General features: G+C 37.5%; 13 protein-coding genes, 5 long non-coding RNA genes and 1 gene segment (V, D, J or C); 10 read left to right on the top strand and 9 right to left on the bottom strand.

Moving 5' to 3' along the window:
* itga6l (integrin, alpha 6, like) overlaps positions 1-4185 on the bottom strand; it is a 20108-nt gene extending 15923 nt beyond the window's left edge. The window contains exons 1-5 of the mRNA XM_017473839.3: positions 3904-4185; positions 1856-1983; positions 1697-1785; positions 997-1222; positions 298-408 (exon numbers count right to left, since the gene is read on the bottom strand). Of these exons, the coding sequence (XP_017329328.2) occupies positions 298-408; positions 997-1222; positions 1697-1785; positions 1856-1983; positions 3904-4076 (727 nt within the window). The 5' untranslated portion in view covers positions 4077-4185. The remainder of the gene's footprint in view (positions 1-297; positions 409-996; positions 1223-1696; positions 1786-1855; positions 1984-3903) is intronic.
* An 8577-nt stretch (positions 4186-12762) lies between these two features.
* On the top strand, positions 12763-17700 carry LOC108268729 (uncharacterized). The gene is made up of 6 exons (XM_017473858.3): positions 12763-12972; positions 13859-14200; positions 14461-14796; positions 15117-15236; positions 16403-16446; positions 16555-17700. Exons 1-6 carry the CDS (start codon positions 12900-12902, stop codon positions 16684-16686), a joined length of 1047 nt encoding a protein of 348 aa, XP_017329347.1. The 5' UTR covers positions 12763-12899; the 3' UTR covers positions 16687-17700.
* A 2630-nt stretch (positions 17701-20330) lies between these two features.
* Positions 20331-23876, top strand: LOC128633502 (immunoglobulin kappa light chain-like). Its single transcript, XM_053682382.1, has 5 exons — positions 20331-20640; positions 20822-21157; positions 22701-22820; positions 23381-23424; positions 23527-23876. Exons 1-5 carry the CDS (start codon positions 20331-20333, stop codon positions 23656-23658), a joined length of 942 nt encoding a protein of 313 aa, XP_053538357.1. The 3' UTR covers positions 23659-23876.
* Positions 23877-26698: 2822 nt separating this feature from the next.
* On the top strand, positions 26699-30488 carry LOC108268723 (uncharacterized). The gene is made up of 6 exons (XM_053682297.1): positions 26699-26917; positions 27263-27613; positions 27787-28122; positions 29137-29256; positions 29815-29858; positions 29961-30488. The coding sequence occupies exons 1-6, from the start codon at positions 26845-26847 to the stop codon at positions 30090-30092; spliced, it is 1056 nt and encodes a 351-aa protein (XP_053538272.1). The 5' UTR covers positions 26699-26844; the 3' UTR covers positions 30093-30488.
* A 3203-nt stretch (positions 30489-33691) lies between these two features.
* On the top strand, positions 33692-38092 carry LOC108261730 (uncharacterized). The gene is made up of 6 exons (XM_053682299.1): positions 33692-33787; positions 34134-34484; positions 36255-36590; positions 37023-37142; positions 37673-37716; positions 37818-38092. The coding sequence occupies exons 1-6, from the start codon at positions 33715-33717 to the stop codon at positions 37947-37949; spliced, it is 1056 nt and encodes a 351-aa protein (XP_053538274.1). The 5' UTR covers positions 33692-33714; the 3' UTR covers positions 37950-38092.
* A 1977-nt stretch (positions 38093-40069) lies between these two features.
* On the top strand, positions 40070-43589 carry LOC108268727 (uncharacterized). The gene is made up of 6 exons (XM_053682296.1): positions 40070-40222; positions 40572-40922; positions 41085-41420; positions 42023-42142; positions 42740-42783; positions 42886-43589. The coding sequence occupies exons 1-6, from the start codon at positions 40150-40152 to the stop codon at positions 43015-43017; spliced, it is 1056 nt and encodes a 351-aa protein (XP_053538271.1). The 5' UTR covers positions 40070-40149; the 3' UTR covers positions 43018-43589.
* Positions 43590-46589: 3000 nt separating this feature from the next.
* LOC100305003 (novel immune-type receptor 15a) lies at positions 46590-49646 on the top strand. Its single transcript, NM_001200243.1, is given in 6 exon segments — positions 46590-46654; positions 46874-47218; positions 47710-48045; positions 48516-48635; positions 49132-49175; positions 49290-49646. Coding segments are annotated over 6 exon segments (1020 nt in total). The 5' UTR covers positions 46590-46611; the 3' UTR covers positions 49422-49646.
* A 3979-nt stretch (positions 49647-53625) lies between these two features.
* Positions 53626-56312, top strand: LOC108268740 (uncharacterized). Its single transcript, XM_017473880.3, has 4 exons — positions 53626-53965; positions 54689-55024; positions 55625-55744; positions 56248-56312. Exons 1-4 carry the CDS (start codon positions 53626-53628, stop codon positions 56310-56312), a joined length of 861 nt encoding a protein of 286 aa, XP_017329369.2.
* A 2429-nt stretch (positions 56313-58741) lies between these two features.
* LOC108268736 (uncharacterized) lies at positions 58742-61764 on the top strand. Its single transcript, XM_053682295.1, has 6 exons — positions 58742-58800; positions 59080-59430; positions 60201-60536; positions 60812-60928; positions 61127-61170; positions 61248-61764. Exons 1-6 carry the CDS (start codon positions 58755-58757, stop codon positions 61377-61379), a joined length of 1026 nt encoding a protein of 341 aa, XP_053538270.1. The 5' UTR covers positions 58742-58754; the 3' UTR covers positions 61380-61764.
* Positions 61765-64758: 2994 nt separating this feature from the next.
* Positions 64759-67783, top strand: LOC128633501 (uncharacterized). The gene is made up of 6 exons (XM_053682381.1): positions 64759-64834; positions 64938-65285; positions 66306-66650; positions 66830-66952; positions 67180-67229; positions 67509-67783. The coding sequence occupies exons 1-6, from the start codon at positions 64762-64764 to the stop codon at positions 67641-67643; spliced, it is 1074 nt and encodes a 357-aa protein (XP_053538356.1). The 5' UTR covers positions 64759-64761; the 3' UTR covers positions 67644-67783.
* A 2064-nt stretch (positions 67784-69847) lies between these two features.
* LOC108268721 (uncharacterized) lies at positions 69848-73676 on the top strand. Its single transcript, XM_053682294.1, has 5 exons — positions 69848-69921; positions 70048-70395; positions 71198-71862; positions 72746-72789; positions 72917-73676. The coding sequence occupies exons 1-3, from the start codon at positions 69882-69884 to the stop codon at positions 71557-71559; spliced, it is 750 nt and encodes a 249-aa protein (XP_053538269.1). The 5' UTR covers positions 69848-69881; the 3' UTR covers positions 71560-71862; positions 72746-72789; positions 72917-73676.
* A 3057-nt stretch (positions 73677-76733) lies between these two features.
* On the bottom strand, positions 76734-78846 carry LOC108268757 (uncharacterized). Of its 2 annotated transcripts, none has more exons than XM_017473914.3 (6): positions 78769-78846; positions 78191-78571; positions 77895-78011; positions 77659-77754; positions 77524-77561; positions 76734-77228 (listed from the first exon to the last, which is right to left on the bottom strand). In XM_017473914.3, the coding sequence occupies exons 1-6, from the start codon at positions 78809-78811 to the stop codon at positions 77100-77102; spliced, it is 804 nt and encodes a 267-aa protein (XP_017329403.2). In that variant the 5' UTR covers positions 78812-78846; the 3' UTR covers positions 76734-77099. The 2 variants fall into 2 exon arrangements, with proteins under 2 accessions (XP_017329403.2, XP_047013319.2); XM_047157363.2 differs by having other exon boundaries at positions 77895-77987.
* Positions 78847-89329: 10483 nt separating this feature from the next.
* On the bottom strand, positions 89330-91336 carry LOC108268756 (uncharacterized). The gene is made up of 4 exons (XR_008396853.1): positions 91255-91336; positions 90165-91071; positions 90030-90067; positions 89330-89790 (listed from the first exon to the last, which is right to left on the bottom strand). It is a non-coding gene; the product is annotated as an uncharacterized LOC108268756 (long non-coding RNA).
* Positions 91337-98735: 7399 nt separating this feature from the next.
* On the bottom strand, positions 98736-100795 carry LOC128628728 (uncharacterized). Of its 2 annotated transcripts, XM_053682181.1 has the most exons (6): positions 100753-100795; positions 100166-100546; positions 99865-99981; positions 99634-99723; positions 99493-99530; positions 98736-99256 (listed from the first exon to the last, which is right to left on the bottom strand). In XM_053682181.1, exons 1-6 carry the CDS (start codon positions 100793-100795, stop codon positions 99110-99112), a joined length of 816 nt encoding a protein of 271 aa, XP_053538156.1. In that variant the 3' UTR covers positions 98736-99109. The 2 variants fall into 2 exon arrangements, 1 of the variants encoding a protein (XP_053538156.1); XR_008396852.1 differs by lacking the exons at positions 100166-100546; positions 100753-100795 and having other exon boundaries at positions 99181-99256; positions 99499-99890.
* An 11230-nt stretch (positions 100796-112025) lies between these two features.
* Positions 112026-112692, bottom strand: LOC128633467 (uncharacterized). The gene is made up of 3 exons (XR_008396857.1): positions 112572-112692; positions 112451-112488; positions 112026-112220 (listed from the first exon to the last, which is right to left on the bottom strand). It is a non-coding gene; the product is annotated as an uncharacterized LOC128633467 (long non-coding RNA).
* A 6908-nt stretch (positions 112693-119600) lies between these two features.
* Positions 119601-121382, bottom strand: LOC108268758 (T-cell receptor alpha chain V region RL-5-like). The segment is given in 5 exon segments: positions 119601-119847; positions 120120-120377; positions 120486-120602; positions 120781-121161; positions 121340-121382. Coding segments are annotated over 4 exon segments (672 nt in total).
* Positions 121383-125646: 4264 nt separating this feature from the next.
* LOC108268764 (uncharacterized) lies at positions 125647-126661 on the bottom strand. Its single transcript, XR_006982972.2, has 3 exons — positions 126519-126661; positions 126384-126421; positions 125647-126112 (listed from the first exon to the last, which is right to left on the bottom strand). It is a non-coding gene; the product is annotated as an uncharacterized LOC108268764 (long non-coding RNA).
* Positions 126662-130935: 4274 nt separating this feature from the next.
* Positions 130936-131626, bottom strand: LOC128633465 (uncharacterized). Its single transcript, XR_008396855.1, has 3 exons — positions 131467-131626; positions 131346-131383; positions 130936-131115 (listed from the first exon to the last, which is right to left on the bottom strand). It is a non-coding gene; the product is annotated as an uncharacterized LOC128633465 (long non-coding RNA).
* Positions 131627-138242: 6616 nt separating this feature from the next.
* LOC108268762 (uncharacterized) lies at positions 138243-139336 on the bottom strand. Its single transcript, XR_008396854.1, has 3 exons — positions 139216-139336; positions 139081-139118; positions 138243-138786 (listed from the first exon to the last, which is right to left on the bottom strand). It is a non-coding gene; the product is annotated as an uncharacterized LOC108268762 (long non-coding RNA).
* Positions 139337-142633: the final 3297 nt, after the last annotated feature.

Below are 142633 nucleotides of genomic sequence, written 5' to 3'. Positions count from 1 at the left end.
ATTGGTTTAGCACATGCAGTATGGAATTTGCATCAACAATAATGATTAAGTTTAATTAAATTAATACAACTGAAGGGCAGGTACTAAAATTTATAGAACCACTTTTTCCATAATTTGAAATAATTCAGTAAATGGTTTTATATCCATTGAGTGCTGAATATGGTCAGAACAATATGATATGGCAAAGTATGTTAATTAAATTGGCCTCAATAAGTATATATAGGATTTGTAGGAAATATACAGTACGTAGGAAAACCACACTCGTCAGAGAACAATTGAAAGCCTTGACCATCTCACCTAAATAGCTGCTGAGGGTCAGAGGAATGCTCCATTCATTAAACGTATTCTGATCTCCGGTTTCATAGGGATCCAGAAGAAAGTCTTCAACAGGCTCCATGCGGACAGTACCTTCAAAAAGTCAGGAAGTGGAAATGATTTCTTTTTCTTTTTTTACATTCAGGAAGACCATAAACTGTTATAATTGTCCCAAATAGATGTGAAAGGGTGAATAATGTGACTGCACTTTGTTTGAAAGCCGGTAAAAACTGACAGAGATAAGAAATCTGGGTAAAGAAGTGTAACACTCATAAAATTAAGGTACTTTTCCTTTTCACTGGTGTGGTACCATTTACATTTATGGAATTTGGCAGATGCCATTATCCAGAGTGACTTACATTTATTTTATTTATACATTTGAGCAGTTAAGGGCCTTGCTCAAGGGCCAAACAGTGGCAGTGCTGGGGTTTCACAACCGTCCGATCAGTAGCCCAACGTCTTAACCACTGAGCTACCATTGCCCAGGTACCAGGAATATGTTTTATGCTTTTAGTGTGTATGGTATTCTTTTACAAAAAAAAAATATATATATATATATATATATATATATATATATATATATATATATATATATATATATATATATATATATATATATATATATATATGGTGTAATATGGCCAAAAGTTTGAAATGTTTAAAATCACAAGCATGGTGTACCTTTCCAGTCGTAGGCACCTGGACCCGAGAACACGATGTAGTTTTTGTCTTTGGTGAAAGCTGCAGAGATGCCCTGCTGACAGTAACCGAACCGCTCCTTAGAGTTGGCCCGATTGCGGCAGAACGACCTCGTGTCTTCAACGATTAGGTTCTGTTTCAAGATGAAGCACCTGCCCAGTACCAGCTGATTGTTATGGATCCACTGCTGGTAGCGATGAGCACAAACCTAAGTGGATGGGTTCCAGTAAATTCCACTGTGAATCGATATCAAGTTGATGGATTCTGTTTATTAATTAGCGTTGGATGGACTGTTTACTGGGTCCCAGACCATCTCTTTTAATTATAGAGCAATATTGTGGTAAAATTTATTTCAACAGACCTAATATACTGCATCTTATCTCCATTTACTCAATATATAATGTAAATAAGGGGAACAGGATAAAATTAAATATATATTTCTTGAAAGAAAAGTGTGCATACATGTTACTACTTTTAACATCTCTGTACTCCAATTATTTAATTCCATATCTGTTATTACAATGAAACTGAATGTTTAATGTTTCAGTTTGGAAAAATCATACTTCTTGTGTATATTTAAAGTGTATGATTTCGAGCGTAACAAAAAGTACAGGTTTAATCATTCAAATATAAGATAAATGAGTGTAATTATTACTGTGTTACATGTTATGGACTAACTCACCACCACTTTTCCTCCTGGGCCCTGGCTTTTCACATGCACACCCATCCACTGGTTTTCCCGGTGGTCTAATCCCTGTCCTGGCCGTGCATCTGTCAATGAGTTATTACATGTACAGTAACTGTCACTTCATCATAAATATTTACAGAGAATAACACCAACCTTCAGTGTCTATGGGGATCCGTTCACAGTCGTCACTCTGTGCTGTGAACTTACAGCGATAGAGACCGCCAGTTATGTTGGCTTTCTGACTGGGTAAGGCTTTCGCATGTGGCGCACCAATCAGCAAGCTGAGGTCAGAAATTACTTTGTTATGACAAAGGCAGGTGAGAACACAACAATTATAATCTGGTGTGAACCAAAACAACCGGTCTGAGACCATCCAGCGTGATATTGCAGTGAGAAAGTGGTTAGATTCGGAATAGACCTGTCTGGAGGAAGTAAACTGAACATGCAGTGTATTTTGGGTTGCAGCATTTTTTGTAAATGTGAGCTGCTAAACTGAGCCAAAGAACAGCTGTAGTTGTGCGGAAATGCTATGTGTTCAGGATATTTGGACTGATGAACAAAAAGACAAAATACAAGCTGGCTGTGACCCACAACTAGTTCTGGATAATAAAAGAACAAATTTTGAATGGAAGAGTTTTATGAGTGCAGTTTCAGCTCAACATGCCCCTCAGCCAAGGTTTAATTTCAGCAAACAAATTAAACTACCTGCCCTCAGACATGTTCAAGCATGACCTAAACATTATCGCAACAAAGCAAAGCCCAAACATTTGTAAGCTTCCATGTGTTTCGGTTCGTTATGACTGTAACATCTCAGTATCATTCTAGAGATTGATAAATAAATAGGCTAGTAGACAACATTATTATTAACTATGCATCTCACAAACATTTTGAAGTCCTAGCATGTCCTAAATAGAGAGTTAAGAAGGCCAGATTGTATATGTGTAGGACTAAAAACATGTCACCACTTAATTAGCCACTACATTTTTATACCTGAAATATGGCTATTTAGAGAATATATTGTACATGGATGAACGACAAAGAAGAAACGTAAAGGAAAAAAGCCGTGGCTCTGTTCTGATGTGTTGGGGCATTTATGTATTGTTCTACAGTGGTTTGGGTCGCCTTAGAGTGAAGCATCACTGCACATCCATACAATATTTGTCTGACTGATCATGTTTATCCTGTAATGAAACATTTCTATCCTGATGGGAGTGGCCTCTACGAGAATGACCCCGCCCCATCCACACTGAAATGAACTACAAGGCTCACTGAAAGATGCCTTCATGTATTTAGAAAAGCATATTTAGGCATGACGCTTTAAGTCTCCAGACCTGATTTAAAGACAGTGGATGACAAAGAAATCCAGACAAAGGATGCCATGTGTCAGCAAAATTTCCACCCCAAATAAATCTCAAAAACCATACAAAGAGACCTGAAACTAGTCCAGAAAGATTTGGGATAAATGGGGGTTTTTTTTCCCTTCAGTGGAGACACAGATTTCTGATTTGCAGTATCTGCAATAAAGGTTTTCATCATCACCTACATTTACACTTCACCCACTTTTATTCCCCCCAAGGACTTCTTTTTTTTTTTTCACCTGCAGACCTTTTTCCAAAACAAGCCCAGCCTGATACAGGCAACCCTGACTCACTGTGGTGCATGAAGGAATTGAGACGGATGGATCATATCAAAATAATTAATATTTATATGACTGTCTCATAAAATTCTTATTTTCCTGTACTTTCATTACATTTTAATAGACTGTTCATGATAGGAAACAAAAGGCCTGGGAAAATGTTTTTATATGTATATGCTACAGTAGTTTGAGCACTGACAAATCTGTTTTTGTTGGCGTGACGCAAGTTCTTATTAAACTAGAAAGCATGCCTCAAGGGGAATAAGTCTGAATACGTCTGGTGTGTGTCGGAACAGAAATTTGAATAAGAATGTTTACTAAAAACTAATTCTACAAAGATAGAACAAATATATCAGGAAGTTTATTTGTGTGTAAATATATGTAGTGTAGTATCTGATATTATTATTATTATTATTATTATTATTATTATTATTATTATTATTATTATTATCTAAACACACTATTTGAGTCTTTTTAATTCTTCTGATAATGAAGAAACATCTTTCATCTTTAAAACCTAACTGGTGTTTACTAATACTAATAATTCCCCCGTAAATTAACTCACAGTTGCTGATCAGTAGGTTTGAGTTGGTGATGCATTGCGAGGGAATATCCAAACAGACTCCCAGACGCTCCGTTTTTCCTCAGTACGTTGGTATTATCCAGGTTGAAAGCAGATGCATTCAGACTACTGAGGAGCCACAGGTTTATGTTCAGTGTTATTCTCCACAGCTCCATGGTTTTCTTGCTCCACTAGAGTTCCTCTGGACCTTTCTGCTTCTCCCTGTAGCTCAGAACGTGTTGGTAGTAACAGATGACATGACTGCTAAATAGCAGGAGAGGCGTGGTGTGGCGTGCCGAGGCTTTACAGCTTTCATACTAGTTCACTGGGTGTGTACAGACAGTGAACAATTGTATCTAAAGATAAAGTAAGTAAATGTTTGCAGCTGCATGGAGGTGATATGGACTGATTCGCTCACTTTGACCATTAATTGTTTGCATTAGGGCTATGGCGTGTAACGCATGTCTAAAACAGAGGCCGTGCGTTATTATTTGGAAACCTGATAGGCCTGAATTGTGAATGCAGTGTGCTATGTGTTATTTTATATTTTCAGAATCATGCTGAAACAAAATGACAGGTTTTATTACAACACTGTAATTCTATGGTTTTTAATGTGAGGTCTAGAAACCACCACGGGTTTGTGACTATTGTTTTTTTTCAGGAAACATATTCCTGAGTGAGTTTAAGTTGTGTCTTTCTTTGAGTTTTGAATTTTTTGATCTTTAAATTTGGATTTCTAATGGCTGGGTTCCTTAACAACATGGCCGACATTACCCAATCGGCTTTCAATGGGGATTTCAACAAGAGTGAAACCAGAACAGTATGTTCATCTGTGGTAAGAACTGGCTTTCCCCCTTAAACTGTAAGAGGTCTCTGGCTGCAGAAAATGAACAAGTAACGAGACGCAGAAAACAAGTACTGTGTCACTAGATGGAGCCAGTGCAGTGTGACAGGGTTCATAGAGTAAAACCCTGACATACAAAGGGTTAAAGAGTGCGTGAACCAAAGAGTTACAGTTAAAGAAGAGTGTTAGAGAAGAAGAAGAAGAAGAAGAAGAAGAAGAAGAAGAAGAAGAAGAAGAGGAAGAAGAAGAGGAAGAAGCAGCACTTACAGAAACATTACCTTATATAGCAGGACTGCAGAAAAAGGAACAGTGAGAGTATACTGCATTACGCCCACACAGACCTCATGATGATGGAGATAAATTAAGGGATTATTTAGGGTTACTCTGGGTTTAGTCTGTGGTTACAGGGTGGTTCTGTGGCTTTAAGTCCTGTCAAGACAAATCCACATTTATTGCTATAAGAAACTGTATTTTCTGCATTTCAGTGAGATGAACTGTGATGCCTTCAGGACTATAATACAAGACAATACAGGTGTTGTGTAGATATAGATAACATGGGGAAACAGTGTGAAACACTACTGATTAGATAAACTGTACAAAGTACATGCAATGTTTATCATGGGCAGTGGTATACGTTAAGAATAAAACACTTGGGGGCATGCTGTTCATGGAAAATATTCAACCGTTGTCGGGTGGTGTGATGAAGCAGAGTTACTGTCACCATCCTGGAGTTGATTATTTTCCTATGACAGCACGTTCCAAAATGTTTTATTCCTCTTATACCGCAGCAAATTTCCAACGTAAACATCAGCCCAGTTCTCCAATTAATCATTTTTCAAAAGATAAATAAAGACGAGATGGAGGTCACAAAGACAAGTGTTTCTGAGAAATGGCAGCTGCAGATGTTTGAGGAGATCAGGACAGTTGAAGAACAATCTTTATGCTCTGCAGCAACTCTGTGAAAAGTTTTTCATCTGGTGGATTATAAGAAGCTCCGCCCACAAGCCTCTTCTCAGGAAGTTCATTGCAGGTTGTGTTGAGCTGCTGCTGGATCTCGGCCTGACACACAGGGGGGGGGGATGTTTAGGGCCTGTTTAACACTTACACATGAAAAGACATGTTGGAGATCAGCAGTGCATTGGGGGGGCGGGGGGGGGGGTTATATGTGTGTGTGTGTGTGTGTGTGTGTGTGTGTGTGTGTGTGTGTGTGTGTGTGTGTGTGTATGTGTGTGTATGCGTGCAGAGAGAGAGAGAGACAGAGAGAGAGAGAGAGAGAGAGAGAGAGAGAGAGATTCATACAGAGTCAAACAGAGAAAAACACAGCTCATATACACACACACACACACACACACACACACACACACACACACACACACACACACACACACACACACACACGCACACACACACACGCACACACACACACACTTGGCCAGAACTGTTAGATATTCGCCCTTGTGGGGACAAGCTATAAAATCATGCCCGCCCACACACACACACACACACACACACACACACACACACACATACACACACACATACACACACACACACACACACACACACACACACACACACACACACACACACACACACACTTATCTTTTATTCTTATTAATTCACATATTGTGTTATCCGACCCTCAACTTCTCTTTTAATTACTGAGACTCCTTTATTCTTGCCCAAAAAAGCCATAAAAAATTAAATATCAATGTCACAATCTAAACATTTCCTGTTTTCTATTATAATAAGAATTTATCATCCTCATAAACCTATGAATAATCTGGCCAGATACGTTTGTCCAGTTATATAAGGAAAAAACTGACATTGACCCACACATATATTTAGTTCTGATTTTACTGTAATCCAGTGCGACATGGCAGCTGGAATATATTATGTGTAACTACAGAATTGCTAACGATATTTAATATGAAATGGGACCAATTTTCCTTCAAGAAAAATGACCAAATTACAAATTATAATTATTTTTTTAAAAATGGGTCCCAATAAGAATTGGACCATTGTCTTAAGAAATAGTGAAAATGTATTTTTAATTTTATATTTGGAATTTACATTATTTCAACTTTTTAGAATTTATGAATATACTTTTGCATCTAATTGATAATACAGTGATAAGTTTCTTTCTTTTTTTAATGGGGAAAAACTATGGGGAGTGAAAACTTTAAACACAAACTGGCCCTGTGTTTTTTTTTTGTTGTTGTTGCTTTTCACAGCTCTTGGTCTCATAAGAAGCTTGTTAACCATCACGGCTCCTCAGCAGACGTAGAATGTACACACAGGTCTGGCCTGGAAAGATTAGCTGAGAGCGGTGTGGAACATTCAGTGTGGTTTTCACTCGCTGTACCTTCCTGTTTACCCGAGCAGAGCGCTTTATACTGCAGAGCAGAATAAAGGCAATAAATATACACACACACACTTATAATATATTTACACAACTGATCAAAATACAGTCAGAATCTGATAATAAATGTGGACTGAAATAAAGATAATTAAAGATGTTATTAAGACACTTGACTTTAGTGTGTGTTAATGTTTTTGTACAGACCTTCTTAATGCAATTTACAAATATATTTGTAAAACTATCAAGCATATGAAATGTTTGTTCTTTCTTTAATTTTACACAACTGGCACTAAGAAAATATTTGCTAGCATGTAACATAAGTTTAAATAAACATTTTATTTATATATTTATATATATATATATATATATATATATATATATATATATATATATATATATATATATATATATATATGTATGTATGTATGTGTGTGTGTGTGTGTGTGTGTGTGTGTGTGTGTGTATGTATAATTTTTTTTTTATAGTGTGAGTGGAAAATTTGCATCCACTATGTCTGATCTATACATTTTTGCCCATTCTCTTGAAGAGTGCCAATAATATTAGAGTTAACTGTACACACACAGTGACCAGGTGATAAATTAATAAATTGGTGTACCTTGTAACTAGCTCACTGTTTGCAGCATGGATAATAATCAATAATTAATAAATAAAACACTGCTCTGTTATAGAAAAATAATAAAAGATACTCAGTTACCGCCCCGAAGTTGTTTATTTTCCTACAACAGCATGTCGCAAAGTGTTTTATTCCTCTTAGACCACAGCAATTTGCCAACATTTACAGTTTTTTATTTATTAAAGAACCGCATGTCATCATTTTGGATCCATTTGTATATAAATGTAACGTCCGGACGTCTTTCCCCATGTCAGAAAACTCCATTATCGTGAACATCATCAGGATGATCTACCGCTGGGTAACTGACTGTGTAAATAACATTATATCTGGCGGGTTACACAATAAGAGAACACGCTGTTGTGTGTTTAGATCAGATTAAAGTGCAGGGTGAAATCTGGTGCTTTAAATGAGAGGTGTTTTAATATTACACAACTATATGAAGTCTAGAGATGTTTCAAATTGTGCATCGAGCTTGAAAAAGAAAAAAACACAGCAACGGTGTGGCCTGAGAGAAACAAAAATAGCCACACATCCTGTGGAAAGTTTGAGAGGTGAGAAACTGATGGTGTTTCTGAGAAAAGCGTCTCGGCGGTCAGAGCGGCCTGCAGAGATGAAACTCTCAGAGCTGCAGTGTGTGAAGGGGCAAGGAGACAAACAGAGCTACAAAACCACACACACCTCACCTTAAAACCTCACAAACACACACACAAACATTTGAACTTCAATATGTCTCCTACATACTGAAATAATAATTGTCAGAAAACTAAGGGTAAAATATCATGTGTCCAGGGAGGTATATTATATTTAATATTTAATGATATGTATATTTAACCTGTATGCATTTAGATTGATTAGCATAATTTCATCCAGCTAAAATATTAAGTAATTATATATGTGTGTATGAAACACTGTCAAATTCACTTGAGTGACTAATTTTTTTATTTCCCTTCTCTGATCATGATTCATTAAAGCTCATTTCCAGAAAAGGACTGAAAACTGCACCACGTGTTGTATCGTATGACACATCATTTTAATATTTCTGCTTTAAGTCTTCGATGTCATGGTGTTACTTAGATGGGGGTGGAGAGAGAGAGAGAGAGAGAGAGAGAGAGAGAGAGAGAGAGAGAGAGAATGTGATTGGTTAGTGTTATACTGTGGTGAAGGAGGAGCCACATTAAGGCCTGAATAAAACTCCACCCATATCGACACAGACATCTTGTTTATGATCATAATTCAGAAAAAGAGGCATTAGATATTCCTAAAGCTTAGATTATCCATGTTTACTTTAATTGTGTATGCAGGTTATGCTTGTATTAAATGATATATTGGTTACAGTGATGTTACTCTATATTTATATACATTCTGGATTATGAAATATGACCCAGCTTGCCTGTTTTTAGCTTTGACTGCTGTTAGACTTGACACTAATTAGTGTGTACCTGATGTATGTGTGTGTGTGTGTGTGTGTGTGTGTGTGTATGAGTGTCCATACAAGTGGAAAATCAACAGCTAGTCCTGTTCACTGACCTCATTGAGAAAATTTTGGAAAATAACTCCTGAGTCGCTCATGCTGCAACGATCTGTAATTGAAGTGACAGATTGTTGATTATTTGGTCTCCACACTACCTTGTATAAACATCCTGCAGATCTCTACTAATAATATGATCCGCCATATGTATTTCCCTTTTCAGACTCTTGTGGCTCTGTCTGGTTCTGTTCCCATACCAAACGGAGGTGTTAGCAGCCTGACTGGACTCTATAGCAGCTTTCACCCATGCACTTTGAGGTGGGGAAAAAAGGATATTTAAGATACTGGTGGGCTTTCTTAACCAGCAAATAAAAATTCTAATCCTTAGAAATCCTTTTTCCCAAAATATCTGAAGTGACTCAGTGTCTTCAATAGCATACTATTGATCTTGATAATGTTATAACCCAATTGTACTTCTTCATAAAATTCCACAAGTAGCTCTTTTTTCTTTCTGACATACAATAAAAGTTCTTATTCTGTTACCACTACCTCCTGGCTTCATCTTCTTTTATCCAGCACTCAGAATCATTGCTTATTCTATATATCAGGTTCCAGTTAATATGAAATATGAGTTTTTGGTTAGTGATAAGAACATTAATGCACTAGTTATCATTACATTTTTGCAATATACTGTACACTACATAAAGGTTTCTGGACTCCTGACCATCACACCCATATGTGGTTCTTCCCTAACTGTTGCCCCAAAATTTCAAACACACAATTGTACTGGAACTGAGAGGCCCAAACCTGTTTTAGTATGACAATGCTTCTGTGCACAAAGTGATGTGTATGAAGGCCAAGCTTGGTGGGGAAGAACTCATGTGGCCTCCACAGGGCCGTGACCTCAACCCCAGTGAACACCTTGGAGAGGAATTGGAATGCCTATTGTGCACCAGGCCTCCTCCAACATCAGTGCCTGACCTCACGAATGCTCATGTGGCTGTATGGACATACACCGATCAGCCATAATGTTAAAACCATTGACAGGTGACATGAATAACACTGATTATCTTGTTACAGTGGGACCTGTCAAGGGGTGGGATATGTTAGGCAACACGTGAACAGTCCGTTCTCAAAGTTGTTGTGTTGGAAGCAGGAAAAATGGGCAAGTGTAAGGATCTGAGTGACTTTGACAAGGGCTAAATTGTGATGGTTAGACGACTGGGTAAGAGCATCTCCAAAACGGCAGGTCTTATGGGGTGCTCCCGGTACCCAGAGGTTAGAACCTACCAAAAGTGGTCCAAGGAAGGACAAGTGGTGAACTGGCAATAGGGTAATGGGCACCCAAACCTCACTGATGCACATGGGGAGCGAAATCTACTCCGTCTGGTCCGATCTCACAGAAAAGCCACTGTAGCACAAACTGCTGAAAAAGTTAATTCTGCCTATAATAGAAAGGAGTCAGAACACACAGTGCATCACAGCTTGCTGTGCATGGGCTGTGCAGCCACAGATCTGTCAGAGTCCATCAACGAAAGTGCCTACAACGGGGACATGATTATCAGAACTGTGGGCGGCTGTGGATCAGTTGGTGGAGCGGGTTGTCCACTAATCGTAGGGTTGGCGGTTCGATTCCTGGCCCTTGTGACTCCACATGCCAAAGTATCCTTGGGCAAGACACTGAACCCCAAGTTTCTCATGATGGCAAGTTAGCGCCTTGCATGGCAGCTCTGCTACCATTGGTGTGTGAGCGTGTGTGTGAATGGGTGAATGAGAACCAGTGTAAAGCACTTTGGATGAAAGCGCTATATAAGTGCAGACCATTTACCATTAACTGGACCATTGAGCAATGGAAGAAGGTGGCCTGGTCTGATGAATCATGTTTCCTTTTACATCATATGAATGGCCAGGTGCGTGTTTGTTGATTACCTGGGGAAGAGATGGTACCACTATGGGAAAAAGGCAAGCTGGTGGAGGAAGTGTGATGCTCTGGGCAATGTTCTGCTGGGAAGCCTCGGGTCCTGGCATTCATATGGATGTTACTTTGACATGTAACACCTACCTAATCCTTGTTGCAGACCAAGTACACCCCTTCATGTCAACGCTATTCCCTAATGGCAGTGGCCTCTTTCATGAGGATAATGCGCCCTGACACACTGCAAAAATAGTTCAGGAAAAGTTTGAGGAACATGACAAAGAGTTCAAGGAGTTGATTCGGCCTCCAAATTCCCCAGATCTCAATCGCAATGACTGAGTCTATGTTGGATGTGCTGGACAAACAAGTCCCCACCTCGACTTAAATTCTTGGTGACAGATTCCACAGCACGCCTTCAGAGGACTTCTTGAGTCCATGCCTCAATAGGTCAGGAGGCACAAGGGGAACTTTCACAAAATATTAGGCAGGTGGTTTTAATGTTATGGCTGATCAGTGTAAATCCCAACAGCGATGTTCAAAGACCATGAAAAGCCTTCCCAGTCGATTGGAGACTAAATGAGATGTTCGAAAAGTACATATAGACGTGATTGTCACGTGTCCACATACTTTTGGCCATATAGTGTTACCCTTTACAGATTCTATATTTAACCTTTTTTTTTCTAAGAGTGTAGAATAGGAGGTTAGAAAAAATGTAGAGAGCATGTGATTACATTAATATTAGTTTTAAAAAATTACTATTACCATTAAAATATTAATGTTGTGGACCATGATACTTGAATCCTAGATGCTTTCTGTTTTCTTCTGTATATCTGATATTGATTAGTCAGTTAATTTGTTAAACTGATCTACTAATTAATAATCTGTAAATCGAATGTCAACATTAATGTTCTTACTGTTGATTATTGATGATTAATCAAGTAATTTCTACTCATTTCTTTTACTCTATACATTTTCCTTTTTAATTTTACATGCTTAAAAACTTGCTATAAATTACAACTTGCACATTTGTTCAATTCTATTATTTACTTTTAATGAAAAGAGTTTTTTCAAGTAGAAAATACTTAATATCACTAATAGTGATGATCACTAGAAGAGTTAATTAAAATTATTAATACAGTGTCATTGACAATATTTACATTTACATTTATTCACTTAGCAGACGCTTTTATCCAAAGCGACTTACAAATGAGAAAGATACAAGCAATATATCATTGTACAGGCAGAAAAACAACAAAAAAAAAAATATTTTGAAAAGTTCTGTTAAAAATTATAGTATTATTGACAGTATATTTGGTGCAGTGATCTAAAAAAAATAAATACATTTAATAATAATAATAATAATAATAATAATAATAATAATAATAATAATAATAATAATAATAATGATCAATGCGTAAAACAGATTTGCTTAAATGTTGGTCACAGGCCTGCAAAAATAAAATGTTGGATAAAACAGGTATTTGCTCAACCATTTTACTCAGGAAAAGAAAAAACACCTCATTTCCTTCTTTATTTGTTTTTGAAGTCATTTCTGAAGTGTTTCCTTTCCTACTTGAAGGGGATTAAAAAGGTGTAAAAGGTTTAAAAAAAAAAAAAAAAAAAAAAGGTGTGAGGAGGAGCCACAGTCTACTGCCAGTTTTCAAGACTAGATTGTATCTATAATATTACACTGGAAGTCTGTGATGTCAGATGTTCACATCATAACTCCTGGCACAAAGTCAGACATGCTCAGTTTAACCACCTGAGCAAGAGGACATGCTATACACAGGTCACAGACTGAAGGTGATGATGTTGATGTGGATTACAGTGATGTTTTTTAATAAAATTGGTAAGTGTGCATGGCTTTGTATGTTTTTGATGACAAATAGGTTGCCGTAACGAGGAGCACTGATACAAATACATTCTGTGACCTTACTATTAAATAAGGTCCGCTGTCTGAAGAGCAGGTTTGAGATGGGAGGCATCAAAGTTTGACCTTCCATCTAGTAAAACTATGAAGTACTGAAATGTACATGTACGTAACAAGACCTACACTATAAAAAAAAAAAGTTATTACATTTACATTAACAGAATTCTGAGACAATTAATAAGTCATTTTAACACTGGTCAAACCTTATTATTCTGTAATATTAAATACAGTTTGGTTTTAAAATCTTCTACTTGATTCTTCATTAAATAAATGATGAGTAGTAATAAACTCAGCAGAAAGAGACATTTTAAGTCTATTAAGGCCACATTTTGACCATATATGCTTTTCACGTTCAAGTTTTATTTTTCCTGAGTGTATTTTCTAAGACGTAAAATGCAATATATTTCTTTTTCAATCTGAAGTTGTTCTTAAACAAACTATTTTGCCTTAAAGTTTAACAATATTATCTTACATTAGAACAATAGTTGTTTGTGTTCAACCACACAAACACTAGCTGACCGTCAGTCCTGGTTACACTGGAAAGTTCAGTTTATTAAGCACAGTGCATCTAACTTGCTAATATTTAATGTTAATTTAATCTCATGTCAGAATATTAGGTTTCCACTGCGGTGCCAGAACATTTATACATTGTAAAACCGGTGAGAGTAGTACACCTGTACTCTACCTGTTTTTTCATTTTATTTACTCTCCTGGAGCATTTATTAAATTTTATTATTACATCTATGTCAATATAATACGTTTTGGTCAATTTGTTAATGTGGCATTCTTTAACTCTTGATATCAGATTCTGCACAGACAAACGATGTCAGTCAGCCGAACCCAATGATCACTGCTGGTGTGGGTGATAACGTGACTCTGCACTGCTTTAGACTGAGAGAAGATAACTCTGGATCCATCGTCTGGTACAAGCAAAAGGTCGGACACGAGCCTTGTGTAATGGTCACAGTTCTACAGCAAACCAGTTTCGAAGATGAGTTCAAGTCACCGAGATTCAGCATCGAGAAAGAAGAAAGGAATTACCATTTAAAAATTATTAACGTGGAACCATCAGATGAAGCCGTGTATTACTGTGGATATAGAAAATTTTTAACAAGGTTTGGAAATGGAACATATTTATCAGTGAAAGGTAAGAACTGTAAATGTACACGGCTAGAGTAATTCATTTTTAATTAAAGCGCTGAACCTCAAGTTGTGACTTAATAACTTTCAACGTTATTTCGACTTAATATCTTATTATTTTTACTGAATAACCTGATGTTTAAAGATATAAGATTGCTATTTCAAGACTTCAATTCACCGAAACCCATAATTCCACAGATTATAATGCTGTAGGCCTAAATAAATAAATAAATAAATAAATACGACCTTACTAATTACACTGAACAGGTGATGGAGATGTAAAAGTCTCAGTGTTCCAGAGCGGCGTGTCGGACTCGGTTCCTGCAGGAGCGTCAGTGACTCTGCAGTGCTCGGTTCTCTCTGAGAGCAGATCAGCAGAACTCCAAGTGGTCTGGTTCAGAGCTGCTCCACCACAATCCCATCCTCAAATCATTTACACTCATCACAACAGCAGCCATCAGTGTGAGAGCGGTTCTTCTACACACACCTGTGTGTACAACTTCTCCAAGAACATCCTCAGCCTCAGTGATACTGGAACTTACTACTGTGCTGTGGCCGTGTGTGGGAAGATCATTTTTGGGAACGGGGCACGAGTACAGTTGGGTAAGACATATAATTTTTTCTTAATTATTTTTCTATCTACTCTCTGCCTATTTACTTGTACTGGGATATCCAATAAATTTGGGAACAGGACACAAGTACAGGTGGGTAAGAAGTATGACGTTTTATTGATAAACCAGAGAATCATCTTCTTAGGACAAATGCTCTATTATGTAATAATAATAAAAAAGTTTGCTACAATTTATTGAAAAACCCATTATTTCTTATTTTCTGATTTCTTGAACTGCTTACATAACTGATAGGTTTCTTTTGTGTCTAAATGTTGTAGCAGTATTAATATTGTGATATTTACTGTGTGACAGAGAGATCTGGGGATCCTGTAGTGATCTACCTCGCTGTAGCTTTGGGAGTGTGTGTGGTCGTGATCTTTGCTTTGATCTTTCTCATAACCTGTGGAGGGAAACTCTGTGAACAAAGTAAGCGTAAGTCTACATTTTGGCTATTATTAAAGTTATTATATTATTATAAATCTATTATAATGTTAGGTTATTTCTGTTAGATACACTGAGTCGCCAGTTTACTGGATATACTGATAGTGTTATGGTGTGCTATAAGAAAGAATTAATTATGGGGTGATGTTATGAAGCAGACTTACTGTTCCCACTACAAAGTTTTGTTTTCCTATAGCAACACATGCCACAGTGTTTTATTCATCTTATACTGTCGCAATGTGCCAATGATTACAATCTCAATTAATGAAAGAGTGACATCTTGTACTTTTTAACCTGCTTATAGTTACATTAAATGTTTTGGAGCATCTGTGAAACAGATGCTTAGTTCTTGTTATTACTTACATTATAGAAGCTACAGTATAAACACTATACACACAAAAAAAAAATAAATACAGAGCTTGATAAGTTAAGGAGAAACCAGGAAATGGCAAAGCTCTCACTCCTGAAGACTTTCCTGTGGCAGAATACTTCAAGTTGCAGCTATAGCTCTGACTGTTACAAGGCACTGACACTGGAGACTCCTTCCATAAATGTAACGTAAACATCTTACAGAAAGTGCCACCATGACAATAATTACAGACGTTTTTTAGTGGTTAGCACGTTCGCCTCACATGTCCAGGGTCAGGGGTTCGATTCCCACCGTGGCCCTGTGTGTGCAGAGTTTGCATGTTCTCCCCGTGCTGCGGGGGGTTTCCTCTGGGTATTCCGGTTTCCTCCCCCAGTCCAAAGACATGCATGGTAGGCTGATTCTCATGTCCAAAGTGTCCGTAGTGTATGAATGGGTGTGTGAGTGTGTATGTGATTGTGCCCTGCAATGGATTGGCACCCTGTCCAGGGTGTACCCCGCCTTGTGCCCCATGCTCCCTGGGATAGACTCCGGGTTCCCCGTGACCCTGAAAAGGATAAGCGGTATAGAAGATGGATAGATGTATGGATGTATTATAGTAATTTATTATTTGAATGAGTGAATTCATATAAAGCTGTGATTTGCAGCTGCACGATTGTCAGAGTTGCTGTTAAAGACAACTAATCAACACCTTCAGAAAATAAGAAGTAAAAAAAAAATGTGAATGTAGATGGAAAGTAGATCTCACCATAGAGATACGATCATAAAATTAGCATTTTCTTCTCTACAGTGAGACTCAAACAAGGTTCTGTGAGAGACAAGACCCTCAATCAGGTAAATATTGATCAATATGATTTTATGAATGGGCACTCAATTCGTTTTTGCAGTGAGAGTGTAATTATTCAGATCATTTCAATTAAAATCTAATATCCAATCCTACAGGACTGTGACAATGTGGAGCTGAATTATGCTGCCTTACATTTCAATGAGAGGAGAGCCAAACGAGGACGAGTGAAGAAACAACAACCTCAAGACGTTATATATTCTGATGTGCGAGGTCGTTCTATAAAGTAGATTTGATCTCTAATCTGATTCAGTGTCATTAGTTCTGTTATCAGGTTTCATTTGTACTGTAGATATGTTCTTGTTAATGATTGTTAAACTGAAATCTGAATGATCTAGAAGTCTCAAAATCTCTGAAACACTGGAACACTGGAGTGTGAAGGCGTGCCATGAGAAAGCAGGTTAAGACAGTGTTAAGAGTGTGGAAACAATAAAAAAGTATAAAATTACCCTCCTCTCATGATGTCTTGTGAAGATTAGTATCACAACGTTAGAAGCATCCATTCATCAACCATCCTGAGTAAAAGTAGCTAAGGGTAGAGTGACTCTCGCATGTAAAGTAGGAATGTACAGTGCCCTCCACTAATATTGGCACCCTTGGTAAATCTGAGAAAAACAGGCTGTGAAAATTTGTCTTTATTATTTAATCTTTTGATCTTTTGTTTAAAAAATTCACAAAAATACTCTGCTCTCATGCATATCAAGCAATTGGAAGCACAATACATGTTTATCAAAAAAAAAATCTTTGTTAAAAATAGGTGTGCAACAATTATTGGCACCCTTATAGTCAATACTTTGTGCTACCTCCCTTTGCCAAGATAACAGCTCTGAGTCTTCTCCTATAATGCCTGATGAGGTTGGAGAATACATGGTGAGGGATCTGAGAGCGTTCCGCCATACAGAATCTCTCCAGATCCTTCACATTTCAAGGTCCATGCTGGTGGAGTCTCCTCTTCAGTTCACCCCACAGGTTTTCTATGGGGTTCGAGTCAGGGGACTGGGAGGGTCATGGCAAGACCTGGATTTTGTGGTCAGTAAAGAATTTTTTGTTGATATTGATGTATGTTTTGGATCATTGTCCTGCTGGAAGATCCAACCACGGCCCATTTTAAGCTTTCTGCCACACTGTAAATCTTAATGTCATCTTTACTTAAACACTCAAGTAATCATGACTAAACATTACGTAAAATGTTGTATTTTGGACATCTAAATCAAAAATCTATGTTTGTTTAAATTATTTACCTACAAAACACATAAACTTAAGACTTAAGTGTTATGAACTGAAAACCATGATTTGTTAAAGTAGCTCACTATGGTCTTTCTTTGATGTGATTGGCCAAGCAAGGAGTTCTACCTGGCAACAAGTAAACTAATGCACTGATTGGTAGATAATTGCGAAAGGCGGTCCTATTCGTCTCTTCTGTTGCTGGTCCCAGTGTAGTGAAATTCAAGAGTTCATCATGAGTAGGAAGTCGTGGTTGAACAATTTCCTGTTCCTAGTCACCCAGGTGTACTAAGAAAATGTAAAAAAAAAAAAAAAAAACAATGGGAATGTCCTTCAAATATCTTTTTTCATATGAATTCATAGTTAGTTGAAGGCCCTAGGCTCGATTCCGAGCCATGGCGACTTGATGGATGAACGATCTGTAGGAAGATCGATCATGTGCCAGTTGGATAAGTTGGGCCAAGGTCTTCTCCGTTGTTGTCTTGATGGTGTCAAGCCATCGGGTTGCTGGTCTTCCTCTTCTTATTATTTCTTCGATGCGCCCCATCATAACGTCCTTCTCCAGTGAGTGATCTGTTCGTACAATGTGTCCAAAGTAGGCAAGTCGTAGTTTGGTGATTCTTGCTTCAAGAGACATATCCGGTTTGATTTGCTCCAATATAGATTTATTTGTCCATCTGGCTGTCCATGGTATCGGCAGGATTCGTCTCCAGCACCACATTTCGAAGGCGCCAATTCTTTTCTGTTCTTGTTTCTTGACTGTGCAGCTCTTGCTGCCATATATTACAATGGAGAAGATGAGACTGTGAACGAGTCGTGTCATTGTGGGCAAAGAAATGTCCTTCGATTTGAAAATTCTGTCCAATGATTTCATCGTTGATTTTCCCACGGCTGTTCTTCGTTTCACTTCCTCGAGAGTCGTTGCCTTCATGTTGATCATTGATCCAAGTAGGCTGAAGTCGTTGATAACTTCAATTTCGTCTCCATCCAGGTCAAGGGTTCATCGATCATAATTTTCCTTAGTCATCACCTTGGTATTCTTGAAGTTCAGCAACAGTCCTATTTCCTGGCTCTCTCTTTTAACTGTCCGCAGTAGGTTCTTCATTCCTTCTTCAGTGCCCGCTATCAAGGTAGTGTCGTCCACATACCGTAAATTGTTCACGTTTCGGCCTCCAATTTTGATCCCTTCTTCGACCTCGTCCAGTCCGGCTTTTCTGAAGATTGTTTCCGCGTACAAGTTGAACAAGACCGGTGACAGGATGCAGCCTTGTCTGACGTCTCGTTCCACTCTGAACCATTCGGTGTTTCCATATACTGTTCGGATGGTTGCTTCATGTTGACCATATAGATTTCTGAAGAGGCTAGTCAGATGGTCTGGTACGCCCATGTTCTTGAGTGTTTTCCATAGCTTCTCATGATCGATGCAGTCAAACGCCTTGCTGTAGTCAATAAAACACATGTACAGACTCTTCTGGTGTTCTTTGGCCTTTTCCATCATCCATCGAACGTCTGCGGTGATGTCACGTGTGCCTCGGCCTCTTCTGAACCCCGCTTGTTCTTCTGGAAGTTCTCTGTCAACGTAAGGCTGTACTCGTCTTTGTATGATCTTCAACAGAATCTTGCTGGCATGTGATATTAGAGCGATGGTTCGGTAGTTAAGGTAGTGTGTTACATCGGCTTTTTTGGGAATAGGAACGAAGATTGATAGAGATTGATGAATTTATACGGGTGCCAATAATCTTAGCCATAATTTTAATTGAGTTTAATAGAATCATTAACTGCAATTATTAATAGAAGACCACTGACAATATGACAGTGCATGTTAAAAACTAAATATTATAGTATTATCTATTTTTTTAAAAGCCTATTAAAACCTGAGGTTTTAGAATTTGTATTTGAACAGTTCAGATAAGATTTCATTCTTTAAAATTTTTTTTTTTAAAAAACATAATTTACTGAACTGCCAGTTTATTAGGTTCTTTGATTTAAAAACTAAATCAAAACCACAGCAAGGATCAGAAAAGTGTGAAGAGGGGCCACAGTCAGGTATCTACCACTGCCTGCTTTCTAGTGTAGACCGTATGTGGAAAATTCTGTGATGTCAGAGTTTCACGTCATAAATATTTTGCACAAAGTGCCATGTGCTCAGTTTGACCATCTGACAGTGTGGCAAGAGGAGACATGTTATACACAGACCTCAGACTGAAGATGATGATGATGATGATGATGTGGATTACAGCGATGCTTTTTAATAAAATTGGTAAGTGTGGACCATTTTGTAGTTTTCTGATAACATGCATGTTGCTGTAATAAGGATCATTGTGCAGGCTGAACGATTAAGTGTTCGAAAAGTTCAGCTATGATTATATAGCATTATACACTGAATGGCCAGTTTATTAGGTTGTTATTTCTTGCTAGGAAAAAAAAAAAACAGATTTGCTTGAAACCTACTTTCAAACACTGTTGTATATCTCCATAAATACTGGTAGCAGGAATTTATTTAAAGACAAACAACATTTTATTTTTACACCAAAGGAAATCTATGTGTATTATAGGTGGAATACATTTTGGGTGCATTTGTTGATGTTTTCTGTGTAAACTCCAAACAGCAGATTCTACACAGAGAGAGGGCGTCAATCAACCGAACCCAATGATCACTGCTGATGTGGGTGAGAACGTGACTCTGCACTGCTTTCGACCGGGAGAGGAAAATACCGATTCCATCGTCTGGTACAAACAAAAAGTCGGACATGAACCTCGTCTAATGGTCTCAGTTCACCGTGAACCCAGATATGAGAAAGAATTCAATCCACCAAAATTCAGTATTGAGAAAGAAATAAAAGAAAAAGGCTTCCATTTGAAAATTGCCAACGTGGAACCATCAGATGAAGCCGTGTATTACTGTGGATTTAGAGACTTTTTAATAAGGTTTGCAAAGGGAACATTTTTAGCAGTGAAAGGTGAGAATTTTTATATGCATAGCTTCATTTTAATTAGTTTTTTATGTCCTTTTCTTAAACATCAAATTTATTTTTAGGTGTATGATGGTGTGTATATTCCACAGATTATAATGCTGTAGGCCTAAATAAATAAATAAATAAATAAATAAATAAATACGACCTTAATAATTACACTGAACAGGTGATGGAGATGTAAAAGTCTCAGTGTTCCAGAGCGGCGTGTCGGACTCGGTTCCTGCAGGAGCGTCAGTGACTCTGCAGTGCTCGGTTCTCTCTGAGAGCAGATCAGCAGAACTCCAAGTGCTCTGGTTCAGAGCTGCTCCACCACAATCCCATCCTCAAATCATTTACACTCATCACAACAGCAGCCATCAGTGTGAGAGCGGCTCTTCTACACACACATGTGTGTACAACTTCTCCAAGAACATCCTCAGCCTCAATGATACTGGAACTTACTACTGCGCTGTGGCTGTGTGTGGGAAGATCATTTTTGGGAACGGGACACGAGTACAGTTGGGTAAGACATATAATTTTTTTCTTCGTTATTTTTCTATCTACTCTCTGCCTATTTACTTGTACTGGGCTATCCAATAAATTTGGGAACAGGACACAAGTACAGGTGAGTGAGTAGTATGACGTTTTATTGATAAACCAGCATACACAGCAGTTATTTGTCCATGCTGGTAGACTCTCCTCTTCAGTTCACCCCACAGGTTTTCTATGGGGTTCAGGTCAGGGGACTGGGAGGGTCATGGCAGGACCTTGATTTTGTAGTCAGTAAAGAATTTTTTGTTGATATTGATGTATGTTTTGGACATTGTCCTGCTGGAAGATCCAACCACGGCCCATTTTAAGCTTTCTGCCACACTGTAAATCCTAATGTCATCTTTACTTAAACACTCAAGTAATCATGACTAAACATTACTTAAAATGTTGTATTTTGGACACCTAAATCAAAAATCTATGTTTGTTTAAATTATTTACCTACAAAACACATAAACTTAAGATTTCAAGTGTTATGAACTGAAAACCATGATTTATTAAAATAGCTCACTATGGTCTTTCTTTGATGTGATTGGCCATGCAAGGAGTTCTTCCTGGCAACAAGTGAACTAATTCAATTCAATTCAATTTTATTTGTATAGCGCTTTTTACAATAGACATTGTCTCAATGCAGCTTTACAGAAATATCAACATGGTATACAGATATTAAAGGTGTGAATTTATCCCAACTGAGCAAGACACTGAGTGTCAACGGTGGCAAGGAAAAACTCCCTAAGATGTTTTAAGAGGAAGAAACCTTGAGAGGAACCCGACTCAGAAGGGAACACGTCCTCATCTGGGTAACAACAGTTAGTGTGAAAAAGGTCATTATGGATTTATATGAAGTCTGTATGGCGTTAGGAGCAGCCGTAGTCCCAGAAGTCTGGAATTAGAGAAGATTTGAGCTCCATCCAGAGGCAGAAAGGATCTGGATCTCTAGTATCTCCATAAATTCGTGTAGGGCTCGGCGAAAGGAGAGAGGGAGAAAAAAGATTATTATGACTGCGAAGTAGTAGAACAGAATCTAGTCAGGGTAGGTTTGAGTAAACAAATACATTTTAAGCCTAGACTTAAACACTGAGACTATGTCTGAGTCCTAAGGCACTGATTGGTAGATAATTACGAAAGGCGGTCCTATTCATCTCTTCTGTTGCTGGTCCCAGTGTAGGGAAATTCAAGAGTTCATCATGAGTAGGAAGTCGTGGTTGAACAAATCAAATACATTTTTCTCATATGAATTCATACGGGTGCCAATAATTGCTACATACCTATATTTAACAAACATATTATTTTTTGTTAAATGTTGTCCGACAGCATTTAAAAATTTCACCAGAGAACCATCTTCTTAGGACAAATGCTTTATTATGTAATTTAAAGAAAAAATGTTTGCTACAATTTATTGAAAAACCCATTACTTCTTATTTTCTGATTTCTTGAACTGCTTACATAACTGATAAGTTTCTTTTGTGTCTAAATGTTGTAGCAGTATTAATATTGTGATATTTACTGTGTGACAGAGAGATCTGGGGATCCTGTAGTGATCTACCTTGCTGTAGCTTTGGGAGTGTGTGTGGTCATGATCTTTGCTTTGATCTTTGTCATAACCTGTGGATGGAGACACTTTGAACAAGACAGAGGTAAGTCGACATTTTCTTCTATTATTTAAGTTATTATATTATTGCAAGCTTTTATAATATTAGATTATTTTCTTTATATACACTGAGTTATGAGTCTGTTAGTTCACTGTATCTACAAATATGGCAATATATACACCATGTTCCAGTTTATTACATATACTGATCTGGTACAAAGCAGAGTTACTGTTACCACCCTGAAGTTTTAGTTATTTTCCAATAACCGCATATCCTAAACTGTTTTATTCCTCATACCACGGCAATTTCCAATCAATTTATTTTTCATTTATTAAAAGAGTAACAGCTCATCATTTTTATCCATATGCAGTTGCATATGATAATTTGAAACATTGTTTATAGCAGCTATAAACAGTTGTTTGCCTCACCAGCCTCTCATGTTCTGTCTTTTGAAGTTATTAAGAAAAAATGCAAATAAAGCTATGATTTGTAATACTTCCTGGACATAGGAAGTAATTTTTTATTTTTTTTTTAAAGTGATTGTAGATGAAAAGCAGGTCTCACTATAGAGATGCCCTTGTAATTTTCTCTTTACTTTTCTACAGTGAGACGCAAACAAGGTTCTGTGACGGACAAGACCCTCAATCAGGTAAATATTCAGTATATGTAGGTACATGTGAATGCTTTTTAAGAATTTACACTAAAAGTGTAATAATTCTAAAGTTTGATGATCTAATATCCAATCCTACAGGACTGTGACAATGTGGAGCTGAATTACGCTGCCTTACATTTCAATGAGAGGAGAGCCAAAAGAGGACGAGTGACGAAACAACAACCTCAAGACGTTATATATTCTGATATGCGACGTCCTTCTGTAACTTAGATTTGATCTCTAATCTGATTCAGTGTCATTAGTTCTGTTATCAGTTTTCATTTGTACTGTAGATATGTTTTTGTTAATGATTGTTAAACTGAAATCTGAATGATCTATAAGTCTCAAAATCTCTGAAACACTGGAACACTGGAGTGTGAAGGCGTGCCATGAGAAAGCAGGTTAAGACAGTGTTAAGAGTGTGGAAACAATAAAAAAGCATAAAATTACCCTCCTCTCATGCTGTCTTGTGAAGATTAGTATCACAACGTTAGAAGCATCCATTCATCAACTATCCTGAGTAAAAGTAGCTAAGGTTAGAGTGACTCTCGCATGTAAAGTAGGAATGTACAGTGCCCTCCACTAATATTGGCACCCTTGGTAAATATGAACAAAAAAGACTGTGTATTTGTCTTTATTGTTTAATCTTTTGATCTTTTGTTTAAAAGATTCACAAAAATACTCTGCTCTCATGCATATCAAGCAATTGGAAGCACAAAACATGTTTATCAAAAAAATATCTTTGTTAAAAATAGGTGTGCAACAATTATTGGCACCCTTATAGTCAATACTTTGTGCTACCTCCCTTTGCCAAGATAACAGCTCTGAGTCTTCTCCTATAATGCCTGATGAGGTTGGAGAATACATGGCGAGGGATCTGAGACCGTTCCTCCATACAGAACCTCTCCAGATCCTTCTCATTTCAAGGTCCATGCTGGTGGACTCTCCTCTTCAGTTCACCCCACAGGATTTCTATGGGGTTCGAGTCAGGGGACTGGGAGGGCCATGGCAGGACCTTGATTTTGTGATCAGTAAAGAATTTTTTGTTGATATTGATGTATGTTTTGGATCATTGTCCTGCTGGAAGATCCAACCATGGCTCCATTTTAAGCTTTCTGCCACACTGTAAATCTTAATGTTATCTTTACTTAAACACTCAAGTAATCATGACTAAACATTACGTAAAATGTTGTATTTTGGACATCTAAATCAAAAATCTATGTTTGTTTAAATTATTTACCTACAAAACACATAAGATTTCAAGTGTTATGAACTGAAAACCATGAGTTGTTAAAGTAGCTCACTATGGTCTTTCTTTGATGTGATTGGCCATGCAAGGAGTTCTACCTGGCAACAAGTGAACTAATGCACTGATTGGTAGATAATTGCGAAAGGCGGTCCTATTCGTCTCTTCTGTTGTTGGTCCTAGTGTAGTGAAATTCAAGAGTTCATCATGAGTAGGAAGTCGTGGTTGAACAATTTCCTGTTCCTAGTCACCCAGATGTACTAAGAAAATGTAAAAAAAAAAAAAAAAAAAAAAAAAAAAAAAACAATGCGAATGTACTTCAAATATCTTTTTTCATATGAATTCATAGTTAATTGAAGGCCCTAGGCTTGATTCCGAGCCATGGCGACTTGATGGATGAACGATCTGTAGGAAGATCGATCATGTGCCAGTTGCATAAGTTGGGCCAAGGTCTTCTCCGTTGTTGTCTTGATGCTGTCAAGCCATCGGGTTGCTGGTCTTCCTCTTCTTATTATTTCTTCGATGCGCCCCATCATAACGTCCTTCTCCAGTGAGTGATCTGTTCGTACAATGTGTCCAAATTAGGCAAGTCGTAGTTTGGTGATTCTTGCTTCGAGAGACATATCCGGTTTGATTTGCTCCAATATAGATTTATTTGTCCATCTGGCTGTCCATGGTATCGGCAGGATTCATCTCCAGCACCACATTTCGAAGGCGTAGATTCTTTTCTGTTCTTGTTTCTTGACTGTCCAGCTCTCACTGCCATATGTTACAATGGAGAAGATGAGACTGTGAACTGAGTCGTGTCTTTGTGGGCAAAGAAATGTCCTTCGATTTGAAAATTCTGTCCAATGATTTCATCGTTGATTTTCCCATGGCTGTTCTTCGTTTCACTTCCTCGAGAGTCGTTGCCTTCATGTTGATCATTGATCCAAGTAGGCTGAAGTCGTTGATAACTTCAATTTCGTCTCCATCCAGGTCAAGGGTTCATCGATCATAATTTTCCTTAGTCATCACCTTGGTATTCTTGAAGTTCAGCAACAGTCCTATTTCCTGGCTCTCTCTTTTAACTGTCTGCAGTAGGTTCTTCATTCCTTCTTCAGTGCCCGCTATCAAGGTAGTGTCGTCCACATACCGTAAATTGTTCACGTTTCGGCCTCCAATTTTGATCCCTTCTTTGACCTCGTCCAGTCCGGCTTTTCTGAAGATTGTTTCCGCGTACAAGTTGAACAAGACCGGTGACAGGATGCAGCCTTGTCTGACGCCTCGTTCCACTCTGAACCATTCCGTGTTTCCATATACTGTTCGGATGGTTGCTTCTTGTTGACCATATAGATTTCTGATGAGGCTAGTCAGATGGTCTGGTACACCCATGTTCTTGAGTGTTTTCCATAGCTTCTCATGATCGATGCAGTCAAACGCCTTGTTGTAGTCAATAAAACACATGTACAGACTCTTCTGGTATTCTTTGGCCTTTTCCATCATCCATCGAACGTCTGCGATGATGTCACGTGTGCCTCGGCCTCTTCTGAACCCCGCTTGTTCTTCTGGAAGTTCTCTGTCAACGTAAGGCTGTACTCGTCTTTGTATGATCTTCAACAGAATCTTGCTGGCATGTGATATTATAGCGATGGTTCGGTAGTTAAGGTAGTGTGTTACATCGCCTTTTTTGGGAATAGGAACGAAGATTGATAGAGATTGATGAATTTATACGGGTGCCAATAATCTTAGCCATAATTTTAATTGAGTTTAATAGAATCATTAACTGCAATTACTAATAGAAGACCACTGACAATATAACAGTGCATGTTAAAAACTAAATGTTATAGTATTATATATTTTTTTAAAAGCCTATTAAAACCTGAGGTTTTAGAATTTGTATTTGAACAGTTCAGATAAGATTTCATTCTTTAAAAAAAAAAAAAAAAATTTTTTATATAATTTACTGAACTGCCAGTTTATTAGGTTCTTTGATATAAAAACTAAATCAAAACCACAGCAAGGATCAGAAAAGTGTGAAGAGGGGCCACAGTCAGGTATCTACCGCTGTCTGCTTTCTAGTGTAGACCGTATGTGGAAAATTCTGTGATGTCAGAGTTTCACGTCATAAATATTTTGCACAAAGTGCCATGTGCTCAGTTTGACCATCTGACAGTGTGGCAAGAGGAGACATGTTATACACAGACCTCAGACTGAAGATGATGATGCTGATGTGGATTACAGCGATGCTTTTTAATAAAATTGGTAAGTGTGGACCATTTTGTAGTTTTCTGATAACATGCATGTTGCTGTAATAAGGATCATTGTGCAGGCTGAACGATTAAGTGTTTGAAAAGTTCAGCTATGATTATATAGCATTATACACTGAATGGCCAGTTTATTAGGTTGTTATTTCTTGCTAGGAAAAAAAAAAACAGATTTGCTTGAAACCTGCTTTCAAACACTGTTGTATATCTCCATAAATACTGGCAGGAATTTATTTAAAGACAAACAACATTTTATTTTTACACCAAAGGAAATCTATGTGGATTATAGGTGGAATACATTTTGGGTGCATTTGTTGATGTTTTCTGCGTAAACTCCAAACAGCAGATTCTACACAGAGAGAGGGCGTCAATCAACCGAACACAATGATCACTGCTGATGTGGGTGAGAACGTAACTCTGCACTGCTTTCGACCGGGAGAGGAAAATACCTATTCCATCGTCTGGTACAAACAAAAAGTCGGTCACGAACCTCGTGTAATGGTCTTAGTTCACCATGAACCCAAATATGAGAAAGAATTCAGTCCACCAAAATTCAGTATTGAGAAAGAAATAAAAGAAAAAGGCTTCCATTTGAAAATTGCCAACGTGGAACCATCAGATGAAGCCATGTATTTTTGTGGATTTAGAGACTTTTTAATAAGATTTGGAAAGGGAACATTTTTAGCAGTGAAAGGTGAGAATTTTTATATGCATAGCTTCGTTTTAATTAGTTTTATATGTCCTTTTCTTAAACATCAAATTTATTTTTAGGTGTATGATGGTGTGTATATTCCACACATTATAATGCTGTAGGCCTAAATAAATTAATAAATAAATAAATACAACCTTACTAATTACACTGAACAGGTGATGGAGATGTAAAAGTGTCAGTGTTCCAGAGCGGCGTGTCGGACTCGGTTCCTGCAGGAGCGTCAGTGACTCTGCAGTGCTCGGTTCTCTCTGAGAGCAGATCAGCAGAACTCCAAGTGCTCTGGTTCAGAGCTGCTCCACCACAATCCCATCCTCAAATCATTTACACTCATCACAACAGCAGCCATCACTGTGAGAGCGGCTCTTCTACACACACCTGTGTGTACAACTTCTCCAAGAACATCCTCAGCCTCAATGATACTGGAACTTACTACTGCGCTGTGGCCGTGTGTGGGAAGATCATTTTTGGGAACGGGACACGAGTACAGTTCGGTAAGACATCATTTTTTCTTCGTTATTTTTCTATCTACTCTCTGCCTATTTACTTGTACTGGGCTATCCAATAAATTTGGGAACAGGACACAAGTACAGGTGAGTGAGTAGTATGACATTTTATTGATAAACCAGCATACACAGCAGTTATTTGTCCATGCTGGTGGACTCTCCTCTTCAGTTCACCCCACAGGTTTTCTATGGGGTTCAGGTCAGGGGACTGGGAGGGTCATGGCAGGACCTTGATTTTGTAGTCAGTAAAGAATTTTTTGTTGATATTGATGTATGTTTTGGATCATTGTCCTGCTGGAAGATCCAACCACGGCCCATTTTAAGCTTTCTGCCACACTGTAAATCGTAATGTCATCTTTATTTAAACACTCAAGTAATCATGACTAAACATTACTTAAAATGTTGCATTTTGGACACCTAAATCAAAAATCTATGTTTGTTTAAATTATTTACCTACAAAACACATAAACTTAAGATTTCAAGTGTTATGAACTGAAAACCATGATTTATTAAAATAGCTCACTATGGTCTTTCTTTGATGTGATTGGCCATGCAAGGAGTTCTACCTGGCAACAAGTGAACTAAGGCACTGATTGGTAGATAATTACGAAAGGCGGTCCTATTCATCTCTTCTGTTGCTGGTCCCAGTGTAGGGAAATTCAAGAGTTCATCATAAGTAGGAAGTCGTGGTTAAACAATTCAAATACATTTTTCTCATATGAATTCATACGGGTGCCAATAATTGCTGTATACCTATACTTAACAAACATATTATTTTTTGTTAAATGTTGTCCGACAGCATTTAAAAATTTCACCAGAGAATCATCTTTTTAGGACAAATGCTTTATTATGTAATTTAAAGAAAAAATGTTTGCTGCAATTTATTGAAAAACCCATTATTTCTTATTTTCTGATTTCTTGAACTGCTTACATAACTGATAAGTTTCTTTTGTGTCTAAAAGTTGTAGCAGTATTAATATTGTGATATTTACTGTGTGACAGAGAGATCTGGGGATCCTGTGGTGATCTACCTCGCTGTAGCTTTGGGAGTGTGTGTGGTCGTGATCTTTGCTTTGATCTTTGTCATAACCTGTGGACGGAGACACTTTGAACAACACAGGGGTAAGTCGACATTTTGGCTATTATTTAAGTTATTATATTATTGCAAGCTTTTATAATATTAGATTATTTTCTTTATGTACACTGAGTCATGAGTCTGTTAGTTCACTGTATCTACAAATATGGCAATATATACACCATGTTCCAGTTTATTACATATACTGATCTGGTACAAAGCAGAGTTACTGTTACCACCCTGAAGTTTTAGTTATTTTCCAATAACCGCATATCCTAAACTGTTTTATTCCTCATACCACGGCAATTTCCAAACAATTTATTTTTCATTTATTAAAAGAGTAACAGCTCATCATTTTTATCCATATGCAGTTGCATATGATAATTTGAAACATTGTTTATAGCAGCTATAAACAGTTGTTTGCCTCACCAGCCTCTCATGTTCTGTCTTTTGAAGTTATTAAGAAAAAATGCAAATAAAGCTATGATTTGTAATACTTCCTGGACATAGGAAGTAATTTTTTTTTTTTTTTTTAAGTGATTGTAGATGAAAAGCAGGTCTCACTATAGAGATGCCCTTGTAATTTTCTCTTTACTTTTCTACAGTGAGACGCAAACAAGGTTCTGTGACGGACAAGACCCTCAGTCAGGTAAATATTCAGCATATGTAGGTACATGTGAATGCTTTTTTAGAATTTCCACTAGAAGTGTAATAATTCTACAGTTTGATGATCTAATATCCATTCCTACAGGACTGTGACAATGTGGAGCTGAATTACGCTGCCTTACATTTCAATGAGAGGAGAGCCAAAAGAGGACGAGTGAAGAAAGAACAACCTCAAGACGTTATATATTCTGATGTGCGAGGTCGTTCTATAACGTAGATTTGATCTCTAATCTGATTCAGTGTCATTAGTTCTGTTATCAGGTTTCATTTGTACTGTTGTGGATAAAAATGACCTGAAATAAACATGAGGGAGACCTAGTATGAGTAATATGTAATTTTATTGATAATTCACAGGACTGGTGGGTGCGTAATCTTGAGGAGAGCGGTAGGGGGAAGAAAATGGGGTGTGTCCTGGGGACATGGGATAGTCAGCAAAGGTGAAATAAGGAGACCACTGAGAGTACGGCGGACTGACAGGTGAGAAGAGGGAAGAATGGTCAGAGCCCAGATCAGAGTAGGTGACATCATCCTCAGACTGAAAGCTGGAGGGAGGGTCTGTCTGTGTAGAGGCGTCAATACACACATTCACGGGGTGGATTCTGTATCTGGGGGGGGGGGGGAGAAGGAAAAATGACAACGGGCACCTAGACACACAGAAGCGGTATTAGGCGGATATTGACGAATTGGATTCACACTTTAAGATCTTTTAAGTGTAACACACTATGGTTTATTAGTCAAAAAGTCAAAAAGAAGTATAAGAGCTGAGGAGTGCAAACACACACACACACACTCTCGTACAGTCAAGGACGGGCATGTAGACATAACACACACACACACACACACACACACACACACACTCTGTCTTTCTCTCTCACACACACATAACATTATAACTTTATAAGAATAATAAAAAGGAGTATTAAGATATTATAAGGGTAATATCTTATAATAAAAAAATATATAAATAAATATATAAAATACTCTTTATAAAAAGTAGTAGGATATGTAGGATAGTAGAAGGGTAATATAATGATATTTTGAAGTAGGAAGTACAGTAAAACATTTTGCAAGCAGTATAACTATATATAAAATAGAGATATAGAGCAAATATGAAAATAAATTATAAACCAGAAATACAGAAAAATGTAACTTACTCATAATTCAGATGGTGAAGATTCTTGTCTCGCAAGGAAGGCCTTAATTTTAAGAGAAAACTATTAGGAGCCATTTATAAGGGTAGCTGAGTCAAGCTGCCCCCCCCCCCCCCCCCCCCCCCGCGAGATAATAGTGAGACCAAGGTCTCTCTAAATTGTTTTGTCTCTCTCCACTTTTGAACCTAATGGTAAATTTGATAAGCCTCTTTCAAAATATAATGGTAATGTAGATGAGCTCTTTTTTAACCATATTGGTATTGATATCATAGTCTCTCTGAAATATATTGGTTATCTACTGTGTAAATACAGTATAAATACTGGAGCTTGAGTTCCGGGTGTCAGATCATTTCTGAGAATTCTCATCGGTGTGGATCTCATGTGGTGGAATGGAACCAATAAATCTATACCTTTGCTTCTTCTCACTCACGGCTGGTGTCTTTTTTTTCTATCTCCAACTGGGTTTGGAGATGTGAGTATTTGCTTCTGTGTTGAATTTTAAGTGTTTTCGGGTAATAGGCTAAATTTGGGCCAGCAGTACTGTAGATGTGTTCTTGTTAATGATTGTTAAACTGAAATCTGAATGATCTAGAAGTCTCAAAATCTCTGGAACACTGGAACACTGGAGTGTGAAGGCGTGCCATGAGAAAGCAGGTTAAGACAGTGTTAAGAGTGTGGAAACAATAAAAAAGCATAAAATTACCCTCCTCTCATGCTGTCTTGTGAAGATTAGTATCACAACGTTAGAAGCATCCATTCATCAACCATTCTGAGTAAAAGTAGCTAAGGTTAGAGTGACTCTCACATGTAAAGTAGGAATGTACAGAGCCCTCCACTAATATTGGCACCCTTGGTAAATATGAACAAAAAAGGCTGTGAAAATTTGTCTTTATTGTTTAATCTTTTGATCTTTTGTTTAAAAAATTCACAAAAATACTCTGCTCTCATGCATATCAAGCAATTGGAAGCACAAAACATGTTTATCAAAAAAAATATCTTTGTTAAAAATAGGTGTGCAACAATTATTGGCACCCTTATAGTCAATACTTTGTGCTACCTCCCTTTGCCAAGATAACAGCTCTGAGTCTTCTCCTATAACGCCTGATGAGGTTGGAGAATACATGGCAAGCGTTCCTCCATACAGAATCTCTCCAGATCCTTCACATTTCAAGGTCCATGCTGGTGGACTCTCCTCTTCAGTTCACCCCACAGGTTTTCTATGGGGTTCGAGTCAGGGGACTGGGATGGTCATGGCAGGACCTTGATTTTGTGGTCAGTAAAGAATTTTTGTGTTGATGTTGATGTATGTTTTGGATCATTGTCCTGCTGGAAGATCCAACCACGGCCCATTTTAAGCTTTCTGCCACACTGTAAATCTTAATGTCATCTTTACTAAACACTCAAGTAATCATGACTAAACATTACTTAAAATGTTGCGTTTTGGACATCTAAATCAAAAATCTATGTTTGTTTAAATTATTTACCTACAAAACACATAAACTTAAGATTTCAAGTGTTATGAACTGAAAACCATGATTTGTTAAAGTAGCTCACTATGGTCTTTCTTTGATGTGATTGGCCATGCAAGGAGTTCTATCTGGCAACAAGTGAACTAATGCACTGATTGGTAGATAATTGCGAAGGGCGGTCCTATTCATCTCTTCTGTTGCTGGTCCCAGTGTAGGGAAATTCAAGAGTTCATCATAAGTAGGAAGTTGTGGTTGAACAATTTCCTGTTCCTAGTCACCCAGGTGTACTAAGAATGTAAAAAAAAATCAATGGGAATGTACTTCAAATATATTTTACTCATATGAATTCATACCGGTGCCAATAATTGCTGCATACCTATATTTAACAAAGATATTTTTTTTTGTTAAACCTGTGTTGTGAGAGCAGAATATTTTTGTGATTTTTTTTTTTACAAAAAATCAAAAGTTTAAACAATAAACACAATTTTTCACAGCCTTCTTTGCTCATATTTACCAAGGGTGCCAATATTAGTGGAGGGCACTGTAACTGAATACAAAGACAGAATACAGATATAAATAGGTTGCACTCTAGTCAGGTTTGTTGTTGTTCTTATTGTCTTAAATTTACAACAACAAAAAAAGTGCTTTTATTTATATGGTTGCTGCTCCATATGGTCCACTAAAATAATGGGATTAATTTCCTATTACAGCTCACCCCATCATGTTTTATTCCTTACTTTTTGAAAATAATATTTAAAAGCATTAAAAATACTTGATCTTAGCCATAATTTTAATTGAGTTTAATAGAATCATTAACTGCAATTATTAATAGAAGACCACTGACAATATGACAGTGCATGTTAAAAACTAAATATTATAGTATTATATATTTTTTAAAAGCTTATTAAAACCTGAGGTTTTAGAATTTGTATTTGAACAGTTCAGATAAGATTTCATTCTTTAAAAAAAAAAAAAAAAAAAAAAAAACATTTACTGAACTGACAGTTTATTAGGTTCTTTGATATAAAAACTGAATCAAAACCACAGCAAGGATCAAAAAAGTGTGAAGAGGGGCCACAGTCAGGTATCTACCACTGTCTGCTTTCTAGTGTAGACCGTATGTGGAAAATTCTGTGATGTCAGAGTTTCACGTCATAAATATTTTGCACAAAGTGCCATGTGCTCAGTTTGACCATCTGACAGTGTGGCAAGAGGAGACATGTTATACACAGACCTCAGACTGAAGATGATGATGCTGATGTGGATTACAGCAATGCTTTTTAATAAAATTGGTAAGTGTGGACCATTTTGTAGTTTTCTGATAACATGCATGTTGCTGTAATAAGGATCATTGTGCAAGCTGAACGATTAAGTGTTCGAAAAGTTCAGCTATGATTTTATAGCATTATACACTGAATGGCCAGTTTATTAGGTTGTTATTTCTTGCTAGGAAAAAAAAAACAGATTTGCTTGAAACCTACTTTCAAACACTGTTATATATCTCCATAAATACTGGTAGCAGAAATTTATTAAAGACAAACAACATTTTATTTTTACACCAAAGGAAATCTATGTGTATTATAGGTGGAATAAATTTTGGGTGCATTTGTTGATGTTTTCTGCGTAAACTCCAAACAGCAGATTCTACACAGACCGAGGGCGTCAATCAACCGAACACAATGATCACTGCTGATGTGGGTGAGAACGTGACTCTGCACTGCTTTCGACCGGGAGAGGAAAATACCGATTCCATCGTCTGGTACAAACAAAAAGTCGGACATGAACCTTGTGTAATGGTCTCAGTTCAGCATGAACCCAAATATGAGAAAGAATTCAATCCACCAAAATTCAGCATTGAGAAAGAAATAAAAGAAAAAGGCTTCCATTTGAAAATTGCCAACGTGGAACCATCAGATGAAGCCATGTATTACTGTGGATATAGAAAATTTTTTATAAGGTTTGGAAAGGGAACATTTTTAGCAGTGAAAGGTGAGAATTTTTATATGCATAGCTTCATTTTAATTAGTTTTATATGTCCTTTTCTTAAACATCAAATTTATTTTTACGTGTATGATGGTGTGTATATTATATTATAATACTGTAGGCATAAAAAAAAAAAAAACTAGGACCTTACTAAGCTACAGTGAGGGAAAAAAGTATTTGATCCCCTGCTGATTTTGTACGTTTGCCCACTGACAAAGAAATGATCAGTCTATAATTTTAATGGTAGCTTTATTTGAACAGTGAGAGACAGAATAACAACAAGAAAATCCAGAAAAACGCATGTCAAAAATGTTATAAATTGATTTGCATTTTAATGAGGGAAATAATATTTGACCCCTCTGCAAAACATGACTTGGTACTTGGTGGCAAAACCCTTGTTGGCAATCACAGAGGTCAGACGTTTCTTGTAGTTGGCCACCAGGTTTGCACACATCTCAGGAGGGATTTTGTCCCACTCCTCTTTGCAGATCCTCTCCAAGTCATTAAGGTTTCGAGGCTGATGTTTGGCAGCTCGAACCTTCAGCTCCCACCACAGATTTGGTATGGGATTAAGGTCTGGAGACTGGCTAAGCCACTCCAGGACCTTAATGTGCTTCTTCTTGAGCCACTCCTTTGTTGCCTTGGCCGTGTGTTTTGGGTCATTGTCATGCTGGAATACCCATCCACGACCCATTTTCAGTGCCCTGGCTGAGGGCAGGAGGTTCTCACCCAAGATTTGACGGTGCATGACCCCGTCCATCGTCCCTTTGATGCGGTGAAGTTGTCCTGTCCCCTTAGCAGAAAAACACCCCCAAAGCATAGTGTTTCCACCTCCATGTTTGACAGTGGGGATGGTGTTCTTGGGGTCATAGGCAGCATTCCTCCTCCTCCAAACACGGCGAGTTGAGTTGATGCCAGAGAGCTCCATTTTGGTCACATCTGACCAAAACACTTTCACCCAGTTGTCCTCTGAATCATTCAGATGTTCATTGGCAAACTTCAGACGGGCATGTATATGTGCTTTCTTGAGCAGGGGGACCTTGCGGGTGCTGCAGGATTTAAGTCCTTCATGGCGTAGTGTGTTACCAATTGTTTACTTGGTGACTATGGTCCCAGCTGCCTTGAGATCATTGACAAGATCCTCCCGTGTAGTTCTGGGCTGATTCCTCACTGTTCTCATGATCACTGCAACTCCACGAGGTGAGATCTTGCATGGAGCCCCAGGCCGAGGGAGACTGACAGTTCTTTTGTTTCTTCCATTTGCGAATAATCACACCAACTGTTGTCCCCTTCTCACCAACCTGCTTGGCAATGGTCTTGTAGCCCATTCCAGACTTGTGTAGGTCTACAATCTTGTCCCTGACATCCTTGGAGAGCTCTTTGGTCTTGGCCATGGTGGAGAGTTTGGAATCTGATTGATTGATTGCTTCTGTGGACAGGTGTCTTTTATACAGGTAACGAGCTGAGATTAGGAGCACTCCCTTTAAGAGTGTGCTCCTAATCTCAGCTCGTTACCTATATAAAAGACACCTGGGAGCCAGAAATCTTTCTGATTGAGAGGGGGTCAAATACTTATTTCCCTCATTAAAATGCAAATCAATTTATAGCATTTTTGACATGCGTTTTTCTGGATTTTCTTGTTGTTATTCTGTCTCTCACTGTTCAAATAAATCTACCATTAAAATTATAGACTGATCATTTCGTTGTCAGTGGGCAAACGTACAAAATCAGCAGGGGATCAAATACTTTTTTCCCTCACTGTATTACACTGAACAGGTGATGGAGATGTAAAAGTGTCAGTGTTCCAGAGCGTCGTGTCGGACTCGGTTCCTGCAGGAGCGTCAGTGACTCTGCAGTGCTCGGTTCTCTCTAAGAGCAGATCAGCAGATCTCCAAGTGCTCTGGTTCAGAGCTGCTCCACCACAACCCCGTCCTCAAATCATTTACACTCATCACAACAGCAGCCATCAGTGTGAGAGCGGCTCTTCTACACACACCTGTGTGTACAACTTCTCCAAGAACATCCTCAGCCTCAGTGATACTGGAACTTACTACTGCGCTGTGGCCGTGTGTGGGAAGATCATTTTTGGGAACGGGACACGAGTACAGTTGGGTAAGACATATAATTTTTTCTTCGTTATTTTTCTATCTACTCTCTGCCTATTTACTTGTACTGGGATATCCAATAAATTTGGGAACAGGACACAAGTACAGGTGAGTGAGTAGTATGACGTTTTATTGATAAACCAGCATACACAGCAGTTATTTTTCCATGCTGGTGGACTCTCCTCTTCAGTTCAGGAAGACGTGCTTGAACAATTCAAATACATTTTTCTCATATGAATTAAAAAATTTCACCAGAGAATCATCTTTTTAGGACAAATGCTTTATTATGTAATTTAAAGAAAAAATGTTTGCTACAATTTACTGAAAAACCCATTACTTCTTATTTTCTGATTTCTTGAACTGCTTACATAACTGATAAGTTTCTTTTGTGTCTAAAAGTTGTAGCAGTATTAATATTGTGATATTTACTGTGTGACAGAGAGATCTGTGGATCCTGTAGTGATCTACCTCGCTGTAGCTTTGGGATTGTGTGTGGTCGTGATCTTTGCTTTGATCTTTGTCATAACCTGTGGATGGAGACACTTTGAAAAACGCAGGGGTAAGTCGACATTTTGGCTATTATTTAACTTATTATATAATTCAAGCTTTTATAATATTAGATTATTTTCTTTATATACACTGAGTCATGAGTCTGTTAGTTCACTGTATCTACAAATATGGCAATATATACACCATGTTCCAGTTTATTACATATACTGATCTGGTACAAAGCAGAGTTACTGTTACCACCCTGAAGTTTTAGTTATTTTCCAATAACCGCATATCCTAAACTGTTTTATTCCTCATACCACGGCAATTTCCAATCAATTTATTTTTCATTTATTAAAAGAATAACAGCTCATCATTTTTATCCATATGCAGTTGCATATGATAATATGAAACATTGTTTATAGCAGCTATAAACAATTGTTTGCCTCACCAGCCTCTCATGTTCTGTCTTTTGAAGCTATTAAGAAAAAATGCAAATAAAGCTATGATTTGTAAAGTAAATAAAAAAAAGTGATTGTAGATGAAAAGCAGGTCTCACTATAGAGATGCCCTTGTAATTTTCTCTTTACTTTTCTACAGTGAGACGCAAACAAGGTTCTGTGACGGACAAGACCCTCAATCAGGTAAATATTCAGTATATGTAGGTACATGTGAATGCTTTTTAAGAATTTCCACTAAAAGTGTAATAATTCTAAAGTTTGATGATCTAATATCCATCCTACAGGACTGTGACAGTGTGGAGCTGAATTATGCTGCCTTACATGTCAATGAGAGGAGAGCCAAAATAGGACGAGTGAAGAAACAACAACCTCAAGACGTTATATATTCTGATGTGCGACGTCCTTCTGTAACTTAGATTTGATCTCTAATCTGATTCAGTGTCATTAGTTCTGTTATCAGGTTTCATTTGTACTGTAGATATGTTTTTGTTAATGATTGTTAAACTGAAATCTGTATGATCTAGAAGTCTCAAAATCTCTGAAACACTGGAACACTGGAGTGTGAAGGCGTGCCATAAGAAAGCAGGTTAAGACAGTGTTAAGAGTGTGGAAACAATAAAAAAGTATAAAATTACCCTCCTCTCATGCTGTCTTGTGAAGATTAGTATCACAACGTTAGAAGCATCCATTCATCAACCATCCTGAGTAAAAGTAGCTAAGGTTAGAGTGACTCTCGCATGTAAAGTAGGAATGTACAGTGCCGTCCACTAATATTGGCACCCTTGGTAAATATGAGCAAAAAAGGCTGTGAAAATTTGTCTTTATTGTTTAATCTTTTGATCTTTTGTTTAAAAGATTCACAAAAATACTCTGCTCTCATGCATATCAAGCAATTGGAAGCACAACACTTGTTTATCCAAAAAAATATCTTTGTTAAAAATAGATGTGCAACAATTATTGGCACCCTTATAGTCAATACTTTGTGCTACCTCCCTTTGCCAAGATAACAGCTCTGAGTCTTCTCCTATAACATGCTGGTAGACTCTCCTCTTCAGTTCACCCCACAGGTTTTCTATGGAGTTCGAGTCAGGGTACTGGGAGGGTCATGGCAGGACCTTGATTTTGTGGTCAGTAAAGAATTTTTTGTTGATATTGATGTATGTTTTGGATCATTGTCCTGCTGGAAGATCCAACCACTGCCCATTTTAAGCTTTCTGCCACACTGTAAATCTTAATGTCATCTTTACTTAAACACTCAAGTAATCATGACTAAACATTACTTAAAATGTTGTATTTTGGACATCTAAATCAAAAATCTATGTTTGTTTAAATTATTTACCTACAAAACACATAAACTTAAGATTTTAAGTGTTATGAACTGAAAACCATGATTTGTTAAAGTAGCTCACTATGGTCTTTCTTTGATGTGATTGGCCATGCAAGGAGTTCTACCTGGCAACAAGTGAACTAATGCACTGATTGGTAGATAATTTCAAAAGGCGGTCCTATTCGTCTCTTCTGTTGCTGGTCCCAGTGTAGTGAAATTCAAGAGTTCATCATGAGTAGGAAGTCATGGTTGAACAATTTCCTGTTCCTAGTCACCCAGATGTACTAAGAAAATGTAAAAAAAAAAAAAAAAAATCAGTGGGAATGTACTTCAAATATATTTTTCTCATATGAATTCATACGGGTGCCAATAATTGCTGCATACCTATATTTAACAAAGATTTTTTTTTTGTTAAACCTGTGTTGTTTTTGCAATTGTTGGATATCCATGAGAGCAGAGTATTTTTGTGATTTGTTTTGTTTTTGTTTTTTTGTTTTTTTTTTACAAAAAATCAAAAGTTTAAACAATAAACACAATTTTTCACAGCCTTCTTTGCTCATATTTACCAAGGGTGCCAATATTAGTGGAGGGCACTGTAACTGAATACAAAGACAGAATACAGATATAAATAGGTTGCACTCTAGTCAGGCTTGTTGTTGTTCTTGTTGTTGTTGTTGTTGTTGTCTTAAATTTACAAAAAAAAAAAAAAAGTGCTTTTATTTATATGGTTGCTGCTCCATATGGTCCACTAAAATAATGGGATTAATTTCCTATTACAGCTCACCCCATCATGTTTTATTCCTTACTTTTTGAAAATAATATTTAAAAGCATTAAAAATACTTGATCTTAGCCATAATTTTAATTGAGTTTAATAGAATCATTAACTGCAATTATTAATAGAAGACCACTGACAATATGACAGTGCATGTTAAAAACTAAATATTATAGTATTATATATTATTTTAAAAGCCTATTAAAACCTGAGGTTTTAGAATTTGTATTTGAACAGTTCAGATAAGATTTCATTCTTTAAAAAAAAAAAAAAAAAAACATAATTTACTGAACTGCCAGTTTATTAGGTTCTTTGATATAAAAACTAAATCAAAACCACAGCAAGGATCAAAAAAAAAGTGTGAAGAGGGGCCACAGTCAGGTAGCTACCGCTGTCTGCTTTCTAGTGTAGACCGTATGTGGAAAATTCTGTGATGTCAGAGTTTCACGTCATAAATATTTTGCACAAAGTGCCATGTGCTCAGTTTGACCATCTGACAGTGTGGCAAGAGGAGACATGTTATACACAGACCTCAGACTGAAGATCATGATGCTGATGTGGATTACAGCAATGCTTTTTAATAAAATTGGTAAGTGTGGACCATTTTGTAGTTTTCTGATAACATGCATGTTGCTGTAATAAGGATCATTGTGCAGGCTGAACGATTAAGTGTTCGAAAAGTTCAGCTATGATTATATAGCATTATACACTGAATGGACAGTTTATTAGGTTGTTATTTCTTGCTAGGAAGAAAAAAAAACAGATTTGCTTGAAACCTACTTTCAAACACTGTTGTATATCTCCATAAATACTGGTAGCAGGAATTTATTTAAAGACAAACAACATTTTATTTTTACACCAAAGGAAATCTATGTGTATTATAGGTGGAATAAATTTTGGGTGCATTTGTTGATGTTTTCTGCATAAACTCCAAACAGCAGATTCTACACAGAGTGAGGGCGTCAATCAACCGAACACAATGATCACTGCTGATGTGGGTGAGAACGTGACTCTGCACTGCTTTCGACTGGGAGAGGAAAATACCCATTCCATCGTCTGGTACAAACAAAAAGTCGGACACGAACCTCATGTAATGGTTTCAGTTCAGCATGAACCCAGTTATGAGAAAGAATTCAATCCACCAAAATTCAGTATTGAGAAAGAAATAAAAGAAAAAGGCTTCCATTTGAAAATTGCCAACGTGGAACCATCAGATGAAGCCGTGTATTACTGTGGATATAGAAAATTTTTTATAAGGTTTGGAAAGGGAACATTTTTAGCAGTGAAAGGTGAGAATTTTTATATGCATAGCTTCATTTTAATTAGTTTTATTTGTCCTTTTCTTAAACATCAAATTTATTTTTACATGTATGATGGTGTGTATATTATATTATAATACTGTAGGCATAAAAAAAAAAACTAGGGCCTTACTAAGCTATTACACTGAACAGGTGATGGAGATGTAAAAGTGTCAGTGGTCCAGAGCGGCGTGTCGGACTCGGTTCCTGCAGGAGCGTCAGTGACTCTGCAGTGCTCGGTTCTCTCTGAGAGCAGATCAGCAGAACTCCAAGTGCTCTGGTTCAGAGCTGCTCCACCACAATCCCATCCTCAAATCATTTACACTCATGACAACAGCAGCCATCAGTGTGAGAGCGGCTCTTCTACACACACCTGTGTGTACAACTTCTCCAAGAACATCCTCAGCCTCAGTGATACTGGAACTTACTACTGTGCTGTGGCCGTGTGTGGGAAGATCATTTTTGGGAACGGGACACGAGTACAGTTGGGTAAGAAGTATGATGTTTTGCTGATAAATTAGAGTATGTATTCATTATTTGGCTTTTACCTCCAACGTTCTGGCACAATGTTGTCAAATTACAAATATTTATATTTTTCCACAAAACCTACATCTCATTGTACTATCATTGTCAATAACCTGAAGAAATGAGTTGGTTTAGTGTAGAAGTAACCACTGATTTTGATATTTGAGTTCATATAAGAGCAGAAACAATTATGAAAGGACATGGTCAGAGCCATACTGTATGGTGAACGTGGCATTTAAATTCCCAGTAACGATCTCAAAATCAGTATTTCTACAGTTGCAACATTTTTTTTTTTCATTTTTTTCAACCCAATTAAAATGAGTGTAATGTGTAATTAGTGTGTAATTTGTGTAATTAATTTGTAAATAATTTGAGTTTGTAAATAATTCCAACACTCATAAGATTTTCATAGTTTTTGGCTGTATCAGTATTGATATTGTGATATTTATTGAAAAACCCATTATTTCTTATTTTCTGATTTCTTGAACTGCTTACATAACCAATAAGTTTCTTTTGTGTCTAAAAGTTGTAGCAGTATTAATATTGTGATATTTACTGTGTGACAGAGAGATCTGGGGATCCTGTAGTGATCTACCTTGCTGTAGCTTTGGGAGTGTGTGTGGTCGTGATCTTTGCTTTGATCTTTGTCATAACCTGTGGATGGAGACACTTTGAAAAACGCAGGGGTACATCGACATTTTGGCTATTATTTAAGTTATTATATTATTGCAAGCTTTTATAATATTAGATTATTTTCTTTATATACACTGAGTCATGAGTCTGTTAGTTCACTGTATCTATAAATATGGCAATATATACACCATGTTCCAGTTTATTACATATACTGATCTGGTACAAAGCAGAGTTACTGTTACCACCCTGAAGTTTTAGTTATTTTCCAATAACCGCATATCCTAAACTGTTTTATTCCTCATACCACGGCAATTTCCAATCAATTTATTTTTCATTTATTAAAAGAATAACAGCTCATAATTTTTTATCAATTTATAGTTGCATTTAATAATATGAAACATTGTTTATAGCAGCTATAAACAATTGTTTGCCTCACCAGCCTCTCATGTTCTGTCTTTTGAAGTTAATAAGAATAAATGCAAATAAAGCTATGATTTGTAACTGCACTACTGTCAGAACTGTTGTTATAGAAAATTAATCAACACTTTCTGGACATAGGAAGTAAAATAAAAAATAAAAAATTGATTCTAGATGAAAAGCAGGTCTCACTATAGAGATGCCCTTGTAATCTTCCCTTTACTTTTCTACAGTGAGATGCATACAAGGTTCTGTGACGGAAAAGACCCTCAATCAGGTAAATATTCAGCATATGTAGGTACATGCGAATGCTTTTTAAGGATTTCCACTAAAAGTATAATAATTCTAAAGTTTGATGATCTAATATCCATTCCTACAGGACTGTGACAATGTGGAGCTGAATTACGTTGCCTTACATTTCAATGAGAGGAGAGCCAAACGAGGACGAGTGAAGAAAGAACAACCTCAAGACATTATATATTCTGATGTGCGAGGTCTTTCTGTAACGTAGATTTGATCTCTAATCTGATTCAGTGTCATTAGTTCTGTTATCAGTTTCATTTGTGTTTTTATTAATGATTGTTCAGGTTGAATTTAAACTAGAAGTCTCAAAATCACTGAAACCCTGGAACACTGGATCTGTCAAGGAGTGACATGAGAAAGCAGTTTCAGTTAGGTTAGGTTCAACTTAAGATATTGGTTGTTTTTTGTTTGTTTGTTTGTTTTTTAAATTAAAGGCAGTTACCCTGCCTTATGGATTGCTATGAATATTAGATTCAAAAAGTTAGAAAATGTTTTTTTTTTTCCAGGAGAACTCAGGTTTGTTTTCAGTGTTTCTGAAGGCATAGCATTAGGATTCAGAATAAAATAAATTTTAATCCTTCTTATTTAGACCACGTCTACTTCCTGTATGAGAACTGAACACAGATACCGATACTATCTAGTGACTATTAATCTGGAAACCTAATGTATATATTTTCATTGTCATTGTTGTTGAAACCTTGTTTTTTCAAGTTTATTATTCAAATAAGTTTTACTAAAATATTAGTAGCAATTTTACTTTATATATTTTCTTTACTTACTTTCTTGCCCAACATTCTGGGTTTGTTTTGTTTTTTTTCTGTGTTCTTTGATGTATTATTATTATTATTATTAATTAAACATACACTATACGGCCAAAGGTCTGTGGACACCTGACCACACCTATATGTGATTCTTCCCCAAACTGTTGCAACAAAGTTGAAAGCACACAATTGTAAAGAATTTCTTAGTATGCTATAACATTACATTTCCTTTCACTGGAATCAAGAGGCCCAAATCTGTTCCAGCATGATGCCCCTGTGTACAAAGCGAGCTCCATGAGACATGATGTTCGATGGTAGGAGAGGAACAACTCAAAAGGCCTACACAGAACTGTAACTTCAACCTCACTGAACACCTTTGAGATGAACTGGAACACCGACTGCACCCCAGGCCTCCTCGCTTGACATCAGTCTTGATTTTACTAATGCTTTTGTAGGTGAATGGACCCACATCCCAACAGCCAAACTCCAAAATCTTGGGAATGAATATCATGCAAATAATAGCAGGAACTAACTTATTTTTGCAAACATTCCACAACATTAATTGTAATTATAAATGTTTAAAAATCATGAGGTGTTGTTCAATAATAATAAAATAAATTGTATCGTGGTCAAATTGCTGCATTAACACAAATTTTGCTTTGCATCGTGCAGCATCACACCACACCATTGTGGTAATTATGTTTTATTCCTTACTTATTGAAAATAGTCGTTAAAAGTATAACCACCTTGCTCATAATGATAAATTAATCACTAGACTCTTGAATCGCAAATATTAATAAAGACTATTGACAATATGTCATTATGTAGGTTGAAAAATTAAGCATTATAGTAATACAATCAAAATATACAGGCTCTTTGTTGGTACCTAGAATAATGAAGATTACAGTAAGAGGTAGAGCTTTTTCTTACAAAGCCCTTTCTTACACAGCGATGGAACGACTTTCCAATTAGTGTTTTTGATCTCAGTCTTTAACGCTAGGAAAAAACCTATTTGTTTAGTCAAGCCTTTTGTTAACATCTTCTCTCTTAGGTAAAGGCACAGGTCTGGAGGGTTCTGAGAATCAATCACTGCTGCTGAGGATGGCCCCATATACTGTAGATAGCCTGAAGATTGTTTGCCATGAGATTGCTGTGGACAATACCACACGAATACCTTAAAGATAGCTATGAATGTTCTTCCTTGGATAGCCTATAGATTTCACTCACTGAAAGCAGTTCACACTGCAGTTTATTCAGTATTCAGTGGATACTTCACTTGGATTCTATAGATTTAAAGCTAAAACCAAAACAACATCTCTATGGCTCATACTGAAGATCCTTTCAACACATTCAGTACTGCTTGACATACTGTGAACGAGTAATGACTCTTCAGACTATTCAGTTTCACCCAGAAGAGGATCAATATCAAAAAGAAAAATGAATTTGCTGCAGTAGGAGAAGCCACTGTGGGCCTTTTTTCGAATATAATAAATTACAAAATGAAACACAATAAACACGGTCATGTTATCCTGCGTTCGGAGGCGGGAGCCTGCTCTTTGGGAACGCAGTCGTGCAAGACAGTTCTGAGAGGTAATTATACTGAACCACTTTGATGACAGACTATGGATTTGAAAAACGTATTGCCATTTGCGCTGTATAAGTTGGCCACATGCACCGAATACAGAGTTGTGGGGGAGACATTTGGCGTCAGCATAACCACAGTTGTGTGTATTCTGTGTGTCGGGCCATTCGTGTACAGATGATGAGCAACTACGTAAAATTACCTGACCTGGCTGAGACACGTGAGATTGCTGAACACAACTACATCACCCACCATGTACACCATGTACAATATGTACACCAGGGGCAGTGGTGGTTTGACGGTTAAGGCACTCGATTACTGATCAGCGGGTCGGGTGTTCAAGGCCCAGCACTGCCAAGCTGCCACTGTTGGGCCCTTGAGGAAGGCCATAAAATCTCTTTTGTGTGCTGTATCATGGCTGACCCTGTGCTCTGACCCCAACCTCCTAACATGCTGGGGTATGTGAAGAAAAGAATTGTATATGTGATCAGTAAAGACTCATTATCATTATGTACCACAAGTATATGGAGCTCTGGATGGAACCCATATCCCTATTTTGTCTCCCGCTAAGGGCTACAGGAATTACTTGAACAGAAAGGGTTGGCCCTCAATCATTCTACAGGCACTCGTTGATGATCTGCATGGAGAAATTTATTCTATAAATGTGTTTCCATCGTAATTTATGCGCACGTCTTCTCATCAGATAAAGAATTTATCCGACTTAATTGAGCGCATAAGTTTTTTATGCACATTTTTAGAATTTATGCGCATCTTGGCATTTCCATCCAGTGTTTTTTTTTTATATATGATAATCCAAAATGCGCATAAAAATAGGTGGATGGAAACATGGCTATTATCCACTGTTAAACACACCATATAAATGAAACCTAATTAAACAGAATTAAAGTAATAGTAATATGATAAATGTTTTATATAAAGCATGGGGTTTGAGAATGAGCATTTCAAAAGTACAGATAAGATTGTATAATATTATTTACTGAACTGCCATTCAGGTTCATCGATCTAAAAACTAACTCTCAACAACAACTTGCAATTCTGTATTTCCAGATTCGCTCTAAAACTGCTTTTAAATGCTGTCGAGACACCGCCCTAAGTATTGGTCACATGGCTGCAAAAAAAAAAAAAAAAAGGTCAGATATTACTTTTCTCAACACTAAAAGATTTTTTTTTTTTTAAAGACATTTTCAGAAAGGCTTGCGCACTTTATTTCCTTATTTTTGTTTTTCATGTCAGTTGCTTAAAAGGTTTCAATTCCTATTTGAGGAAAGGTTCAGAAAAGAAAGTGTGAGGAGGAGCTACAGTCAGTCATCTACTGCTGCTATCATGCTAGTCTAGATCATATGTGGAAAATTCTGTGATGTCAGAGTTCCACATCATAAATCTTTGCCACAAAGTGAGATTGACCTTATTTAGCATGAGGAGACATGCTGTGAAGATGATGACACTGGTGTGGATTACAGTGATGCTTTTTAATAAATTTGGTAAGTGTGGGTGGTTTTCTTGGTTGTTAATCATATGCATCGTATACCATAGGATTGTCAACATATTACCATATTATAACAATTTATTGGTTGTTATAAAAAAAAAAAAAGTTCTTGCTCAAATGTAAGTGCACGTAGTACACTAATGACAATCTCTTTGTATTATAGGTAGAATAAGGTGCTATTGTGTGACATGTTTTGTTCTATACCTATCAACAGCAAATTCTGCACAGAGAAACCGCATCAATCAGCCGAACCCAATGATCACTGCTGATGTGGGTGATAATGTGACTCTGCACTGCTTTCGACTGGGTGAGGAAAATACTGAAGCCATCATTTGGTACAAGCAAAAAGTAGGAAATGAGCCTTGTGTAATGGTCACAGTTCATCTTGATCCCACTTACGAAGATGAATTCAAGCCACCAAAATTCAGCATTGAGAAAGAAAAAAGGAGCTGCCATTTAAAAATCGCCAAAGTGGAACCATCAGATGAAGCCATGTATTACTGTGGCACTCTAAACTACAGAAAAGAGTTTGGAACAGGAACTTTTTTATCAGTGAAAGGTAAGAATTTTAATGTACACAGCTCCTTTAAATCATTTAAATAATTGTTATTGTTGCATGTATATTTTTCCTTTTGTAAAAAGCACCAAATGTATTATTTATTAAATAACCGAATAGGTGGAGTAGTATTTTATTAGTGTTTTCATACATACTAGCATAGTTCAAAAAGGCTTCACATGTTGCTGATGATAATATTTTATATTTATATTTTGTATTTTATATAATATTGATTATAAACATTACTGTACATGTCAGCTCTCTAGAGTGCCCTGTTGGTCTCGGTTCCTCCAGCAGATCAGCATGTCTCAGGGCATGAAGTTATTTAGTTGTGCATGCAATACTTATTAAATTATCCTCATTAATTATCCTCAACATATTCTGGTCAATAAGATTTGAGAGTTCAACAGCGCTATGGTATAAAATGCTATAATTGACAGCAGGTGCTTTCTGGACTGCATATTAAATGTATTATACAATATTACACTGAACAGGTAAACCAGATTTAAGCGTCTCAGTGTTCCAGAGCGGCGTGTCGGACTCGGTTCCTGCAGGAGCGTCAGTGACTCTGCACTGCTCGGTTCTCTCTGAGAGCAGATCAGCAGAACTCCAAGTGCTCTGGTTCAGAGTTGCTCCACCACATTCCCATCCTCAAATCATTTACACTCATCATAACAGCAGCCATCAGTGTGAGAGCAGCTCTTCTACACACACCTGTGTGTACAACTTCTCCAAGAACATCCTCAGCCTCAATGATACTGGAACTTACTACTGCGCTGTGGCCATGTGTGGGAAGATCATTTTCGGGAACGGGTCACAAATACAGTTGGGTAGGAAGTACAATTTTTTTCATTCATAAATCAGACTACATACCATAGTAGTTATTTGTCTATCTACTTTATGCCTATTTACTTGTATTAAGCCATCCAATAAATTCTGGAACAATGTTGTCTAACTTCACAAAACCGACATCTTAAATCATTGTTCTGTCTCATTTTTCTGAAGGATTGTGTCGGTGTAGCGCGGAAGTAACCATTATGCCGTTATTTGAGTTCATTATTTGAGAATATTTAGGTTTATGGTCAGGGCTGTTGTAGAAATTCCCAGTTAAGTTCTTGAATAAACCATATACATTTTAGTTGAATTAAAACAAATGCACAATTACATTGTATGTTCCAGAATTTTCCACTAGTACTTGTTTCTGATTGCTTTAACTACTGATGTTAATTTGCAGTTGCTAAAATAGTCAAAGTCTACATGTTGTAGCAGTATTGATATTGTGATATTTACTGTGTGACAGAGAGATCTGTGAACCCTGTACTGATCTACCTCACTGTAGCTTTGGGAGTATGTGTGGTCGTGATCTTTGCTTTGATCTTTGTCATAACCTGTGAAGGGAGACACTGTAAACAACGCAGTGGTAAGTCTGCATTATGTCTATTATTAAAGTTCATATATTATTACAAAGTTATTATAATATTCTATTATTTCCCTTATACACACTGAGTCATGAGTTTAGTACAGAAATTAGTACTGATTTAGTACTTTATTTTAAACTCTATCTAAGTTCATAGGAAAATGTGATCTACGGAGTTACTGTGACCATCTTGAAGATGATTTTTTTTTCTTATAGCACCACGTCCAGGAGTGTTTATCCTGCTTATATCACAGTAATTTGCCAACTCTAAACGTTTTTATGATTTAAGAAACGTCATAATTTTTATTCGCTCAAAGTTGCATTTAATGTTGTGGAATGTCCACAAAAGAAGTTAATTTGTGTTATCACTTACATTATAGCAGCTATAAACACTCATTCCCACCCTAGCATTGTTTTTCCTTTCTTGAAGTTAATAACGCCTTCTGAAAATACTCACCATAGAGATCTGATCATAAAATGTGAATTTTCTTCTCTACAGTGAGACTCAAACAAGGTTCTCTGACAGACAAGACGCTCGATCAGGTAAATATTCAGGATATGTGAACGCGTGATGTTATAAATGAACAAGTAATTAGTTTTTGTAATAAAAGTCAGAATTCAGCAATGTCATCTAAAATTTCATATCCATTCCTACAGGACTGTGACATTGTGGAGCTGAATTACGCTGCCTTACATTTCAATGAGAGGAGAGCCAAACGAGGACGAGTGAAGAAACAACAACCTCAAGATATTATATATTCTGATGTGCGACGTCCTTCTGTAACTTAGATTTGATCTCTAATCTGATTCAATGTCATTTGTTCTGTTATCAGGTATTAGATGTGTTTTGTTAATGATTGTTCCGACTGAATTTAAACTGAAAGCTGAATGATATTGAATTCTCAAAATCACTGAAACTGGTTCTGTCAAGGAGTGACATGAGTTTAAGACATTGTTATGGGTGTGTGTGTTTGTGGGGGGGGGGCATAAAATATTATACTCTAATGACTCTAATGCTGTCTTATGAATATTAGTATCAAAATGTTAGAAATCTGTGCATTAAGTGTAAGGCTTATTAAGGCTCGACTGACTCTTGCATGTTGTTCAAGGTAACAGGGTTGAGTGTGTTTTCGGACACAGAAATGTAAATTTTTCATAACCTATGATGTATGACTCGTAGAAAAGGATGTTTCATGGATGAGATTATAAATAGGTTGATGCATTAATGCAGAAAATAAGAATTTAATTAATATATTTAAGGTAAGGTCAAGTGTATTCATAGATGACATGCAAAAATACTGTTTTCTAAGAGCTGCAGAAGTTTTTTAATTATTTAACCATTTATTGATGTGACATGTGCACATACAGTTGGTCATTGTGAAGGACACTCACTTTACCTGTGTTTAAAATGTCTTTTACCTTTACTTTTCATACATAATTCTAAAACATGAGTCAAGTGCAAGGTCAAAAAGCAGGCAAGGGTTCAGGTGAGTAACAAACAGCATCAAGTGCCAGAGACCAGGACAAAAAACCAGGAAGCAAAAACATTAAAAAAAATTAATTAATTAAATTAAAAAAATTAAAAAATTTATTTTAATAAAAAAACAGGATAACAATCAATGAATAAAAGACTGAGCACACTGAGCATTACTTTGCACTGATTGAACGACCAAGGTCTGTTTACATAGGGTGTGAGTGTAATTGGAAACATGTGTGTGTGTGATCAAAACTCATGAGATGATGAACATCCTGTTTGAGTGTTGTGCTGGGGATTGTAGTCCGTAGAGGCCATGTTTGTATGGCGCGGTATGTTTGGAAAGTTGAGTTCGAGGAAGGAGTTGACCTGTCAGAGATACCCCCACCACCCGAAGGGCTCACTCCAGGTGCACTACTCTTTCTGGGCCTCCCCCTAGGTTGACATGGAACTCCTGGCACAGGTTGGGGTCAAGAATGACTTGTGCAGGTACCCATGCTAAATGGTAAATATGCTAACTGGCCATTAATGTCGAGGGGAGCTGGATGGGTGTCTTGAGGCATGTCAGTGGCTAGGGGTCCTGGTATTATGGGTTTCAGGCAGGAAAGATGCAACAAAGGAGCAATGTGGCAGTGGCGTGGCAGGTCTAGTTTAAATGTAACTTTGTTTGTTTCAGGATTTGATAGGACCAAAATAGTCCTGGGTCTTAGTTTCTGACAGGCTTGGAGTGGACAGAAGTCCTTAGTGGCTAACCAGACTCTGTCCCTGGGTTGATAAAGAGGGTTCTCTCCTCAAAGCTAGTCAGTGGTTTCTTTAATGGACTGAGCTACTTGTTTCAAGCATTGATGGGTACTTGTTCCCATACTTGTTCACTCCTTTGGAACCAGTTATCCACTGCTGGTGAATCGGTCAGGTTGGCATTCCAGGGAAATAACGGGGTCACATACCCAAGTATGCACTGAAAGGGAGTGAGTTGGGTTTTCGAGTGTCATGAGTTCTGAGCATATTCTGCCAAAGGCAGAAGCCAGGACCAATCCTCTTGGTTGTTAGCACAGAATGTTCTCAAGCAGTGGCCGATCTCCTGGTTGGCTCTCTCCCCCTGTCTGTTGGTCTGTGTGTGGTATCCAGAGGTTTTGCTGACAGTTACCCCTTGCTTGCCTATGAAACTGGCCCAAACTTGAAAGGTGAATTGAGTGCCTCTGTGACTCATAATGTCCTCTGACATCCCAAAAAAAACTGAATACATGGTTAAAGAGGGGTTCAGCTGTTGTGAAGGCAGTGGGTAAGCCAGGCAGAGGAATGAGGCAGAGTGACTTTGAGAACAAGTTGACAATTACCAGGATGGTGTTGTGGCCCTGTGACTCTGGAAGATCAGTAATGAAATCTATAGCAATGTGTGACCAGGACCTCTATGATATGGGCAGGGGCAGCACCTTACTAGCTGGCAGAGTTTGGGGGACCTTGGCTTGGGCACAGGCAGAACAGGGGGAAACATGAGCATGCGAGCATGTTGGGTCACCAGCGAGCATGTTGCACCACCAGTACCTGTCTCATAGGAGGTGGTAAGTACGTTGGGTCCCTGGGTGGCCAGTGGCTATGGAGTTGTGTGCCTACTTGAGTTGAGTTGAACTTGCAGATTGTCTACTAATTGCAGGGTTGGTGGTTCAATCTCCGGCCCACATGCCAAAGTGTCCTTGGGCAAGACACTGAACCCTAAGTTGCTCCTGATGGCAGGCTAGCCCCTTGTGTGAGTGTGTGTGTGAGTGGGTGAATGGGAACGATTTACATGGATAAGGAACCTGATGTGGAGGGGTGCAGGCGATAAGCTCAGTCTTGTTCACAGGTAATAGCTCCCATAAACAATATGGAGGCAGAATGAGCACCCTCACTGCTTTTATGAGGACAGGCTGCATGCAGGGCATCAGCTTTAGTATTCTTGGAGCCAAGTCGATAAGAGAGGGTGAACTGGAACCAAATGAAGAACAGTGACCATCGGGCCTGGCGAGGGTTAAGATGTTTCACAGTTTTGAGGTATTCAAGGTTTTCATGGCCAGTAAAAATGGTGAATGAATGAGCGGCCCCCTTTAGCCAGTGACAAAACTCCTAAAGGGTCAGTTTTACAGCCAACAGCTCTCTGTTCAGCTTATGTGAGTGTTTTGACGAAATAGAACACTGGATGAAGCTTGGGCTTTTCTCAAAATCTTTGTGATAAGACATCTCGTACTCCTGTTTCTGAAGCATCCACTTCTACACTGAAGGGTTTTAACAGATCAGGGTGTTTCAGTATGGGAGCTGTGGTGAAGGCTGCTTTCAGCTGGTTTAGGGTCAGTTGAGTGTTGTGCTGGTGATTGTCGTCCATAGCAGCCATGTTTGTATGCTGCGGTGCATTCTGGGAAGTTGAGTTTGCAGAACAAGTTGACCTGACAGTATGGCATAAGCTGTTATGTCAAGAATAATGTTAAGAGAATGCATATTGAGTGGTAGAAAAGGTCAAATGTGGGTAAAAATCACCAGCATGGTCAAAAGTTCATTAATTAATTTGATCATCTTCAGAAATTCATTGCTTTATCCTGGTCAGAGACGTAGTTAGCCAAAATATCTCGAACATAAAATTGGCAAACACAAGTAAGAATTTGTGTAGCTTGATGATCGAACTACTGCATAAGGTTCCACTTGTGTCTTATCTGAAATTGGTGTTCACAGTGTGGTTTGTACCGTTGCAGCAGTGGGTTCAGGAGCAGTAAAATGTCAATCATATTCTGATGTCTTTATATGAGGGCGTAAAATGTCAGTGAGATGGAATTTTTTTCAAATGTCATTTCTTTTCCTTTTTTGGTAGTAAGCAGACTTTAAAATGCTGGAACTTCACTTGTGGTTGAGCTACATACAAGAAGGGAATGTATATTTTTATTACTCAAGCCTAGTGGAAAATGTCAAAATTTCACCATGGGAAGGTTTTCCCAAGCCAACCATTCACATTCACAACATTCATTTAGTGATAGTATTTGTACTGTGAATTTGTTTTGTTTTCACCTTGGAGGTGACGCCCCGACCCCACATACACTGGTCAGGGGGCTGAGCCTCCAGATGCCTTAAACTCTCAGTAACGCCCCTCATGCTCAGTTGGACTATAAGACAGTTTGTTGAAAGGACATGCTCATATACAAAGTTGGGGTTTAAGATGGTGATGCTGATGTGGATTACAATGCTGCTTTTTAGTCATACAAGTGAGTGATCATAGTTTTGTAATGTATAACATTTATATTATAACATGCAGGTTTTCTTAAGAATTGCAATTAAATAAATTACATTATTTACTCAATTTAAACTAGTTATGGCCAGTCTATGGTTCATTTAATTGCTTAAACTCTTATTTAGTTCACTATTTGAAATAGTCCTAGTGGCTAAATGTATAACCAGCAAAGCCATACGACATTTTATTGAATGTCTTAAAGGTTTTGGGGCATTTAGATATAAAAAATATTTGTTCTGTGACACCTAACACTAGATTCTGCACAAATGAACATCGTCAATCAGCCGAACCCAGTGATCACTGCAGCTTCTGGAGACAACGTGACTCTACATTGCCTTCGAGTGGAAGAAGGAGACACTGATCCCATCATTTGGTACAAACAAGCATTAGGACATGAGCCTCGTGCAATGGTCACAGTCCAGAAAGTAGTAAAAAATCCCATTTTTGAAGATCAGTTCAACTCGCCAAGGTTTACCGTGGAGAATTTAATAGGAAGCTGCAATTTGAAAATTACTAATGTGGAAACATCAGACGAAGCCGTGTATTACTGTGGATTAAAAAAGTTTGCAATAGCATTTGGAAAAGGAACATTTTTATCTGTGAAAGGTAAGATAAACTTTAATTGCACTCAATAAGTCTTAGCACTGTAATGATATTCATTTAAAATTATTTTACAAGGTCAGTTTTATTATTTGCATTATCTTAAAATCTTCATTATCTTTACATAAAGTGCATTTAGATACTGCCATGAATTTACAGAAACATAATCATAACCTTATTATATGAAAGTACATATTATTTTCTAACCCTAAAAACTGTTTTATTTAAGTGATAAGACAAACTATTCATGACTGGGAAGCAGTCTGGAGTCCCTTACCTTGTTCCTATTACAGACCATATTAGTTAGTTGCTATGCTATAAAGCAACAATTATACTATATGTGACACTTTCTATGCTACTGTGAAAAAATATCATCAGAAGGGAAACTGCATTAGATTTTCTTACCTATTAATGTCTAATGCATTTTATAAATAAGAATAAAAATCGTTTATAAGTGCCTGAGAGTACTATGTTGAGGTCCATTTCTTCAGTAGAGTCTATAATTTTTTTTCGTCATTTGATGATCATAAAATAATTATCACATTATAGTCTAGACATAGATATTTATCAAGGTATTGTAAATATATTAGATATTCACAGCAAAAAAAATTTTTAAGAATGTACACTGAATCATACTTATACACATACACATATATGTGAGTGATAAACAATAAAAGAAAGGAGAGGGGAGTAAATGAGATCTTCCACTGTGTATATTCCACTGAACAGGAGATGGAGATGTAAAAGTGTCAGTGTTCCAGAGCGGCGTGTCGGACTCGGTTCCTGCAGGAGCGTCAGTGACTCTGCAGTGCTCGGTTCTCTCTGAGAGCAGATCAGCAGATCTCCAAGTGCTCTGGTTCAGAGCTGCTCCACCACAATCCCATCCTCAAATCATTTACACTCATCACAACAGCAGCCATCAGTGTGAGAGCGGCTCTCCTACACACACCTGTGTGTACAACTTCTCCAAGAACATCCTCAGCCTCAGTGATACTGGAACTTACTACTGCGCTGTGGCCGTGTGTGGGAAGATCATTTTTGGGAACGGGACACGAGTACAGTTGGGTAAGACATTACATTTTTTCTTCATAAACCATAGTAGTTATTTGTCTATCTCCTCTATACCTGTTTATTTGTATCAGGTCATTTAATAAATTCTGGCACAATGTTGTCTAATTTTTTACAAAACCTACATCTCAAGTCATTTTTCTGTCTCATTTTCAGTGACCTGAAGAAATTCTGATTTAGCATAAAAGTAATCACTGAGACAATATTTGAGTTCATATGAGAATTATAATATGAAGGTTTGTGGTCAGCACTGTACAGTGGATGGGGCAGAAATTCCCAGTTAAGTTCTTGAATAAACTTTATACATTTTAGTCAAATAGCTACATTTTCTGAAAGAAATCTCTAAAGAAAATGAAATGTCAGCTACCAAACATGTCTAAATATCACACCAGAGAAACATCATATTGAAACAAATGCCCAATTACATTGTATGTTCCAGAATATTCAGAACAACCCACTAGTACTTGTTTCTGATTTCTTTAACTACTGATGTTAATTTGCAGTTGCAAATGATTAGAGCATTGCTAAAATTGCTAAACGGACTACATGTTATAGCAGTATTAATATTGTGTGTGATTAATATTTACTGTGTGACAGAGAGATCTGTGGATCCTGTAGTGATCTACCTCGCTGTAGCTTTGGGAGTATGTGTGGTCGTGATCTTCGCTTTGATCTTTGTCCTAACCTGTGAAAGGAAAAACTTTGACCAACGCACTGGTAAGTCTGCATTATGTATTTTATTAAAGTTCATATATTATTACAAAGTTATTATAATATTCTATTATTTCCCTTATACACACTGTTAAACTAGTTTATTAGTAAAGCTAATTTAGTACCTATTGAACGCTAAGTTCATATGGAAGTCAAACAGGAGAGTTATGGGAACATATGAACAACAGAGTTACTGTTACCATCTTTATTACCATTATTTTTCTTATAGCACCACATCCAGGAGTGTTTAACGTGCTTATATCACAGTAATTTTCCATCTCTAACCATTTTTATGATTTAAGAAACGTCATACATTTTATTCACTTAAAGTTGCGTTTAATGTTGTGGAATGTCCACAAAAGAAGTTAGTTTGTGTTATCACTTACATTATAGCAGCTATAAACACTCATTCCCTCCCTAGCATTGTTTTTCCTTTTCTTGAAGTTAATAACGCCTTCTGAAAATACCATAGAGATCTGATCATAAAATGTGAATTTTCTTCTCTACAGTGAGACTCAAACAAGGTTCTCTGACAGACAAGACGCTCGATCAGGTAAATATTCAGGATATGTGAACGCGTGATGTTATAAATGAACAAGTAATTAGTTTTTGTAATAAAAGTCAGAATTCAGCAATGTCATCTGAAATTTCATATTCATTCCTACAGGACTGTGATATTATGGAGGTGAATTACGCTGCCTTACATTTCAATGAGAGGAGAGCCAAACGAGGACGAGTGAAAAAACAACAACCTCAAGATATTATATATTCTGATGTGCGACGTCCTTCTGTAACTTAGATTTGATCTCTAATCTGATTCAATGTCATTAGTTCTGTTATCAGGTTTCATTTGTACTGTAGATGTGTTTTGTTAATGATTGTTCAGGATGAATTTAAACTGAAAGCTGAATGATCTAGAAGTCTCAAAATCACTGAAACACTGGAACACTGGTTTTGTCAAGGAGTGACATGAGAAAGCAGTTTAACACATTGTCAATAGTGTGGAATTTTATTTAATTTATTTTTTTAAACATAAAATATTCTGCCTCTCATGCCGTCTTATGAATGTTAGCATCAAAATGTTAGATATATGTGCATCTTGTCTTTTTTTGCTTTTGTGCATGTAAGTTTAAACCCTAACATGTTCTGAAATGCTGTATTTCTCATATTCCACGGCAATTTGCCAACTATTACATTTTGTAATTATTGTTGTTGCTTTCTTGTATCATTTCTTACTTTAATAATCCAAGGAGCAAATATTTGCCATCACACACTTATACAGATATTTTTTTTCCAATTAAAACTTTACTCCCAATCTATAATTTGTGCAACAGGGTTGTACTCTTAAACTGACCTCATCAGTCAATATTACAATATGAGAATAGAATGAGAGACTATTTTCTTCCTGTGAACCTCAGGAAATTTGAATGATGCAACTTCCTTTAGAACATGTCATGTAACATATGGAATATTCCAAATTGTAGATAGGGGTGAATTCGTTCAGGTAACAGGTTTGAGTGTATGTTTTGGGACACAAAATGTCAATTTTTCATAAACTATTATGGATGACTCATTGAAAAGGACGTTGAACTGTTTGGAAGACAGGAGTCCCGTTACATCTGGCATAAACCAAACACAGAAATCCACAAAAACAACATCATACCTATGGTCAAGCATGGTGGAGGAAGTGTGATAGTGTGGGGATGCTTTGCTGCTTCAGGCCCTGGGCAACTTGTAATAATTGAGGGAAACATGAATTCTGCTCTCTACCAGAAAATTCTAAAGGAGAATGTCCGGTCTTCAGTCCGTAAATTGTAACTCACATCCATCTGGATTATACAGCAAGACAATGATCCAAAGCGTAGGAGTAAATACTAGTCCTAGAAGTAAGTGAAAGACTGATCTAAAGTCATCAGAAGCACTTAATTGCAGTCATTGCTGCTAAAACTGGCACAACCAGATTTTAAGTTTAAGGGGGCAATTAGTTTTTCACATGGGCGATAGGTGTTGGATAACTTTTTTTGCTTCAATAAAATGAATAAATAAATAAAAAGTATTGTGTGTTTACTCAGGCTGCCTTTGTTTTAAGTTGTGCTTTGTTTGAAGATCTAAAACTATTTAGTATGAGATATACAGAAAAACAGAAGAAATCAGGAAAAAATACTTTTTCACAGCACTGCGTGTAATAAAATACTGTCCGTAGTTCATAGTGGCCATGTTTGTATGCCACGGTGCATTCTGGGAAGGTGAGTTTGAGGAAGGAGTTGACCTGACAGTATGACACAAGCTTTTATGTCAAGAATAACGTTCAGAGAATGCATATTGAGTGATAGAAAAGGCTAAATGTGGGGGGAAATCACCAGCATGGTCAAAAGCTCATGTATTCATTCATTCATCTTCAGTAACTGACTGCTTTATCCTGGTCAGAGACGTGCTTAGCCAAAATATCTCAAACGAACAATGAGAAACACAAGTAATCACATGTGTAGCCTCATGATGGAACTACTGCATAAGGTTCCACTTGGGTCTTATCTGAAATCAGTGTTCGCAGTGTGGTTTGTACCATTGGAGCAGTGTGTTCAGGAGCGGTACAGTGTAGCTCATCATCCGTAATGCAGTCAGATGTAATCTTCCAATTTATTTATTTTTTTGGAGGTATGCAAACTGGAACTTTACTTGTGGTTGAGCTACGTACAAACAGGAAACATATTTGTTACGCAAGCCTCTAGTTTGTAGAACTATATTTAGTGGAAAATGTCAAAATTTCACCATGGGAAGGTTTTCTCAGGCCAACGATTCACATTCACAACATTCATTTAGTGATAGTATTTGTACTGTTGTTTTGTTTTTCATCAGTGGTTTCTTCCTTGGAGGTGACACCCTTGAACTCCACATACAATGGCCAGGGGGCTGAGCCTCCAGATGCTTTAAACTCTCAGTAACGCCCCTCATGCTCAGTTGGACTATAAAACAGTTTGTTGAAAGGACATGCTCATATACAAAGTTGGAGTTTAAGATGGTGATGCTGATGTGGATTACAGTGCTGCTTTTTAGTCATACAAGTGAGTGATCATGGTTTTGTAATATACAACATTTATATTGTAACATGCAGGTTTTCTTAAGCATTGCAATTAAATAAATTACATTACTTCCAAAATTTAAACTAGTTATGGCCAGTCTAGGTTAATTTAGTTGTTTAAACTCTTATTTAGTTCACTATCTGAAATGGTCCTAGAGGCTAAAAATATAAACAGCGAAGCCATACAACATTTTATTGAATGTCTTAAAGGTCTTGTAGCATTTAGATATAACATTTTTTGTTCTGTGACGCCTAACATTAGATTCTGCACAAATGAACATCGTCAATCAGCCGAACCCAGTGATCACTGCAGCTTCTGGAGACAACGTGACTCTACATTGCCTTCGAGTGGAAGAAGGAGACACTGAAACCATCACTTGGTACAAACAAGCGGTAGGACATGAGCCTCGTGCAGTGGTCACAGTTCATAAACTAGCACGGAATCCCATTTTTGAAGATCAGTTCAACTCGCCGAGGTTTTCTGTTGAGAATTTAAAAGAAGGCTGCATTTTGAAAATAAATAACGTGGAACCATCAGACGAAGCCGTGTATTACTGTGGATTAAAAAAGATTATAATATTGTTTGGAAAAGGAACATTTTTATCAGTGAAAGGTAAGAACCATAAACTTTACTGTAAACTTTCATTACACTCAATAATTCTTAGCACTGTAGAGATATTCATTTTGAATTATTTTACTTGGTATCTTTATTTAAAATTTTATTAGCATTATCTTTAAAAAATAATAATAATAATAATTTTAAAAAGGCTAGCATTATCTTAATTATCTTTACTTAAAGTGCATTTAGATACTGCCATGGATTTACAGAAACATAATCATAACCTTATTATAAGAAAGTACTACATATAGTATTTTTAACCGAAAAAACTTAAAGATTTATTTAAGTTATAAGACAAACTTTTCATGTCTGGAAAGCAGTTTGGAGTCCCTTACCTTGATCTTATTGCAGACTGAACATTTCTTTAATCCATACTAGTTAAATGTTCTACTATAAAGCCGTATTTGTGTGTGACCATGCTACTTTGAGAAAATACAATCAGAAGGTAAAGGGCATTAGATTGTCTTACCTGTGAAAAACATGTCCCTGTGTATTAATGTCTAATGCATTTTATATATAAGCATAAACATCATTTATAACTGCTCGAGAGTGCTGTGTTGAGCTCAATTTCTTCAGGAGAGTCTTTTTTTTTTCTTTTTTTTTAGTTTTTTTTTACATTGCAGTCTGACCATACAGTGAGCCAAAGAAATTAGAGTGTACACTCAATAATACTTACATACATACAATATATATGAGTTATAAACAATAAAGGAGAGAGGAGGGGAGCAAGTGTGATCTTCCACTGTGTATATTCCACTGAACAGGTGATGGAGATGTGAAAGTGTCAGTGTTCCAGAGCAGCGTGTCGGAGTCGGTTCCTGCAGGAGCGTCAGTGACTCTGCAGTGTTCGGTTCTCTCTGAGAGCAGATCAGCAGAACTCCAAGTGCTCTGGTTCAGAGCTGCTCCACCACAATCCCATCCTCAAATCATTTACACTCATCACAACAGCAGCCATCAGTGTGAGAGCGGCTCTTCTACACACACCTGTGTGTACAACTTCTCCAAGAACATCCTCAGCCTCAATGATACTGGAACTTACTACTGCGCTGTGGCCGTGTGTGGGAAGATCATTTTTGGGAACGGGACACAAGTGCAGTTGGGTAGGAGAAAATTTACTTAAAGATTTAATGAAGGATATGATGTTACTTTAGTTCTTTGTTCTTATCGCTATGTTTGTAAATATTTAAAACACTGCTATGATCACAGGGAGGTATTGTTAATATTTTCTAATATATCTGCATGAAATTGTGTGCTATACTGTATAAAGTACATCTTCATCATCATCATCACCATCATCATCATCATCATTATTATTATTATTATTATTATTATTATTATTATTATTATTATTATTATTATTATTTTTGTGCTACAGAAGAATCTGTGGATCCTGTAGTGATCTGCCTCGCTGTAGCTTTGGGAGTGTGTGTGGTTGCGATCTCTGTTCAAGTTGTTTTATTCTGTAAATGGAGAAATTATAAACAAAGCACAAGTAAGTGTTCTATAGGATTTTGTAATACATTAGTAGACAAACTGATCACAAATTTACAGCTTTGAATAAATAAATTGGGTTTTGTAGTATTACTAATATGATAAAGTCAGATCTCTTCACATGATTAGACCGGCTTTCTTTAGAAATAAAGGATAAATTATGTCAAATGTTATATGTTATATTATTTTTTCTTAACAGAGAGACAAAGCTCTGGAAGAAGAACGGAGCAAAAAAGCACTCAGGTAGTGGAAATGAGTCTAACTTTTATTTCTATTTTTATTTATATAATTGTGTTGTAATTTCATATTCATTCCCACAGGACCGTGACTCTGTGGAGCTGAATTATGCTGCCTTACACTTTAATGAAAAGAAAAGCAAAGGAGGGAGAGAAAGGAGAAAACCACCTCAAGACACTGTGTACTCTGAAGTCAGATCTCTCGCCACGACTTAGATTATATGTCTTCAATTCTTTTTTGGAATAAAGTTCAAACTGTTGGTCGGTTCATTTTCATTTCATTTTAAAGAGTGAGGTCAAAAAAGAACATTTCGTTGTGATGGGATATTAATAATGCCTGTTCTTTCAATGTTTATCAATTAGGAAACGACTGAAGATTGTAAATCAGAATGGGAAGCTTATGGAAAAAGCAATTTTTCTTTGGACTTTGTGGTTTTATAGCTTGTTTTTGCCTCTTAAGTGAAAACATTATTGATAAATAAGCCAGAGGTGACAGTGGCAAGGAAATACAGTGGGGGAAATAAGTATTGAATGCGGCAACATATATTTCCGATTAAGTTATTCACATGAAATTTTCACCAGACATCAGTATTAACTCAAGAAATCTGCAAATATAAAGAATTCACAACATTAAAGTCCATAAATATAATTATGTGCAATAAAGTGGAATGACACACGAAAAAAGTATTGAAGACACTAAGAAAAAGCAGTTCTCCAAGGCAAGGCAAGGTAAGGTAAGGAATCAGCTGAAATCCGTAAGTAATTATACCCCCTATCTGTGCAAATTAATATCAGCTGGGTTAGTAAATTGATGGTCTATAAAAAGGCTTTTCATTACCAAGGTGTCACACAAGAAACATCTCATGATGGGTAAAAGCAAAGCGCTCTCCCAAGACTTTCACAACCTTATTGTTGCGAAACATATTGATGGAATTGGATACAGACGTATTTCAAAACTTCTGAATCCTCCAGTAAGCACTATTGGAGCCATTATGCGCAAGTGGAAGCAACATCACTCCGTCATCAACCGGCCATGCACTGGAGCTCCTCGCAAGATTTCTGACCAGGGAGTCAGAAGAATAGTCAGAAGAGTAGCCCAAGAGCCAAGGGCCACTCAGAAAGAGCTCCAGAAACACTTGGACGTAGCAGATGCCATCGTCACAGAGAAAACAATAGGCAAATTTCATGTGAATTACCTAATTGGAAATATATTTCCTGAAAAAAATGTTGATGTGTTCAATACATATTTCCTCCTCTCTACTTCCTGAGACGACATGAGGAAGAAACCTGAGGAACGGAAACTCATCCTCTCCTGGGTGACATCAGATTACGAGTCATTACTCTTCTACAAATGTATGCTATTGTATACGTCAATGAATATTATAATATACAGTAACACTGTACATCTGCAATTACATGTGGGGGGGGGACTACACTAAAAAGATAATCAAGAAAAAAAAAGGAATGAAATTAAATTTACTTTGAACTACTCTGAACTTGTGAGGATAACGAGCCATCGGCACTCCCAGGCTCAACCAATCAATCGATGAATAAGTATCCAGGGGAGTCTAGGGTCATTTACAGAAGGAACCTTAATGAAAAGCAATATTTACCTATATTTCTAATCCGTTGCTAATATAATTAACTACAACAATCTAAGAGTTTTTTTCACTTCTATTAAAAAAAATCAATCTTTTCATGTTGATCATTCAGACACAGATATTAGAAACACATATTATCTCACTAGATAGTTTCGGTGGTGAGTAAAGGTCAAACTGACTGTGGTATATATTACATTTCCATTTGTTTTTTGTAGAGAATTTGTAAAAATGTACGGAACCAGAATGGCTTAAGGAGAAGCTGTGCTCAAAATCCCTTTAGAAACTTTGAGAGAAGTCATTCCCTCACAAGCCTCTCTTTTTATCTCTATTGCCATTTACAAAGCAAAAACACACCTGGTAATGTTACAGAGTGTAAAATTTTCTATCCTGAAGATGTCAGAAAACTTAAAGTTACAGCTTATTTCTGATGGTTGCAAAGAACTGAAAATGGAGACTCATTCCAGAAGTAGAGAACCAAGATAGTCTGCATTACTGTCTGAGATGTGCTTCTCTAATTAATCAACACTTTCTGAGAATTGGAATCGAGCATATAGACATCAATGTAGTAGTCGTAGGTGGTATATGTCTATTGTTTACTTGCCACAGATTCCTGCTCTCAGCATGGCCACCACGTGCATTGTTTTTGATTCATGTCTTGTCTTCACTTCTGCCTTGTCATGGGTTTATCTTCCTATTGTGTCATGATCGTTCTCACCTCTTTTTTAGTTCATTATTTTCTTTATTTAAGCCCTGGTGTTTCACTGTTCAATACATTGTCTTATTGTGCATTTTGTTTTGTTAAGCCTTGATTCAGTGCTAGTGATGGCCTTCGACAGGTCCTCTCCAGTCCAGCTCGAATCCAGCATTGTTGCTCCACCTCCCTGCTCTGCTGAGGATGTCACTGCTTTGTTCATGTTTTTGTTCATGATTATGGATCACCACTGTCTGAGGATCCCCTGTGCTTCGGATTAGGTTAAGGATTGTGCCAATGATTTATGCTTTGCCCTAAATACACATCACACCAAGTTTACACGCTTGTGCCCAGGCTCCCACCGCATGTTACACTACTACGCAAGACAGCATATTACTGGTAAATCTATAGCAAACCTCATATGGACTATTTTTCTTTGTGGCTTTAAGTGGAAGAATTCAGTGGTTTGAGGTTGAATACATTTCACTCAGTATGAACTAAAAGTAAGCGAAAGGTTGAGATAAAAGTTCATACCATCTAAAATCCAGCTACGTGATTTAAAACTATGAAGATCATTCGTTTGTATAATAATAGTACTTTGTTTAAGAAAGTATCATTTAATGTGTTACATTTGAATTCAGTAACCTCGGGCGGGGCGTTGCCGGGGAGGAGGGGGGAGTCAGAGGGGGTGGTGTTATGTGGTGTGTACCAAACCCCCTTATTGTATAATACTGCTGCTGTATTGTAATAATGCACTGAAACATACAGTAACATATTAACAGTAAAGTTAAACTACAACCTAAAAGCATTTATCGGAAGCAACAATAAAATTTCATATAAATTGGATGATATTTTCACCCTGATTCTTTCCTCTTATAGAAAAACAAGTCAACACCTTCTGAGCAATCAGAATCGAGGATTTGACAATGCTGCAATATAGTTAAGAAATAACTATAACCTTAATTATAACTTATATATATATATATATATATATATATATATATATATATATATATATATATATATATGATATTATGCACATTATGAAATTTTTCTAAGCCATTCCAAGATGCTGCAAAATTTCAAGAATTGAAATCAAAAACATTTTTTAAACATCCCAAAATGTGTAACAAACATTAGATAAAATGATGATTTTTAAGAAGGCCACCAAGTGCCATTTTCACTGCTGTTGCTTATGGGAGGAGAAACTCACAGGAAGTTTGTGATGTCAGAACCTCACGTCATGAATCTTTGACTTGAAGTGAAATGTACTCAGTTGGACCTTCTGACAGCTCATCAAGAGGACATGCAGCACACAGACCTCAGACTCAAGATGATGGCAGTGGTGTGGATTACAGTGGGGCTTTTTAATAAAATTGGTAAGTGCTAATAAAATTGCAGAGTAAAATCTTCATACACTGTCTTATTGAATACATTTTTAATATGTTTGGACCTTTTTTGTTCTCTGGCTCCTAACATTAGATCCTGCACAAACGAACAGCGTCCATCAGCCGAACCCGGTGATCACTGCTACTGCTGGTGATAACGTGACTCTACAGTGCTTTCTGCTGGGAGAACAAAATACTGATCCCATCGTCTGGTACAAGCAAGCAGGAGGACACGAACCTTCTTTAGTGGCTGTGGTACAGAATGCACAGGATCCCATTTACAAAGATGAATTGAAATCTCCAAGGTTCAGAATAGAGAAAGAAAGCAAGAACTGTCATTTGAAGATAATCAACGTGAACCCATCAGATGAGGCCATGTACTACTGTGGCTTCATTACATTTATAACAAGATTTGCAAAAGGAACTTTTTTATCAGTGAAAGGTAAGCATTTATATTTATACAAGCAGTTTGGCTAGTTGTGAAAATGGACAATATTCATTATATATATGTGTGTGTGTGTGTGTATATATATATATATATATATATATATATATATATATATATATATATATATATATATATATATATATATATATATATATATATATATATATATAAGAATTTGTCAAGCTTTGTACTTATTAACATTAAAATCCCATAATCATTTGTCGTTATTGTTAGAAACGTCTTTTGACAGCTTTATACGATTATGAAAGTCTTGTTGCCAGGTTGCTCTAAAACCTATCCAAGGTTTTATTCCACTTATACAACAGCGATTTACAATTTTTAATTTATTAAATAATGATGCGCCATGCGTTTTATTCCTTTATATTAAAGGATAATATATGGATAATGTTAAGTTACAGCTTTACCTCTGACTGAAAAAGCAGACACTGGAGACTCCTTAAAGAAAACATCACCATATCAATGATTATAAACATTTTGAATAAGTCTATGTAGAGAGTTCACAATATAAGTTCCTATGTACTACAGAAACGTTAATATATTAGAACGATCGTGTGGATATAAACCTGTGACTGAGCTGCTGTTATAGGAAATTAATTAACACTTTCTGACCATATAATATTCTATAAAAGACGTTTAGTGTTGCAGACTAAATGCAGTTCTTTTGGTAGAAGAATAAAACAAGAGTGAAGGTCTTAGCTAACTCTTTACTTAAACCTTACATGTTTAAATGTCATAAAAATGTCTTGGAGGATGCCATGTGCTTTTTATGACTGTATACATTGTCAGAGCATCAAATATTTTGACGCAGTCTAACAGATAAACCCGAGTTAGACGTGTCCGTGATTCAGAGAAGTGTGTTGGACAAAGAATTTAAAGAGTGTACACTGAATAATACTTACTTGCACACATACAGTATATGTGAGTGATAAACAATAAATGTGAGATGAGAGGAGAGCAAGTATGAGCTTACACTGTGTATATTCCACTGAACAGGTGATGGAGATGTAAAAGTGTCAGTGATCCAGAGCAGCGTGTCGGACTCGGTTCCTGCAGGAGCGTCAGTGACTCTGCAGTGCTCGGTTCTCTCTGAGAGCAGATCAGCAGAACTCCAAGTGTTCTGGTTCAGACCTGCTCCACCACAATCCCATCCTCAAATCATTTACACTCATCACAACAGCAGCCATCAGTGTGAGAGCGGCTCTTCTACACACACCTGTGTGTACAACTTCTCCAAGAACATCCTCAGCCTCAATGATACTGGAACTTACTACTGTGCTGTGGCCGTGTGTGGGAAGATCATTTTTGGAAACGGGACACGAGTACAAAAGGAGAATTGTGGTTGGTGAACAATTTGTGTATATTATTTGGATTTCATAGGTACAGAAAACAACATAAAATACCTACATTAAAAAATTGCTTAATGTTGGAAGTTCTGTGATTATGTATTATGTTTATTTCTTTGTGATCATATTGCATGTTCATATGCAGACAGTAACTTGATGATTTGTTTCCCAAAGAAAAAGAAACAGCTTTTAATCCTGTCGTGATCTGTCTGGAAACAGCGTTAGTAATATGCGGGATTCTGATCTCTGTTCAAGCTGTTTTACTCTGTAAAATGAAAAACTGTCAACAATACACAGGTAACTGTTTAATATGGTCGTGTAAATTCATTTTTCATTCACTTCTTACATAAAAATGACCTCAGCAGTTATTTACAATTCAGATTCAATTATTAGAATGATTTGATTAGGTTGTTAAAAATGAATGTTAAAATACAATAAGGAAAATTATTAGCCGTATCAGATCTTCATGCATAATGAGTCAGACTCTTCATAGAAGAAAATCTCTTATCATTTATTTTTTCCAGAGAGCTTTCAGCATGGTGCTGTGATAAACACTGAGAAGACGAGCACTCAGGTACTTGTTCAATGCAGGAAATGACTAATGATAATTTTCCTTTTAATTTAAGAACAAAAACCAAAATGTTTAACCTGATTTTTTTTTTTTTTCAAATTTCTTGGATTTTTTACATTTTGCTAAATATACTCCAGCAATTCTTATCAAATTCACAGTTAATTTGTCACTCATTGTAGATTGATTAAATAATAAATGGAACCATCTAGTCTTGAAACGAGTTAGAAGAATAGTTATTCATATTTTTATTATTTAGTTCTGATTTTATGTTCATTTCCACAGGACCATGATGCTGTAGAACTGAATTACGCTGCCTTACATTTTAATGAAAGGAAAACTAAAAGAGCGAGAGAAAATCGAAATCAATCTCAAGGCAGTGTGTACTCTGAAGTGAAATCTTCCAGCATTACTCACTAAAATAGGTCTTTATAATTTTTTTTTTTTCCCTGAAACTTTTAGTATTTTTGATCTGCTTTAATGTTTCTGTTCAAAAGCAGACTGTGGGGAATTATCAGAATTTTTTTAATTCATTAAATACAGATGGGTGGCTCTGTTGTTCTGTGTGTGTTGGGGGGGGGGGGGGGGGGGTATTTATTTATTTCTCTGCCATGGTTTGGCTCCACTTGTCCTTAAAGGAAAATGTTACTGCAAAAAAGTTCTTCTTCCTAAAAAAAAAAAAAAAAAAAAAATTCTATTCTGATGGGTGTGGTCTCTTCCAGGATAACTCCACCCCATCCACTGGGCACCTGTTTCTAGATTTCTTTCCTTGTAATATAATCGTTATAATCGTTTAACCTTTCACACTGTCCTGTCACAAACACCTCACTGAAAAGATTTGTTTTAAGCCCAGTTCAGTCATGAAACTTCTCCGTCCATGTAACCCTTTATCAGAGCAAGTATTTGTACTCGCTCAGCAGAAGCAGGAGCAGCATAGCAGATATAGTCCGCCAAGACCAAACCTATTTACACTCCATCCCAATCTATAAAAGCTCACAATTTTACTCCAAAAGTTGTCGTGGCTGAGAAAAATTTTTGGAAAAACTGTGTTTAAGACGAAGAAATGTCACACTGGTGCCAAGGAAGATCTCAGCAAAGTGTTATTCTTGTCCATGCTCTTCTGTTTTCCAAAGAATTGTATTTTGTCTGTTGAAAAAACATATGTTCATCAATAATAAATCAACAGTAATCCTTTCGTGTACTGGTGTCTTCTTTGCATCTGTAAGTGGGAGGAGTCTGTGGTTTAATCATGAGAAGAAGGAAGTCTTAAGTAACCTACTTTCCACTTCTGAAAGACCAGAAACAAGCACATCATGCAAATCCTCAGCTTTTCAGCTCTCTTATGACACTTTTTGAGGGGTTTTTTGGGTTTTTTTTTCCTTTTAATGGTCACAGAAAGGCTTTGTCTCCAGTTTCTAGAAAGCCCAGTATAGAAGAACAGTGAAAGTACATATCTAATCTTTGAACAATGGTAAAAAGTGCACAATCAGACTATTACTCCCGGTCACATGGTGTTATCCCACTCCAGAACACATCTCCACCTGCTATGTAAACAATAAAACACGATACGGAATGCAGCATTAGGAAAATAATCAGTGATGGAGTGGTGTGATGAAGCAGGGTTATTTTTTATCACCATGGAGTGTTTTATTCCTCTGATATCACAGTAATTTACCAATTATTACATTTTTAATTAATGAACAATGTACATTTTATTTCTTTATCATTACGTTTAATGTCGTGAAACATCCGCAACAATGCCGAAAACAATTTCCTGTCATCACTTACATTATAATAGCTATAAACCATCATTCCGTTTTTTTTTCTTTCTCTTTTGAAGTTAATACACCAACAAACACATGAAGAACTTAATGTGTTGGGAAAGTCAATCTTCCAGCTTTACCTCTGAATGTTCAAAAGTACTGACACTTGAGACTCCTTCCAAAAATGCTTGATAAACATCTTACAGAAAATGTCACCATGTCAACAAAGAGATGCTTTTCTTTGTTAAATAACAACTGTTTATTATTAGACTTAGATTATGTGAAGCCTTTGCCGTACGAGTCCCTCTACTGTCAGCTTCTGTTATAGAAACTGAAATCAACACCTCCTGACCAATCAGAATCGAGTATTACCGTTCAACAATGAAAATTACTGTGTTTGACAAGGACTGCTGCCCTATCCAGGGTGTAATCTCACCTAGACAAATACTTGTGCTGTACAATTAGTTAAGTGAAATGAAAACAATGGATGTTTTTATCTTGACATTTCTACAGATTTACCTTTTATATCTATTTAGTTCTATTGAGATCTTTTGTCATACCTAAGAGATTTTATTTGAATAATCTAAAAAAAAAAAATTGTAAAAAAAAACTTCTTTTTACAAAGATAAAAGGCAAAAGTTCTGTGTAAAGAAACAGCACTTCTCCCTGAATGTTTTTTTTTTTTTTAAGTTTTCTTTTTCTACCACAGACTTCTGTGTTACAAACAGACTGTGTTCCAAAAATAGAAACATGTAGATGGAAAGGAAATGTGAAGAGAACTTGTGACTTGTAACTCAGCCAATCAGATGAAACTCTCCAGTACAAAATACTTGGTCCTTTCTTCATTTGACTTTTTTTCAAACAGCTCAATCCAAGTATCATTGCACCTCTGAGGATGACTCCAATCTGGGCAATTATTTTATTTCTCAACATATGTAAGTTTTATAGACTCTGTATTTAAAAAGTCTATACATTCACTTGTGATTTCTACTAGCTCTTTGAAATTTCATCCAGTGTTTATTTCTCTTCTTACATTATATCTAATTTTATTTCGTTTCTAGCTCCAACCCAAGCTGGGGATTTTTCCAGACCATCATATCTCTCAGTGAAGTCTGGAGAAGGTGTTACTCTGAACTGCCCATTTGGAGACATTCGTAGGACTGATAGTGTGGTTTGGTACAAACAAAACTTCGGAGAGATGCCTCAAAAAGTGGGAGAAAGATTAATATATAAGGATGTCAAAATTTGCCCAGTGTTCAAGATGTCAGGATTTATAATGGAGGCGACTGATAACGGCATTTCTCTAACAATTCCACACATAAAAAAAGAACATGGAGGACTTTACTACTGTGAAAAATGTATGTTGGAGAATGTTACCCTATCCAATGGAACTTACTTGGCTGTAACAGGTAATTAACTACATCAAATCTGTTTGTACAAAATCTTCATGCATATTTAACTCATTTACGCTGATTTTGGAATTTATAAAATGTCCTGTAAAATGTCTGTTCTCTCAAATCAAAAAATCTAAATCTAAATCAGGCAAAAAAGTGTTATTTTGTGATCTGTACATATGTTCAGTTAGCAAAACATGATGCTTTTATAGAATTTTATTGTCTTATTTTAGCAATCTGGAAATGTATTAATATTGATTCAGTTTAGCTTTAAAAATGTTGGATGGACTGGACCGTGGTATAAAGTGACCTGATACCAAATTTAGGGTTGGGGAAAAAAAGCAAAAAAGGACCCTGTAGAAACTATTTATTGTACCTCCTTCGGTTTTTAGGTAGAAATGATGTTAAAGTTAATGAGCAAATATCTTACATGCTAAGAAATCTGTCTAAGATTTAGTAAGTTAAACATGTATTCAAGTTTAATTACGGTGGACAGCACATGCATCAAGTTTTCTCGTACGGTCACACACAGAGCATTAACATCTTCCATTAACAGCACACAGGTGTAGACATTCGCTTGTTACCCTCTGCTGTTCTCTATCACGCCTCTCCTGCGTCAATTCTTTCAGAATAGACACACAAACAGTGTCTTTACACGTGATATTTAGACTCTTCTTAGACACATTTTCTGGAAGTTTACTTTTCACATGTACCGTATGTGGTGAACGTAGAACAATTTTTTACTGTCCCAAACGTTAACTAGTACAAGTTTATAAAGAGAGCCATGGTCTTACACTCTCTATATTCCACTGAACAGGTGATGGAGATGTAAAAGTGTCAGTGATCCAGAGCGGCGTGTCGGACTCGGTTCCTGCAGGAGCGTCAGTGACTCTGCAGTGCTCGGTTCTCTCTGAGAGCAGATCAGCAGAAATCCAAGTGCTCTGGTTCAGAGCTGCTCCACCACAATCCCATCCTCAAATCATTTACACTCATCACAACCGCAGCCATCAGTGTGAGAGCGGCTCTTCTACACACACCTGTGTGTACAACTTCTCCAAGAACATCCTCAGCCTCAATGATACTGGGACTTACTACTGCGCTGTGGCCGTGTGTGGGAAGATCATTTTTGGGAACGGGACACGAGTACAGTTGGAGAACGTTCCAGAATTTGGTTGGTAAAAAAAAAAATTATGAATATTATTTGTGTTTCAACTACAAAAAAATTTTCTCTTTAATTATTTCTATGTCAAATTTTAACCTGATTAGTGGTTATAAATATGCAAAGCATTGCTCAGATTGTTATTTATATGTCTATCTTAATACTGTACTGCACATATTCATTATTTGACATTTATTGTCCTGCAGTAAGATCTTTAGGTCCTGAAGTGATCTACCTCGCAGTAGTATTGGCAGTGTGTATGGTTGTGATTTTAGCACAAGCATTTATAATCTGTAAAAAGTGGAACTGTGACCAATTCAGAGGTGAGTCTGTGAGATACAGAATTGTAAATAATTTAGCAAACTATATCGATTTTTCCCTCCACTTCAATATTATGGAATATTGTGTATAGATTCATGACATACTGTATAATCTCAATTAAGTTCCCTAACTTGACGGGGGTGAATACTTATGCATATAGGTGTTGTACCAGTTTATTTTATTTTTTCAGATTTATATACTTAATATATGTATAACTTTATACATATATGTGGACCGTAAACAAAGTATCCAAGCTTAGTTTTTGTTGGACCAGTCAAACATTTAACCTTTTTCCATCACTGTAACAACTAATGGTTCACCAATATAAAAATTGCTCATAGCAATATCTGATCATTAAATATAAAATGTTAATTACATAGATTCGATATTTGAATTAAATTAAATGTTAACGAGCTGACCATTTCATACTAATAACACTGTAAACATTAGAAGTACTGCTATCAGACATGATCATGGCACAAAAAAAACACAAAAGGTGAAAACGGTATGAATTTTTTTTAAACAAAGAACATTTTTAAAGCTAATAATTTTATTATAAAGATAATTGATGTTTTTGTAAAGATTAATTATAACGAAAAGATGCTTTATAAAGATTTATGTTAATAAAAGTGACTCAGATAAAAACCTGTTGGAAATTATTAACGTATTTAAACATTTGAATTTGGATTTTCTGCCTTTGACTTCATCAACATTATGAAAATTCAAAAAGTATTCAAAAAGTGACATTGCTACCAGATTAAAAGTATGATTTACTGAACATCCAACTAAAACAACGACAAACCAATAGTGACTAAATATGACGGAAGATAAAATACATATTTGATGTATACGAATATTTTTTTTTTTTTTTTTTTTCCTCAACAGTGAGATCTCAACAAGATTCTATGGCAGAGAAAACACCCAATCAGGTCAATAATATTAAATCTCGTTTAATCTTATTATTAAACATGCTACTATCAGGAATCACAATGACAAATAATTCATTCTCATGATTCAGAAATCTTAAAGTTAATTCTGTATGTTCATTCCCAACAGGGTCGTGATACAGTGGAGCTGAATTACGCTGCTTTACATTTTAATAAGAAGAATACCAAAAGAGTGACCAGGAAGACAGACCAACCTGCAGACTGCGTTTATTCTGCAGTGTCATCTGCTACCTAGATTATATTTCTTATTGCTTTAATTTATTCATTCACACTTAAGATTAGAATTTGTTCTAGTTTTTAAGGTTTACTCTCAAAGTAAAGTGTATCACACGTCTGTGGTCAGGTTTCTCATGTTTATTAATTAAGCAGTGTTGAAAATCTGTGTTTGAAATCAGACGAGTTTCTGTGAAACAGTCTGTGTGTGCATTTGTGTGTGTGTGTGTGTGTGTGTGTGTGTGTGTGTGTGTGTGTGTGTGTGTGTGTGTGTGTGTGTGTGTGTGTGTGTGCTGAGAAACAAAAATTATGAGTTTGCAATCAGTAAAGAAATCATTTATTTAAGTATGAGTTCATATTGACCCCCATCCCCCCCTCCCTTTTTTTTTTCACTTGGTCATTTGATGCATCTGGATTTTATCCTAATATAATGTTATTACATCCATTTTTGTTCAGGGTTAGACTGAAATATGTTTCTCTTTTGTACATATCGAAACCAGAAGTAAAATTTTAGCATTTTATAATCTAGTTACCCCCAAAAGTGAAAAAGGAAGGGGAAAAAAGATTTCATTTCAAATGCTGCACAGGCATGTCAGACAATTTGACTGCTGGTATCTGACTGAAAACTGAATTGTCTAGCGTTTTGTCTATTTCATTGCAGGACACAGTAGCTACACAACAACTTGACCAAGGCCTGGCATTCACTGGGTGATGAACTAACGGGGCCATTTCTTGTTATAAGTGGGGCCCCTCCTGGTGTGAAAAGAATAGAAACTGCAATGTATAACTAAATTGTGACACAACAAAAGGTCATAAGGTCATGAAGGCAAACTTGCTGAAGCTAAGCCAGCAAAAAATAAATGACCCTAAGGTCTATTTTAATTCTTTCAAGGTAGAAAGATGTCAAGTTGAAGTTTCTATCTCTCCAACACTTCTCCACTCAATCAGAACCATTAATGCACATCCGGGATTTCTTCACAGGCCTGGATCAATGGGAATAGAAGTGACTAGAGCACCAGGTAACATTAAAAAGGCATGAGACATGACAAGGTGTGGTGAGGGAGTTCAGGTGATATTCAGCCAAAGGAGAGAAACCATCCAAAATGCCACAAGAGTTCTTGGTTCACGATTTCCATTTCCATCTGCCCATTGGGTGATGGCTGGATTTGAAACTCCTATTGATGCTCAGATGTTCCATTAAGGTCCTCCTGTGACAAGAAATGTGAATTTGGATCCGAGACAATGTCCTCTAGAAGACCAAACCAACAGAATATGAAATGGAGATGAAATAGAGACGCATCAACATTATAAGCTGTGGAAGAAGGGAGCTGGGAGATGGATCAGACAGACATCATACTTTAGAGAACTGCCACTACCATTGTGGTGTAACCATCCACCTCTGGGATGTCAGTAATGAAATTAAATTTCAGAGAAGTGAGCCCAGGGCTGTTGGAGTACTGGTAGGTGCTCCAAGGTTCTGTTGGTAGATCTTAAATCATGCAAACACAAAACAAAATGAGAAAATTTTGTACGTCAAATTGGAAACCAGGCCACCAATAGTCGTGACTAATAACTCAATAGTTCTAGTGACCTTCTCAGATAGTGTATCACTCGGTCCATGGTCATCTGCTACTGCTTCAGAGAGCTCCTGAGAATCAGAAGAACCAAGCAGGTTAGTTCTATGATAGATGGCGGTTACTGCTTTATGGGACTGGGTCATAAACTGGATCATTGTTGAATCCAGGTCTGAAGGAATCCGTGAATAGTGAACAGGGCATCTGCTTTTGCATTATTGGATCCAGATCTGAAGGGAATAGTGAATAAGAAATTGGTGTACCTGATGTACAGGAAATGAGGATCCGTGAAGACAACAAAGTAATGGCACCTTCCAGCCAGTGATGCTACGTCTTAAAGGCCAGAATAATTGCACTGAGCTCTCAGTTCCCCACATCATCATTTCTCTCAGTTGCTAAAGGCTTCTTTGAGAAATAAGTGATGGAGTGTAGCTTAACTGGTAACCCCTTGCCTGGCACAGCACAATTCCTACTCCTAACTCAAAGGCGTCTACCTCTAAGATAAGGGGCATGGATAGGTACAGGATACAGGCTCACTACATTGGTGAAGCAGTACTTGAGGAAGATGATTGCCTCTTTTGCAGCAGGTGACCAGGTGAGTCAATATGGAGTACATTTGATGAGAGACGTGAGAACTAAGGCCACATCACTGAAGTTCCTGTGAATCTCCAGTAGTGCTTTGTGAACGTAATGAAGGACTGTCACTTATGTCATTTTATCATGGTACTCATGTCACCTATGTGCTTCCAGGCTTTGAGAATACCCCAAGATTTCATCAATGTAAATAACTACATACATATCATAGAGCACAAATGACTGGAACACAGCTTGGGCATTGGCCAAACCATACATAATCATTATGTATTCATTGTGCCCGATGGCTGTAGATAAGGCAGTCTTCCACTCATCCCTTACTGGATGTGTATGATATTTTATTTACTCCACAAGTCAATTTAGATGAGGACCCCATGCAATTGTTCCATTGTAGTCTGCACCAAAGACAAGGCACAGTGAAATTCAATCTAGTAATCAATACATGACACCAATCTTTCATCTTTTTTGTCAATCGAAGAAGTTAACAGACACAGGTTGGTGAGGTTCAAACTAACCCCTGCTTAAGACCCTTCTGGATATATTCCTCCATAGCAGCAATCTTCTTAATGGACAGAATGTAGGATCAAGGATCTAGTAGTAGTGGCTTCTGGCATTAGGTTGATTGTACAAACCCAGTGCATGTATGATGGGAGTTTGGTAGCACCTTGCTTTAGACGATGGTACTCTGTGGGCATTCCCTCCATTTCCTTCGCTGCCACACTTTTAATGCCTGTGAGTGTGTGTTGTCCTGACATTGTGTCACCCAGACATACTATATGTTGGTTTTGTTTTGCTTTTATTTAGAAACAACAATAAAGAATCTGAATCTATAATCAGTTTTAACTTGGTTTAACAAACATTTTCTTTTCTTTTTTTCCTTTTTTAATTTAATGATCAGTTCCAGTGGCCTTTTCTCCTGCTGTCATAATGCTTATTTTCGGGTGGTAGAAGTTCATTTTCATTTTAAATGTTCATTTTCACAGTACAAATATTCCACAAACTAAATTAGCAAGTTTTTCGATTGTTGAGGACTGATATTGACTTCATAACACCCATTGTGTTAGTGCAATTTAAAACTTAATGTAGTAAAGTCTTTGGCTATCAGCTATATAGCAGAGCCTGTGTTGTCTCTAGTTTCTGGGGTGTCTCTAGTTTTTCATTTGACGTGTTTCATTTTGAGGTGATGGTGCACCGTTATGAGGTTGCATCAACGTTATTGAAGTTGCATGGAATAGCTTCGCACACACTAAACTTATTATGTTTCATGCATAAACTTTCTTTGAAAGCCTACATTTGGTCAAATATGTTTATGACAACCTAATGGTAAAATAAATGCATGATATAATACAGTATATTCTCACTCGTAGTGAGAAAGCAACCAAAAATATGCTTGATAAAGTCTGTTTGATGATTCACTTTGAGTAATGTAAAATGTCTTTGAAGTCACAGTCCTTGACTTGTGTTTAAGCCCAACCCACAACCTTTGTGAAAAACACATTAATAATGTATTATTTTAGTGTCAGCATTTTCAGAAAATTTAAGAAACATTTTTTTAATACATTTTTAATGAAAATGCATTTACACGTCTTCAGCAAGAGTGAGTCATACAAATAAGGCCACAAAATAAATTAGCAAAAATTTAAAAAAAAAAAAAAAAAATAGCAAATGTTTTGCTTTAATAATATTTTAGTTATTATAATCTCATAATGATAAGTATGGAAAATTAAAACTATAATCAAAATATTTCCACTTGATAAAACATTTTCCCTGTTTTTGTAGTGTAATAGTACCATGTATTATGAATAATTTATGTTGCATAAATGCTCTGAGCCCAACTTCCTGTCATGCTGGACTATGCGAAGAAAGGAATTTCAGTGTGCTGTGACCAATAACGACTCATTATCATTACCATTACATTACAGTTTTCTTCACACCCGAGTACACACATGCATCCGATGAGCCAGTTTTCTTTTTTTCAACTTTTGCTTTCCTCTTGGAGAATTGCAAAGCTGCATAATTTAGTGTTTCGGTTTCATATTCCTGCAAAAATAATAATAAAAAGAAGAAGAAGAAATAGATCTCAAAGTAATAACCATACAATATGGGTAACTGCACTATTCACACTAACTACACAGAAGACGAGCAGCTTCGATATAAAAGTGACTCTATAAATGATGTCTAGAACTGTAGCAACATTTCACATACATGAAAGGGAAATTTAGGAGTCAGACTCATGCATCACTAAAGAAGAAATAGTGATATCTACAGACAAATATAATTTCCCATACAGTATATAATAGTATAAAATCAATACTATATTTTCATGCACACGTACCTGTGTCATTTCTGGACAGTTCTCTATAGAAGCATTCACTATTAATACAGGAACACATTTATTAGTCTTTCTGTCAAAAATAAAGTTCATTGTATTGATTCACTGTTAAAGTAATCTAATGAGAACAGTACTTACATCTACAGATTTCATTTTTTCTTCTCCTCAGTATGAAATAAATGAGACAGAAAATCAGAAGTGCGCACAAGCCCAAAGCCGTTCCCAAACCGAGCACTGTCGAACGTAGAGATCTGATCATTTCTGATTCTGTTATTTCACCACGTTACGTTTACATTAGTGCAAATTATTTCCAGGTGAATTATGCATTGTGGATTTACGATAATTCATTCATGGTGACTTGTATAACATCTTACCTGTTTTCTCGTGTGTGTTCATGATAGTACTGTTTCCATGCAGTGTTGGTTCACACACCACTGAATTATCACACAGAGCTGGTTTAGATGTTTCTGATGCAATAGTAACATGATCACCTATAAACATTTATCATAATTCAATAAAAGTCTGTAACTCAGTGTTGTTCAAGAAAACACAGTTAGCATTTTATTTCTTCATTATTATTTTTCTTCCAGGTTGAACATGTTAATGGTAATAAGGGAAAAAAATCATTACATTAAACCTCCTGGTTAATCAATTTTAGTGGAAATCCTACCTTTAATTTTTAAATAAGTCCCATCTCCAAACACAAGGTTTGGGCATGTGAGTGCACAGTAGTACATGGCTTCATCAGACTGAGTGGTGTTTAAAATGATCATATTGAAGCAGTTTGAAGATCTTTCTATTTGGAAATGAGATTTTTGGAATCCATTGAAAAATGTTTCTCCAGCAGTCTTAAAGAAACTGACTATAGTCTGAGGTTTTGTTCTTTTTGTTTGCTTAAACCAAGCAATTACACCAAAGTTCTTTTCTAAAATACAACACCGTAGAGTAGCCGAGTCTGCGATATTCACATTGAGCTCTTTATCAGGCTGATAAACTGGTGACTCTGTGGGGGATTGTGCAGTAACCCAGCGTCTACCACGTTGGACTGTATCTAGAAAAAACAAGTACATTAATTAAGTAAAGAATGTCATTCAGATATTATTATACAAAAAGAGTTTTTAAAAATCACCTTGAAGGAATAATATTGGAGTTCCTTCTACATACAACTGCATTGGGTTAAAGTAATAGTCTCTGTAGATTTAAAAAAAAAAAAACATCAAACTAGAATAATTTGCTCATGTTACTTACACATGGTGCTGAAGATCATAAATAAAATCCAGGAACCAGACATTTCCAATGTCTTAGAAATTCTACAGTGTCTGTATCTCATTTATAAACAGAGTATGAATGTGCTTGAAGCATGGTTTGAATTTATATTTATACTATAGGTGGTCTGTACTGAGCACGCCCCAGAATATGACACGCAAAAAAACAAAAGACACAATAAGGAAGCACAAGGTGTTCTGATCTACCTACATCTACACCACAAATTTCCATATTTGTGTTGTAGTGTTGTACAGAGATATCATGACAGACTGGAAAATGTGGTTTACTTGTACACTCATGTGTGCTTACAGTACAGTAACATCTCATGGTTGTTTATATTAATTGCTCTCTTAACTCAGCTCGTCTGTACAAAATCCTGCCTACAGAGTAATGATCATCTGGACCAAAGGACAGTGCAATACATTCACATTATGCGTTTTCAGAAGCACTTTTATTACTGAAGGCCTGACAGCAGAGGTCAAGATCCAGGGGAGCTAGATGGAGCATAGCTCCCTAAAACAGATCATGACATCCTTTAAAAAAATATTTGTGGAGCACGTGTGGGATAATAATAATTTATTATTATTATTATTTCAATCACTCTTATATGAAAAATATTGATGAAATCACAAACCCATAACCCCACCTTTCATTTTAGGTCCTTCGCCAATAGGGCACAGGTGTGTTAGTTGAAGCATCTTTATATTGGTTTGTTTTTGGTCACATTGTTGATTTCTGTTACCTTTAATTTTATCAATGCATTGTACAACATCTGTATTGTATGATAATACTGTATATAATGTATGCATATACCATTCATCATTACCTTTATGTGCTCCTTGTGTATTGTTTGTTTAAAGGCCTGACTGCTGTATTTATTCGGTTTAGCGCTTTTGATTGGACTCATAATCTGAGATGTGACATGAACATGTATGTTATACATTATAAAACCCCAACTTGTGGCACATCCTGTGAGCCTACCTATCCATCCAGCTCCCCAACCCTTCCCCTGGACACATGAAGATGTCATAAATGTAAACCACTTGTAGAGCTTGTTACAGAACAAATGACTGGAACACACTTGGGGCATTCATCAAACCATACAGGATCACCAAGTGTTCACATTACCCAGTGGCTGTAATGGCTGTATAGGATACAGTCTTCCACTTATCCCCTTCCCAAATGCTCTGTAACTACAAACAGTGGGGCTGGCAACAAATGCAGGGAGTGCTGGAAATTCTTTGTGACCTAGTTATGCCCATAATTATCAATGCATGACTGCAGACTTCCATCATTTTTCTTCACAAAGATGTGGCCCCAATACTCCAGCCAGCAGATTCAGGTGATGTGGAGCGTTGAATAAACCCATGCGTAAGGCCATCCTGGATATACACGTCCATAACAGACATCTGTTTGATGGACATAAGGTAGATGTGGGATCTAGGAAGAGTGGCCCCTACCAGCAGTCAATATTTGGTATCGTGGTAGTTTTGTGGCACTTTGTTTGCTAAAGGCCTCTGTCTGGCACAGTCTCTATTCCCATTTCTTCCAGGCTTTCAATAGAGGTGGACCAACACTGGAACTGGAGACAACATGTCTGAGCAGCTGGGTGAACAGTTATCTCCACTCTCTTTACCAGATTATCTTTGGGATGTCTGGAATGCATTTTTTGGATGGTAGAATGTCTGATTGAGTCAATGACAAAAAATGTAATGGTCAATGAATGGAAAAAAAAACTCATTTTGAGCCCAGATGTCTACCATCTCTAAGGGGGCATGGTGGCTTAGTTTCTTAGTGGTTAGCATGTTTTCCTCGTATCTCCAGGTTTGGGTGTTTGAAGCCTACCTCCATCCTGTGTGTGCAGAGCTTTCATGTTTATCCCGTGCTTCGGGGGTTTCCTCCAGAAACTCGAATTTCCTCCACCATTCCAAAGACAAGCATTGTAGGCTGACTGGCATGTCCAAATTGTCCATAGTGTATGAATGCTTGTGTGAAAATGTGTGTGATTGTGCCCTCCAATGGATTAGCACCCCATCCAGAGTGTCCCCCACCTTGTGCCCCGAGTTCCCTGGGATAGGCTCCAGGCTCCCATGCAACCCTATATAGGATAAGTGGTATGGAAAATGGATGGATGAATGTCTACCATCCACAGCCTGGTCTCAGAGTAGAGAAACAGGGTCTCTGCTATAAAGCTGCCCTTTGCCACAGAGTTAATCATGTCTGCAATGTCATGTTAATAGATATTTCTCCCAAATTAAGAACCAGGTCTCTTCAAGCTGCTTACAATCTGGCATGTGTCCAGACTCTCTGCAACAAAGATCTAGACATTCCCATTTTGTTCTGGCACATTTCTCTGGGGACAATTTGGGTTTAGTCCTGACTCTGGGAGGGTTGAATTTCTTAATTCTTGGTCACTGGACTGAGTGATTGCCTACACTGCAACCTCTTCTGCATGCACATTGCTGAAGGCCTCAAATGAACTGCCAACACATCCTCCTTGGCCAAGAAAGTCCAGCAAGTGCTATCCTGTCTCACGCAGCTGGAAAAAAGTCAAATCTGCCACCTGGGAAATTTAAAAAAATAAATAAACAAACAAACCCATCTATAGTGTCACTGACACACCACTAACCCCCTTATCAGGAATCTACCTACAGCTTTGCAAAACAAGAACGTGCAGAGAAACCAAAGTTTCCATCCCTGCTAAGCACAGTCTCTTCTGCCTACTAGCATCTGGTAAAAGGTACTGCAGCATTTGAGCCACAATTAGCAGACTCTCTAACAGCTTCTTCTTTTACCAGGATGTAAAAGTCATAAATGTTAGGCACTCTGAACTCAAAAACAGATATACCACTTGACCACATTACATTATATACTGTACTTACAGTTAATATTTCAGATATTATTTTATTTATGCACTTTCCCTATTATTCATTTTTTTTCTCACTTTTTGCCTATCAATGTGTCTGTGTGTGTGTGTGTGTGTGTGTGTGTGTGTGTGTGTGTGTGTGTGTGTGTGTGTGTGCGTGTTGTCCTACACCAAGTATTTTGGCATTATAACCAGCACCATGGTTTTTAATGCTCATTTTAAACCTGTGTGTGGAATAGATTTACACACACTAAGCTTGTTTTTTTCAGTAATTAAACTTTATTTGATGTTCTCCATTGGTAACATATGTTTATAATAATCTGATGGGCAAAAGAAAAGTGCAAGATCCTAGTGTTTACATATAGTGAGAAATAAACCACATTCCAGGAAAACAAAGAAAAACTATAGAATTATAGAAGAAAGAAAACAACAACAACAACAACAACAAATCAGCCTCAAAAGTGGTTGGAAGGCAGTTTTCCTACAGGTTGTGTATTAGTATCGATACATTAGTTACTTCTGTTGTACTTTTACTGCTGATTTAATAATCTCCACTACATTCACTGGTTTCCCTCATATACTGGTAAACCTCCCACTACTGTCTGACCCTCTAAAATAATCCATTTATAAGTCATGATTATCAATGTCCTTTCACTAGTGCTGTAAATGTGAGTGCAGAGCTGGGTGAATAAAACAAGCCCCACCCCCAGTTAATGTGGATGTCACAGTGCTTGGCTTATGTTAAATGCCAACGCACAACCTTTTCGAAAATACACCAGAAATGGAAAATTACTTTGATTTAAAGTTTTCGTTATATTTTTTAATGAAATTGCTCTTTCCATTTATTGTGTCTTCAGCAAATATCAGAGTCATATAAATGAGGCCAAAAAATCGGAAGTCATTCAAAAATTTAATTTTCACAAGTTCATTTTAAGTCAAAGTTAGGAATATGACTTGAAGGAAATAATGGTAGAAACAAACATCAGGAGTTACTTTAAACATGTATAAATAAAGAAAACCTGTGGCATAGAAGTTTAACTACAATGCAAAAAAAAAAACATCTTGAATAGAATACATTTTTAAAAAATAAAAGATGGAATAAATTGGCATATAGTCAAGATATTTTCACTTAGTAAAATATTTTCACTGTTTTTGCAGTGTAATAGTACCATGTGTTATGGATTATTTCTGTTACATCTTACAGTTTTATTCACATCGGCGTACACACACTCATCTACTGAGCCAGTTTTCCTTTTTTCAGCTCTGGCTTCCTGTTTGGTAAATTGCACAGCTGTGTAATTCAGTGTTTCCGCTTCAGATTCCTGAATGATAATAATAATAATAATAATAATAATAATAATAATAATAATAATAATAATAATAATATAATTACATAAATAAATAATACAGAAAAAACATAATAACAAGTCCAACTCAATGTAATAACAATACAATAATAACAATATAATATGGCTAGCTGCACTATACACACTAACTACACAGAACAAGAGCAGCATCATAATAGAAAGCTTGGAACTGTTGTGCAAATCTCATCAAATACATTGTATAAGTTATATCCAGAACATTATAACAAGTAGCATATGAATGTAGCATTTCACATTTCACTTATATAAGAAGCAAAATTAGCAGTCAGACTCATCTACAGAAACAAACACAATTACCCATGCAGTATATAATAATATAGAATGTTCCTGCACACGTACCTGCCTCGTTCCTGGAGAGTTTTCTATAGTCGTATTTACTATTAATTCAGAAAAACACCTATGAGTTCTGTCTTTTTGATAGACATAATGGTAAATGACTTTATTCATTTTAATTAACCTGATCACAAAAGCACTTACTTTTATCACATTTTCTTCTCCTCAGTATGAAATAAATGAGACAGAAAATCAGAAGTGCGCACAAACCCAAAGCCGTTCCCAAACCGAGCACTGTCGAATGTAGAGATCTGATCATTTCTGATTCTGTTATTTCACCACATTACAATTACATTAATGCAAATTATTTTCTAGGTGAATTATGCATCATGAATTAATTATGAATTTCATCTTACCTGTTTTCTCGTGTGTGTTCATGTTAGTGTTGTTTCCATGCAGTGTTGGTTCACACACCACTGAATTATCACACAGAGCTGGTTTAGATGTTTCTGATGAAATAGTAACATGATCACCTATAAACATTTATCATAATTCACTAAAAGTCTGTAAGTCAGTGTTGTTGAAGAAAACACAGTTAGCATTTCACTACTTCATTATTATTTGTATATTTGTCTTCCAGGTTGAACATGTTAATGGTAGTGCAAGAAAAAATATCACTACATTAAACTTGTAGCTTAATCAAATGTAGTGGAAATCCTACCTTCAATTTTTAAATAAGTTCCATCTGCAAACACAAGGTTGGGTGTTGTCAGTGCACAGTAGTACATGGCTTCATCAGACTGAGTGATGTTTAAAATGGTCAAATTGAAACAGTTTGAAGATCTCTCTATTTGGAAATGAGACTTTTGGGATTCATTGTAAAACTTCTCTCCAGTGGTTTTATATACTGTGACTATAATCTGAGGTTTTTTTTTGTTTGGTTGCTTAAACCAGGCAATTATCCCAAGTTCATTTTCAGAAATACAACACTGCAGAGTAGCTGAGTCTCCGATATTCACACTGAGCTCTTTATCAGGCTGATAAACTCGTGACACTGTGAGGGATTGTGCAGTAACCCAGCATCTACCAGGTTGGACTGCATCTAGAAAAGTAAATGCATTAATTAAGTAAATAATGTAATTCAGATATTATTATATACAGAGTTATGAGATCATCTTAAAGGATTAATATTGGAGTTACTACTTCATACCACTCACACAAAGTGATTTAGAGTAATAGTCTCCATCATATTTTTTTATTTTCAAAATACATCAAACTAGATGGGAATAATTTGTTCATATTACTTACACATGGTGCTGAAGATCAAAATTAAAATCCAGGTACTGGTCATTGTTCATTTCACAGAAATTCTACAGTGTTTGTATCTCATTTATAAGCAGAATATGAATGCACTTGAAGCATGGTTTGAATTTATATTTATACTATAGGCGGTCTGTACTGACCACGCCCCAGAATATGATGTGATTGGTTGTAATTTTTAAAAAAATCATGATAAGCAAGCACACAGTATTCTGATCTACCTACATCTACCACACATATTTCCATATTTGTGTTTTGGTGTTGCACAGAGATATCATGAGAAAGATGCTATGACAGAATGGAAAATGTGGTTTACTTGGACATTTACTGTATGTGTGCCTACACAACCATCTCATTGTTTATTTTAATTGCTCTCTGAATTCAACTTGTGTGTACAAAATCTTGCCTAAACAGTGATGGTGATTTGGGCCACAGTAATACATTTGAATTTTGGCATTTTTCTTTCATTTTGAAGAAACTTACATCAGTGTTGAAATTACAGCGGCGATAGATGGATTTTAGCTCCCCAAAATATACATTAATTCCTTTTACAACAATTAAAACTGATGATTGGGGGACTGGTCTGTGATACTAATTTATTATTTATAACAGCTGTATAAGATGCATATGAGAATCTGTCTGACACACAGATAGTACAGTATTATGGAGTAATTAATATATACCTGTCTTAATACTTGAAACGAATTAAATAGTACACGGTTCAGCATAACATTGAAACCACCTGCCTAATATTGTGTAGGTCCTACTTGTGCCACCAAAACAGGTCTGACAAAACCATTCCTGAACAATTTTTGCAGTGTGGTAGGGTGATTTATCCTGCTGAAAGAGGTCGCAGCTATTAGGTAATACCGATGCGATAAAGGGGTGTACTTGGACTGCAACAGTGTTTAGGTAGGTGGCATATGACAAAGTAACATCGTGCCACTTGTAGGAGTTTCAGCAGTGGACAGGGGTAAGCATGGCTACTCTGACTGTTCTGCAGCTATGCAGCCCTACACGCAGCAACCTGTGATGCATTATGTGTTCTGACACCTTTCTATCATAGCCACCGTTGACATTTTCAGCAAACTGTGCTTCAGTAGCTCTTCTCTGGGATTGGACCAGACACATCAATAAGCCTTAAGCCTGTCACCAGTTCACTGTGTGTCCTTCCTTGGTCCACTTTTGACAGATACTAACCCCTGCATACTGTGAACACCCCACAAGACCTGCTGTTTTAGAGATGCTTTGAGCTGGTCATCTAACCATCACAATTTGGACCTTGTCAGAGTCATCCAGATCCTTATTCTTGCCCATCTTTCTGCTTCCAACACATCAACTTCAAAAACTGACTGTTCATTTGCTGCCTAACATATCCCACCTCTTGACAGGTGCCACTGTAATGAGATAATTAATGATATTCACTTCACATGTTAGTGGTTTTAATTTTATGGCTGATTGTTGGATATCTGTAGCTGGCTATGCAGGTCATCATTGGAAATGCTGAATGTGTTTCAGAGCTTCTACATAAAAGAAGCACCAAAATATGGACTATACATTAAAACACCCCAAATTGTGGCACATCTTGGGAGCCTCTCACCCCCCACCCTCCTAAAAGATACATCAAGATGTCATCAGTGTAAACCATGTGTGGAGCATGTCATGGAGCACCATCTTAATGTATTATTGGAACACATTTAGGGCATTTGTCAAATCATACAGTATCAGCAAGTATTCATAGTGCCTGGTCACTGTAGAGAAGAATGTCTTCCACTCATCCCCCTCCCAAATGCGCTGCTGGCTGGCATCAAAGACAGGTAGTACTGGAATTGCTTTGTGACCTAGTTATGCCCATCAATGCATGGCTCAGAAATGTGTCTTTTTACTCCATAAAGATGTAGTCAACAGATGCAGGTGATTTGGAGTGTTGAATGACCCCCTGCCTAAGACCCTCAAGGCTGTACTCCTACACAGCAACCGTTTTTTGATGGAGAGATGGATTGACCTCTAGCAAAAGGTCAAGAGCGCAATACCAGGGTCTGTCGTGTGGGAGTTTGGTGGCACCTTGCTTGCTAAAGACCTCTGCCCAGATGATGGATCTCTGTGGTCACAGTCTCTATTCCCATTGCTTTATAGCTTTCGATGGATTTGGACCCACATGTACACTGGGGAGAACATGTCTGAGCAGCTCAGTGACCAGCTATCTCCACCCTCTTGACCAGACTACCTTGGGATGGCACAATGTCTGGTTTAGACATTGACAAAATTACAATGGGCTCTGACTGGATAGGTTCAATCGGTACTATCAGAGTCTGGGTTTAAAACAGAACTGATTTCTGAGCCCAGATATCTACCATCCACAGCCTAGTCTCACAGAGGACTGGAAACGGGCCTGTGCTATAAAGCTGCCCATGGCCCCAGAGTCAATCATGTAAGCAAAAGCAAAAAAAAAATTAAACAATTTCATCCTAACTCAATCACATTTTGATGTTAAATGAGTTAGCTGTATCACGTTTAGAGATGTTACTACCCAGTTGACTCAGAGGACCAGGTCTTTCCAGGCAGCTAGGAAGCTAGCACGTGTCCAGACACTCTTCAACAGACATAGACAGATATCTGTATTTGTCTGGCATGTTCCTATGATGACGGATGGGTTCAGTCCACTACCATGGACTCTAGGGTGGTGGAATTTCTTCAATTTTCAGTCAGTGAAATTAATGATTGTGACACACATTCTCTTAGGAGATTGTCACACGACAGTCATAAATATTACATCAGATCGGGACAAAACAGGGATCCAAGGGATATTAAAATCATTAAAACAAACATACACAACAATAGTTTCATTGGTTCATCACTTTTCAATTCAATTTTATTTGTATAGCGCTTTTTACAATGGACATTGTCTCAAAGCAGCTTTACAAAAACATATGAACATCGTATACAGATTTTAAATGTGCGAATTTATCCCAATTGAGCGAGCCAGTGGAGACGGTGGTAATGAAAAACTACATAAGATGATATTAGGAAGAAGCCTTGAGAGGAACCAGACTCAGAAGGGAACCCGTCCTCATCTGGGTAACAACAGATAGTGTGAAAGTAAAAGAAAGTTCATTATGGTTTAATATGAAGTCTGTTTGGCCTTAGAAGCAACCGTAGTCCTAGCAGAAGCAACATGCCCTTATCATGAATCTGCCTCAAGCATTTCAAACCAAGAGCATGCAGAATAATCAAAGTTTCTATCCACACTAACCACAATCTCTTTTGCCTACTAGCATCCGGTAAGAGGTACTGCAGCATTTGAGCACAAGCAAGTGACTCTTTAACAGCTTCTTTTTCCAGGATGTAAAGGTCTTAAATGCTCAGCTCTCTGGACTCAAAAGCAGCTATAACACCTGACCACTTCATATAATGTCCTTACAGTTATTATTACAGTAATAACAGTAGATAGATAGATAGATAGATAGATAGATAGATAGATAGATAGATAGATAGATAGATAGATAGATAGATAGATAGATAGATAGAGCACTTTATTGATCCCTGGGGGAAATTGTTTTGTTGCAGCAGTGCAATAAACAACAGAAATTACAAGGTCACAGACTATGCACAGAGAACACAGGTTACAGTACCCATACTTAGTCAACTAAATTAAGTAAGAATAAAATAAGATGCTAAGTAGCAAAACTAAGTATTTTTGCACTGATGCACTGGTATTTTTTTTACTTGGGTTCACTAACATTTTATTTCCTTTTTCTTTTTTAATTTCATTTCAGTGGTATCACAAACTAAGCATATTTTGTTGGCTACATAAACTTTATTCCTCATTGTTAGCATACGTTTATAATAATCTGAAGGTCAAACATGTGCATGATACAGTATTCACTTACAATTAGAAAGCACGTAAAATCCACTCTCAGTAAGTGAATGATGGTTGTAAGTTGCATGAAAATTCTGGACTTCATAATAAATGATTATGACTTCATGTCTGGAAGGATTTATCTTTGTGCTTGATGCTTCACTTTGGTTAATGTGTTTGAAAAGGTTTTATTCGACACTCAGTTGTGAACAAAACTACTTCTGAGCACCACAATCAGGAAAACTAAATAAACCCACAAAATCTCAAAAAGACACAAATTAATGATTTTTTTTTTTTTTTTTTTTAAACAGCCTTACAAGAGTTTGGAAGCCAGTTCTGCAACAGGGTCTCTATTAAGAGCAATACATCAGTTACCATTGTTTTATTTTTACTGCTGATTAAATAATCCTCACTGGTTTCTCACTTAAACCCCCCACCACTATCTAAGCCTCTAAAATACTTCATTTGTAAGCCATGATTTTTGGTGTCTTTTCACTAGTGCCAGAAACACGACCACCGAGATGAGTGAATAAAACAAGTCCATATAAATCAGACAATACAACAAGACAATATTGAGGTCACAGACCTTAACTTGCCTTTACATGCAACCCACATCCTTTCTGAAAACACACTAATGGAACATTACTATTGTTAAAACTCACAAATTTCGGAATAATGTTAAAAATCATGTTTTTTAAATGAAATTGCTTCTTATATTTATTGTGTCAGAAATTTGAAAGAGCAACACAGGTGCTTTATTGAAATAATAAAACAAAACAAAAATAATACAAGCTGTATTTTTACAAGTTCACTGTTACTGTCACGTTAATACTATGAGACTTGAAAGAAACTATATTGAAAAAAACATCAGTAGTTATTTTAAACATGTGCATAGAAATAACACATGTAGCATAGAAGCATATCTATAGTGAAAAATTAATAACATCTTAAATACAGGCAACTTTAATTTAATTCTTATTATTATGAGATTAGTGTAAACAAATATAAAATTATTTCTAGCTTTTTGTTTATTTCTGTTGTTGTATCATATGTCATACCATTGTAATGAAAAATATGGATTACATTTGCCTAGTCCATATATTTCAACTTAGTAAAATATTTTCACTGTTGTTGCAGTGTAATAGTACCATGTGTTATGAATTATCTCTGTTATATCTTACAGTTTTTTTCACATCGGCGTACACACACTCTTCTGCTGAGGCAGTTTTCTTTTTTTCACCTTTGGCTTTCCTCTTGGTAAATTGCACAGCTGCGTAATTCAGTGTTTCAGCTTCAGATTCCTGAATAATAATAATAATAATAATAATAATAATAATAATCCAGATGAAAGTAATAACAATACAATATGGGTAAATGAACAATACACACTAACTACACAGAACAAGAGCAGCATCGAAATAAAAAGCTTGGGATTGTTCTGCAAATCTGAGTAAACTGACTGTTTATATTAAATCTAAAACATTATAATGAGTAACATATTAATGTAGCAATATTTTACATACAGAAGTAACACACGTACCTGCTTCATTCCTGGAGAATCTTCTATACAAGCTTTCACTATTAATACAGAAACACACCTATTAATCTTTTTGGTCAAACTAAAGTTAACTGTACTTATAAAGTTTTTAATTATTGTGATGACAAAAACACTTACTTTTATCACATTTTCTTCTCCTCAGTATGAAATAAATGAGACAGAAAATCAGAAGTGCGCACAAACCCAAAGCCGTTCCCAAACCGAGCACTGTCGAATGTAGAGATCTGATCATTTCTGGTTCTGTTATTTCACCACATTACAATTACATTAGTGCAAATTATTTTCCATGCAAATTTTGCTTGATGAATTAAGGATAATTGATTAATGTTGAATAATCAGACATATCACCTGTTTTCTCGTGTGTGTTCATGTTAGTGTTGTTTCCATGCAGTGTTGGTTCACACACCACTGAATTATCACACAGAGCTGGTTTAGATGTTTCTGATGAAATAGTAACATGATCACCTATAAACATTTATCATAATTCACTAAAACTCTGTAACTCAGTGTTGTTGAAGAAAACACAGTTAGCATTTCACTACTTCATCATTATTTGTCTTCCAGGTTGAACATGTTAATTGTAATAAGGAAAAAAATCACTACATTAAACCAGTAGATTAATCAATTTTAGTGGAAATCCTACCTTTAATTTTTAAATAAGTTCCATCTGCAAACACAGTGTTTGGGTATTCGAGTGCACAGTAGTACATGGCTTCATCAGACTGAATGATGTTAAAAATTATCATATTGAAGCAGTATGAAGATCTTTCTATTTGGAAATGAGACTTTTGAAATCCATTGAAAAATGTTTCTCCAGTAGTTTTGTGTACCCTGACTACAATCTGAGGTTTTTTTCTCTTTGGTTGCTTAAACCAGGCAATTATCCTGACTTCATTTCCTAAAATACAACACTGTAGAGTAGCCGAGTCTCCGATATTCACACTGAGCTCTTTATCAGGCTGATAAACTGGTGACTCTGTGAGGGATTGTGCAGTAACCCAGCGTCTACCAGGTTGGACTGTATCTAGAAAAGTAAATGCATTAATAAGATAATGAATGTACTTCAGATATTATTATAAATAAGACATAATTAAAGATCATCTTAAAGGAATAATAGTAAGGACTTCTACATACAGCTTGCACAAAGTGAGTAATAATACTAGACATACGTCAAACTAGATGGGAATAATTTGCTCATATTACTTACACATGGTGCTGAAGATCAAAATTAAAATCCAGAAACCAGTCATTTTTCATTTCTCAGAAATTCTACAGTGTTTGTATCTCATTTATCATCAGAATATGAATGATCTTAAAACATGGTTTGAATTTATATTATAGGCGGTCTGTACTGACCACACCCCAGAATATTACGTGATTGGTTGTAATTTTAAAAAAGTCATGATAAGCAAGCACACAGTATTCTGATCTACCTACATCTTACACCACATATTTCCGTATTTGTGTTTTGATGTGGCGCACAGATATCATGACAAAGGTGTTATGACAGAATGGAAAATGTGGTTTACTTGTACATTTATGTGTGCCTACACAACCATCTCATTGTTTGTTTTCATTTCAATCTGGAGTCAAAATCTTGCCTATATAATAATGCTCATTTGGGCCAGAGTTAACTTTGACTTTTATTACTGAAGAACCCAACAGCAGTGTTGAAATTACAGTGGGGCCAGATGGACCTTACAGTGAGGGAAAAAAGTATTTGATCCCCTGCTGATTTTGTACGTTTGCCCACTGACAAAGAAATGATCAGTCTATAATTTTAATGGTAGATTTATTTGAACAGTGAGAGACAGAATAACAACAAAAAAATCCAGAAAAACGCATGTCAAAAATGTTATAAATTGATTTGCATTTTAATGAGGGAAATATGCATTTGACCCCTCTGCAAAACATGACTTAGTACTTGGTGGCAAAACCCTTGTTGGCAATCACAGAGGTCAGACGTTTCTTGTAGTTGGCCACCAGGTTTGCACACATCTCAGGAGGGACTTTGTCCCACTCCTCTTTGCAGATCTTCTCCAAGTCATTAAGGTTTCGAGGCTGACGTTTGGCAACTCGAACCTTCAGCTCCCTCCACAGATTTTCTATGGGATTAAGGTCTGGAGACTGGCTAGGCCACTCCAGGACCGTAATGTGCTTCTTCTTGAGCCACTCCTTTGTTGCCTTGGCTGTGTGTTTTGGGTCACTGTCATACCCATCCAAGACCCATTTTCAATGCCCTGGCTGAGGGAAGGAGGTTCTCACCCAAGATTTGATGGTACATGGCCCCGTCCATCGTCCCTTTGATGCGATGAAGTTGTCCTGTCCCCTTAGCAGAAAAACACCCCCAAAGCATAATGTTTCCACCTCCATGTTTGACGGTGGGGATGGTGTTCTTGGGGTCATAGGCAGCATTCCTCCTCTTCCAAACACAGCGAGTTGAGTTGATGCCAAAGAGCTCCATTTTGGTCTCATCTGACCACAACACTTTCACCCAGTTGTCCTCTGAATCATTCAGATGTTCATTGGCAAACTTCAGACGGGCATGTATATGTGCTTTCTTGAGCAGGGGGACCTTGCGGGCGCTGCAGGATTTCAGTCCTTCACGGCGTAGTGTGTTACCAATTGTTTTCTTGGTGACTATGGTCCCAGCTGCCTTGAGATCATTGACAAGATCCTCCCGTGTAGTTCTGGGCTGATTCCTCACTGTTCTCATGATCATTGCAACTCCACGAGGTGAGATCTTGCATGGAGCCCCAGGCCGAGGGAGATTGACAGTTCTTTTGTGTTTCTTCCATTTGCGAATAATCGCACTAACTGTTGTCACCTTCTCACCAAGCTGCTTGGCAATGGTCTTGTAGCCCATTCCAGACTTGTGTAGGTCTACAATCTTGTCCCTGACATCCTTGGAGAGCTCTTTGGTCTTGGCCATGGTGGAGAGTTTGGAATCTGATTGATTGATTGCTTCTGTGGACAGGTGTCTTTTATACAGGTAACGAGCTGAGATTAGGAGCACTCCTTTTAAGAGTGTGCTCCTAATCTCAGCTCGTTACCTGTATAAAAGACACCTGGGAGCCAGAAATCTTTCTGATTGAGGGGTCAAATACTTATTTCCCTCATTAAAATGCAAATCAATTTATAACATTTTTGACATGCGTTTTTCTGGATTTTCTTGTTGTTATTCTGTCTCTCACTGTTCAAATAAATCTACCATTAAAATTATAGACTGATCATTTCTTTGTCAGTGGGCAAACGTACAAAATCAGCAGGGGATCAAATACTTTTTTCCCTCACTGTAGCTCACCAAAAGATACATGAATTCCTTTTTGTCACGTAATCCACATAATGGAGGTTAAGACAGATGCAAGTGCAGTTAAAGCCTTTTATTTGAGAGAGACAGGCAGACAAATCCAAAACATGAGACAATAGTGAGGTCAAGAAACAGGCAAAGGGTCAGGCGATTGGAAAACAGGCATAAACAGGGCAAGGCTAGAATCGAGAACGAGAAACAAGAACAAGATCAAGAACCATGAAATGACACGTTGTCCGTGTCAGCAGACTCTGGCATGAGCATAACTTGGTTGGTCGTGATGTCGGTTTCAGGCATAAGGAGAACTTGGTTGGTAGTATCAACAGACTCTGGCGTGAGCATAACTTAGTTGGTCGCGAGGTCGACTTCTGGCATGAGCAGAACCTGGTTGGTTGTGACGTCGGTTTCAGGCATGAGGAGATCTTGGTTGGTCGTGTCAACAGACTCTGGCGTCAGCATAACTTGGTTGGTCATGATGTTGGTTTCATGCGTGAGCAGAACCTGGTTGGTCGTGACATTGGTTTCAGGTATGAGGAGAACTTGGTTGGTCGTGTCAACAGACTCTGGCGTGAGCATAATTTGGTTGGTCATGACGTCAGTTTCAGGCATGAGCAGAAACTGGTTGTCCATATCAGCAGACTCGGGTGTGATGAGAACGTGGTTGTTTCTGAGCAGGAAACGGTTTTTCGTGACGTCGGTTTCAGGCATGAACAGGACCTGATTGGTCATGACATTGTCTTCAGGCGTGAGCAGAACCTGGTTGGTCGTGAAGTAGACTTCGAAGTGGGACAGGAACTTGGCACGAGCAGAGTTTGGGTTGGCCATCTCTTCGACCTGGGACAGGAACTTGTTGTGAGCAGAGCTTGAGTTGGCCATCTCTTCGACCTGGGACAGGAACTTAGTGTGAGCAGAGCTTGGGTTGGCCGTCTCTTTGACCTGTGACAGGAACATGGTGTGAGCAGAGCTTGGGTTGGCCGTCTCTTCGACCTCGAACAAGAACTTGACTTGTGAGGCTGTCTCTTTGACCTCGGAATGGAAATTGGTTTGAGAGGTCTTCTCTTCGACCTCGGACAGGAACTTGGCTTGAGCAGAGCTTCAGTTGGCCATCTCTTTGACCTCGAACAGGAACTTGGCTTGAAAGGTCACCTCTTTGAACTCGGACAGGAACTTGGTTTGAGAGGCCATCTATTTGACCTCGGAATGGAACTTGGTTTGAGAGGTCATCTCGTCGACCTCAGAATGGAAATTGGCTTGAGAGGTCGTCTCTTCGACCTGGGACAGGAACTTGGCATGAGCAGAGCTTGGGTTGGCCGTCTCTTCAAACTGGGACAGGAACATGGTGTAAGCAGAGCTTGGTTTGGCCATCTCTTCGACCTGGGACAGGAACTTGGCGTGAGCAGAGCTTGGGTTGGTCGTCTCTTTGACCTGGGACAGGAACTTGGCATGAGCAGAGCTTGGGTTGGCCGTCTCTTTGACCTGGGACAGGAACTTGTTGTGAGCAGAGCCTGAGTTGGCCATCTCTTCGACCTGGGACAGGAACTTAGTGTGAGCAGAGCTTGGGTTGGCCGTCTCTTTGACCTGTGACAGGAACATGGTGTGAGCAGAGCTCAGGTTGGTCGTCTCTTCGACCTCGAACAAGAACTTGACTTGTGAGGCTGTCTCTTTGACCTCGGAATGGAAATTGGTTTGAGAGGTCTTCTCTTCGACCTCGGACAGGAACTTGGCTTGAGCAGAGCTTCAGTTGGCCATCTCTTTGACCTCGAACAGGAACTTGGCTTGAAAGGTCACCTCTTTGAACTCGGACAGGAACTTGGTTTGAGAGGCCATCTATTTGACCTCGGAATGGAACTTGGTTTGAGAGGTCATCTCGTCGACCTCAGAATGGAAATTGGCTTGAGAGGTCGTCTCTTCGACCTGGGACAGGAACTTGGCATGAGCAGAGCTTGGGTTGGCCGTCTCTTCAACCTGGGACAGGAACATGGTGTAAGCAGAGCTTGGTTTGGCCGTCTCTTCGACCTGGGACAGGAACATGGTGTAAGCAGAGCTTGGTTTGGCCGTCTCTTCGACCTGGGACAGGAACTTGGCGTGAGCAGAGCTTGGGTTGGTCGTCTCTTTGACCTGGGACAGGAACTTGGCATGAGCAGAGCTTGGGTTGGCCGTCTCTTTGACCTGTGACAGGAACATGGTGTGAGCAGAGCTTGGGTTGGCTGTCACTTCGTACTCGAACAAGAACTTGACTTGTGAGGCTGTCTCTTTGACCTCGGAATGGAAATTGGTTTGAGAGGTCTTCTCTTCGACCTCGGACAGGAACTTGGCTTTGGAGGCTGTCGCTTCGAAACTCGGACAGGAACTTGGCTTGTGAGGCTGTCTCTTTGACCTCGGAATGGAAATTAGTTTGAGAGGTCGTCTCTTCGACCTCGGACAGGAACTTGGCTTGAGAGATCGTCTCTTTGACCTCGGATAGAAACTTGGCTTGAGAGTTCGTCTCTTCGACCTCGGACAAGAACTTGGCGTGAGCAGGGCTTGGGGTGGGCGTCTTTTCGACCTGGGACAGAAACTTGGTGTGAGCAGAGCTTGGGTTGGCCATCTCTTTGACCACGAACAGAAACTTGGCTTGAAAGGTCGCCTCTTCGAACTAGGACAGGAACTTGGCTTGAGGGCCGTCTATTTGACCTCGGAATGGAACTTGGTTTGAGAGGTCGTCTCTTCGACCTGGGACAGGAACTTGGCGTGAGAAGAGCTTGGATTGGCCATCTCTTTGACCTGTGACAGGAACTTGGTGTGAGCAGAGCTTGCGTTGGCCGACTCTTTGACCTCGAACAGGAACTTGGCCTGAAAGGTCGCCTCTTCGAACTCGGACAGGAACTCGGCTTGAGAGGCCGTCTCTTCGACCTGTGACAGGAACTTGGCTTTGGAGCCTGTCTCTTACCTGTGACAGGAACTTGGCTTGAGAGGCTGTTTCTTCGACCTCAGACAAGAACATGGCTTGGGAGGTCACCTCATTGACCTTGGACAGGAACTTGACTTTATGCTGGAGCTCTGGAGATGAAAGAAATGATGGAGATGATGAAGATGAGACATGGGTGGACCTTCCAGCAGGACAACGATCCAAAGCATACATCAAAGGAAACTCTAAGTTGATTTCAGAGAAAAAAAATCAAGGCGTTAGAATGGACCAGTCAGTCACATGACTTGAATCCAATTGAACAAGATTTAAAGACAATATGTTTAGAAGAATGGGCCAAAATCACACCTGAATTCTGCGGCCCATTAATTTCTTCATACAAGAAGCGTCTTGAAGCTGTCATTACAAACAAAGGCTTCTTGATACTTTTTTCCTCAGTCATTCCGCTTTATTACACATTGCTTTATTTAGGGACTTTAATGTTTGGATTTCTTTATATTTCTCGATTTCTTGAGTTAATACCAAAGTCTGGTGAAAATTTCATGTGAGTAGCCTCATTGGAAATATATTTACTGAAAAAAAATGTTGACACATTGGATACTTATTTCCCCCACTGTGCATCAAGATGTCATCAATGTAAACCATGTGTGGAGCATGTCCCAGAGTGCCATCTTAATGAATTACTGGAACAATTTGGGGCATTTGTCAAACCATCAGCATCACCAAGTATTCATAGTTCCCGGAGGCTGTCGAGAAGACTGTCTTCCACTTATGGCTGTACAGCTTTTTGATAGAGAGATGGATTGACCCCTAGCAAAAGGTCAAGAGCTCAATCCCAGGGTCTGTCGTGTGGGAGTTTGGTGGCACCTTGCTTGCTAATAACCTCTGCCCAGATGATAGATCTCTGTGGTCACAGTCTCTATTCCCATTGCTTTATAGCTTTCAATGGATATGGACCCACATGTACACTGAGGAGAACATGTCTGAGCAGCTCAGTGACCAGCTATCTCCACCCTCTTGACCAGACTACCTTGGGATGGCACAATGTCTGGTTCAGACATTGACAAAAATTATAATGGGCTCTGACTGGATAGGTTCAATCGGTACTATCAGAGTCTGGGTTTAAAACAGAACTGATTTCTGAGCCCAGATATCTACCATCCACAGCCTGTTTCAGAGAGGAGGGGAACCGGGCCTATGCTATAAAGCTGCCCATGGCCCCAGATTCAATTGTGTAAGCAAAAATGAAATGAAATGAAACAATTTCATCCTAACTCAATCACATTTTGATGTTAAATGAGTTAGCTGTATCATGTTTAGAGATGTTACTACCCAGTTGACTCAGAGGACCAGGTCTTTCCAGGCAGCTAGGAAGCTAGCATGTGTCCAGACACTCTGCAACAGACATAGACAAATTTCTGTATTTGTCTGGCATGTTCCTATGGTGACGGATGGGTTCAGTCCACTACCCTGGACTCTGGGGTCGTGGAATTTCTTCAATTTTCAGTCGATGAAGTGAATGATTGTGACACACATAATCAGATACAAGGATACAAGGGATATTTAAATCATTAAAACAAACAAAAACACCCACAGTTTTATCGGTTTGTCACTAAATGCCCTTATCGTGAATCTACCTCAAGCATTGTAAAACAAGAGCATGCAGAATAATCAAATTTTCTATTCACCCTAACCACAGTCTCTTCTGCCTACTAGCATCCGGTAAGAGGTACTGCAGCATTTGAGCCACAAGCAAGTGACTCTTTAACAGCTTCTTTTTCCAGGATGTAAAGGTCATATATGCTCAGCTCTCTGGACTCAAAAGCAGATATAATAGCCACTAAGGTTAAAAATGCACTATATAGATGCAAGAAAAGAAAAAAATCCACACTCAGTAAGTGAATGATGGTTTGAAGTTGTGTGCAGTGTGAGGTGAAAATCCTGGACTTCATAATAAATGATTATGGCTCCATGTCTGGAAAGATTTATATTTGTGCTTGATGCTTCAATTTGGTTAATGTAAAATATATTTGAAAAAGTTTTACTCAACACTTAATGGTGAAGAAATCTACTTCCAGGTTCTGAGCACCACGATCAGGAAAACAAAGGCAGCTAAAGTAAACTTACGAATTCTATAAAAGATAAAAAATAATCACAAAAAACTGCATTGAATCTGATTGGAAGTCAGTTCTGCAACAGGGTATGTATGAAGATCAATACATCAGTTACCTTTGTTGTATTTTTACTGCTGATTTAATCATCCTGATTGCATTCACTGGTTTCTAACTTATACTGGTAAACCTTCCACCATTCTCTGACCCACTAAAATAATCCATTTGTAAGTCATGATTTTCAGTGTCCTTTCGCTACTGCCAGAAAGATGAGCACAGAGATTAGTGAACAAAACAAGCTCATATAAATCATGACAAGATCATGTTTTTTGTTACTTTTTTTAATGGAATTGCTTCTTATATTTATTGTGAAAAAATGAATTACTGAAATCATAAACAAACGAAAAACATACAAGTTGGATTTTTTTACAAGTTCAGTGTTACTGAAGTTAATACATCCGTAGTTACTTCACACGTGTGCACAGAAATAAAACCTGTAGCATAGGAGTTTATCTACACTGCAAATAAAACCATATCTTAAAGACAGGCAACTGTAATATAATTATTATTATGAGATTAGTCTAAACAAATAAAATTATTTCTAGGCTTTTCTGTATTATTTTTTTTATATATATCATATCATGGAAATGAAAAATATGGATTACATTTGCCTAGTCAAGATATTTTCACTTGGTAAAATATTTTCATTGTTGTTGCAGTGTAAAAGTATCATGTGTTATGAATTATTTCTGTTATATCTTACAGTTTTTTTCACATCGGCATACACACACTCATCTGCTGAGCTATTTTTCTTTTTTTCAGCTTTGGCTTTCCTCTTGGTAAATTGCACAGCTGCGTAATTCAGTGTTTCAGCTTCAGATTCCTGAATAATAATAATAATAATAATAATAATAATAATAATAATAATAATAATCCAGATGAAAGTAATAACAATACAATATGGGTAAATGAACAATACACACTAACTACACAGAACAAGAGCAGCATCGAAATAAAAAGCTTGGGATTGTTCTGCAAATCTGATTGTTTATATTAAATCTAAAACATTATAATGAGTAACATATTAATGTAGCAATATTTTACATACAGAAGTAAAACACGTACCTGCTTCATTCCTGGAGAATCTTCTATACAAGCTTTCAATATTAATACAGAAACACACCTATTAGTCTTTTTGGTCAAACTAAAGTTAACTGTACTTATAAAGTTTTTAATTATTGTGATGACAAAAGCACTTACTTTTATCACATTTTCTTCTCCTCAGTGTGAAATAAATGAGACAGAAAATCAGAAGTGTGCACAAACCCAAAGCCGTTCCCAAACCGAGCACTGTCGAATGTAGAGATCTGATCATTTCTGGTTCTGCTATTTCACCACATTACATTCGTATCAGTACAAATTATTTTCTGGCCAAATTTTGCTTGATGAATTAAGGATAATTAATTAATGGTGAATTATGAGACATATCACCTGTTTTCTCGTGTGTGTTCACGTTAGTGTTGTTTCCATGCAGTGTTGGCTCACACACCACTGAATTATCACACAGAGCTGGTTTAGATGTTTCTGATGCAGTAGTAACATGATCACCTATGAACATTTATCATAATTCAATAAAAGTCTGTAACTCAGTGTTGTTGAAGAAAACACAGTTAGCATTTCACTACTTCATTATTATTTGTATATTTGTCTTCCAGGTTGAACATGTTAATGGTAATAAGGGAAAGAATAAAACTTTAAACTTGTAGCTTAATCAATTTAGTGGAAATCCTACCTTTAATTTTTAAATAAGTTCCATCTGCAAACACAGTGTTTGGGAATGTCAGTGCACAGTAGTACATGGCTTCATCAGACTGAGCAGTGTTTAAAATTATCAAATTGATACAGTTTGAAGATCTTTCTATTTGAAAATGAGACTTTTGGGATTCATTGTAAAATGCATCTAGACCACTTTTATATACCCTGACTATAGGATCAGGTTTTTTTCTCTTTGGTTGCTTAAACCAGACAATTATCACAACTTCATTTACAGAGACACAACACTGTAGAGTAGCCGAGTCTCCGCTATTCACACTGAGCTCTTTATCAGGCTGATAAACTGGTGGCTTTGTGAGGAATTGTGCAGTAACCCAGCGTCTACCAGGTTGGACTGTATCTAGATAAAACAAATACACCAATGAAGTAAATAATTTATTTCAGATATTATTATATATAAGGGGTTATTAAAGATGATCTTAAAGTAATAACATTACAGTTTCTTCTACATACAACTCCATACAAAATGCTTTAAAGTAATAGTCTCCATAGATTTTTTAAAAATTATATCAAACTAGATGGGAATAATTTGCTCATATTACTTACACATGGTGCTGAAGATCAAAATTAAAATCCAGGTACTGGTCATTTTTCATTTCTCAGAAATTCTACAGTGTTTGTATCTCATTTATCATCAGAAAATGAATGATCTTGAAGCATGGTTTGAATTTATACTATAGGCGGTCTGTACTGACCACACCCCAGAATAATACGTGATTGGTTGTAGTTTAAAAAAGTCATGATAAGCGAGCACACAGTATTCTGATCTGCCTACATCTACACCACATATTTCCGTATTTGTGTTTTGGTGTTGCACAGAGATATTGTGACAAAGGTGTTATGACAGAATGGAAAATGTGGTTTACTTCTACATTTATGTGTACCTACACAAACATCTCATTGTTTATTGTAATTTCCATCTGGAGTCAAAATCTTGCCTATATAATAATGCTCATTTGGGCCAGAGTTAATGCATTTGACTTTTATTATTGAAGAACCTGACAGCAGTGTTGAAATTACAGTGGGGCCAGATGAACCTTAACTCACCAAAAGATACATGAATTCCTATTTGTTACGTAATCCACGTAATGGAGGTTAGGACAGATACAAGTGCCGTTAAAGACATTTATTTGACAGAGACAAGCAGACAAATCCAAAACACGAGACAATAGTGAGGTCAAGAAACAGGCAAAGGGTCAGGCGATTGGCAAGCAGGCATAAACAGGCCAAGGCTAGAATCGAGAACGAGAAACAAGAACAAGATCAAGAACCATGAAACGAAACGAGGAACAGGGTATAATCGCTTGGCACACTGCTAACACTAATACTTCGCAAAGACATTGTTAGAAAGTCTCTTTATACTGTGGAGTGAGTTTGTGAAATTGGATGCAGGTGTGCGTGATTAGAATGAAAGTCAGTGTTCTGGGAATTGCAGTCCATTGCAGCCATGTTTGTAGGCCGCAGTGCAGGATGGGAAATGGAGTCACTGGTTTGCTGTGATGTGACAGAACCACCCCACCCCACCCAAGGGCGCTTCTCCCAAAGGGCCAAAATACACTCTCTCCCCCAGCGGTCCTGGCACTCTGGGCAAAATGTCTTCACATGAACCGGGAGACTGAGCGGTATCCTCAGCTGAGCAGGAAGGCAAAGCGACATCCTCAGCGAAGCAGGAAAGCGGAGTGTCGTCCTCCTTCAACTCTGCTGACTGAACTTGGTTGGCTGTGTCAACAGACTTGGGCATGAGCAGAGACAGGAGCTGGATCTAGGACAGGAACTTGGCATGAGCAGAGCTTGGGTAGGCCGTCTCTTCGACGTGTGACAGGAACTTGGCATGAGCAGAGCTTGGGTTGGCCTCCTCTTCGACCTCGGACAGGAACTTGGTTTGAGAGGTCGTCTTTTCGAACTTGGACAGGAACTTGGCTTGAGAGGCCATCTCTTCCACCTAGAAATGGAACTTGGCTTGGGAGGCCGTCTCTTCAACCTTGGACAGGAACTTGGCTTGAGAGGCCATCTCTTCGACCTCGAACAGGAACTTGGCTTGAGAGGTCGTCTCTTCGACTTTAGACAGGAACTTGGCTTCAGAGGTCGCCTCTTCGACCTCAGACAGGAGCTTGGCTTGAGAGGCCATCTCTTCAAACTCGGACAGGAACTTGGCTTGGGAGGCCGTCTCTCTGACCTCTGAATGGAACTTGGCTTGGGAGGCCGTCTCTTCAACCTCGGACAGGAACATGGCTTGAGAGGTCGTCTCTTCGACCTTGAACAGGAACTTGGCTTGAGAGGCCGTCTCTTCAACCCTGGACGGGAACTTGGCTTGAGAGGCCGTCTCTTCAACCTCGGACAGGAACTTGGCTTGAGAAACCGTCTCTTTGACCTCGGAATGGAACTTGGCTTGGGAGGCCGTCTCTTCAACCCCAGACAGGAACTTGGCTTGAGAGGTCGTCTCTTCGACCTCGAACAGGAACTCGGCTTGAGAGGTCATCTCTTCGACCTCGGACAGGAACTTGGCTTGAGAGGTTGTCTTTTCGACCGCAGACAGGAACTTGGTTTGAGAGGTCGTCTCGTCGACCTCGGACAGGAACTTGGCTTGAGAGGCCGTCTCTTTGAACTTGGACAGGAACTTGGCTTGAGAGGCCGTCTCTTTGACCTCTGACAGGAACTTAGTTTGAGAGGTCGTCTCTTCGACCTCGACAGGAACTTGGCTTGAGAGGCCGTCTCTTCAACCTCGGACAGGAACTTGGCTTGAGAGTTCATCTCTTCGACCTTGGACAGGAACTTGGCATGAGCCAAGTTGGGTTGGCCATCTCTTCGACCTGGAACAGGAACTTGACGTGAGGAGAGCTTGGGTTGGCCATCTCTTTGACCTGGGACAGGAACTTGGCGTGAGCAGAGCTTGGGTTTGACGTGTTTTCAACCTAGGACAGGAACTTGGTGTGAGCAGAGATTGGGTTGGCCGTCTCTTCAACCTGGGACAGGAACGTGGCGTGAGCAGAGCTTGGGTTGGCCATCTCTTTGACCTGGGACAGGAACTTGGCTTGAGAGGCCGTCTCTTCAACCTCAGACAGGAACATGGCTTGGGAGGTCACCTCGTTGACCTTGGACAGGAACTTGACTTTATGCTGGAGCTCTGGAGATGAAACAAATGATGAAGATGAGACGTGGGTGAACCTTCTAGCAGGACAACGATCCAAAGCATACATCAAAGAAAACTCTCAATTGGTTTCAGATTTAAAAAATCAAGGCATTAGAATGGCCCAGTCAATCACCTGACTTGAATCCAATTGAACAAGATTTAAAGACAGTATGTTTAGAAGAATGGGCCAAAATCACACCTGAATACTGCAGCCCATTAATTTCTTCATACAGGAAGCGTCTTGAAGCTGTCATTACAAACAAAGGCTTCTTGATACTTTTTTCCTCAGTCATTCCGCTTTATTACACATAACTTTATTCATGGACTTTAATTTTTGGATTTCTTTATATTTCCAGATTTCTTGAGTTAATACCAAAGTCTGGTGAAAATTTCATGTGAATAGCCTCATTGGAAATATATTTACTGAAAAAAACGTTGACGCATTCGATACTTATTGCCCCCACTGTACATCAAGATGTTGTCAGTGTAAACCATTTGTGGAGCATGTCACTGATTGCCATCTTAATGAAATACTGGAACAATTTGGGGCACTTGTCAAACCATACAGCATCACCAAGTATTCATAGTTCCCAGAGGCTGTAGCGAAGAGTGTCTTCCACTCATGGCTGTACAGTTTTTTGATAGAGAGATGGATTGACCCCTAGCAACAGGTCAAGAGCGCAATCCCAGGGTCTGTAATGTGGGAGTTTGGTGGCACCTTGCTTGCTAATAACCTCTGCCCAGATGATGGATCTCTGTGGTCACAGTCTCTATTCCCATTGCTTTATTACTTTCGATGGATTTGGACCCAAATGTACACTGGAGACAACATGTCTGAGCAGCTCAGTGACCAGCTATCTCCACCCTCTTGACCAGACTACCTTGGGATGGCACAATGTCTGGTTTAGACATTGACAAAAATTATCATGGGCAATGACTGGATGGGTTCAATCTGTATCATCAGAGTCTGGGTGTAAAACAGAACTAATTTTAAGCCCAGAGATCTAACATCCACAGCCTGGTCTCAGGGAGGACTGGAACCGGGCCTGTGCTATAAAGCTGCCCATGGCCCCAGAGTCAATCATGTAAGCAAAAAAATTAAACAATTTCACCTAACTCAATCACATTTTGATGTTCATGGCAGTGGTGGCTTGGTGGTTAAGGATTGCTGATCGGAAGGTCAGGGGTTCAAGCCCCAGAACTGCCAAGCTGCCCCTGTTGGGCCCTTGAGCAAGGCCCTTAACCCTCTATGCTCCAGGGGGCACTGTATAAGGGCTGACCCTGCACTCTGACCCCAACTTCCTAACATGCTGGGATATGCAAAGAAACTAATTTCACTGTGCTCTAATGTATATGCGACCAATAAAGACTCATTAATTGAGTTAGCAGTATCATGTTTAGAGATGTTACGATGTTACTACCTAGTTGACTCAGAGGAGCAGGACTATCCAGGCAGCTAGGAAGCTAGCATGTGTCTAGACACTCTCCAAAAGACAGAGACAAATTTCTGTATTTGTCTGACATGTTCCTATGGTGACGGATGGGTTTAGTCCACTACCCTGGACTCTGGTGGTGGAATTTCTTCAATTCTCAGTCGGTGAAGTGAACTCTTATGAGAATGTCGCACAACAGTCATAAATATTACATGAGATACAAGGAAGGATACAAGGGATATTTAAATCAATAAAACAAACAAAAACACCCATAGTTTTATCGGTTCATCACTAAATGCCCTTATCGTGAATCTACCTCAAGCATTTCAAACCAAGAGCATGCAGAATAATAAAATTTTCTATCCACCCTAACCACAGTCTCTTCTGCCTACTAGCATCCGGTAATAGGTACTGCAGCATTTGAGCCACAAGCGAGTGACTCTTTAACAGCTTCTTTTTCCAGGATGTAAAAGTCATAAATGCTCAGCTCTCTGGACTCAAAAGCAGATGTAACACCTGACCATTTCATATAATGTCCTTACAGTTATTATTAAAGTTAATAGATATATAGATTGGTAGATAGATAGATAAATAGATAGATAGATAGAGCACTTTATTGATCCCTGGGGGAAATTGTTTTGTTGTAGCAGTGCAATAAATAACAGAAATTACAAGGTCACAGGCTATGCACAGAGAACACAGATTACAGTACCCATACTTAGTCAACTAAATTAAGCAAGAATTAAATAAAATACTAAGTAGTAACAAAAGTAAATATTATTGCACTGATGCATTTGTATTTACTTATATTACTTATTTTTGAATAATTATTGTCAATCCATATGTTTGTTGTCCTGCACAAAACATAAGTAATGTATTTTGCTTTTGTTTTACAGCTTTATTAGAAAATCAACAATTTCAAAAAAATCTAAATCTGAAAATTTTTCATATGATGACCAATTCCAGTGGTATCACAAACTAAGCATATTTTGTTGGCTATATAAACTTTATTTCATAGTCTTCATTGGAAGCATTTGCTTATAGTAATCTGAAAAAATTGGGGCGGATGTGGATCAGGTGGTTGAGTGGGTTGTCCACTAATCATAGGGTTTGGGGTTCGACTCCCGGAGCACGTGACTCCACATGTGTCCTTGGGCAAGACACTGAACTCCAGATGGCAAGTTAGCGCCTTGCATGGCAGCTCTGCTACCATTGGTGTGTCTGTGAATGGGTGAATGAGAACCAGTGTAAAGCGCTTTGTAGAGCTGCTAAGGTTAAAAATGCACTATATAAATGCAAGAAAAGAAAAAAATCCACACTCAGTAAGTGAATGATGGTTTGAAGTTGTGTGCAATGTGAGGTGAAAATCCTGGACTTCATAATAAATGATTATGGCTCCATGTCTGGAAGGATTTATCTTTGTGCTTGATGCTTCAATTTGGTTAATGTAAAATGTAATTGAAAAAGTTTTACTCGACTCTTAATGGTGAAGAAATCTACTTCCAGGTTCTGAGCACCACGATCAGGAAAACAAAGGCAGCTAAAGTAAACTCACAAATTCTCTAAAAGACAAAAAATAATCACAAAAACCTGCATTGAAACAGATTGGAAGTCAGTTCTGCAACAGGGTCTGTATGAAGATCAATACATCAGTTACCTTTGTTGTATTTTTACTGCTGATTTAATCATCCTGACTGCATTCACTGGTTTCTAACTTATACTGGTAAACCTCCCACCATTCTCTGACCCACTAAAATAATCCATTTGTAAGTCATGATTTTCAGTGTCCTTTCGCTACTGCCAGAAAGATGAGCACAGAGATTAGTGAACAAAACAAGCTCATATAAATCATGACAAGATCATGTTTTTTGTTACTTTTTTAATGGAATTGCTTCTTATATTTATTGTGAAAAAATTAATTACTGAAATCATAAACAAACAAAAAAAATACAAGTTGGATTTTTTTACAAGTTCAGTGTGACTGAAGTTAATACATCCGTAGTTACTTCACACGTGTGCCCAGAAATAAAACCTGTAGCATAGGAGTTTATCTACACTGCAAATAAAACCATATCTTAAAGACAGGCAACTTTAGTATAATTATTATTATGAGATTAGTGTAAACAAATAAGATTATTTCTACGCTTTTCTGTATTATTTTTTTGTTAGCGCATCATATATCATATCATGGAAATGAAAAATATGGATTACATTTGTCTAGCCAATATATTTTCACTTGCTAAAATATTTTCACTGTTGTTGCAGTGTAATAATATCATGTGTTATGAATTATCTCTCTTATATCTTACAGTTTTTTTCACATCGGCGTACACACACTCATCTGCTGAGCCAGTTTTCTTATTTTCAGCTTTGGCTTTCCTCTTGGTAAATTGCACAGCTGCGTAATTCAGTGTTTCAGCTTCAGATTCTTGAATAATAATAATAATAATAATAATAATAATAATAATAATAATAATAATAATACAGATCAAAAGTCCAGATGAAAGTAATAACAATACAAAATGGGTAAATGAACAATACACACTAACTACACAGAACAAGAGCTGGATAAAAATTAAAAGCTTGGGATTGTTCTGCAAATCTGAGTAAACTGACTGTTTAAATTATATCTAAAACATTATAATGAGTAACATATTAATGCAGCAATATTTCACATACAGAAGTAACACACGTACATGCTTCATTCCTGGAGAATCTTCTATACAAGCTTTCAATATTAATACAGAAACACACCTATTAGTCTTTTTGGTCAAACTAAAGTTAACTGTACTTATAAAGTTTTTAATTATTCTGATGACAAAATCACTTACTTTTATCACATTTTCTTCTCCTCAGTATGAAATAAATGAGGCAGAAAATCAAAAGTGCGCACAAACTCAAAGCCGTTCCCAAACCGAGCACTGTCGAGTGTAGAGATCTGATCATTTCCGGTTCTGTTATTGATAACATTACATTCATATCAGTACAAATTATTTTCTGGCCAAATTTTGCTTGATGAATTAAGGATAATTAATTAATGCTGAATTATAAGACATCTTACCTGTTTTCTCGTGTGTGTTCATGTTAGTGTTGTTTCCATGCAGTGTTGGTTCACACACCACTGAATTATCACACAGAGCTGGTTTAGATGTTTCTGATGAAATAGTAACATGATCACCTATAAACATTTATCATGATTCACTAAAACTCTGTAACTCAGTGTTGTTGAAGATAACACAGTTAGCGTTTCACTACTTCATTATTATTTGTCTTCCAGGTTGAACATGTTAATGGTAATAAGGGAAAAAAATCACTTCATTAAACCTGTAGCTTAATCAATTTTAGTAGAAATCCTACCTTTAATTTTTAAATAAGTTCCATCTCCAAACACAGTATTGGATTTCTTCAGTGCACAGTAGTACATGGCTTCATCAGACTGAGTGATGTTTAAAATTATCAAATTGAAGCAGTTTGAAGATCTTTCTATTTGGAAATGAGACTTTTGGGATTCATTGTAAAATGTTTCTCCACCACTTTTATATAACTGGACTATGCTCTGAAGTTTTTTTCTCTTTGGTTGCTTAATCCAGGCAATTATCCTGACTTCATTTTCTAAAATACAACACCGTAAAGTAGCCGAGTCTCCGATATTCACACTGAGCTCTTTATCAGGCTGATAAACTGGTGACTCTGTGAGGGATTGTGCAGTAACCCAGCGTCTACCAGGTTGGACTGTATCTAGAAAAGTAAATGCATTAATAAGGTAATTATTGTACTTCAGATATTATTACACATAATTAAAGATAATTAAAGATTATTATAAGATAATTAAAGATCATATCAAAGGAATAATAGAAAGGACTTCTACATACAGCTTGTACAAAGTGTCTTTAGAGTAATAATACTAGACATACATCAAACTAGATGGGAATAATTTGCTCATATTACTTACACATGGTGCTGAAGATCGAAATTAAAATCCAGAAAACAGTCATTTTTCATTTCTCAGAAATTCTACAGTGTTTGTGTCTCATTTATCAACAGAATATGAATGCACTTGAAGCATGGTTAGAATTTATATTTATACTATAGGGGGTCTGTACTGACCACGCCCCAGAATATGATGTGGTTGGTTGTATTAAAAAAAAAATTCATGATAAGCAAGCACATGGTATTCTGATCTGCCTACATCTACACCACATATTATTTTCCATATTAGTGTTTTGTTGTTGCACAGATATACAGTATCATGAGAAAGGTGTTAAGACAGAATGGAAAATGTGGTTTAATTTTACACTCGCGTGTGCCCACACTAATGTCTTACTGTTGCTTATCATAATTGCTCTCTTAATTCAACATGTTTGTGCAAAATGCCAGATAAGTTGCTTGGTTTAGTGAGTCTGCCAAATGATGTAAATATATAAATGAACCAGTTACACACAGACTTGGCCCTATACACTCTATAGTCACCATCCTGGAACGTGCGAGTGTCAGTGTTGTGTTCTGCTTAGACATGAACATGGACAAATTGGCTTTTATGAATGATATACAGTATCAGGAATATTGATATGTTATTAATACATGTTGGAAAATAACCATGAAGTCCATTATAAACCGCTGAACTGTGAATTGTATTGAAGTGTATACCATATAACTGAACTTCTTCATATATATTTGTATATAATGATCAACAAGTAGCCAGTAAAGTCAAGGCCTGCTCTGTGACCTGAAACAGATCAGTTCTACTAACAGAGCTTTAAGGGTGAGAATTCACTGCCACCTAGAGGGAGATAGTGTTATTAGTTCTTAATCCTAAAATGTTCAAATCTACACACTAATACTCATTGGTAGATAGTGTTTGTAGTGAAGTTGGAGAAAAACATACACAGTGTGTGATGAAGACCGTGTGAGAAAGAGACTGAGAGTGGGAATGTGAGAGTTTGAGATCGGAGAGAAGCGCAATGAGGAGTGAAAGTCCGTCGCTGTCCGTGGTGTTGAAACTCTTGTGATGAAATGGTGCACCTCGGTTACCATAGCAACATGAATAAAGTGTTAATGCACCTCAATAACCATGAGAAATATTTGTACATATATTATTATTATAGCAGATAATAAAATACCAGATGTACTGACTTGTCGCTGTTAAGGAACAAGCTCAATGTTGTTCAGGGGAGGGTGAAAAGGTAGCACACAGGAAGTGATGTAATAACTGTAAAGCTGAGTCTACATGGTTATAGGAGAGGCTCCTCCAAAACTGTTTATCAGGTGATCCAGTTCTGTTTTGTATGTATGGTTGTAGTTTTATATTACAGACGACATCTTACAGAATGATCATTAATAAAAGATACTAATAAAATTAAATAACATATGGATTTTATAAAGTCTAGAGCAGTGACGTAAACCAACGTAGTGATGGATATCAGGGCACTGACCGGACTGTAAAGGGTATGACAGATGTATGTTTATAACAAAATGATACCAGATAATGAATTCCTCGAGTAAACTGCGTATAATATGAAAAATAAATAATATAATTAACACCACTTAATGCGTAGTGATTACTTGGAGAAACGATCTTAGACGTTATATCTGACCCTGAGCCTAGAAAATCTAACAGTAAATTTTATGTTAATAGTTTCTAACTTGTTTAAATCAATAGATATGACATTTGAAAGAAATTCTATGTGTGTGAAAGACAGCATGAGAGACTGGAGATGCTGAACACACTTTACAGTTGGTCAGAGCTGTTGTTGAGTGTCAGTTGTGGTCAGACTTTACTCATGAGTTATAGTTTGTCTTCCTGTATAAGCGCAGCAATGTGCCAACAGACACTTGTGCAAAACGCTGTGACTGCAGCCAACAGGATGTAATAATACACATCAAAGGGAGCATGAGTGTCTTTCGTTAAATAGATCAACTGATCCTCACACGACTGTCTGGTTGATGCTCAACATCTCAACAACTGCACGTTCCTGTAGGTTTATTCTGTACAACATCAAGAGAATCAGACCCTATCTCACCGAACAGGCTACAAAGATACAAGTCCAGGTTCTTTTTATCTCAAAACTGGACTATTGCAATGCACTACTCTCGGGCCTCGCAGCCAGCTCCATCAAACCCCTTCAGATGATTCAGAATGCAGCAGCATGCCTCATCTTCAACCAGCCCAAATGAACCCATGTCACACCCCTCTTTATCTCCCTCCACTGGCTCCTGTAGACGCCCGTATCAAATTCAAGGCCTTGATGCTCACATACAAGACCTTGTCTGGAACAGCACCCTCCTATCTCAACTCTCTCCTGAAGGCTCACGTTCCCTCACGCAATCTGCGATCGGTTAACGACCGACGCTTAGTAGTGCCTACTCAGTGTGGCTCAAGGTCTCTTTCCAGAATCTTCAAACTGACTGTTTTTCAGTAGTGAAATGAACTTCCAACCTCAATCCGGACCATAGAATCTCTCACCATCTTCAAAAAAAAGATAAAGATCTTCTGTGAGCACTTAACTAACCCCTAAAAATAAATAAATAACTAAATAAATAAAACACGTACTCTGGCATTTATACCTCTACTCTGCACACTTTGCTTCTTTTGGAACTCAGTTAATGGATCTTGTATGGAAGCACTACTTGTATTGTTCTCCGCTTGATATATCACTTTGCTTGTATTTTCTCATTTGTAAGTCGCTTTGGATAAAAGCGTCTGCTAAATGAATCAATGTAAATGTAAATGATGCTGAAGTCTCCAGTGTTAGTTCCCTCAGAGCCGAGATCTACTGTAAAACAATCTGGATTATCTGTTCGATGATCAAGAGATTCATGATTTTATTTGTCACATACACAATTATATACAGTAAATAACTTGCTGTGGAATGAAAACGATCAACATCTTCCATGAAACTCAGAGAGTTCAGGTTAAACATATGACTTTTTTTTTTTTATAAAGAAGTGTTTGGGATAGGTGTACTGTAGAACACAGAGCAATGACTTGTTAAATATACAACATCGGCAGATATGATATACACTCAGATGTATTACACATATTTTACATGTTTATTTATACATTATATTATATTTAATAATAATAATAATAATATTATAATAATAATAATAATAATAATAATAATAATAAAAATAGAAGAAAAAAAACATTGACCAAGCCCTGCCCTATATATATATATATATATATATATATATATATATATATATATATATATATATATATATATATATATATATATATATATATATATACACATATATGATATTTTTTAAAAACCTTTAGTATAGCAGTAGTTCAGCTAATATTAACATGTGTTCTGGGTCGTTTATGTTATATATTACAGTGTCACATACATCACATCAGTGTACACCAAATCATCCCTTCCTCCAGGTTTGACTTTATTCATGAAGAATTGCAAAGTTTCATAATTCAAGGTGTTGAAATGAGATTCCTGAAAAAAAGAATTAAAAGATTGATTTATGAAATGAGTTTATAGTGTAAATGTATATAGGATCGCTTTAGGACCAACACTGAGCAGATATATTATATATTATATTATAAGTAATCAAATGTAATAGTGAACTGGTGAGATTTCTCCATGACTGAAGGAGACAGAGTAACATATCTTTTTTTTCTATAAATTACAATTTAAAAACAGTGTTTACGTATCTGCACACGTACCTGTCTCGTTCCGTGAGAGTCGTCTATAGAGGCGTTCACTATTAATACAGAAATACACTTATTTAGTCACGCAGATAGAACTGAACTGACATAATTATTATCTGATGACAAAAGCACTTACTTTTATCACATTTTCTTCTCCTCAGTGTGAAATAAATGAGACAGAAAATCAGAAGTGCGCACAAACCCAAAGCCGTTCCCAAACCGAGCACTGTCAGATATATAGATAAATATAAATAACATTTCTGAAACTGTCATTTTATTTCTCATCACTCAATTTACACTGAACAAATTTAAAGTTGGATTAGAGCAGATTATTTTCCAGACAAATTAAAAATTATGAATTAAAGGTGAATGAACAAATTAATTAAATGGCATCTTACCCGTTTTCTCGTGTGTGTTCATGTTAGTGCTGTTTCCATGCAGTGTTGGTTCACACACCACTGAATTATCACACAGAGCTTTTTTAGATGTTTCTGATGAAATAGTAACATGATCACCTATAAACATTTATCATAATTCACTAAAACTCTGTAACTCATTGTTGTTGAAGAAAACACAGTTAGCATTTAACTGCTTCATTATTATTTGTCTTCCAGGTTGAACATGTTAATGGTAATAAGGAAAAAAATCACTACATTAGTGATTACATTAGTAGATTAATCAATTTTCGTGGAAATCCTACCTTTAATTTTTAAATAAGTTCCATCTGCAAACACAGTGTTTGGGTATTCGAGTGCACAGTAGTACATGGCTTCATCAGACTGAGTGATGTTTAAAATGATCATATTGAAGCAGTATGAAGATTTTTCTATTTGGAAATGAGACTTTTGAAATCCACTGAAAAATGTTTCTCCAGTAGTTTTGTGTACCCTGACTACAATCTGAGGTTTTTTTCTGTTTGGTTGCTTAAACCAGGAAATTATCCTGACTTCATTTCCTAAAATACAACACTGTAGAGTAGCCGAGTCTCCGATATTCACACTGAGCTCTTTATCAGGCTGATAAACCTGTGACTCTGTGGGGGATTGTGCAGTAACCCAGCGTCTACCAGATTGGACTGTGTCTAGAAAAGTAAATGCATTAATAAGATAATGAATGTACTTCAGATATTATTATAAATAAGACATAATTAAAGATCATCTTAAAGGAATAATAGTAAGGACTTCTACATACAGCTTGCACAAAGTGAGTAATGGTACTAGACATACATCAAACTAGATGGGAATAATTTGCTCATATTACTTACACATGGTGCTGAAGATCAAAATTAAAATCCAGAAACCAGTCATTTTTAATTTCTCAGAAATTCTACAGTGTTTGTATCTCATTTATCATCAGAATATGAATGATCTTAAAACATGGTTTGAATTTATACTATAGGCAGTCTGTACTGACCACGCCCCAGAATATTACGTGATTGGTTGTAATTTAAAAAAAGTCATGATAAGTAAGCACACAGTATTCTGATCTACCTACATCTTACACCACATATTTCCGTATTTGTGTTTTGATGTGGCGCAGAGATATCATGACAAAGGTGTTATGACAGAATGGAAAATGTGGTTTACTTGTACATTTATGTGTGCCTACACAACAATCTCATTGTTTGTTTTCATTTCAATCTGGAGTCAAAATCTTGCCTATATAATAATGCTCATTTGGGCCAAAGTTAATGCATTTGACTTTTATTATTGAAGAACCCAACAGCAGTGTTGAAATTACAGTGGGGCCAGATGGAGCTTAGCTCACCAAAAGACACATGAATTCCTTTTTGTCACGTAATCCACATAATGGAGGTTAAGACAGATGCAAGTGCAGTTAAAGCCTTTTATTTGAGAGAGACAGGCAGACAAATCCAAAAGATGAGACAATAGTGAGGTCAAGAAATAGGCAAAGGGTCAGGCGATTGGAAAACAGGCATAAACAGGGCAAGGCTAGAATCGAGAACGAGAAACAAGAACAAGATCAAGAACCATGAAACGAAACGAGGAACAGGGTATAATCGCTTGGCACACTGCTAACACTAATACTTCGCAAAGACAATTTTAGAAAACAGTCTCTTTATACTATGGAGTGAGTGTGTGAAATTGGATGCAGGTGTGCGTGATTAGAATGAACGAGTGTTCTGGGAATTGCAGTCATTAGCGGCCACAGTAGGCCGCAGTCCAGGATGGGAAATCCTCCCCTGGCGGTCCTGGGCCTCTGCTAAAATGTCTTCACATTACCCAGGAGACTGAGCGGTATCCTCAGCTGAGCAGGTAGGCAGAGCGACGTCCTTAGTGAAGCAGGAAAGCGGAGCGTCATCCTCCTTCAACTCTGCCAGCTGAACTTGGTTGGCTGTGTAAACAGACTTGAGCGTGAGCAGTCCTTGATTATTCGTGTCAGCAGACTCAGGCGTGAGCAGAATTTAGTTGTCCGTGTCAGCAGACTCTGGCATGAGCATAATTTGGTTGGTCATGATGTCGGTTTCAGGCATAAGGAGAACTTGGTTGGTAGTATCAACAGACTCTGGCGTGAGCATAACTTAGCTGGTCGCGAGGTCGACTTCTAGCATGAGCAGAACCTGGTTGGTTGTGACGTCGGTTTCAGGCATGAGGAGATCTTGGTTGGTCGTGTCAACAGACTCTGGCATCAGCATAACTTGGTTGGTCATGATGTTGGTTTCATGCGTGAGCAGAACCTGGTTGGTCGTGACATTGGTTTCAGGTATGAGGAGAACTTGGTTGGTCATGTCAACAGACTCTGCCGTGAGCATAATTTGGTTGGTCATGACGTCGGTTTCAAGCATGAGCAGAAACTGGTTGTCCGTATCAGCAGACTCGGGTGTGATGAGAATGTGGTTGTTCGTGAGCAGGAAACGGTTTTTCGTGACGTCGGTTTCAGGCATGAACATGGCCTGGTTGGTCATGACATCAGTTTCAGGCGTGAGCAGAACCTGGTTGGTCGTGAAGTCGACTTCGAAGTGGGACAGGAACTTGGCATGAGCAGAGCTTCGGTTGGCCATCTCTTCAACCTGGGACAGAAACTTGTTGTGAGCAGAGCTTGAGTTGGCCGTCTCTTCAACCTGGAACAGGAACTTAGTGTGAGCAGAGCTTGGGTTGGCCGTCTCTTTGACCTCGGACAGATACTTGGCTTGAGAGGCCATCTATTTGAACTCGGAATGGAACTTGGTTTGAGAGGTCGTCTCATCGACCTCAGAATGGAAATTGGCTTGAGAGGTCGTCTCTTCAACCTCAGACAGGAACTTGACTTGAAAGGTTGTCTCTTCGACCTCGGACAGGAACCTGGTTTGAGAGGTCGTCTCTTTGACCTGGGACAGGAACTTGGTGTGAGCAGAGCTTGGTTTGGCCGTCTCTTCAACCTGGGACAGGAACATGGTGTGAGCAGAGCTTGGTTTGGCCGTCTCTTTGACCTGGGACAGGAACTTGGTGTGAGCAGAGCTTGGGTTGGTCGTCTCTTCGTCCTCAAACAGGAACTTAGCTTGAAAGGTCGCGTCTTCGAACTCGGACAGGAACTTGGCTTGAGAGGCCGTCTCTTCAAACTCGGACAGGAACTTGGCTTTGGAGGCTGTCTCTTCGAAACTCGGACAGGAATTTGGCTTGTGAGGCCATCTGTTTGACCTCGGAATGGAAATTAGTTTGAGAGGTCTTCTCTTCGACCTCGGACAGGAACTTGGCTTCAGAGAACGTCTCTTTGACCTCGGATAGAAACTTGGCTTGAGAGTTCATCTCTTCGACGTCAGATAGGAACTTGGCGTGAGCAGGGCTTGGGGTGGCCGTCGCTTCGACCTGGAACAGGAACTTGATGTGAGGAGAGCTTGGGTTGGCCGTCTTTTCGACCTGGGACAGGAAATTGGCATGAGCAGAGCTTGTATTTGACGTCTCCTCGACCTGGGACAGGAATTTGGTGTGAGCAGAGCTTGGGTTGGCCATCTCTTTGACCACGAACAGAAACTTGGCTTGAAAGGTCGCCTCTTCAAACTAGGACAGGAACTTGGCTTGAGGGCCGTCTATTTGACCTCGGAATGGAACTTGGTTTGAGAGGTCGTCTCTTCGACCAGGGACAGGAACTTGGCGTGAGAAGAGCTTGAGTTGGCCCTCTCTTCGACCTGGGACAGGAACTCGGCATGAGCAGAGCTTGGATTGGCCATCTCTTCGACCTGTGACAGGAACTTGGTGTGAGCAGAGCTTGCGTTGGTCATCTCTTTGACCTCGAACAGGAACTTGGCCTGAAAGGTCGCCTCTTCGAACTCGGACAGGAACTCGGCTTGAGAGGCCGTCTCTTCGACCTGTGACAGGAACTTGGCTTTGGAGCCTGTCTCTTTTACCTGTGACAGGAACTTGGCTTGTGAGGTCGTCTCTTCGACCTCGGACAGGAACTTGGCTTGAGAGGCGGTCTCTTCGACCTTAGACAAGAACATGGCTTGGGAGGTCACCTCATTGACCATGGACAGGAACTTGACTTTATGCTGGAGCTCTGGAGATGAAAGAAATGATGAAGATGATGAAGATGAGACATGGGTGGACCTTCCAACAGGACAACGATCCAAAGCATACAGCAAAGGAAACTCTAAGTTGGTTTCAGAGAAAAAAAATCAAGGCGTTAGAATGGACCAGTCAGTCACATGACTTGAATCCAATTGAACAAGATTTAAAGACAATATGTTTAGAAGAATGGGCCAAAATCACACCTGAATTCTGCGGCCCATTAATTTCTTCATACAGGAAGTGTCTTGAAGCTGTCATTACAAACAAAGGCTTCTCGATACTTTTTTCCTCAGTTATTCCGCTTTATTACACATTACTTTATTTAGGGACTTTAATGTTTGGATTTCTTTACATTTCCAGATTTCTTGAGTTAATACCAAAGTCTGGTGAAAATTTCATGTGAGTAGCCTCATTGGAAATATATTTACTGAAAAAAAATGTTGACGCATTGGATACTTATTGCCCCCACTGTACATCAAGATGTCATCAATGTAAACCATGTGTGGAGCATGTCCCAGAGTGCCATCTTAATGAATTACTGGAACAATTTGGGGCATTTCTCAAACCATCAGCATCACCAAGTATTCATAGTTCCCGGAAGCTGTCGAGAAGACTGTCTTCCACTTATGGCTGTACAGTTTTTTGATAGAGAGATGGATTGACCCCTAGCAAAAGGTCAAGAGCGCAATCCCAGGGTCTGTCGTGTGGGAGTTTGGTGGCACCTTGCTTGCTAATAACCTCTGCCCAGATGATAGATCTCTGTGGTCACAGTCTCTATTCCCATTGCTTTATAGCTTTCGATGGATTTGGACCCACATGTACACTGGGGAGAACATGTCTGAGCAGCTCAGTGACCAGCTATCTCCACCCTCTTGACCAGACTACCTTGGGATGGCACAATGTCTGGTTTAGATATTGACAAAAATTATCTGGGCTCTGACTGGATAGGTTCAATCTGTACTATCAGAGTCTGGGTTTAAAACAGAACTGATTTCTGAGCCCAGATATCTACCATCCAGAGCCTAGTCTCACAGAGGACTGGAAACAGGCCTGTGTTATAAAGCTGCCCATGGCCCCAGAGTCAATCATGTAAGCAAAAATGAAATGAAATGAAACAATTTCATCCTAACTCAATCACATTTTGATGTTAAATGAGTTAGCTGTATCATGTTTAGAGATGTTACTACCCAGCTGACTCAGAGGACCAGGTCTATCCAGGCAGCTAGGAAGCTAGCATGTGTCTAGACACTCTCCAAAACACATAGACAAATTTTTGTATTTGTCTGGCATGTTCCTATGGTGACGGATGGGTTTGATCCACTACCATGGACTCTGGGGTGGTGGAATTTCTTCAATTCTCAGTCGGTGAAGTGAGTTATTGTGACACACATGACCTTAGGAGACTGTCTCACGACAGTCATAAATATTACATCAGATACAAGGATACAAGGGATATTTAAATCATTAAAACAAACAAAAACACCCATAGTTTTATCGGTTCATCACCAAATGCACTTATCGTGAATCTACCTCAAGCATTGTAAAACAAGAGCATGCAGAATAATCAAATTTTCTATCCACTCTAACCACAGTCTCTTCTGCCGACTAGCATCCGGTAAGAGGTACTGCAGCATTTGAGCCACAAGCAAGTGACTCTTTAACAGTTTCTTTTTCCAGGAAGTAAAGGTCATATATGCTCAGCTCTCTGGAATCAAAAGCAGATATAATAGCCGCTAAGGTTAAAAATGCGCTATATAAATGCAAGAAAAGAAAAAAATCCACACTCAGTAAGTGAATGATGGTTTGAAGTTGTGTGCAATGTGAGGTGAAAATCCTGGACTTCATAATAAATGATTATGGCTCCATGTCTGGAAGGATTTATCTTTGTGCTTGATGCTTCAATTTGGTTCATGTAAAATGTATTTGAAAAAGTTTTACTCAACACTTAATGGTGAAGAAATCTACTTCCAGGTTCTGAGCACCACGATCAGGAAAACAAAGGCAGCTAAAGTAAACCCACAAATTCTCTAAAAGACAAAAAATAATCACAAAAACCTGTATTGAAACTGATTGGAAGTCAGTTCTGCAACAGGGTCTGTATGAAGATCAATACATCAGTTATCTTTGTTGTATTTTTACTGCTGATTTAATCATCCTGACTGCATTCACTGGTTTCTAACTTATACTGGTAAACCTCCCACCATTCTCTGACCCACTAAAATAATCCATTTGTAAGTCATGATTTTCAGTGTCCTTTCTCTACTGCCAGAAAGATGAGCACAGAGATTATTGAACAAAACAAGCTCATATAAATCATGACAAGATCATGTTTTTTGTTACTTTTTTAATGGAATTGCTTTTTATATTTATTGTGAAAAAAATAATTACTGAAATCATAAACAAACAAAAAACATACAAGTTGAATTTTTTTTGCAAGTTCAGTGTTACTGAAGTTAATACATCCGTAGTTACTTCACACGTGTTCACAGAAATAAAACCTGTAGCATAGAAGTTTATCCACATTGCAAATAAAACAGTATCTTAAAGACAGGTGACTTTAACATAATTCTTATTATGAGATTAGTGTAAACAAATATAAAATTATTTCTAGGCTTTTCTGTTTTGTTTTGTATTATTTTTTTGTTAGCGCATCATATGTCATACCATTGTAATGAAAAATATGGATTACATTTGTCTAGTCAATATATTTTCACTTGGTAAAATATTTTCACTGTTGTTGCAGTGTAATAGTATCATGTGTTATGAATTATTTCTGTTACATCTTACAGTTTTTTTCACATCGGCGTAAACACACTCATCTGCTGAGGCAGTTTTCTTTTTTTCAGCTTTGGCTTTCCTCTTGGTAAATTGCACAGCTGCGTAATTCAGTGTTTCAGATTCAGATTCCTGAATAATAATAATAATAATAATAATAATAATAATAATAATAATAATAATAATAATAATAATAACAATAATCCAGATGAAAGTAATAACAATACAATATGGGTAAATGAACAATACACACTAACTACACAGAACAAGAGCAGCATCGAAATAAAAAGCTTGGGATTGTTCTGCAAATCTGAGTAAACTGACTGTTTATATTAAATCTTAAAGATTATAATGAGTAACATATTAATGTAGCAATATTTTACATACAGAAGTAACACACGTACCTGCTTCATTCCTGGAGAATCTTCTATACAAGCTTTCACTATTAATACAGAAACACACCTATTAGTCTTTTTGGTCAAACTAGAGTTAACTGTACTTATAAAGTTTTTAATTATTGTGATGACAAAATCACTTACTTTTATCACATTTTCTTCTCCTCAGTGTGAAATAAATGAGACAGAAAATCAGAAGTGCGCACAAACCCAAAGCCGTTCCCAAACCGAGCACTGTCGAGTGTAGAGATCTGATCATTTCCGGTTCTGTTATTGTAAAACATGACATTTATATCAGTACAAATTATTTTCTGGGCATATTATACTGTACTAATTAAGAATAATTAATTAATGATGAATCATAAGACATATCACCTGTTTTCTCGTGTGTGTTCATGTTAGTGCTGTTTCCATGCAGTGTTGGTTCACACACCACTGAATTATCATACAGAGCTGGTTTAGATGTTTCTGATGCAATAGTAACATGATCACCTATAAACATTTATCATAATTCACTAAAACTCTGCAACTCAGTGTTGTTGAAGAAAACACACTTAGCATTTCACTACTTCATTATTATTTGTCTTCCAGGTTGAACATGTTAATGGTAATAAGGAAAAATATCACTACATTAAACCTGTAGCTTAATCAATTTTAGTGGAACTCCTACCTTTAATTTTTAAATAAGTTCCATCTCCAAACACAAGGTTGGGTCTCGTCAGTGCACAGTAGTACATGGCTTCATCAGACTGAATGATGTTTAAAATTGTCAAATTGTGGCAGTTTGAAGATTTTTCTATTTGGAAATGAGAGTCTTGGAATCCATTGAAAAATGTTTCTCCACCACTTTTATATACCCTGACAATAATCTGAGGTTTTTTTCTGTTTGGTTGCTTAACCCAGGCAATCATCCCGACTTCATTTTCAGAAATACAACACCGTAGAGTAGCCGAGTCTCCGATATTCACACTGAGCTCTTTATCAGGCTGATAAACTGGTGACTCTGTGGGGGATTGTGCAGTAACAAAGCGTCTACTAGGTTGGACTGTATCTAGAAAAGTAAATGCATTAATAAGGTAATGAATGTACTTCAGATATTATTATATATAAGGCATTATTAAGATCAGCTTAAAGGAATAATAGAAACTTGCACAAAGTGTCTTTAGAGTAATATAGTAATACTAGACATACATCAAACTAGATGGGAATAATTTGTTCATATTACTTACACATGGTGCTGAAGATCAAAATTACAATCCAGAAACCAGTCATTTTTCATTTTTCAGAAATTCTACAGTGTTTGTATCTCATTTATCAACAGAATATGAATGATCTTAAAACATGGTTTGAATTTATACTATAGGCGGTCTGTACTGACCACGCCCCAGAATATTACGTGATTGGTTGTAATTTTAAAAAAGTTATGATAAGCAAGCACACAGTATTCTGATCTGCCTACATCTTACACCACATATTTCCGTATTTGTGTTTTGGTGTTGCACAGAGATATTGTGACAAAGGTGTTAGTACAGAATGGAAAATGTGGTTTACTTGTACATTTATGTGTGCCTACACAACCATCTCATTGTTTGTTTTCATTTCAATCTGGAGTCAAAATCTTGCCTATATAATAAAGCTCATTTGGGCCTGAGTTAATGCATTTGACTTTTATTATTGAAGAACCCAACAGCAGTGTTGAAATTGCAGATGGGCCAGATGGAGCTTAGCTCCCCAAAAGATACATGAATTCCTTTTTGTCACGTAATCCACATAATAGAGGTTAAGACAGATGCAAGTGCCGTTAAAGTCTTTTATTTGAGAGAGACAGGCAGACAAATACAAAACATGAGACAATAGTGAGGTCAAGAAACAGGCAAAGGGTCAGGCGATTGGAAAACAGGCATAAACAGGGCAAGGCTAGAATCGAGAACAAGAAACAATATAAGGATCAAGAACCATGAAACAAAACGAGGAACAGGGTATAATCGCTTGGTATATCTGTTGCGGCCTATGCAGGTCATCATTGGAAATACTGAATGTGTTCCAGAGCTTATACTTAAAAGCAGCACCAATATGTGGACTATACATTAAAACACCCCTGAATTGTGGCACATCCTGGCAGCCCATCAACACCCGACCCTCTTAAAAGATACAGTGGGGGAAATAAGTATTGAATGGGTCAACATTTTTTTCAGTAAATATATTTCCAATGAGGCTATTCACATGACATTTTCGCCAAACATCAGTATTAACTCAAGAAATCTCGAAATATAAAGAATTCACAACATTAAAGTCCATAAATAAAGATATGTGGAATAAAGTGGAATGACACAGGAAAAAATATTGAACACGCTAAGAAAAAGCAGTTCTCCGAGGAAAGGTAAGGCAAGGAACCAGCTGAAATCCATAATTAATTATACCCCCTATCTGTGCAAATTAATATCAGCTGGGTTAGTAAATTGATGGTCTATAAAAAGGCTTTTCGTTACCAAGGTGTCACACAAGAAACATCTCATGATGGGTAAAAGCAAAGAGCTCTCCCAAGACCTTTGCAACCTTATTGTTGTGAAACATATTGATGGAATCGGATACAGACGTATTTCAAAATTTCTGAATCTTCCTGTAAGCAACATTGGGGCCATTATCTACAAGTGGAAGCAACGTCACTCCGTCATAAACCGGCCACGCACAGGAGCTCCTCGCAAGATTTCTGACCAGGGAGTCACAAGAAAAGTCATAAGAGTAGCTCAAGACCAAGGACCACTCAGAAAGAGCTCCAGAAACACTTGGAGGCAGCAGGTAACATCATCACAGAGAAAACAATAGGCAATGCACTCCACTGCTCACGCTCATCCCGCAAGACTTCATTACTAAAGAAAAGGCATGTCGAAGCTCGTTTAAAGTTTGCTACAACTCATTTGGACAAGCCTATGAAATACTGGGAGAGTGTAGTCTGGTCAGAGCAAAATTGAACTTTTTGGCTGTCATATACACACCATGTATGGAGAAGAAATGGCACTGAACATCACCCTTAAATACTGTACCAACAATGAAGTTTGGAGGTGGAAGCATCATGGTGTGAGGCTGTTTTTCATCACATGGTACTGGCAGACTTCATGTAATTGAAGGAACGATGAATGGAGCCCTTTACCGGTAGATTCTTGAGAAGTGTCTTGAAGCTGTCATTACAAACAAAGGCTTCTCGATACTTTTTTCCTCAGTCATTCTGCTTTATTACACATTACTTTATTCATGGACTTTAATTTTTGGATTTCTTTATATTTCCAGATTTCTTGAGTTAATACCAAAGTCTGCTGAAAATTTCATGTGAATAACCTCATTGGAAATATGTTTACTGAAAAAAATGTTGACGTGTTCGATACTTATTTCCCCCACTCTACATCAAGATGTCATCATTGTAAACCATGTGTGGAGCATGTCACAGAGTGCCATCTTAATGGAACAATTTGGGGCATTTGTCACACCATACAGCATCACCAAGTATTCATAGTTCCCATTGACTGTAGAGAAGAGCGCAATCCCAGGGTCCTTAATGTGGGAGTTTGGTGGCACCTTGCTTGATACTGTGAAGACCTCTGCCCAGATGATGGATCTCTGTGGTCACAGTCTCTATTCCCATTGCTTTATAGCTTTCGATGGATTTGGACCCACATGTACACTGGAAAAAAACATGTCTGAGCAGCTCAGTGACTAGCTATCTCCACCCTCTTGACCAGACTACCTTGGGATGGCACAATGTCTGGTTTAGACATTGACAAAAATTATAATGGGCTCTGAATGGATAGGTCCAATCTGTATTATCAGACTCTGGGTTTAAAACAGAACTGATTTCTGAGCCCAGAGATCTACCATCTACAGCCTGGTCTCAGAGAGTAGGGGGACCGGGCCTCTGCTATAAAGCTGCCATTGGCCCCAGATTCTATCATGTAAGCAAAAAAATTAAACAATTTCATCCTAACTCAATCACATTTTGATGTTAATGGCAGTGGAGGCTTGGCGGTTAAGGCTCTGGGTTGCTGATCGGAAGGTCGGGGCTTCAAGTCCCAGAACTGCCAAGCTGCCACTGTTGGGCCCTTGAGCAAGGCCCTTAACCCTCTCTGCTCCAGGGGGTGCTGTATCATGGCTGACCCCTGCACTCTGACCCCAACTTCCTAATATGCTAGGATATGCAAAGAAACTAATTTCACTGTGCTCTGATGTATATGTGACCAATAAAAACCTCATTAATTGAGTTAGCTGTATCATGTTTAGAGATGTTATGATGTTACTACCCAGTTGACTCAGAGGACCAGGACTATCCAGGCAGCTAGGAAGCTAGCAAGGTAGCATGTGTCCAGACACTCTCCAAAATACATAGACAAATTTGTCTGGCATGTTCCTATTTTGACGGATGGGTTTGATCCACTACCATGGACTCTGGGGTGGTGGAATTTCTTCAATTCTCAGTCGGTGAAGTGAATGATTGTGACACACATAATCTTAGGAGACTGTCGCACGATAGTCATAAATATTACATCAGATACAAGGATACAAGGGATATTTAAATCATTAAAACAAACAAAAACACCCATAGATATATCGGTTCATCACCAAATGCACTTATCGTGAATCTACCTCAAGCATTGTAAAACAAGAGCATGCAGAATAATCAAATTTTCTATCCACCCTAACCACAGTCTCTTCTGCCTACTAGCATCCGGTAAGAGGTACTGCAGCATTTGAGCCACAAGCAAGTGACTCTTTAACAGCTTCTTTTTCCAGGATGTAAAGGTCATATATGCTCAGCTCTCTGGAATCAAAAGCAGATATAATAGCCGCTAAGGTTAAAAATGTGCTATATAAATGCAAGAAAAGAAAAAAATCCACACTCAGTAAGTGAATGATGGTTTGAAGTTGTGTTCAGTGTGAGGTGAAAATCCTGGACTTCATAATAAATGATTATGGCTCCATGTCTGGAAGGATTTATCTTTGTGCTTGATGCTTCAATTTGGTTAATGTAAAATGTATTTGAAAAAGTTTTACTCAACACTTAATGGTGAAGAAATCTACTTCCAGGTTCTGAGCACCACGATCAGGAAAACAAAGGCAGCTAAAGTAAACTCACAAATTCTCTAAAAGACAAAAAATAATCACAAAAACCTGCATTGAAACTGATTGGAAGTCAGTTCTGCAACAGGGTCTGTATGAAGATCAATACATCAGTTATCTTTGTTGTATTTTTACTGCTAATTTAATCATCCTGACTGCATTCATTGGTTTCTAACTTATACTGGTAAACCTCCCACCATTCTCTGACCCATTAAATAATCCATTTGTAAGTCATGATTTTCAGTGTCCTTTCTCTACTGCCAGAAAGATGAGCACAGAGATTATTGAACAAAACAAGCTCATATAAATCATGACAAGATCATGTTTTTTGTTACTTTTTTAATGGAATCGCTTTTCATATTTATTGTGAAAAAATAAATTACTGAAATCATAAACAAACAAAAAAAATACAAGTTGAATTTTTTTTTACAAGTTCATTGTTACTGAAGTTAATACATCCGTAGTTACTTCATACGTGTGCACAGAAATAAAACCTGTAGCATAGAAGTTTATCCACACTGCAAATAAAACAATATCTTAAAGACAGGCAACTTCAATATAATTATTATTATGAGATTAGTGTAAACAAATATAAGATTATTTCTAGGTTTTTCTGTATTATTTTTTTGTTAGCGCATCATATATCATATCATGGAAATTAAAATTATGGATTACATTTGTCTAGTCAATATATTTTCACTTGGTGAAATATTTTCACTGTTGTTGCAGTGTAATAGTATCATGTGTTATGAATTATTTCTGTTACATCTTACAGTTTTTTTCACATCGGCGTACACACACTTATCTGCTGAGCCAGTTTTCTTTTTTTCAGCTTTGGCTTTCCTCTTGGTAAATTGCACAGCTGCGTAATTCAGTGTTTCAGCTTCAGATTCCTGAATAATAGTAATAATAATAATAATAATAATAATAATAATAATAATAATACAGATCAAAAGTCCAGATGAAAGTAATAACAATACAATATGGGTAAATGAACAATACACACTAACTACACAGAACAAGAGCAGCATCGAAATAAAAAGCTTGGGATTGTTCTGCAAATCTGAGTAAACTGACTGTTTATATTAAATCATTAATAATAAACGCTATAATGAGTAACATATTAATGTAGCAATATTTCACATACAGAAGTAACACACGTACCTGCTTCATTCCTGGAGAATCTTCTATACAAGCTTTCACTATTAATACAGAAACACACCTATTAGTCTTTTTGGTCAAACTAAAGTTAACTGTACTTATAAAGTTTTTAATTATTGTGATCACAAAATCACTTACTTTTATCACATTTTCTTCTCCTCAGTATGAAATAAATGAGACAGAAAATCAGAAGTGCGCACAAACCCAAAGCCGTTCCCAAACCGAGCACTGTCGAGTGTAGAGATCTGATCTTTTCCAGTTCTGTTATTGATAACATTACATTTACATTAGTGCAAATTATTTTCTGGCCAAATTTTGCTTGATGAATTAAGGATAATTAATTAATGGTGAATTATGCAACATCTTACCTGTTTTCTCGTGTGTGTTCATGTTAGTGCTGGTTCCATGCAGTGTTGGTTCACACACCACTGAATTATCACACAGAGCTGGTTTAGATGTTTCTGATGAAATAGTAACATGATCATCTATAAACATTTATCATAATTCACTAAAACTCTGTAACTCAATGTTGTTGAAGAAAACACAGTTAACATTTCACTACTTCATCATTATTTGTCTTCCAGGTTGAACATGTTAATGGTAATAAGGGGGAAAAATCACTTCATTAAACCTGTAGCTTAATCAATTTTAGTGGAAATCCTACCTTTAATTTTTAAATAAGTTCCATCTCCAAACACAGTATTGGATTTCTTCAGTGCACAGTAGTAAATGGCTTCATCAGACTGAGTGATGTTTAAAATTATCAAATTGAAGCAGTTTGAAGATCTCTCTATTTGGAAATGAGACTTTTGGGATTCATTGTAACATGTTTCTCCACTACTTTTATATAACTGGACTATGCTCTGAGGTTTTTTTCTGTTTGGTTGCTTAATCCAAGCAATTATCCCGACTTCTTTTTCAGAAATACAACACCGTAGAGTAGCCGAGTCTCCGATATTCACACTGAGCTCTTTATCAGGCTGATAAACTGGTGACTCTGTGAGGGATAGTGCAGTAACCCAGCGTCTACCAGGTTGGACTGTATCTAGAAAAGTAAATGCGTTAATAAGGTAATGAATGTATTTCAGATATTATTACACATAATTAAAGATAATTAAAGATTATTATAAGATAATTAAAGATCATATCAAAGGAATAATAGAAAGGACTTCTACATACAGCTTGTACAAAGTGTCTTTAGAGTAATAATACTAGACATACATCAAACTAGATGGGAATAATTTGCTCATATTACTTACACATGGTGCTGAAGATCGAAATTAAAATCCAGAAAACAGACATTTTTCATTTCTCAGAAATTCTACAGTGTTTGTATCTCATTTATCAACAGAATATGAATGCACTTGAAGCATGGTTAGAAGTTATATTTATACTATAGGGGTCTGTACTGACCACGCCCCAGAATATGATGTGATTGGTTGTATTAAAAAAAAAAAGTCATGATAAGCAAGCACGTGGTATTCTGATCTGCCTACATCTACACCACATATTATTTTCCATATTAGTGTTTTGATGTTGCACAGATATAAAGTATCATGAGAAAGGTGTTAAGACAGAATGGAAAATGTGGTTTAATTTTACACTCTCGTGTGCCCACACTAATGTCTTACTGTTGCTTATTTTAATTGCTCTCTTAATTCAACATGTTTGTGCAAAATGCCAAATAAGTTGCTTGGTTTAGTGAGTTTGCCAAATGATGTAAATATATAAATGAACCAGTTACACACAGACTTGGCCCTATACACACTATAGTCACCATCCTGGAACGTGCGAGTGTCAGTGTTGTGTTCTGCTTAGACATGAACATGGACAAATTGGCTTTTATGAGTGATGTACAGTATCAGGAATATTAATATGTTATTAATGCATGTTGGAAAATGACCGTGAAGTCCATTATAAACCGCTGAACTGTGAATTGTATTGAAGTGTATACCATATAACTGAACTTCTTCATATATATTTGTATATAATGATCAACAAGTAGCCGGTAAAGTCAAGGCCTGCTCTGTGACCTGGAACAGTTCAGTTTTACTAACAGAGCTTTAAGGGTGAGAATTCACTGCCACCTAGTGGGAGATAGTGTTATTGGTTCTTAATCCTAAAATGTTCAAATCTACACACTAATACTCATTGGTAGATAGTGTTTGTAGTGAAGTTGGAGAAAAACATACACAGTGTGTGATGATGACCGTGTGAGAAAGAGACTGAGAGTGGGAATGTGAGAGTTTGAGATCGGAGAGAAGCGCAATGAGGAGTGAAAGTTCGTCGCTGTCCGTGGTGTTGAAACTCTTGTGACGAAACGGTGCACCTCGGTTACCATAGCAACATGAATAAAGTGTTAATGCACCTCAATAACCATGAGAAATATTTGTACATATATTATTATTATAGCAGATAATAAAATACCAGATGTACTGACTTGTCGCTGTTAAGGAACAAGTTTAATGTTGTTCAGGGGAGGGTGAAAAGGTAGCACACAGGAAGTGATGTAATAACTGTAAAGCTGAGTCTACATGGTTATAGGAGAGGCTCCTCCAAAACTGTTTATCAGGTGATCCAGTTCTGTTTTGTATGTATGGTTGTAGTTTTATATTACAGACGACATCTTACAGAATGATCATTAATAAAAGATACTAATAAAATGAAATAAAATATGAATTTTATAAAGACTAGAGCAGTGACGTAAACCAACGTAGTGATGGATATCAGGGCAGTGACCAGACTGTAAAGGGTATGACAGATGTATGTTTATAACAAAATGATACCAGATAATGAATTCGTAGAGTAAACTGCGTATAATATGAAAAATAAATAATATAATTAACACCACTTAATGCACAGTGATTACTTGGAGAAACGATCTTAGACGTTATATCTGACCCTGAGCCTAGAAAATCTAACAGTAAATTTTATGTTAATAGTTTCTAACTTGTTTAAATCAATAGATATGACATTTTGAAAGAAATTCTCTGTGTGTGAAAGACAGCATGAGAGACTGGAGATGCTGAACACACTTCACAGTCGGTCAGAGCTGTTGTTGAGTGTCAGTTGTGGTCAGACTTTACTCATGAGTTATAGTTTGTCTTCCTGTATAAGCGCAGCAATGTGCCAACAGACACTTGTGCAAAACGCTGTGACTGCAGCCAACAGGATGTAATAATACACATCAAAGGGAGCATGAGTGTCTTTCGGTAAATAGATCAACTGATCCTCACACAACTGTCTGGTTGATGCTCAACATCTCAACAACTGCACGTTCCTGTAGGTTTATTCTGTACAACATCAAGAGAATCAGACCCTATCTCACCGAACAGGCTACAAAGATACAAGTCCAGGTTCTTTTTATCTCAAAACTGGACTATTGCAATGCACTACTCTCGGGCCTCGCAGCCAGCTCCATCAAACCCCTTCAGATGATTCAGAATGCAGCAGCATGCCTCATCTTCAACCAGCCCAAATGAACCCATGTCACACCCCTCTTTATCTCCCTCCACTGGCTCCTGTAGACGCCCGTATCAAATTCAAGGCCTTGATGCTCACATACAAGACCTTGTCTGGAACAGCACCCTCCTATCTCAACTCTCTCCTGAAGGCTCACGTTCCCTCACGCAGTCTGCGATCGGTTAACGACCGACGCTTAGTAGTGCCTACTCAGTGTGGCTCAAGGTCCCTTTCCAGAATCTTCAAACTGACTGTTTTTCAGTAGTGAAATGAACTTCCAACCTCAATCCGGACCATAGAATCTCTCACCATCTTCAAAAAAAAGATAAAGATCTTCTGTGAGCACTTAACTAACCCCTAAAAATAAATAAATAACTAAATAAATAAAACACGTACTCTGGCATTTATACCTCTACTCTGCACACTTTGCTTCTTTTGGAACTCAGTTAATGGATCTTGTATGGAAGCACTACTTGTATTGTTCTCCGCTTGATATATCACTTTGCTTGTATTTTCTCATTTGTAAGTCGCTTTGGATAAAAGCGTCTGCTAAATGAATAAATGTAAATGTAAATGATGCTGAAGTCTCCAGTGTTAGTTCCCTCAGAGCCGAGATCTACCGTAAAACAATCTGGATTATCTGTTCGATGATCAAGAGATTCATGATTTTATTTGTCACATACACAATTATATACAGTAAATAACTTGCTGTGGAATGAAAACGATCAACATCTTCCATGAAACTCAGAGAGTTCAGGTTAAACATATGACTTTTTTTTTTTTTATAAAGAAGTGTTTGGGATAGGTGTACTGTAGAACACAGAGCAATGACTTGTTAAATATACAACATCGGCAGATATGATATACACTCAGATGTATTACACATATTTTACATGTTTATTTATACATTATATTATATTTAATAATAATAATAATAATAATAATAATAATAAAAATAGAAGAAAAAAAACATTGACCAAGCCCTGCCCTATATATATATATATATATATATATATATATATATATATATATATATATATATATATATATATATATATATATATATATATATACACATATATGATATTTTTTAAAAACCTTTAGTATAGCAGTAGTTCAGCTAATATTAACATGTGTTCTGGGTCGTTTATGTTGTATATTACAGTGTCACATACATCACATCAGAGTACACCAAATCATCCATTCCTCCAGGTTTGACTTTATTGATGAAGAATTGCAAAGTTTCATAATTCAAGGTGTTGAAATGAGATTCCTGAAAAAAAGAATTAAAAGATTGATTTATGAAATGAGTTTATAGTGTAAATGTATATAGGATCGCTTTAGGACCAACACTGAGCAGATATATTATATATTATATTATAAGTAATCAAATGTAATAGTGAACTGGTGAGATTTCTCCATGACTGAAGGAGACAGAGTAACATATCTTTTTTTTCTATAAATTACAATTTAAAAACAGTGTTTACGTATCTGCACACGTACCTGTCTCGTTCCGTGAGAGTCGTCTATAGAGGCGTTCACTATTAATACAGAAATACACTTATTTAGTCACGCAGACAGAACTGAACTGACATAATTATTATCTGATGACAAAAGCACTTACTTTTATCACATTTTCTTCTCCTCAGTGTGAAATAAATGAGACAGAAAATCAGAAGTGTGCACAAACCCAAAGCCGTTCCCAAACCGAGCACTGTCAGATATATAGATAAATATAAATAACATTTCTGAAACTGTCATTTTATTTCTCATCACTCAATTTACACTGAACAAATTTAAAGTTGGATTAGAGCAGATTATTTTCCAGACAAATTAAAAATTATGAATTAAAGGTGAATGAACAAATTAATTAAATGGCATCTTACCCGTTTTCTCGTGTGTGTTCATGTTAGTGCTGTTTCCATGCAGTGTTGGTTCACACACCACTGAATTATCACACAGAGCTTTTTTAGATGTTTCTGATGAAATAGTAACATGATCACCTATAAACATTTATCATAATTCACTAAAACTCTGTAACTCATTGTTGTTGAAGAAAACACAGTTAGCATTTAACTGCTTCATTATTATTTGTCTTCCAGGTTGAACATGTTAATGGTAATAAGGAAAAAAATCACTACATTAGTGATTACATTAGTAGATTAATCAATTTTCGTGGAAATCCTACCTTTAATTTTTAAATAAGTTCCATCTGCAAACACAGTGTTTGGGTATTCGAGTGCACAGTAGTACATGGCTTCATCAGACTGAGTGATGTTTAAAATGATCATATTGAAGCAGTATGAAGATTTTTCTATTTGGAAATGAGACTTTTGAAATCCACTGAAAAATGTTTCTCCAGTAGTTTTGGGTACCCTGACTACAATCTGAGGTTTTTTTCTGTTTGGTTGCTTAAACCAGGAAATTATCCTGACTTCATTTCCTAAAATACAACACTGTAGAGTAGCCGAGTCTCCGATATTCACACTGAGCTCTTTATCAGGCTGATAAACCTGTGACTCTGTGGGGGATTGTGCAGTAACCCAGCGTCTACCAGATTGGACTGTGTCTAGAAAAGTAAATGCATTAATAAGATAATGAATGTACTTCAGATATTATTATAAATAAGACATAATTAAAGATCATCTTAAAGGAATAATAGTAAGGACTTCTACATACAGCTTGCACAAAGTGAGTAATGGTACTAGACATACATCAAACTAGATGGGAATAATTTGCTCATATTACTTACACATGGTGCTGAAGATCAAAATTAAAATCCAGAAACCAGTCATTTTTAATTTCTCAGAAATTCTACAGTGTTTGTATCTCATTTATCATCAGAATATGAATGATCTTAAAACATGGTTTGAATTTATACTATAGGCAGTCTGTACTGACCACGCCCCAGAATATTACGTGATTGGTTGTAATTTAAAAAAAGTCATGATAAGTAAGCACACAGTATTCTGATCTACCTACATCTTACACCACATATTTCCGTATTTGTGTTTTGATGTGGCGCAGAGATATCATGACAAAGGTGTTATGACAGAATGGAAAATGTGGTTTACTTGTACATTTATGTGTGCCTACACAACAATCTCATTGTTTGTTTTCATTTCAATCTGGAGTCAAAATCTTGCCTATATAATAATGCTCATTTGGGCCAGAGTTAATGCATTTGACTTTTATTATTGAAGAACCCAACAGCAGTGTTGAAATTACAGTGGGGCCAGATGGAACTTAGCTCACCAAAAGACACATGAATTCCTTTTTGTCACGTAATCCACATAATGGAGGTTAAGACAGATGCAAGTGCAGTTAAAGCCTTTTATTTGAGAGAGACAGGCAGACAAATCCAAAAGATGAGACAATAGTGAGGTCAAGAAATAGGCAAAGGGTCAGGCGATTGGAAAACAAAGCATAAACAGGGCAAGGCTAGAATCGAGAACGAGAAACAAGAACAAGATCAAGAACCATGAAACGAAACGAGGAACAGGGTATAATCGCTTGGCACACTGCTAACACTAATACTTCGCAAAGACAATTTTAGAAAACAGTCTCTTTATACTATGGAGTGAGTGTGTGAAATTGGATGCAGGTGTGCGTGATTAGAATGAACGAGTGTTCTGGGAATTGCAGTCATTAGCGGCCACAGTAGGCCGCAGTCCAGGATGGGAAATCCTCCCCTGGCGGTCCTGGGCCTCTGCTAAAATGTCTTCACATTACCCAGGAGACTGAGCGGTATCCTCAGCTGAGCAGGTAGGCAGAGCGACGTCCTTAGCGAAGCAGGAAAGCGGAGCGTCATCCTCCTTCAACTCTGCCAGCTGAACTTGGTTGGCTGTGTAAACAGACTTGAGCGTGAGCAGTCCTTGATTATTCGTGTCAGCAGACTCAGGCGTGAGCAGAATTTAGTTGTCCGTGTCAGCAGACTCTGGCATGAGCATAATTTGGTTGGTCATGATGTCGGTTTCAGGCATAAGGAGAACTTGGTTGGTAGTATCAACAGACTCTGGCGTGAGCATAACTTAGCTGGTCGCGAGGTCGACTTCTAGCATGAGCAGAACCTGGTTGGTTGTGACGTCGGTTTCAGGCATGAGGAGATCTTGGTTGGTCGTGTCAACAGACTCTGGCATCAGCATAACTTGGTTGGTCATGATGTTGGTTTCATGCGTGAGCAGAACCTGGTTGGTCGTGACATTGGTTTCAGGTATGAGGAGAACTTGGTTGGTCATGTCAACAGACTCTGCCGTGAGCATAATTTGGTTGGTCATGACGTCGGTTTCAAGCATGAGCAGAAACTGGTTGTCCGTATCAGCAGACTCGGGTGTGATGAGAATGTGGTTGTTCGTGAGCAGGAAACGGTTTTTCGTGACGTCGGTTTCAGGCATGAACATGGCCTGGTTGGTCATGACATCAGTTTCAGGCGTGAGCAGAACCTGGTTGGTCGTGAAGTCGACTTCGAAGTGGGACAGGAACTTGGCATGAGCAGAGCTTCGGTTGGCCATCTCTTCAACCTGGGACAGAAACTTGTTGTGAGCAGAGCTTGAGTTGGCCGTCTCTTCAACCTGGAACAGGAACTTAGTGTGAGCAGAGCTTGGGTTGGCCGTCTCTTTGACCTCGGACAGATACTTGGCTTGAGAGGCCATCTATTTGAACTCGGAATGGAACTTGGTTTGAGAGGTCGTCTCATCGACCTCAGAATGGAAATTGGCTTGAGAGGTCGTCTCTTCAACCTCAGACAGGAACTTGACTTGAAAGGTTGTCTCTTCGACCTCGGACAGGAACCTGGTTTGAGAGGTCGTCTCTTTGACCTGGGACAGGAACTTGGTGTGAGCAGAGCTTGGTTTGGCCGTCTCTTCAACCTGGGACAGGAACATGGTGTGAGCAGAGCTTGGTTTGGCCGTCTCTTTGACCTGGGACAGGAACTTGGCGTGAGCAGAGCTTGGGTTGGTCGTCTCTTCGTCCTCAAACAGGAACTTAGCTTGAAAGGTCGCGTCTTCGAACTCGGACAGGAACTTGGCTTGAGAGGCCGTCTCTTCAAACTCGGACAGGAACTTGGCTTTGGAGGCTGTCTCTTCGAAACTCGGACAGGAATTTGGCTTGTGAGGCCATCTGTTTGACCTCGGAATGGAAATTAGTTTGAGAGGTCTTCTCTTCGACCTCGGACAGGAACTTGGCTTCAGAGAACGTCTCTTTGACCTCGGATAGAAACTTGGCTTGAGAGTTCATCTCTTCGACGTCAGACAGGAACTTGGCGTGAGCAGGGCTTGGGGTGGCCGTCGCTTCGACCTGGAACAGGAACTTGATGTGAGGAGAGCTTGGGTTGGCCGTCTTTTCGACCTGGGACAGGAAATTGGCATGAGCAGAGCTTGTATTTGACGTCTCCTCGACCTGGGACAGGAATTTGGTGTGAGCAGAGCTTGGGTTGGCCATCTCTTTGACCACGAACAGAAACTTGGCTTGAAAGGTCGCCTCTTCAAACTAGGACAGGAACTTGGCTTGAGGGCCGTCTATTTGACCTCGGAATGGAACTTGGTTTGAGAGGTCGTCTCTTCGACCTGGGACAGGAACTTGGCGTGAGAAGAGCTTGAGTTGGCCCTCTCTTCGACCTGGGACAGGAACTCGGCATGAGCAGAGCTTGGATTGGCCATCTCTTCGACCTGTGACAGGAACTTGGTGTGAGCAGAGCTTGCGTTGGTCATCTCTTTGACCTCGAACAGGAACTTGGCCTGAAAGGTCGCCTCTTCGAACTCGGACAGGAACTCGGCTTGAGAGGCCGTCTCTTCGACCTGTGACAGGAACTTGGCTTTGGAGCCTGTCTCTTCGACCTGTGACAGGAACTTGGCTTTGGAGCCTGTCTCTTCTACCTGTGACAGGAACTTGGCTTGTGAGGTCGTCTCTTCGACCTCGGACAGGAACTTGGCTTGAGAGGCGGTCTCTTCGACCTTAGACAAGAACATGGCTTGGGAGGTCACCTCATTGACCATGGACAGGAACTTGACTTTATGCTGGAGCTCTGGAGATGAAAGAAATGATGAAGATGATGAAGATGAGACGTGGGTGGACCTTCCAACAGGACAACGATCCAAAGCATACAGCAAAGGAAACTCTAAGTTGGTTTCAGAGAAAAAAAATCAAGGCGTTAGAATGGACCAGTCAGTCACATGACTTGAATCCAATTGAACAAGATTTAAAGACAATATGTTTAGAAGAATGGGCCAAAATCACACCTGAATTCTGCGGCCCATTAATTTCTTCATACAGGAAGTGTCTTGAAGCTGTCATTACAAACAAAGGCTTCTCGATACTTTTTTCCTCAGTTATTCCGCTTTATTACACATTACTTTATTTAGGGACTTTAATGTTTGGATTTCTTTACATTTCCAGATTTCTTGAGTTAATACCAAAGTCTGGTGAAAATTTCATGTGAGTAGCCTCATTGGAAATATATTTACTGAAAAAAAATGTTGACGCATTGGATACTTATTGCCCCCACTGTACATCAAGATGTCATCAATGTAAACCATGTGTGGAGCATGTCCCAGAGTGCCATCTTAATGAATTACTGGAACAATTTGGGGCATTTCTCAAACCATCAGCATCACCAAGTATTCATAGTTCCCGGAAGCTGTCGAGAAGACTGTCTTCCACTTATGGCTGTACAGTTTTTTGATAGAGAGATGGATTGACCCCTAGCAAAAGGTCAAGAGCGCAATCCCAGGGTCTGTCGTGTGGGAGTTTGGTGGCACCTTGCTTGCTAATAACCTCTGCCCAGATGATAGATCTCTGTGGTCACAGTCTCTATTCCCATTGCTTTATAGCTTTCGAGGGATTTGGACCCACATGTACACTGGGGAGAACATGTCTGAGCAGCTCAGTGACCAGCTATCTCCACCCTCTTGACCAGACTACCTTGGGATGGCACAATGTCTGGTTTAGATATTGACAAAAATTATCTGGGCTCTAACTGGATAGGTTCAATCTGTACTATCAGAGTCTGGGTTTAAAACAGAACTGATTTCTGAGCCCAGATATCTACCATCCACAGCCTAGTCTCACAGAGGACTGGAAACAGGCCTGTGTTATAAAGCTGCCCATGGCCCCAGAGTCAATCATGTAAGCAAAAATGAAATGAAATGAAACAATTTCATCCTAACTCAATCACATTTTGATGTTAAATGAGTTAGCTGTATCATGTTTAGAGATGTTACTACCCAGCTGACTCAGAGGACCAGGTCTATCCAGGCAGCTAGGAAGCTAGCATGTGTCTAGACACTCTCCAAAACACATAGACAAATTTTTGTATTTGTCTGGCATGTTCCTATGGTGACGGATGGGTTTGATCCACTACCATGGACTCTGGGGTGGTGGAATTTCTTCAATTCTCAGTCGGTGAAGTGAGTTATTGTGACACACATGACCTTAGGAGACTGTCTCACGACAGTCATAAATATTACATCAGATACAAGGATACAAGGGATATTTAAATCATTAAAACAAACAAAAACACCCATAGTTTTATCGGTTCATCACCAAATGCACTTATCGTGAATCTACCTCAAGCATTGTAAAACAAGAGCATGCAGAATAATCAAATTTTCTATCCACTCTAACCACAGTCTCTTCTGCCGACTAGCATCCGGTAAGAGGTACTGCAGCATTTGAGCCACAAGCAAGTGACTCTTTAACAGTTTCTTTTTCCAGGAAGTAAAGGTCATATATGCTCAGCTCTCTGGAATCAAAAGCAGATATAATAGCCGCTAAGGTTAAAAATGCGCTATATAAATGCAAGAAAAGAAAAAAATCCACACTCAGTAAGTGAATGATGGTTTGAAGTTGTGTGCAGTGTGAGGTGAAAATCCTGGACTTCATAATAAATGATTATGGCTCCATGTCTGGAAGGATTTATCTTTGTGCTTGATGCTTCAATTTGGTTCATGTAAAATGTATTTGAAAAAGTTTTACTCAACACTTAATGGTGAAGAAATCTACTTCCAGGTTCTGAGCACCACGATCAGGAAAACAAAGGCAGCTAAAGTAAACCCACAAATTCTCTAAAAGACAAAAAATAATCACAAAAACCTGTATTGAAACTGATTGGAAGTCAGTTCTGCAACAGGGTCTGTATGAAGATCAATACATCAGTTATCTTTGTTGTATTTTTACTGCTGATTTAATCATCCTGAGTGCATTCACTGGTTTCTAACTTATACTGGTAAACCTCCCACCATTCTCTGACCCACTAAAATAATCCATTTGTAAGTCATGATTTTCAGTGTCCTTTCTCTACTGCCAGAAAGATGAGCACAGAGATTAGTGAACAAAACAAGCTCATATAAATCATGACAAGATCATGTTTTTTGTTACTTTTTTAATGGAATCGCTTTTCATATTTATTGTGAAAAAATAAATTACTGAAATCATAAACAAACAAAAAAAATACAAGTTGAATTTTTTTTTACAAGTTCATTGTTACTGAAGTTAATACATCCGTAGTTACTTCACACGTGTGCACAGAAATAAAACCTGTAGCATAGAAGTTTATCCACACTGCAAATAAAACAATATCTTAAAGACAGGCAACTTCAATATAATTATTATTATGAGATTAGTGTAAACAAATATAAAATTATTTCTAGACTTTTCTGTTTTGTTTTGTATTGTTTTTTTTTTTTAGCGCATCATATGTCATACCATTGTAATGAAAAATATGGATTACATTTGTCTAGTCAATATATTTTCACTTGGTAAAATATTTTCACTGTTGTTGCAGTGTAATAGTATCATGTGTTATGAATTATTTCTGTTACATCTTACAGTTTTTTTTCACATCAGCGTACACACACTCATCTGCTGAGCCAGTTTTCTTTTTTTCAGTTTTGGCTTTCCTCTTGGTAAATTGCACAGCTGCATAATTCAGTGTTTCAGCTTCAGCTTCCTGAATAATAATAATAATAATAATAATAATAATAATAATAATAATAATAATAATAATAATAATAATAATAATAATAATAATAATAATCCAGATGAAAGTAATAACAATACAATATGGGTAAATGAACAATACACACTAACTACACAGAACAAGAGCAGCATCGAAATAAAAAGCTTGGGATTGTTCTGCAAATCTGAGTAAACTGACTGTTTATATTAAATCATTAATAATAAACGCTATAATGAGTAACATATTAATGTAGCAATATTTCACATACAGAAGTAACACACGTACCTGCTTCATTCCTGGAGAATCTTCTATACAAGCTTTCACTATTAATACAGAAACACACCTATTAGTCTTTTTGGTCAAACTAAAGTTAACTGTACTTATAAAGTTTTTAATTATTGTGATCACAAAAGCACTTACTTTTATCACATTTTCTTCTCCTCAGTATGAAATAAATGAGACAGAAAATCAGAAGTGCGCACAAACCCAAAGCCGTTCCCAAACCGAGCACTGTCAAGTGTAGAGATCTGATCTTTTCCGGTTCTGTTATTGTAAAACATGACATTTATATCAGTACAAATTATTTTCTGGGCATATTATACTGTACTAATTAAGAATAATTAATTAATGATGAATTATAAGACATATCACCTGTTTTCTCGTGTGTGTTCATGTTAGTGCTGTTTCCATGCAGTGTTGGTTCACACACCACTGAATTATCATACAGAGCTGGTTTAGATGTTTCTGATGCAATAGTAACATGATCACCTATAAACATTTATCATAATTCACTAAAACTCTGTAACTCAGTGTTGTTGAAGAAAACACAGTTAGTATTTCACTACTTCATCATTATTTGTCTTCCAGGTTGAACATGTTAATGGTAATAAGGGGAAAAAATCACTTCATTAAACCAGTAGCTTAATCAATTTTAGTGGAAATCCTACCTTTAATTTTTAAATAAGTTCCATCTCCAAACACAGTATTGGATTTCTTCAGTGCACAGTAGTACATGGCTTCATCAGACTGAGTGATGTTTAAAATTATCAAATTGAAGCAGTTTGAAGATCTTTCTATTTGGAAATGAGACTTTTGGGATTCATTGTAAAATGTTTCTCCACTACTTTTATATAACTGGACTATGCTCTGAGGTTTTTTTCTGTTTGGTTGCTTAATCCAGGCAATTATCCTGACTTCATTTTCTAAAATACAACACCGTAGAGTAGCCGAGTCTCCGATATTCACACTGAGCTCTTTATCAGGCTGATAAACTGGTGACTCTGTGAGGGATTGTGCAGTAACCCAGCGTCTACCAGGTTGGACTGTATCTAGAAAAGTAAATGTATTAATAAGGTAATGAATGTATTTCAGATATTATTACACATAATTAAAGATTATTATAAGATAATTAAAGATCATATCAAAGGAATAATAGAAAGGACTTCTACATACAGCTTGCACAAAGTGTCTTTAAAGTAATAATACTAGACATACATCAAACTAGATGGGAATAATTTGCTCATATTACTTACACATGGTGCTGAAGATCGAAATTAAAATCCAGAAAACAGACATTTTTAATTTCTCAGAAATTCTACAGTGTTTGTGTCTCATTTATCAACAGAATATGAATGCACTTGAAGCTTGGTTTGAATTTATATTTATACTATAGGGGGTCTGTACTGACCACGCCCCAGAATATGATGTGATTGGTTGTATTAAAAAAAAAGTCATGATAAGCAAGCACGTGGTATTCTGATCTGCCTACATCTACACCACATATTATTTTCCATATTAGTGTTTTGATGTTGCACAGATATACAGTATCATGAGAAAGGTGTTAAGACAGAATGGAAAATGTGGTTTAATTTTACACTCTCGTGTGCCCACACTAATGTCTTACTGTTGCTTATTTTAATTGCTCTCTTAATTCAACATGTTTGTGCAAAATGCCAAATAAGTTGCTTGGTTTAGTGAGTTTGCCAAATGATGTAAATATATAAATGAACCATACACACAGACTTGGCCCTATACACTCTATAGTCACCATCCTGGAACGTGCGAGTGCCAGTGTTGTGTTCTGCTTAGATATGAACATGGACAAATTGGCTTTTATGAGTGATGTACAGTATCAGGAATATTAATATGTTATTAATGCATGTTGGAAAATGACCATGAAGTCTATTATAAACTGAACTGTGAATTGTATTGAAGTGTATACTATATAACTGAACTTCTTCATATATATTTGTATATAATGATCAACAAGTAGCCGGTAAAGTCAAGGCCTGCTCTGTGACCTGAAACAGATCAGTTTTACTAACAGAGCTTTAAGGGTGAGGATTTACTGCCACCTAGTGGGAGATAGTGTTATTAGTTCTTAATCCTAAAATGTTCAAATCTACACACTAATACTCATTGGTAGATAGTGTTTGTAGTGAAGTTGGAGAAAAACATACACAGTGTGTGATGATGACCGTGTGAGAAAGAGACTGAGAGTGGGAATGTGAGAGTTTGAGATCGGAGAGAAGCGCAATGAGGAGTGAAAGTCCGTCGCTGTCCGTGGTGTTGAAACTCTTGTGACGAAACAGTGCACCTCGGTTACCATAGCAACATGAATAAAGTGTTAATGCACCTCAATAACCATGAGAAATATTTGTACATATATTATTATTATAGCAGATAATAAAATCCCAGATGTACTGACTTGTCGCTGTGAGAAACCAGCTTTTCATTTCACGTTTCTTAATTTTCATTAGTGTTAAAAGAGGGAACCTCTACAGTTAAGGAACAAATTTAATGTTGTTCAGGGGAGGGTGAAAAGGTAGCACACAGGAAGTGATGTAATGACTGTAAAGCTGAGTCTACATGGTTATAGGAGAGGCTCCTCCAAAACTGTTTATCAGGTGGTCCAGTTCTGTTTTGTATGTATGGTTGTAGTTTTATATTACAGATGACATCTTACAGAATGATCATTAATAAAAGATACTAATGAAATTAAATAAAATATGAATTTTATAAAGTCTAGAGCAGTGACGTAAACCAACGTAGTGATGAATATCAGGGCAGTGACCGGACTGTAAAGGGTATGACAGATGTATGTTTATAACAAAATGATACCAGATAATGAATTTGTAGAGTAAACTGCATATAATATAAAAAATAAATAATATAATTAACACCAATTAATGCGCAGTGATTACTTGGAGAATCGATCTCAGACGTTATATCTGACCCTGAGCCCAGAAAATCTAACAGTAAATTTTATGTTAATAGTTTCTAACTTGTTTAAATCAATAGATATGACATTTTGAAAGAAATTCTGTGTGTGAAAGACAGCGTGAGAGACTGGAGATGCTGAACACACTTCACAGTCGGTCAGAGTTGTTCTTGAGTGTCAGTTGTGGTCAGACTTTACTCATGAGCTACAGTTAGTCTTCCTGTATAAGCGCAGCAATGTGCCAACAGACACTTGTGCAAAACGCTGTGACTGCAACGAACAGGATGTAATAATACACATCAAAGTGAGCATGAGTGTCTTTCGGTAAATAGATCAAGTGATTCTCACATGACTGTCTGGTTGATGCTCAACATCTCAACAACTGCACATTCCTGTAGGTTTATTCTGTACAACATCAAGAATCACGCTACACAGATACAAGGCCAGGCTCTTGTTATCTCAAAACTGGATTATTGAAATGCACTACTCTCGGGCCTCGCAGCCAGCTCCATCAAACCCCTTCAGATGATTCATAATGCAGCAGTAGGCCTCATTTTCAACCAGCCCAAACGAACCCATGTCACACCCCTCTTTATCTCCCTCCACTGGCTCCTGTAG

The sequence above is a fragment of the Ictalurus punctatus genome, chromosome 8, assembly GCF_001660625.3.
Source record: "Ictalurus punctatus breed USDA103 chromosome 8, Coco_2.0, whole genome shotgun sequence".
Lineage (NCBI taxonomy): Eukaryota > Metazoa > Chordata > Actinopteri > Siluriformes > Ictaluridae > Ictalurus > Ictalurus punctatus.
Note: the sequence above shows the minus strand (reverse complement) of the source record. Positions and strands in the feature narration are given on the sequence as shown.

Coding starts and splice junctions, on each gene's coding strand:
- LOC108268723 (XM_053682297.1), top strand. CDS start 26,845: ATGTTATACACAGACCTCAGACTGAAGATGATGATGCTGATGTGGATT. Junction 27,614..27,786: donor AACATTTTTAGCAGTGAAAG/GTGAGAATTTTT, acceptor TACACTGAACAG/GTGATGGAGATGTAAAAGTG. Junction 28,123..29,136: donor CGGGACACGAGTACAGTTCG/GTAAGACATCAT, acceptor ACTGTGTGACAG/AGAGATCTGGGGATCCTGTG.
- LOC108268729 (XM_017473858.3), top strand. CDS start 12,900: ATGCTATACACAGGTCACAGACTGAAGGTGATGATGTTGATGTGGATT. Junction 12,973..13,858: donor GATGTTTTTTAATAAAATTG/GTAAGTGTGCAT, acceptor TCTTGATATCAG/ATTCTGCACAGACAAACGAT. Junction 15,237..16,402: donor ACTCTGTGAACAAAGTAAGC/GTAAGTCTACAT, acceptor TCTTCTCTACAG/TGAGACTCAAACAAGGTTCT.
- LOC108268740 (XM_017473880.3), top strand. CDS start 53,626: ATGAACATCGTCAATCAGCCGAACCCAGTGATCACTGCAGCTTCTGGA. Junction 55,025..55,624: donor CGGGACACGAGTACAGTTGG/GTAAGACATTAC, acceptor ACTGTGTGACAG/AGAGATCTGTGGATCCTGTA. Junction 55,745..56,247: donor AAACTTTGACCAACGCACTG/GTAAGTCTGCAT, acceptor TCTTCTCTACAG/TGAGACTCAAACAAGGTTCT.
- LOC108268727 (XM_053682296.1), top strand. CDS start 40,150: ATGTTATACACAGACCTCAGACTGAAGATCATGATGCTGATGTGGATT. Junction 40,923..41,084: donor AACATTTTTAGCAGTGAAAG/GTGAGAATTTTT, acceptor TACACTGAACAG/GTGATGGAGATGTAAAAGTG. Junction 41,421..42,022: donor CGGGACACGAGTACAGTTGG/GTAAGAAGTATG, acceptor ACTGTGTGACAG/AGAGATCTGGGGATCCTGTA.
- LOC108261730 (XM_053682299.1), top strand. CDS start 33,715: ATGTTATACACAGACCTCAGACTGAAGATGATGATGCTGATGTGGATT. Junction 36,591..37,022: donor CGGGACACGAGTACAGTTGG/GTAAGACATATA, acceptor ACTGTGTGACAG/AGAGATCTGTGGATCCTGTA. Junction 37,717..37,817: donor CGGACAAGACCCTCAATCAG/GTAAATATTCAG, acceptor TCCATCCTACAG/GACTGTGACAGTGTGGAGCT.
- LOC108268721 (XM_053682294.1), top strand. CDS start 69,882: ATGACTCCAATCTGGGCAATTATTTTATTTCTCAACATAT. Junction 69,922..70,047: donor TATTTTATTTCTCAACATAT/GTAAGTTTTATA, acceptor TTTCGTTTCTAG/CTCCAACCCAAGCTGGGGAT. Junction 70,396..71,197: donor AACTTACTTGGCTGTAACAG/GTAATTAACTAC, acceptor TCCACTGAACAG/GTGATGGAGATGTAAAAGTG.
- LOC128633502 (XM_053682382.1), top strand. CDS start 20,331: ATGATCACTGCTGATGTGGGTGAGAACGTGACTCTGCACTGCTTTCGA. Junction 21,158..22,700: donor CGGGACACGAGTACAGTTGG/GTAAGACATATA, acceptor ACTGTGTGACAG/AGAGATCTGGGGATCCTGTA. Junction 23,425..23,526: donor CGGACAAGACCCTCAATCAG/GTAAATATTCAG, acceptor CCAATCCTACAG/GACTGTGACAATGTGGAGCT.
- LOC108268757 (XM_017473914.3), bottom strand. CDS start 78,811: ATGTCTGGTTCCTGGATTTTATTTATGATCTTCAGCACCATGT. Junction 78,572..78,768: donor TATGATCTTCAGCACCATGT/GTAAGTAACATG, acceptor TGTTTTTTCTAG/ATACAGTCCAACGTGGTAGA. Junction 77,755..77,894: donor GAACACACACGAGAAAACAG/GTAAGATGTTAT, acceptor TACGTTCGACAG/TGCTCGGTTTGGGAACGGCT.
- LOC108268736 (XM_053682295.1), top strand. CDS start 58,755: ATGGTGATGCTGATGTGGATTACAGTGCTGCTTTTTAGTCATACAA. Junction 60,537..60,811: donor CGGGACACAAGTGCAGTTGG/GTAGGAGAAAAT, acceptor TTTGTGCTACAG/AAGAATCTGTGGATCCTGTA. Junction 61,171..61,247: donor CGGAGCAAAAAAGCACTCAG/GTAGTGGAAATG, acceptor TCATTCCCACAG/GACCGTGACTCTGTGGAGCT.
- LOC128628728 (XM_053682181.1), bottom strand. CDS start 100,795: ATGACCAGTACCTGGATTTTAATTTTGATCTTCAGCACCATGT. Junction 99,982..100,165: donor AACTTATTTAAAAATTAAAG/GTAGGATTTCCA, acceptor AAATGTTCATAG/GTGATCATGTTACTACTGCA. Junction 99,257..99,492: donor CAGGAATGAAGCAGGTACGT/GTTTTACTTCTG, acceptor ATTATTATTCAG/GAATCTGAAGCTGAAACACT.
- LOC128633501 (XM_053682381.1), top strand. CDS start 64,762: ATGCAGCACACAGACCTCAGACTCAAGATGATGGCAGTGGTGTGGATT. Junction 64,835..64,937: donor GGGGCTTTTTAATAAAATTG/GTAAGTGCTAAT, acceptor TCCTAACATTAG/ATCCTGCACAAACGAACAGC. Junction 67,230..67,508: donor CTGAGAAGACGAGCACTCAG/GTACTTGTTCAA, acceptor TCATTTCCACAG/GACCATGATGCTGTAGAACT.